This window comes from Stegodyphus dumicola, chromosome X1 (assembly GCF_044657685.1).
Source record: "Stegodyphus dumicola isolate Sdum_Otavi_A_Nest chromosome X1, ASM4465768v1".
In the NCBI taxonomy this organism is placed as follows: Eukaryota; Metazoa; Arthropoda; class Arachnida; order Araneae; family Eresidae; genus Stegodyphus; species Stegodyphus dumicola.
The window spans coordinates 1,280,489-1,424,667 of NC_140780.1; the positions used below are offsets into that span (position 1 = coordinate 1,280,489).

A 144,179-nucleotide genomic window follows, 5' to 3' on the forward strand; every position below is an offset into this window, starting at 1 on the left:
GTTCAGTTGCGGGCTGCCTCTATCCGAGGCTGGGTGCATTATGAATAAAGACAAAAAATTCTTAATAAGCCATTCTTTATTTTCACCACAACATTTTCACTCTTCCGAGATCAGCTTTCGTTCTGTCTACAAGCAAAACATTCGAAAAACTCAGCACGCAGGCTGACGTCACAAACAGCAGCGCCTCGCGCCAGTTATTGCTTCAGTTCATTTCACAACATACTCCCTCCCCCTTTGAGACTCAGGTTGAGTCTCAAGCTCATAACAAACATTATTTAAAAGATCAAGTTTTTTTTTGGAGCTTTCACAAGTCATCCAGAGGAGGAATATTGTTGCATCACCATTTTATCAGGTGCAGTTCCTCTTTTTAACATACATCCAGCACTAGAATTAGATTTCTCTGCACCCAGTTTCTTATCAGGAATCATGCTTCTATCATTGGCCTGGGTCTCCAGAGGAAAGATGCAATGTATTGGTCGTACAACTGTTCCATGCCGGGTCTTAAGTTTAACCGTACAAATCTTTCCATCACATCCAGGGATCAATTATGTAATTCGGGCTAAGGACCAAAATAAACGTTTTCTGTTATCATCCTCCATCAGTACTTTTTCTCCTACTACAGGTTCCCGAGTTCATTTTTCATTATGTTTTGAACCAGTTGACTAAAGTATTCTTTTCTAAATCGTTGTCTCAGATCATTTAACAATTTAGTTCTATACTTTAATCTCTTATTAAGACTCGACGAATTTAATTCATCAAGATCTTCAACATTGGAATTTCTGTTCTCGATAAGAAACATGGCTGGTTTCAGAGGGACTAATTCCTGCAGACCACACCTCTCAAAATTGGGACAGAAAGCCAGGTTGGAAGTATACTTGCGATTATGTACAGGTTCCGGTAATCATATACAGTCAAAAGTCGTTAATCCGGACTCGTCGGGACTTCGGCGATTCCGGATTATCGATTTTTCCGGATTATAGATCATCAGTTTAAATCTCGTAAGATGGCATGCAGAAATTCTAAAATTAAAAATATGAAACCGTAATTTATGAAATAAAGAACAATTATGATCTAAAGGGTATCAAAATTTGCAAAAAGAAAAAGCTTAATATTTATTTGTTTACTTTATTAAACATTTCTTTTAATGTTGTAAGTTATAAGTTTTGCTTCGTTTCATGTGATAATACTTTCTCTTTAATTCTATTAAACAGACATAATTTCTTGTTCAGTTACAAAGTTCCGCTGTTCAAGTCCTATAATTGCTGTGTCTAGAACACCGACTAATTTGTCAATCGAAATTTTTTCGTTTTCAATAACCTCTGTCACTTTCTTCAAGGAATTATAAGCCAAATAAAATAAAAACATCTGCGCTGAAGATAAGGATAGTGCTGACAGATCAACTTCCAATTCATTACCAGCCCCCGCCCCGGCGAATCCCCCCGCAAAGCAACGTGAAATTGATAAATAGATTTCGGATTTCAAAACATACTTTCGCTTTAGATCCTTTACGTATTAACAAATATATATCGGAAATTCTATTTGATATAATTGAAAGTTTAAACTTACTTTTATAAAATTGCTCTTACAGTCTGCGAAAAATAATAAGCCGGATCCAATTTGAAAATTAAGGAACAACGCAAACATCAACATTAACTGAAATAGATAATTAGATAATTTTAGCTTATACGTCTATTATACACAAAACGCGCACGCGAAAACGTATTCTGCACTTGCCCACACTCATATGCGCAGTCGTAAAAGGTCTTACGCGCACGCGTAAACGCCTATGCGCATGTGTCAACGCGGCGCATGCGCAGAAAGTTTTTAGTTTTGAGGTCTGGATTATAGATCATTCCGAATTATGGGTGTCCGAATTAACGACTTTTGACTGTAGTATGTGATCTACTGCTTTTAGTTAGTTATTTATTTCTTAGACTAAAACACTCTTTTTAAATTTGAGCATGCAATAAAATAAAGGTGAGAAGACAGCAAATTTTAGGATCACCCTCTAAAAATAAATAGCTAAGTGATTAGATCACATGTTACATGATTACCCAGGTGCTGGCCTTTCTTCAACCTGGCTCTGTTGATACAAACATATTCATGATGTAAAAACTTCACAAAATATGATTATTTAGTCTGTCTTGTTTAAAAACCAAAGTCAACTAAACAAGATGGTTCCAAATTGAAATAGATACTATTTCTCCACTGGGAACCATTTTCTACATTTAGTTAGTAGGTAACTTGTATATTCATGAGTTTTTGGACATAGAATTGAATACCATTTAATAAAAGGCATAATAATCAGTTTTTTTTTTTTTTTTTTTTTTTTTTTGTGCAGCAATAGAGTTATCACTTTAAAGTAATGTGACATAAGTAAAATAACTGCTTTTTATGATCTTCATACATTTTAATTATTTGGGACACATGCATTATATTTGTTATGATTTCAGTGTTTCTAAGTATGTCTTTATCTTTGCATATGTTAGAATTTACAGAAATCTATATTTTGACATTTACATTTTCGATAGGCTTTATCATGGCAGATGTTGATGATTGGAGTCTTTCTGCTGATATACAAGAGAAAGGAATTTCGAAATTAATTGACAATTTAAATTTGGACGATCCTATTCCACCACCTGTGCCACCTCCAATACCTCCTCCAAAGATTCCTGATGAAGCATCAAAAGACTATGATGAAAAAGATGATGAACCTGAATTAAATCCTGCTGAGACTGTGATGAAAAAATCTTGTAAGATCTCATTTAATTGAAGTTTCTCATGATATAGATATCCAGAGAAATCCTAATTCATCTCTCTATTCTGTGAAATATTTTGAAGAATTGAATCTGCGACCTGAACTTCTTAAAGGTGTGTGTGGTATGGGATTTAATTCACCCTCAAAAATACAAGAGACTGCTCTTCCTACTCTTATTGCAGATCCTCCACAAAATATGATTGCTCAGTCTCAGAGTGGTACGCTTAAAACTGCTGCTTTTCTTTTGGCAAGTTTGAGCAGAGTGGACACAAATTTGAAATATCCTTACGTGCTTATTTTGTCCCCAACATATGAGTTAGCCATGCAGACAGGAAAAGTGACAAAACAAATGGCAAAATTTTGTCCTAACATTGAATTTTGTTTTGCTGTTAGAGGTGAGGTTTTGCAAAGAGGAGAAAACATTACTGCTCATTTTATGATTGGAACTCCTGGTAAAGTTTATGATTGGGCAATGTGCTATAAGTTTTTTGATCTCAGTAAAATAAAAGTATTTGTTTTAGATGAAGCAGATGTTATGATCTCGACTCAAGGATATCAAGACCAGTCTATTCGCATTCATAAGCAGCTACTGAAAGACTGTCAGATGCTGCTGTTCTCAGCTACTTGTTCTGAAGAAGTCATGGAATTTGCAGAACTGATTTTTTCTGATCCTATTATAATTAAACTGAAAAGGGAAGAAGACAGTTTGGATAATATAGATCAGTATTACATAGTATGCAGAGATAAAGAAATTTCAAGCTTTGTGTAACATATATATGGTACTGTGTCAATAGGACAGGCTATTATATTTTGCCATACCAGGAAGATTGCATCTTGGTTAGTTGAATAGCCATTCTCAATAGATTTAGAGAAGGAAAAGAAAAAGTAAGTAACAATTCTTGGTAAGATGCTCTATAATTATAAAAGTAAAATTTATTTATGAAAGCAGTTTTTGCTTTTCAAAGAATAAAAATATTAATTTACCTTTAATCAAACATGGTATTAATATTCACATCATTCAAATGAGTAATTTTCTAAATTTTTGAAATTTCTGAATTTAAAGAAAAAGAGAAATGAATTATTGATATATATGTTGTTTAATTATTCTGTGTATGGTTAGTCATTTCTTGGATTTTTGTCATTATATTTCCCAATAAAAATATTTGCAAGTTATTGCGATAGAAATTTTTTAAAGTTAATTTTAATCACAAAATATAAATGGACAAAAATATATGATAACTTGATTCAATATTGTAATTTATGTAGTTAAGACCACCCAGTAATGTCCAAAGTAAATGCCTCTGGCAGCATGAATGGCAGATGCTGTGGAAGTGACTCAGATATTGAATGTTTGATAAAGTGTCTGGAGTGATGTATTCTCCAGATATCTTTGCCAGTGTGAAAATTGCTCACATTTTGTGCAACATGACATTTGGCAGTTTTTTAGAGAATCCGGTTATTGAACTTGTAGTAATCTCAAACGTTTTCACACTTAGTGTGAGGACTTACCTGGAAGTAGTGTTCTTGCAGTGAGACTATTTGAAAGCAATTCTGATGGTATGACATGCTGTATTCAAGGCCAGAGCCAATGCAGCTATACCAGTAGCATTTTAGGAGACATGGGATGGCAAAAATCATATCTTCGATTGTGGCTGTGTTATCTTATGGAAAGATTACATATATTAATTGTCAACTTGCATGAATGTACTTGATTGTCAAGGATGGACACCAAATTAGTTGAAAGTGCCATTTAGAGCTACTGTTAACGAAGAACACAGAAAATATATAAATCAAATATATTAAAAACAGTTTGTTCAGTTGCGGGCTGCCTCTATCCGAGGCTGGGTGCATTATGAATAAAGACAAAAAATTCTTAATAAGCCATTCTTTATTTTCACCACAACATTTTCACTCTTCCGAGATCAGCTTTCGTTCTGTCTACAAGCAAAACATTCGAAAAACTCAGCACGCAGGCTGACGTCACAAACAGCAGCGCCTCGCGCCAGTTATTGCTTCAGTTCATTTCACAACATACTCCCTCCCCCTTTGAGACTCAGGTTGAGTCTCAAGCTCATAACAAACATTATTTAAAAGATCAAGTTTTTTTTTGGAGCTTTCACAAGTCATCCAGAGGAGGAATATTGTTGCATCACCATTTTATCAGGTGCAGTTCCTCTTTTTAACATACATCCAGCACTAGAATTAGATTTCTCTGCACCCAGTTTCTTATCAGGAATCATGCTTCTATCATTGGCCTGGGTCTCCAGAGGAAAGATGCAATGTATTGGTCGTACAACTGTTCCATGCCGGGTCTTAAGTTTAACCGTACAAATCTTTCCATCACATCCAGGGATCAATTATGTAATTCGGGCTAAGGACCAAAATAAACGTTTTCTGTTATCATCCTCCATCAGTACTTTTTCTCCTACTACAGGTTCCCGAGTTCATTTTTCATTATGTTTTGAACCAGTTGACTAAAGTATTCTTTTCTAAATCGTTGTCTCAGATCATTTAACAATTTAGTTCTATACTTTAATCTCTTATTAAGACTCGACGAATTTAATTCATCAAGATCTTCAACATTGGAATTTCTGTTCTCGATAAGAAACATGGCTGGTTTCAGAGGGACTAATTCCTGCAGACCACACCTCTCAAAATTGGGACAGAAAGCCAGGTTGGAAGTATACTTGCGATTATGTACAGGTTCCGGTAATCATATACAGTCAAAAGTCGTTAATCCGGACTCGTCGGGACTTCGGCGATTCCGGATTATCGATTTTTCCGGATTATAGATCATCAGTTTAAATCTCGTAAGATGGCATGCAGAAATTCTAAAATTAAAAATATGAAACCGTAATTTATGAAATAAAGAACAATTATGATCTAAAGGGTATCAAAATTTGCAAAAAGAAAAAGCTTAATATTTATTTGTTTACTTTATTAAACATTTCTTTTAATGTTGTAAGTTATAAGTTTTGCTTCGTTTCATGTGATAATACTTTCTCTTTAATTCTATTAAACAGACATAATTTCTTGTTCAGTTACAAAGTTCCGCTGTTCAAGTCCTATAATTGCTGTGTCTAGAACACCGACTAATTTGTCAATCGAAATTTTTTCGTTTTCAATAACCTCTGTCACTTTCTTCAAGGAATTATAAGCCAAATAAAATAAAAACATCTGCGCTGAAGATAAGGATAGTGCTGACAGATCAACTTCCAATTCATTACCAGCCCCCGCCCCGGCGAATCCCCCCGCAAAGCAACGTGAAATTGATAAATAGATTTCGGATTTCAAAACATACTTTCGCTTTAGATCCTTTACGTATTAACAAATATATATCGGAAATTCTATTTGATATAATTGAAAGTTTAAACTTACTTTTATAAAATTGCTCTTACAGTCTGCGAAAAATAATAAGCCGGATCCAATTTGAAAATTAAGGAACAACGCAAACATCAACATTAACTGAAATAGATAATTAGATAATTTTAGCTTATACGTCTATTATACACAAAACGCGCACGCGAAAACGTATTCTGCACTTGCCCACACTCATATGCGCAGTCGTAAAAGGTCTTACGCGCACGCGTAAACGCCTATGCGCATGTGTCAACGCGGCGCATGCGCAGAAAGTTTTTAGTTTTGAGGTCTGGATTATAGATCATTCCGAATTATGGGTGTCCGAATTAACGACTTTTGACTGTAGTATGTGATCTACTGCTTTTAGTTAGTTATTTATTTCTTAGACTAAAACACTCTTTTTAAATTTGAGCATGCAATAAAATAAAGGTGAGAAGACAGCAAATTTTAGGATCACCCTCTAAAAATAAATAGCTAAGTGATTAGATCACATGTTACATGATTACCCAGGTGCTGGCCTTTCTTCAACCTGGCTCTGTTGATACAAACATATTCATGATGTAAAAACTTCACAAAATATGATTATTTAGTCTGTCTTGTTTAAAAACCAAAGTCAACTAAACAAGATGGTTCCAAATTGAAATAGATACTATTTCTCCACTGGGAACCATTTTCTACATTTAGTTAGTAGGTAACTTGTATATTCATGAGTTTTTGGACATAGAATTGAATACCATTTAATAAAAGGCATAATAATCAGTTTTTTTTTTTTTTTTTTTTTTTTTTTGTGCAGCAATAGAGTTATCACTTTAAAGTAATGTGACATAAGTAAAATAACTGCTTTTTATGATCTTCATACATTTTAATTATTTGGGACACATGCATTATATTTGTTATGATTTCAGTGTTTCTAAGTATGTCTTTATCTTTGCATATGTTAGAATTTACAGAAATCTATATTTTGACATTTACATTTTCGATAGGCTTTATCATGGCAGATGTTGATGATTGGAGTCTTTCTGCTGATATACAAGAGAAAGGAATTTCGAAATTAATTGACAATTTAAATTTGGACGATCCTATTCCACCACCTGTGCCACCTCCAATACCTCCTCCAAAGATTCCTGATGAAGCATCAAAAGACTATGATGAAAAAGATGATGAACCTGAATTAAATCCTGCTGAGACTGTGATGAAAAAATCTTGTAAGATCTCATTTAATTGAAGTTTCTCATGATATAGATATCCAGAGAAATCCTAATTCATCTCTCTATTCTGTGAAATATTTTGAAGAATTGAATCTGCGACCTGAACTTCTTAAAGGTGTGTGTGGTATGGGATTTAATTCACCCTCAAAAATACAAGAGACTGCTCTTCCTACTCTTATTGCAGATCCTCCACAAAATATGATTGCTCAGTCTCAGAGTGGTACGCTTAAAACTGCTGCTTTTCTTTTGGCAAGTTTGAGCAGAGTGGACACAAATTTGAAATATCCTTACGTGCTTATTTTGTCCCCAACATATGAGTTAGCCATGCAGACAGGAAAAGTGACAAAACAAATGGCAAAATTTTGTCCTAACATTGAATTTTGTTTTGCTGTTAGAGGTGAGGTTTTGCAAAGAGGAGAAAACATTACTGCTCATTTTATGATTGGAACTCCTGGTAAAGTTTATGATTGGGCAATGTGCTATAAGTTTTTTGATCTCAGTAAAATAAAAGTATTTGTTTTAGATGAAGCAGATGTTATGATCTCGACTCAAGGATATCAAGACCAGTCTATTCGCATTCATAAGCAGCTACTGAAAGACTGTCAGATGCTGCTGTTCTCAGCTACTTGTTCTGAAGAAGTCATGGAATTTGCAGAACTGATTTTTTCTGATCCTATTATAATTAAACTGAAAAGGGAAGAAGACAGTTTGGATAATATAGATCAGTATTACATAGTATGCAGAGATAAAGAAATTTCAAGCTTTGTGTAACATATATATGGTACTGTGTCAATAGGACAGGCTATTATATTTTGCCATACCAGGAAGATTGCATCTTGGTTAGTTGAATAGCCATTCTCAATAGATTTAGAGAAGGAAAAGAAAAAGTAAGTAACAATTCTTGGTAAGATGCTCTATAATTATAAAAGTAAAATTTATTTATGAAAGCAGTTTTTGCTTTTCAAAGAATAAAAATATTAATTTACCTTTAATCAAACATGGTATTAATATTCACATCATTCAAATGAGTAATTTTCTAAATTTTTGAAATTTCTGAATTTAAAGAAAAAGAGAAATGAATTATTGATATATATGTTGTTTAATTATTCTGTGTATGGTTAGTCATTTCTTGGATTTTTGTCATTATATTTCCCAATAAAAATATTTGCAAGTTATTGCGATAGAAATTTTTTAAAGTTAATTTTAATCACAAAATATAAATGGACAAAAATATATGATAACTTGATTCAATATTGTAATTTATGTAGTTAAGACCACCCAGTAATGTCCAAAGTAAATGCCTCTGGCAGCATGAATGGCAGATGCTGTGGAAGTGACTCAGATATTGAATGTTTGATAAAGTGTCTGGAGTGATGTATTCTCCAGATATCTTTGCCAGTGTGAAAATTGCTCACATTTTGTGCAACATGACATTTGGCAGTTTTTTAGAGAATCCGGTTATTGAACTTGTAGTAATCTCAAACGTTTTCACACTTAGTGTGAGGACTTACCTGGAAGTAGTGTTCTTGCAGTGAGACTATTTGAAAGCAATTCTGATGGTATGACATGCTGTATTCAAGGCCAGAGCCAATGCAGCTATACCAGTAGCATTTTAGGAGACATGGGATGGCAAAAATCATATCTTCGATTGTGGCTGTGTTATCTTATGGAAAGATTACATATATTAATTGTCAACTTGCATGAATGTACTTGATTGTCAAGGATGGACACCAAATTAGTTGAAAGTGCCATTTAGAGCTACTGTTAACGAAGAACACAGAAAATATATAAATCAAATATATTAAAAACAGTTTGTTCAGTTGCGGGCTGCCTCTATCCGAGGCTGGGTGCATTATGAATAAAGACAAAAAATTCTTAATAAGCCATTCTTTATTTTCACCACAACATTTTCACTCTTCCGAGATCAGCTTTCGTTCTGTCTACAAGCAAAACATTCGAAAAACTCAGCACGCAGGCTGACGTCACAAACAGCAGCGCCTCGCGCCAGTTATTGCTTCAGTTCATTTCACAACATACTCCCTCCCCCTTTGAGACTCAGGTTGAGTCTCAAGCTCATAACAAACATTATTTAAAAGATCAAGTTTTTTTTTGGATCCAGAGGATTAATATTGTTGCATCACCATTTTATCAGGTGCAGTTCCTCTTTTTAACATACATCCAGCACTAGAATTAGATTTCTCTGCACCCAGTTTCTTATCAGGAATCATGCTTCTATCATTGGCCTGGGTCTCCAGAGGAAAGATGCAATGTATTGGTCGTACAACTGTTCCATGCCGGGTCTTAAGTTTAACCGTACAAATCTTTCCATCACATCCAGGGATCAATTATGTAATTCGGGCTAAGGACCAAAATAAACGTTTTCTGTTATCATCCTCCATCAGTACTTTTTCTCCTACTACAGGTTCCCGAGTTCATTTTTCATTATGTTTTGAACCAGTTGACTAAAGTATTCTTTTCTAAATCGTTGTCTCAGATCATTTAACAATTTAGTTCTATACTTTAATCTCTTATTAAGACTCGACGAATTTAATTCATCAAGATCTTCAACATTGGAATTTCTGTTCTCGATAAGAAACATGGCTGGTTTCAGAGGGACTAATTCCTGCAGACCACACCTCTCAAAATTGGGACAGAAAGCCAGGTTGGAAGTATACTTGCGATTATGTACAGGTTCCGGTAATCATATACAGTCAAAAGTCGTTAATCCGGACTCGTCGGGACTTCGGCGATTCCGGATTATCGATTTTTCCGGATTATAGATCATCAGTTTAAATCTCGTAAGATGGCATGCAGAAATTCTAAAATTAAAAATATGAAACCGTAATTTATGAAATAAAGAACAATTATGATCTAAAGGGTATCAAAATTTGCAAAAAGAAAAAGCTTAATATTTATTTGTTTACTTTATTAAACATTTCTTTCAATGTTGTAAGTTATAAGTTTTGCTTCGTTTCATGTGATAATACTTTCTCTTTAATTCTATTAAACAGACATAATTTCTTGTTCAGTTACAAAGTTCCGCTGTTCAAGTCCTATAATTGCTGTGTCTAGAACACCGACTAATTTGTCAATCGAAATTTTTTCGTTTTCAATAACCTCTGTCACTTTCTTCAAGGAATTATAAGCCAAATAAAATAAAAACATCTGCGCTGAAGATAAGGATAGTGCTGACAGATCAACTTCCAATTCATTACCAGCCCCCGCGAATCCCCCCGCAAAGCAACGTGAAATTGATAAATAGATTTCGGATTTCAAAACATACTTTCGCTTTAGATCCTTTACGTATTAACAAATATATATCGGAAATTCTATTTGATATAATTGAAAGTTTAAACTTACTTTTATAAAATTGCTCTTACAGTCTGCGAAAAATAATAAGCCGGATCCAATTTGAAAATTAAGGAACAACGCAAACATCAACATTAACTGAAATAGATAATTAGATAATTTTAACTTATACGTCTATTATACACAAAACGCGCACGCGAAAACGTATTCTGCACTTGCCCACACTCATATGCGCAGTCGTAAAAGGTCTTACGCGCACGCGTAAACGCCTATGCGCATGTGTCAACGCGGCGCATGCGCAGAAAGTTTTTAGTTTTGAGGTCTGGATTATAGATCATTCCGAATTATGGGTGTCCGAATTAACGACTTTTGACTGTAGTATGTGATCTACTGCTTTTAGTTAGTTATTTATTTCTTAGACTAAAACACTCTTTTTAAATTTGAGCATGCAATAAAATAAAGGTGAGAAGACAGCAAATTTTAGGATCACCCTCTAAAAATAAATAGCTAAGTGATTAGATCACATGTTACATGATTACCCAGGTGCTGGCCTTTCTTCAACCTGGCTCTGTTGATACAAACATATTCATGATGTAAAAACTTCACAAAATATGATTATTTAGTCTGTCTTGTTTAAAAACCAAAGTCTAGATCGTAGCTAAACAAGATGGTTCCAAATTGAAATAGATACTATTTCTCCACTGGGAACCATTTTCTACATTTAGTTAGTAGGTAACTTGTATATTCATGAGTTTTTGGACATAGAATTGAATACCATTTAATAAAAGGCATAATAATCAGTTTTTTTTTTTTTTTTTTTTTTTTTTGTGCAGCAATAGAGTTATCACTTTAAAGTAATGTGACATAAGTAAAATAACTGCTTTTTATGATCTTCATACATTTTAATTATTTGGGACACATGCATTATATTTGTTATGATTTCAGTGTTTCTAAGTATGTCTTTATCTTTGCATATGTTAGAATTTACAGAAATCTATATTTTGACATTTACATTTTCGATAGGCTTTATCATGGCAGATGTTGATGATTGGAGTCTTTCTGCTGATATACAAGAGAAAGGAATTTCGAAATTAATTGACAATTTAAATTTGGACGATCCTATTCCACCACCTGTGCCACCTCCAATACCTCCTCCAAAGATTCCTGATGAAGCATCAAAAGACTATGATGAAAAAGATGATGAACCTGAATTAAATCCTGCTGAGACTGTGATAAAAAACTTGTAAGATCTCATTTAATTGAAGTTTCTCATGATATAGATATCCAGAGAAATCCTAATTCACCTCTCTATTCTGTGAAATATTTTGAAGAATTGAATCTGCGACCTGAACTTCTTAAAGGTGTGTGTGGTATGGGATTTAATTCACCCTCAAAAATACAAGAGACTGCTCTTCCTACTCTTATTGCAGATCCTCCACAAAATATGATTGCTCAGTCTCAGAGTGGTACGCTTAAAACTGCTGCTTTTCTTTTGGCAAGTTTGAGCAGAGTGGACACAAATTTGAAATATCCTCACGTGCTTATTTTGTCCCCAACATATGAGTTAGCCATGCAGACAGGAAAAGTGACAAAACAAATGGCAAAATTTTGTCCTAACATTGAATTTTGTTTTGCTGTTAGAGGTGAGGTTTTGCAAAGAGGAGAAAACATTACTGCTCATTTTATGATTCGAACTCCTGGTAAAGTTTATGATTGGGCAATGTGCTATAAGTTTTTTGATCTCAGTAAAATAAAAGTATTTGTTTTAGATGAAGCAGATGTTATGATCTCGACTCAAGGATATCAAGACCAGTCTATTCGCATTCATAAGCAGCTACTGAAAGACTGTCAGATGCTGCTGTTCTCAGCTACTTGTTCTGAAGAAGTCATGGAATTTGCAGAACTGATTTTTTCTGATCCTATTATAATTAAACTGAAAAGGGAAGAAGACAGTTTGGATAATATAGATCAGTATTACATAGTATGCAGAGATAAAGAAATTTCAAGCTTTGTGTAACATATATATGGTACTGTGTCAATAGGACAGGCTATTATATTTTGCCATACCAGGAAGACTGCATCTTGGTTAGTTGAATAGCCATTCTCAATAGATTTAGAGAAGGAAAAGAAAAAGTAAGTAACAATTCTTGGTAAGATGCTCTATAATTATAAAAGTAAAATTTATTTATGAAAGCAGTTTTTGCTTTTCAAAGAATAAAAATATTAATTTACCTTTAATCAAACATGGTATTAATATTCACATCATTCAAATGAGTAATTTTCTAAATTTTTGAAATTTCTGTATTTAAAGAAAAAGAGAAATGAATTATTGATATATATGTTGTTTAATTATTCTGTGTATGGTTAGTCATTTCTTGGATTTTTGTCATTATATTTCCCAATAAAAATATTTGCAAGTTATTGCGATAGAAATTTTTTAAAGTTAATTTTAATCACAAAATATAAATGGACAAAAATATATGATAACTTGATTCAATATTGTAATTTATGTAGTTAAGACCACCCAGTAATGTCCAAAGTAAATGCCTCTGGCAGCATGAATGGCAGATGCTGTGGAAGTGACTCAGATATTGAATGTTTGATAAAGTGTCTGGAGTGATGTATTCTCCAGATATCTTTGCCAGTGTGAAAATTGCTCACATTTTGTGCAACATGACATTTGGCAGTTTTTTAGAGAATCCGGTTATTGAACTTGTAGTAATCTCAAACGTTTTCACACTTAGTGTGAGGACTTACCTGGAAGTAGTGTTCTTGCAGTGAGACTATTTGAAAGCAATTCTGATGGTATGACATGCTGTATTCAAGGCCAGAGCCAATGCAGCTATACCAGTAGCATTTTAGGAGACATGGGATGGCAAAAATCATATCTTCGATTGTGGCTGTGTTATCTTATGGAAAGATTACATATATTAATTGTCAACTTGCATGAATGTACTTGATTGTCAAGGATGGACACCAAATTAGTTGAAAGTGCCATTTAGAGCTACTGTTAACGAAGAACACAGAAAATATATAAATCAAATATATTAAAAACAGTTTGTTCAGTTGCGGGCTGCCTCTATCCGAGGCTGGGTGCATTATGAATAAAGACAAAAAATTCTTAATAAGCCATTCTTTATTTTCACCACAACATTTTCACTCTTCCGAGATCAGCTTTCGTTCTGTCTACAAGCAAAACATTCGAAAAACTCAGCACGCAGGCTGACGTCACAAACAGCAGCGCCTCGCGCCAGTTATTGCTTCAGTTCATTTCACAACATACTCCCTCCCCCTTTGAGACTCAGGTTGAGTCTCAAGCTCATAACAAACATTATTTAAAAGATCAAGTTTTTTTTTGGATCCAGAGGATTAATATTGTTGCATCACCATTTTATCAGGTGCAGTTCCTCTTTTTAACATACATCCAGCACTAGAATTAGATTTCTCTGCACCCAGTTTCTTATCAGGAATCATGCTTCTATCATTGGCCTGGGTCTCCAGAGGAAAGATGCAATGTATTGGTCGTACAACTGTTCCATGCCGGGTCTTAAGTTTAACCGTACAAATCTTTCCATCACATCCAGGGATCAATTATGTAATTCGGGCTAAGGACCAAAATAAACGTTTTCTGTTATCATCCTCCATCAGTACTTTTTCTCCTACTACAGGTTCCCGAGTTCATTTTTCATTATGTTTTGAACCAGTTGACTAAAGTATTCTTTTCTAAATCGTTGTCTCAGATCATTTAACAATTTAGTTCTATACTTTAATCTCTTATTAAGACTCGACGAATTTAATTCATCAAGATCTTCAACATTGGAATTTCTGTTCTCGATAAGAAACATGGCTGGTTTCAGAGGGACTAATTCCTGCAGACCACACCTCTCAAAATTGGGACAGAAAGCCAGGTTGGAAGTATACTTGCGATTATGTACAGGTTCCGGTAATCATATACAGTCAAAAGTCGTTAATCCGGACTCGTCGGGACTTCGGCGATTCCGGATTATCGATTTTTCCGGATTATAGATCATCAGTTTAAATCTCGTAAGATGGCATGCAGAAATTCTAAAATTAAAAATATGAAACCGTAATTTATGAAATAAAGAACAATTATGATCTAAAGGGTATCAAAATTTGCAAAAAGAAAAAGCTTAATATTTATTTGTTTACTTTATTAAACATTTCTTTCAATGTTGTAAGTTATAAGTTTTGCTTCGTTTCATGTGATAATACTTTCTCTTTAATTCTATTAAACAGACATAATTTCTTGTTCAGTTACAAAGTTCCGCTGTTCAAGTCCTATAATTGCTGTGTCTAGAACACCGACTAATTTGTCAATCGAAATTTTTTCGTTTTCAATAACCTCTGTCACTTTCTTCAAGGAATTATAAGCCAAATAAAATAAAAACATCTGCGCTGAAGATAAGGATAGTGCTGACAGATCAACTTCCAATTCATTACCAGCCCCCGCCCCGGCGAATCCCCCCGCAAAGCAACGTGAAATTGATAAATAGATTTCGGATTTCAAAACATACTTTCGCTTTAGATCCTTTACGTATTAACAAATATATATCGGAAATTCTATTTGATATAATTGAAAGTTTAAACTTACTTTTATAAAATTGCTCTTACAGTCTGCGAAAAATAATAAGCCGGATCCAATTTGAAAATTAAGGAACAACGCAAACATCAACATTAACTGAAATAGATAATTAGATAATTTTAACTTATACGTCTATTATACACAAAACGCGCACGCGAAAACGTATTCTGCACTTGCCCACACTCATATGCGCAGTCGTAAAAGGTCTTACGCGCACGCGTAAACGCCTATGCGCATGTGTCAACGCGGCGCATGCGCAGAAAGTTTTTAGTTTTGAGGTCTGGATTATAGATCATTCCGAATTATGGGTGTCCGAATTAACGACTTTTGACTGTAGTATGTGATCTACTGCTTTTAGTTAGTTATTTATTTCTTAGACTAAAACACTCTTTTTAAATTTGAGCATGCAATAAAATAAAGGTGAGAAGACAGCAAATTTTAGGATCACCCTCTAAAAATAAATAGCTAAGTGATTAGATCACATGTTACATGATTACCCAGGTGCTGGCCTTTCTTCAACCTGGCTCTGTTGATACAAACATATTCATGATGTAAAAACTTCACAAAATATGATTATTTAGTCTGTCTTGTTTAAAAACCAAAGTCTAGATCGTAGCTAAACAAGATGGTTCCAAATTGAAATAGATACTATTTCTCCACTGGGAACCATTTTCTACATTTAGTTAGTAGGTAACTTGTATATTCATGAGTTTTTGGACATAGAATTGAATACCATTTAATAAAAGGCATAATAATCAGTTTTTTTTTTTTTTTTTTTTTTTTTGTGCAGCAATAGAGTTATCACTTTAAAGTAATGTGACATAAGTAAAATAACTGCTTTTTATGATCTTCATACATTTTAATTATTTGGGACACATGCATTATATTTGTTATGATTTCAGTGTTTCTAAGTATGTCTTTATCTTTGCATATGTTAGAATTTACAGAAATCTATATTTTGACATTTACATTTTCGATAGGCTTTATCATGGCAGATGTTGATGATTGGAGTCTTTCTGCTGATATACAAGAGAAAGGAATTTCGAAATTAATTGACAATTTAAATTTGGACGATCCTATTCCACCACCTGTGCCACCTCCAATACCTCCTCCAAAGATTCCTGATGAAGCATCAAAAGACTATGATGAAAAAGATGATGAACCTGAATTAAATCCTGCTGAGACTGTGATAAAAAACTTGTAAGATCTCATTTAATTGAAGTTTCTCATGATATAGATATCCAGAGAAATCCTAATTCACCTCTCTATTCTGTGAAATATTTTGAAGAATTGAATCTGCGACCTGAACTTCTTAAAGGTGTGTGTGGTATGGGATTTAATTCACCCTCAAAAATACAAGAGACTGCTCTTCCTACTCTTATTGCAGATCCTCCACAAAATATGATTGCTCAGTCTCAGAGTGGTACGCTTAAAACTGCTGCTTTTCTTTTGGCAAGTTTGAGCAGAGTGGACACAAATTTGAAATATCCTCACGTGCTTATTTTGTCCCCAACATATGAGTTAGCCATGCAGACAGGAAAAGTGACAAAACAAATGGCAAAATTTTGTCCTAACATTGAATTTTGTTTTGCTGTTAGAGGTGAGGTTTTGCAAAGAGGAGAAAACATTACTGCTCATTTTATGATTGGAACTCCTGGTAAAGTTTATGATTGGGCAATGTGCTATAAGTTTTTTGATCTCAGTAAAATAAAAGTATTTGTTTTAGATGAAGCAGATGTTATGATCTCGACTCAAGGATATCAAGACCAGTCTATTCGCATTCATAAGCAGCTACTGAAAGACTGTCAGATGCTGCTGTTCTCAGCTACTTGTTCTGAAGAAGTCATGGAATTTGCAGAACTGATTTTTTCTGATCCTATTATAATTAAACTGAAAAGGGAAGAAGACAGTTTGGATAATATAGATCAGTATTACATAGTATGCAGAGGGTACTGTGTCAATAGGACAGGCTATTATATTTTGCCATACCAGGAAGACTGCATCTTGGTTAGTTGAATAGCCATTCTCAATAGATTTAGAGAAGGAAAAGAAAAAGTAAGTAACAATTCTTGGTAAGATGCTCTATAATTATAAAAGTAAAATTTATTTATGAAAGCAGTTTTTGCTTTTCAAAGAATAAAAATATTAATTTACCTTTAATCAAACATGGTATTAATATTCACATCATTCAAATGAGTAATTTTCTAAATTTTTGAAATTTCTGAATTTAAAGAAAAAGAGAAATGAATTATTGATATATATGTTGTTTAATTATTCTGTGTATGGTTAGTCATTTCTTGGATTTTTGTCATTATATTTCCCAATAAAAATATTTGCAAGTTATTGCGATAGAAATTTTTTAAAGTTAATTTTAATCACAAAATATAAATGGACAAAAATATATGATAACTTGATTCAATATTGTAATTTATGTAGTTAAGACCACCCAGTAATGTCCAAAGTAAATGCCTCTGGCAGCATGAATGGCAGATGCTGTGGAAGTGACTCAGATATTGAATGTTTGATAAAGTGTCTGGAGTGATGTATTCTCCAGATATCTTTGCCAGTGTGAAAATTGCTCACATTTTGTGCAACATGACATTTGGCAGTTTTTTAGAGAATCCGGTTATTGAACTTGTAGTAATCTCAAACGTTTTCACACTTAGTGTGAGGACTTACCTGGAAGTAGTGTTCTTGCAGTGAGACTATTTGAAAGCAATTCTGATGGTATGACATGCTGTATTCAAGGCCAGAGCCAATGCAGCTATACCAGTAGCATTTTAGGAGACATGGGATGGCAAAAATCATATCTTCGATTGTGGCTGTGTTATCTTATGGAAAGATTACATATATTAATTGTCAACTTGCATGAATGTACTTGATTGTCAAGGATGGACACCAAATTAGTTGAAAGTGCCATTTAGAGCTACTGTTAACGAAGAACACAGAAAATATATAAATCAAATATATTAAAAACAGTTTGTTCAGTTGCGGGCTGCCTCTATCCGAGGCTGGGTGCATTATGAATAAAGACAAAAAATTCTTAATAAGCCATTCTTTATTTTCACCACAACATTTTCACTCTTCCGAGATCAGCTTTCGTTCTGTCTACAAGCAAAACATTCGAAAAACTCAGCACGCAGGCTGACGTCACAAACAGCAGCGCCTCGCGCCAGTTATTGCTTCAGTTCATTTCACAACATACTCCCTCCCCCTTTGAGACTCAGGTTGAGTCTCAAGCTCATAACAAACATTATTTAATAGATCAAGTTTTTTTTTGGATACAGAGGATTAATATTGTTGCATCACCATTTTATCAGGTGCAGTTCCTCTTTTTAACATACATCCAGCACTAGAATTAGATTTCTCTGCACCCAGTTTCTTATCAGGAATCATGCTTCTATCATTGGCCTGGGTCTCCAGAGGAAAGATGCAATGTATTGGTCGTACAACTGTTCCATGCCGGGTCTTAAGTTTAACCGTACAAATCTTTCCATCACATCCAGGGATCAATTATGTAATTCGGGCTAAGGACCAAAATAAACGTTTTCTGTTATCATCCTCCATCAGTACTTTTTCTCCTACTACAGGTTCCCGAGTTCATTTTTCATTATGTTTTGAACCAGTTGACTAAAGTATTCTTTTCTAAATCGTTGTCTCAGATCATTTAACAATTTAGTTCTATACTTTAATCTCTTATTAAGACTCGACGAATTTAATTCATCAAGATCTTCAACATTGGAATTTCTGTTCTCGATAAGAAACATGGCTGGTTTCAGAGGGACTAATTCCTGCAGACCACACCTCTCAAAATTGGGACAGAAAGCCAGGTTGGAAGTATACTTGCGATTATGTACAGGTTCCGGTAATCATATACAGTCAAAAGTCGTTAATCCGGACTCGTCGGGACTTCGGCGATTCCGGATTATCGATTTTTCCGGATTATAGATCATCAGTTTAAATCTCGTAAGATGGCATGCAGAAATTCTAAAATTAAAAATATGAAACCGTAATTTATGAAATAAAGAACAATTATGATCTAAAGGGTATCAAAATTTGCAAAAAGAAAAAGCTTAATATTTATTTGTTTACTTTATTAAACATTTCTTTCAATGTTGTAAGTTATAAGTTTTGCTTCGTTTCATGTGATAATACTTTCTCTTTAATTCTATTAAACAGACATAATTTCTTGTTCAGTTACAAAGTTCCGCTGTTCAAGTCCTATAATTGCTGTGTCTAGAACACCGACTAATTTGTCAATCGAAATTTTTTCGTTTTCAATAACCTCTGTCACTTTCTTCAAGGAATTATAAGCCAAATAAAATAAAAACATCTGCGCTGAAGATAAGGATAGTGCTGACAGATCAACTTCCAATTCATTACCAGCCCCCGCCCCGGCGAATCCCCCCGCAAAGCAACGTGAAATTGATAAATAGATTTCGGATTTCAAAACATACTTTCGCTTTAGATCCTTTACGTATTAACAAATATATATCCGAAATTCTATTTGATATAATTGAAAGTTTAAACTTACTTTTATAAAATTGCTCTTACAGTCTGCGAAAAATAATAAGCCGGATCCAATTTGAAAATTAAGGAACAACGCAAACATCAACATTAACTGAAATAGATAATTAGATAATTTTAACTTATACGTCTATTATACACAAAACGCGCACGCGAAAACGTATTCTGCACTTGCCCACACTCATATGCGCAGTCGTAAAAGGTCTTACGCGCACGCGTAAACGCCTATGCGCATGTGTCAACGCGGCGCATGCGCAGAAAGTTTTTAGTTTTGAGGTCTGGATTATAGATCATTCCGAATTATGGGTGTCCGAATTAACGACTTTTGACTGTAGTATGTGATCTACTGCTTTTAGTTAGTTATTTATTTCTTAGACTAAAACACTCTTTTTAAATTTGAGCATGCAATAAAATAAAGGTGAGAAGACAGCAAATTTTAGGATCACCCTCTAAAAATAAATAGCTAAGTGATTAGATCACATGTTACATGATTACCCAGGTGCTGGCCTTTCTTCAACCTGGCTCTGTTGATACAAACATATTCATGATGTAAAAACTTCACAAAATATGATTATTTAGTCTGTCTTGTTTAAAAACCAAAGTCTAGATCGTAGCTAAACAAGATGGTTCCAAATTGAAATAGATACTATTTCTCCACTGGGAACCATTTTCTACATTTAGTTAGTAGGTAACTTGTATATTCATGAGTTTTTGGACATAGAATTGAATACCATTTAATAAAAGGCATAATAATCAGTTTTTTTTTTTTTTTTTTTTTTTTTTTTTTTTTTTTTTTTTTTGTGCAGCAATAGAGTTATCACTTTAAAGTAATGTGACATAAGTAAAATAACTGCTTTTTATGATCTTCATACATTTTAATTATTTGGGACACATGCATTATATTTGTTATGATTTCAGTGTTTCTAAGTATGTCTTTATCTTTGCATATGTTAGAATTTACAGAAATCTATATTTTGACATTTACATTTTCGATAGGCTTTATCATGGCAGATGTTGATGATTGGAGTCTTTCTGCTGATATACAAGAGAAAGGAATTTCGAAATTAATTGACAATTTAAATTTGGACGATCCTATTCCACCACCTGTGCCACCTCCAATACCTCCTCCAAAGATTCCTGATGAAGCATCAAAAGACTATGATGAAAAAGATGATGAACCTGAATTAAATCCTGCTGAGACTGTGATAAAAAACTTGTAAGATCTCATTTAATTGAAGTTTCTCATGATATAGATATCCAGAGAAATCCTAATTCACCTCTCTATTCTGTGAAATATTTTGAAGAATTGAATCTGCGACCTGAACTTCTTAAAGGTGTGTGTGGTATGGGATTTAATTCACCCTCAAAAATACAAGAGACTGCTCTTCCTACTCTTATTGCAGATCCTCCACAAAATATGATTGCTCAGTCTCAGAGTGGTACGCTTAAAACTGCTGCTTTTCTTTTGGCAAGTTTGAGCAGAGTGGACACAAATTTGAAATATCCTCACGTGCTTATTTTGTCCCCAACATATGAGTTAGCCATGCAGACAGGAAAAGTGACAAAACAAATGGCAAAATTTTGTCCTAACATTGAATTTTGTTTTGCTGTTAGAGGTGAGGTTTTGCAAAGAGGAGAAAACATTACTGCTCATTTTATGATTGGAACTCCTGGTAAAGTTTATGATTGGGCAATGTGCTATAAGTTTTTTGATCTCAGTAAAATAAAAGTATTTGTTTTAGATGAAGCAGATGTTATGATCTCGACTCAAGGATATCAAGACCAGTCTATTCGCATTCATAAGCAGCTACTGAAAGACTGTCAGATGCTGCTGTTCTCAGCTACTTGTTCTGAAGAAGTCATGGAATTTGCAGAACTGATTTTTTCTGATCCTATTATAATTAAACTGAAAAGGGAAGAAGACAGTTTGGATAATATAGATCAGTATTACATAGTATGCAGAGATAAAGAAATTTCAAGCTTTGTGTAACATATATATGGTACTGTGTCAATAGGACAGGCTATTATATTTTGCCATACCAGGAAGACTGCATCTTGGTTAGTTGAATAGCCATTCTCAATAGATTTAGAGAAGGAAAAGAAAAAGTAAGTAACAATTCTTGGTAAGGTGCTCTATAATTATAAAAGTAAAATTTATTTATGAAAGCAGTTTTTGCTTTTCAAAGAATAAAAATATTAATTTACCTTTAATCAAACATGGTATTAATATTCACATCATTCAAATGAGTAATTTTCTAAATTTTTGAAATTTCTGAATTTAAAGAAAAAGAGAAATGAATTATTGATATATATGTTGTTTAATTATTCTGTGTATGGTTAGTCATTTCTTGGATTTTTGTCATTATATTTCCCAATAAAAATATTTGCAAGTTATTGCGATAGAAATTTTTTAAAGTTAATTTTAATCACAAAATATAAATGGACAAAAATATATGATAACTTGATTCAATATTGTAATTTATGTAGTTAAGACCACCCAGTAATGTCCAAAGTAAATGCCTCTGGCAGCATGAATGGCAGATGCTGTGGAAGTGACTCAGATATTGAATGTTTGATAAAGTGTCTGGAGTGATGTATTCTCCAGATATCTTTGCCAGTGTGAAAATTGCTCACATTTTGTGCAACATGACATTTGGCAGTTTTTTAGAGAATCCGGTTATTGAACTTGTAGTAATCTCAAACGTTTTCACACTTAGTGTGAGGACTTACCTGGAAGTAGTGTTCTTGCAGTGAGACTATTTGAAAGCAATTCTGATGGTATGACATGCTGTATTCAAGGCCAGAGCCAGTGCAGCTATACCAGTAGCATTTTAGGAGACATGGGATGGCAAAAATCATATCTTCGATTGTGGCTGTGTTATCTTATGGAAAGATTACATATATTAATTGTCAACTTGCATGAATGTACTTGATTGTCAAGGATGGACACCAAATTAGTTGAAAGTGCCATTTAGAGCTACTGTTAACGAAGAACACAGAAAATATATAAATCAAATATATTAAAAACAGTTTGTTCAGTTGCGGGCTGCCTCTATCCGAGGCTGGGGTGCATTATGAATAAAGACAAAAAATTCTTAATAAGCCATTCTTTATTTTCACCACAACATTTTCACTCTTCCGAGATCAGCTTTCGTTCTGTCTACAAGCAAAACATTCGAAAAACTCAGCACGCAGGCTGACGTCACAAACAGCAGCGCCTCGCGCCAGTTATTGCTTCAGTTCATTTCACAACATACTCCCTCCCCCTTTGAGACTCAGGTTGAGTCTCAAGCTCATAACAAACATTATTTAAAAGATCAAGTTTTTTTTTGGAGCTTTCACAAGTCATCCAGAGGAGGAATATTGTTGCATCACCATTTTATCAGGTGCAGTTCCTCTTTTTAACATACATCCAGCACTAGAATTAGATTTCTCTGCACCCAGTTTCTTATCAGGAATCATGCTTCTATCATTGGCCTGGGTCTCCAGAGGAAAGATGCAATGTATTGGTCGTACAACTGTTCCATGCCGGGTCTTAAGTTTAACCGTACAAATCTTTCCATCACATCCAGGGATCAATTATGTAATTCGGGCTAAGGACCAAAATAAACGTTTTCTGTTATCATCCTCCATCAGTACTTTTTCTCCTACTACAGGTTCCCGAGTTCATTTTTCATTATGTTTTGAACCAGTTGACTAAAGTATTCTTTTCTAAATCGTTGTCTCAGATCATTTAACAATTTAGTTCTATACTTTAATCTCTTATTAAGACTCGATGAATTTAATTCATCAAGATCTTCAACATTGGAATTTCTGTTCTCGATAAGAAACATGGCCGGTTTCAGAGGGACTAATTCCTGCAGACCACACCTCTCAAAATTGGGACAGATAGCCAGGTTGGAAGTATACTTGCGAGAATGTACAGGTTCCGGTAATCATATACAGTCAAAAGTCGTTAATCCGGACTCGTCGGGACTTCGGCGATTCCGGATTATCGATTTTTCCGGATTATAGATCATCAGTTTAAATCTCGTAAGATGGCATGCAGAAATTCTAAAATTAAAAATATGAAACCGTAATTTATGAAATAAAGAACAATTATGATCTAAAGGGTATCAAAATTTGCAAAAAGAAAAAGCTTAATATTTATTTGTTTACTTTATTAAACATTTCTTTCAATGTAAGTTGTTTAAGTTTTGCTTCGTTTCATGTGATAATACTTTCTCTTTAATTCTATTAAACAGACATAATTTCTTGTTGAGTTACAAAGTTCCGCTGTTCAAGTCCTATAATTGCTGTGTCTAGAACACCGACTAATTTGTCAATCGAAATTTGTTCGTTTTCAATAACCTCTGTCACTTTCTTCAAGGAATTATAAGCCAAATAAAATAAAAACATCTGCGCTGAAGATAAGGATAGTGCTGACAGATCAACTTCCAATTCATTACCCGCCCCCGCCCCGGCGATCCCCCCCCCGCCAAGCAACGTGAAATTGATAAATAGATTTCGGATTTCAAAACATACTTTCGCTTTAGATCCTTTATGTATTAACAAATATATGGAAATTCTATTTGATATAATTGAAAGTTTAAGCTTACTTTTATAAAATTGCTCTTACAGTCTGTGAAAAATAATAAGCCGGATGCAATTTGAAAATTAAGGAACAACGCAAACATCAACATAAACTGAAATAGATAATTAGATAATTTTAGCTTATACGTCTATTATACACAAAACGCGCACGCGAAAACGTATTCTGCACTTGCGCACACTCATATGCGCAGTCGTAAAAGGTCTTACGCGCACGCGTAAACGCCTATGCGCATGTGTCAACGCGGCGCATGCGCAGAAAGTTTTTAGTTTTGAGGTCCGGATTATAGATCATTCCGAATTATGGGTGTCCGAATTAACGACTTTTGACTGTAGTATGTGATCTACTGCTTTTAGTTAGTTATTTATTTCTTAGACTAAAACACTCTTTTTAAATTTGAGCATGCAATAAAATAAAGGTGAGAAGACAGCAAATTTTAGGATCACCCTCTAAAAATAAATAGCTAAGTGATTAGATCACATGTTACATGATTACCCAGGTGCTGGCCTTTCTTCAACCTGGCTCTGTTGATACAAACATATTCATGATGTAAAAACTTCACAAAATGTGATTATTTAGTCTGTCTTGTTTAAAAACCAAAGTCAACTAAACAAGATGGTTCCAAATTGAAATAGATACTATTTCTCCACTGGGAACCATTTTCTACATTTAGTTAGTAGGTAACTTGTATATTCATGAGTTTTTGGACATAGAATTGAATACCATTTAATGAAAGGCATAATAATCAGATTTATTTTTATTTATTTATTATTTTTTTTTAAGTGCAGCAATAGAGTTATCACTTTAAAGTAATGTGACATAAGCAAAATAACTGCTTTTTATGATCTTTATACATTTTAATTATTTGGGACACATGCATTATATTTGTTATGATTTCAGTTTTTCTAAGTATGTCTTTGTCTTTGCATATGTTAGAATTTACAGAAATCTATATTTTGACATTTACATTTTCGATAGGCTTTATCATGGCAGATGTTGATGATTGGAGTCTTTCTGCTGATATACAAGAGAAAGGAATTTCAAAATTAATTGACAATTTAAATTTGGACGATCCTATTCCACCACCTGTGCCACCTCCAATACCTCCTCCAAAGATTCCTGATGAAGCATCAAAAGACTATGATGAAAAAGATGATGAACCTGAATTAAATCCTGCTGAGATATCTGTGATGAAAAAACTTGTAAGATCTCATTTAATTGAAGTTTCTCATGATATAGATATCCAGAGAAATCCTAATTCATCTTTCTATTCTGTGAAATATTTTCAAGAATTGAATCTGCGACCTGAACTTCTTAAAGGTGTGTGTGGTATGGAATTTAATTCACCCTCAAAAATACAAGAGACTGCTCTTCCTACTCTTATTGCAGATCCTCCACAAAATATGATTGCTCAGTCTCAGAGTGGTACGCTTAAAACTGCTGCTTTTCTTTTGGCAAGTTTGAGCAGAGTGGACACAAATTTGAAGTATCCTCACGTGCTTATTTTGTCCCCAACATATGAGTTAGCCATGCAGACAGGAAAAGTGACAAAACAAATGGCAAAATTTTGTCCTAACATTGAATTTTGTTTTGCTGTTAGAGGTGAGGTTTTGCAAAGAGGAGAAAAAATTACTGCTCATTTTATGATTGGAACTCCTGGTAAAGTTTATGATTGGGCAATGCGCTATAAGTTTTTTGATCTCAGGAAAATAAAAGTATTTGTTTTAGATGAAGCAGATGTTATGATGATCTCGACTCAAGGATATCAAGACCAGTCTATTCGCATTCATAAGCAGCTACTGAAAGACTGTCAGATGCTGCTGTTCTCAGCTACTTGTTCTGAAGAAGTCATGGAATTTGCAGAAGTGATTGTTTCTGATCCTATTATAATTAAACTGAAAAGGGAAGAAGACAGTTTGGATAATATAGATCAGTATTACATAGTATGCAGAGATAAAGAAATTTCAAGCTTTGTGTAACATATATATGGTACTGTGTCAATAGGAAAGGCTATTATATTTTGCCATACGAGGAAGACTGCATCTTGGTTAGTTGAATAGCCATTTTCAATAGATTTAGAGAAGGAAAAGAAAAAGTAAGTAACAATTCTTGCTAAGATGCTCTATAATTATAAAAGTAAAATTTATTTATGAAAGCAGTTTTTGCTTTTCAAAGAATAAAAATATTAATTTACCTTTAATCAAACATGGTATTAATATTCGCATCATTCAAATGAGTAATTTTCTAAATTTTTGAAATTTCTGAATTTAAAGAAAAAGAGAAATGAATTATTGATATATATGATGTTTAATTATTCTGTGTATGGTTAGTCATTTCTTGCATTTTTGTCATTATATTTCCCAATAAAAATACTTGCAAGTTATTGCAATAGAAATTTTTTAAAGTTAATTTTAATCACAAAATATAAATGGACAAAAATATATGATAACTTGATTCAATATTGTAATTTATGTAGTTAAGACCACCCAGTAATGTCCAAAGTAAATGCCTGGCAGCATGAATGGCAGATGCTGTGGAAGTGACTCAGATATTGAATGTTTGATAAAGTGTCTGGAGTGATGTATTCTCCAGATATCTTTGGCAGTGTGAAAATTGCTCACATTTTGTGCAACATGACATTTGGTGTTTTTTTAGAGAATCCGGTTATTGAACTTGTAGTAATCTCAAACGTTTTTCACCCTTAGTGTGAGGACTTACCTGGAAGTAGTGTTCTTGCAGTGAGACTATTTGAAAGCAATTCTGATAATATGACATGCTGTATTCAAAGCCAGAGCCAATGCAGCTATACCAGTAGCATTTTAGGAGACATGGGATGGCAAAAATCATATCTTCGATTGTGGCTGTGTTATCTTATGGAAAGATTACATATATTAATTGTCAACTTGCATGAATGTACTTGATTGTCAAGGATGGACACCAAATTAGTTGAAAGTGCCATTTAGAGCTACTGTTAACGAAGAACACAGAAAATATATAAATCAAATATATTAAAAACAGTTTGTTCAGTTGCGGGCTGCCTCTATCCGAGGCTGGGTGCATTATGAATAAAGACAAAAAATTCTTAATAAGCCATTCTTTATTTTCATCACAACATTCTCACTCTTCCGAGATCAGCTTTCCTTCTGTCTACAAGCAAAACATTCGAAAAACTCAGCACGCAGGCTGACTTCACAAACAGCAGCGCCTCACGCCATTTATTACTTCAGTTTATTTCACAACATCCTTCCCCCCTTTGAGACTCAGGTCGAGTCTCAAGCTCATAACAAACATTATTTAAAAGATCAAGTTTTTTTTGACCTTTCACAAGTTGTCCAGAGGAGGAATATTGTTGCATCACCATTTTATCAGCTGCAATTCCCCTTTTTAACATACATCCAGCACTAGAATTAGATTCCTCTGCATCCAGTTTCTTATCTGGAATTATGTTTCTATCATTGGCCTGTATCTCCAGAGGAAAGATGCATTGTATTTGTCGTACAACTGTTCCATGCCGGGTCTTAAGTTTAACCGTACAAATCTTTCCATCACGTTCAGGGATCAATTCCGTAATTCGGGCTAAGGACCAAAATAAACGTTTTCTGTTATCATCCTCCATCAGTACTATTTCTCCTACTACGGGTTCCCGAGATCATTTTTCATTATGCTTTTGAACCAGTTGACTAAGGTGTTCTTTTCTAAATCGTTGTCTCAGATCATTTAACAATTTAGTTCTGTACTTTAATCTCTTATTAAGACTTGATGAATTTAATTCATGAAGCTCTTCAACATTGGAATTTCTGTTCTCGATAAGAAACATGGCGGGTTTCAGAGGGACTAATTCCTGCAGATCCCTCTCAAAATTGGGACAGAAAGCCAGGTTGGAAGTATACTTGCGAGAATGTACAGGTTCCGGTAATCATATAGTATGTGATCTACTTCTTTTAGTTAGTTAGTTAGTTATTTCTTAGACTAAAGCACTCTTCTTAAATTTGAGCATGCAATAAAATAAAGGTGAGAAGACAGCAAATTTTAGGATCACCCTCTAAAAATAAATAGCTAAGTGATTAGATCACATATTACATGATTACCCAGGTGCTGGCCTATCTTCAACCTGGCTCTGTTGATACAAACATATTCATGATGTAAAAACTTCACAAAATATGATTATTTAGTCTGTCTTGTTTAAAAACCAAAGTCTAGATCGTAGCTAAACAAGATGGTTCCAAATTGAAATAGATACTGTTTCTCCACTGGGAACCTCCACTGGGTTATTTATTTCTTAGACTAAAACAGCTTTAACCTTAGGAATAAAACCACAAATCTTTCTCAGAAAGTGCTTCAAAACTACCTTCAAACATTCCTTATCATTGGCTTCCGCTATCAATTATGCAGCGAATAATTTTCTCACGACCTTGACACTGAACTGGAACGCACAGCGTTTGCAAAAATACAGTTTAACTTTCGCCACAGTTTGAAAGAGAACTCTCTTTTGAAACATGTATCTAATTGTTATTTTTTAGCTTTTGATTACACATTACATCAAAATGATTACAACTTTTGCAAATAGAACAACTTAACTTACCTTTCAAAGGACAAAACTTACTAATGTGACTCGCTCTTTTCAGACAAGAGAAACAAGCACCTTTTTTCAATAACAATTGTTGTTTTTCAGCTAAAGTCTTTTTTTTTTTTTTTTTTTTTTTTTTTTTTTTTGCAGAGTAAAATTTTTCTCTAAAATGTTTCTTTTCACAAAAATTACAGTTCGGAACACTCCTACCTGAATTCTCAAGACTTACTAGAGGTGATGCTGTTACGGGTTCATTTTGCGTTACCTGTTCGTGGTTAAAGTCTTTCTTCTGATGGTTCTGTTGGGAAGCGAAACCAGTTCTTGCAAGTAGAACCTTCTCTTCCCCCTTAACTTCCTGTTTTAAGAAATTCATTAAATGTTGCAAGGATCGAGTCCCTTTAGTTTCATTGTAATCCTGATTTCTGCTTCTTTTCCATGCCATCAGTACTTCTGGTAAGCAACTTTCCACTAAGGGGGTAAAAAAATCCCCATATTTTTCTTGGGTTCTCCCCAAACTTTCCAACGCTCGCAATTTTCCTTCTAGTTCATCATACAGGGATGGTAGATCAGTTTTTGCTTTTCCGGTTACAGCGTTTTTCATCACTAGGCTTAACAAGTCTCTCACATAGATTTGCACAAGTAAATCTTCGCGTCCAAAGCGCTCTCTTAGTTGTTTGATGGATGTTAGGATAATTAGCTGCCGTTGCCAAAAGCTAAGGACTAGACGTTTTGCCTTTGATTTTGGTTCCATGGCTTGCAACAGATACTGCATTTGATCTTCATCAGCGATACTTTTGTCGTCGTGGTTTTTCTGGAACTGACTCCAAAAAGTCAGGTAATCTTTAGCTTCACCACTGAATTCCTTAAGCTCAATTTTAGGCAATTTAAATTTCCTAGATTCAGAGTTACTTGGAAAAGAGGGGCCTTGTATTTCAGCATCTATTTGACGCAGGCAACTCAGCACGCACTCACTCAGCACGCAGGCTGACGTCACGAACAGCAGTGCCTCGCGCCAGTTTTTACTTTAGTTCATTTCACAACACTATGGCTCACACAAATTCAGTTGAAAATCTGGGGAGTTGCATTGAAAGATCTATGCATGGCTAGTCTTCATGTGATTTCATTTAAGACCAAAATGTCTGATAAATCTGCCACGGATTTGAGATATTTTAGCAGATAAATACAAATAGAAATATGTGTGAATGAAAATATGATATTAGATGCTGGTGTGGTTGTTGAGATTGATGGAAACAAGCTTGTAAAACAGAAATTTCTGAATGATTAAAGAGTGAATGGAGCCTGGGTGTTTGGAGGTAATGAAAGATCATGTGATTTTTGTTCTCCATCTGATCTTATGAAGTTATGAAGAACATAAAGCAGGGTCTATAATTGTCTGACAGTGCTGGAGCGCACGTAATTGTCTTCCAGTCATTCACAGCATGACATTTAAGGACCCTGTTTCTATGGCTCACTCAAATTCAGTTGAGAATCTGGGGAGTTCCATTGAAAGATCTGTGCATGGCTAGGCTTCATGTGATTTCATTTAAGACCAAAATGTCTGATAAATCTGTCACAGATTTGAGATATTTTAGCAGATAAATACAAATAGAAACGCGTGTGAATGAAAATATGATATTAGGTGCTGGTGTGGTTGTTGAAATTGATGGAAACAAGCTTGTAAAGAAAAAATTTCTGAATGATTAAAGAGTGAATGGAGTCTGGGTGTTTGGAGGTAATGAAAGATCATGTGATTTTTGTTCTCCATCTGATGAAGTTATGAAGAAGAACATAAAGCAGAATCTATAATTATCTGACATTGCTGGAGCACACGTAATTGTCTTCCAGTCATTCATTGTGTGACATTTAAGGACCCTGTTTCTATGGCTCACACAAATTCAGTTGAAAATCTGGGGAGTTCCATTGAGAGATCTGTGCATGGCTAGGCTTCATGTGATTTCATTTAAGACCAAAATGTCTGATAAATCTGTCACAGATTTGAGATATTTTAGCAGATAAATACAAATAGAAATGCATGTGAATGAAAATATGATATTAAATGCTGGTGTGGTTGTTGAAATTGATGGAAACAAGCTTGTAAAGGAGAAATTTCTGAGTGATAAAAGAGTGAATGGAGCCTGGGTGTTTGGAGGCAATGAAAGATCATGCGATTTTTGTTTTCCGTCTAATGTTATAAAGAAGAACATAAAGCAGGGTCTATAATTTTCTGACACTACTGGAGAGCACATTATTGTCTTCCAGTGAGTCACAGTGTGACATTTAAGGATTCTGTTTCTATGGCTCACACAAATTCAGTTGAGAATCTGGGGAGTTCCATTGAGAGATCTATGCATGGCTAGGCTTTATGTGATTTCATTTCTTTTAAGACCAAGATGTCTGACAAATATGTCACAGATTTGAGAAATTTTTGCAGGGAAATATATGTAGGAATGCAGGTGAGATATGACATTAGGTGTTGGTGTGATTGTTGAAAGCACAAATTTCCGAATGATGAATGGAGCTTGGGTATTTAGAGACACTGAAAGAGAGAATGACTTCCACACCCTTATTGAAGTTATGATGTGAAATTTAAAGATGGGCCCTATAATTGCCTGTGCTAGAAGGCACATTGTTTTCTTATAGTGTGTCATTTAAGGTGACACTTCTTATAGTGTCTTCTAGGACTCTTACTACTCCGTTGAGAATCTGGAATGCTCCACTGAAACTGGCCACTTGTGATTCAGAATCTTTTGAGATACAAGTCTAGGAGAAATATGTCATGGGTAGGAAGAACTTTCGCAGAGAAGTGTATGTAGAAATGTATATGCATAAAAATAATATGATTATAGAGTTTTTCGCGTAACTGTTGAAATTAGTGGAAGCACAATCGGAAAGTGGAAATTTAATCATGGTAAAAGAGTGAATAGAATCTACGTTTAGAGGCACTGAAAGAAGCTGCAACACGTTTTTCTTCTTTAGAATTTATTGGCATAAACTGAGGGGGATGTTGAGCTAAAACACATTTGATTAACTAGTCTGTTATTTGTACATTTTTCATAAGTATAAATGGCATCTTCCTGTGTCCAAAAACTTAAAATGACAGAATTTCCATTATATTTTTTAAGAAATTGTTTTGTACTTAAAACAAGGTTTTTAATGAAAGAAGCAGCAACATATGTGTATAAAAATGAATTCGATTCTTTTAACATTTTGTAAGGCTGCTTTGCAAATAAATTTTGTAAATATGAATATTCAGAAAGAAATGTAAGGCACTAAATGAATTCCCCCTGAATGCAGTTTCATGAATAATTATATATAGCACTTTTATTATAATTTATTGTCATTAATGTATTCCATATAAAATACATGATTTGAGATTTCCCCCCCCACACACACACGTGTAAAGAAGCATCACCTGACCTAATTATTTAAAGAGATCTTTATAGCGCATAAACATATATAGGACAATTACAACAAATTACAGTACAAAGTCTTTAATCTGGACTCGTCGGGATTTCGGATTAGGGTTTTTTCCGGATTATAGATCATCAATTTAAATCTGGTAAGATGGCATACAGAAATTGTAGAATTAAAAATATGAAACTGTAATTTATGAAATAAAGAGCAATTATGATCTAAAGGGTATCAAAATTTACAAAAAAAGTTTAATATATATTTACTTTATTACACATTTCTTTCAATGCGTGCATGCGTAAAGCATACATTACGCATAGTCAAAATTAGAAAATTGCAACCAGAAAACTATTTGATGTCTATTCATGATATTTATAATGACAAGGAATTTGATTTAAATCAATCAAAGACGAAGTACATAGAGATGAAATACTACATTTAGTAAGAACTTATAAGCCGAATAAAATAAAAACATCTGCCCTGAAGATGAGGATAGTGCTGACAGATCAACTTCCAGTTCATTGCGCGCAGCAACGTTTCCTCCCCGCAGAGCAGCCTGAAATTGATAAACAGATTTCGGAATGGTTAGAGAAAACAAAGGATATGCCTTTATCCATGTTTTGCAGCAATTCCAATTTTTGTTTGATGGACATCGAAACATGCTTTCACTTTGTAGATCCTTTGGCAGCTCCAGAATCGGAAACTCTTTTTGAGATAATCGAAAGTTCAAGCTTACTTTTATAAAATTGCTCTAAAAGTCTGCAAAAAAATAATAAGCTGGATCAATTTGAAGATTAAGGAACAACACAATCTGCAACATTACCTGAAATAGATAATTAGATAATTTTAGCCTAGCTTATACCGTCCGTTATACATTAAACGTGCATGCGTAAATGTATTAAGTGCATTCGTAAATGCATTATGCGTTTACGCATAATGCATTTAGGCATGCACAGGAAGTTTGCAGCTTTGAGTATTAAGATCATTCTGGATTATGGAAAATATCATTTACAGTTGCTCTGTAATGAAGATATTCTCAAAATAAATACTCTTCGGCAATTCATTTATCATCTTCGAAACGTATTTAAGCTAATAATTGAACAGAGTACGTTATATCAGTATTTTCATCCAACTGTAATGCGAAATACTTGCTGTGTTTTACTTTCTGAACAAGTGTCTTTGGTATGAATTTGCCATTTCATGAATTCATCAAATTACTAGATCATTTGATAACGTGTTATTATTAATTTCATTAGCTCCTTTTTCGTTTAATAATGTTAAAACGATATCTTTAGCTGCTGGTAATGTAAGGTTTTCTCCAATAGTGTGAACCTGCCCCAGTCTTAGCCATTCTTAGGCTTACTAGACAACTAAGTTCCAAAGCTAAGTATTTTAGGAATTTTCCAAAGAATGATTTTTTTTAAATTCTTTTCCTATTAACGTTTACAAATCCTCAGCCAGATGGAAAAATCAGCAAGATTGCTTATTTAAATCCATTGAAGGTGGTAGGGCTTGAAGAGTGGCAGGGGCTGAGCCCCCTTGTTAGTAGGGATGTCATTAATGTTACGAATACGATTATTGTTAGTTGATTTTGCTATGAAATATTTATAGTTTCTGAAAGTTAAAATTTTGGAAGCAGCATTTCATTCAGTGGGTATCGGTGGTCAGTCTCATATGTGGCACTTTGTTAATAATGATATGGGCAATAATAATGTTAATAATGATATGTACTTAATTTTTGGGAGGAAGAAAATGTAAATGAATGTAATGCGAAGAAATGAATGAAATGTTAGATTTTGTAATTTATAATCTCTTAAATTTAAAAATACCAAAATAAAAGTATTTGGGTCAATTAAACATTTTTGTAACTGGAAGTATGTATATCTGTGATAAACAGACAAACAGTTGTGCAGGTAAAGGCCAGGGAAGGAATTTTGCTGGATTTGTCTTATCAAAAATGCTGACAGAACATATCAGAAATGCTGAGATACATGACCATTATCTAGGGAATCACATCCAAAATGAACACCTCCATCTGATGGGCAAAGTGGTTCTCAAGAAAATAATTGCAGATGCTCACACTATCAAATATGTCTCCATCATGGTAGATTATACTCCTGATGCAAGCCATCAGGAGCAAATGACTATGATAATATGAATTGCCAATGTTTATGTGACAAAAATTGTGATTTGTAGGCTTTTTGGCAGTAGGTAGTAGCACACGTTCGACAGAAGCATGCTTGAAAAAGCTTGATGAACTAAATTTGCTGCAGAAAATTTCCATGCGGTTCTCACGGGTTAATGTTCGGAGATATGGTGAAATCTTTGACTACTACTATCGACCTTTTTTTGGATTTTTTGCTGTTTGCTGCAACAACTCAGTTATGGTATTTGCTCAAGCGATATGTTAAATTGTTTACAGTGAAGCCAACCTCAGAAACATGCTGCCAATGTCGAAGAGATTCCGTTAAATCTGTGAGGTTTCAGATAGAATTGATTTATGGTGCATTATTAATTGAGGTCTGCGAGAGAAAGGACCCAAAGGTAACAATGAAGGCTGCCAGTTTGGCAAACCAAATTCAACGCTACCCTTTCTGGGTATTGTTAATAATAGGGTACTATCTCTTGGAGAAAGTTAATATTGTGAGCAAAATGTTGTAAAGTAAGGCTATGCAATTTGATTTCACTTTGAATTGTATTCAGAACACAATATACTTCCTGAAATCCTACAAAGAAACAGGTTTCGATTTGGCCCAAGATGCAGCTAAAGAGTTATGACAAGTTTGATTTCTTGCTCAATTTCCGATGCATTACAGGAATGAGCGAAACTGATCTGTGATGTTCTGAGCGTTACCTTAACAGATAAAATTACTGGGTCGGATGTTGATGCTCATGATTCATGTGCTGAATTGGGCAACTTAACAGGTTTAGTGCAACAGAGTACTGCTGCTTTTAAAAATCTGCAGTTCATTAAATTCTTTCCCAAACGTCTCTGTTGCATTGCTTATAGCTTTGACATTTCCAGTAACTGTCGCATCTGCTGAACGAAGCTTTTCAAAGCTCAAGCTGATTATGAGTGACCAGCAAACAAGCATGATGGAAGAGCGATTGAGCAAACAAGCATGACGCAAGAGCGTTAATATCAATTGAGGGACAAAATCTCATGATACTGAGGAATACAGTTGTTTGGTAGGAAGTTCGATATTACCCTTAATGTTACTAACAGAGGCTGTTTGAAGTCTTTAACATGACTTTGCAATATTTTTTACAATTATTCCAAATTTGTCATAGTTTAAAGTGTTGGCTTTCTTTTTCTGTTAACACAATATGTGAAGTTGATGAAAATAATTCATTCACGTCATGTTCGTTTTTGTTCTTTTACTGCTTGTAGTTGAAACGTATTAACTTATTTTTAATGATCAGCAAACAAATGCTTTTAGATAAATGTGAAAACAATTATATTGAGAAAATTATTTCTGTACACTGGTAAATGTACAGAAGTAAAACAAAGTTTATAAATTAGTGGATGAATGTTCATTAGTATTTAATATCTGATACAAAATAACTGATACATGATCAGAAAATTGCATGAGGCAAAATGGCTGAAATTTTTAATTTTTATTTTAGATGCCAAGACAAGAACGAAGTTTGTATGCAGGATGATCACAATGATGCGGAAAAGTTTGCATTCCAAGCTGAGAAGGCCACTCATTGAGCATCAGCATCAACACCTTCTATTCCAATAAAGAAATCTTTCTTCGAGAACTGATTTCAAACTCATTGAATGTAAGTAATTCTGTTGTATATTTAACGTGTTGTAACATGTTAAGATTGAAACTAAATGAGGTACTATACAAAGCCAAGAAATAATGGAGGACCCTTGTGACCATCATTTGATTTCGTTGCAAAATTTTTATTGATTATAGACTGTTTCAGTTTTACCGAGGGCCTCAATAATTTTGTTAGAAATTATTGAGTAATATAGTACATACTGCTGCTAGAGTAATATAGTACATCTTAACTACTAAGTTTATGGCTTAAAATTAGTTCATTTGGTTGACATAAGTAAATATAATGTGATGTAAAAATTAGCATCTGAATTAAAGATATCAATTTTTTATTTAGACTTTCAATTTTTTATTTAGACTTCTTTCTTTGACAAAACCAGGTGTGAATGTCTCACAGATCCTAGCCAACTGGACCTGTAAAGAGTTAAAATCATTCCGAACGAGGAGGATAGAACCTAGGCCATCATTGACACCGGTATTGGTGTAAGCATTGCAGATTTGGTAAACTTGGTGATTTGGTAAACAACATATGTCTTAGTTTTTAATTTTTTAGCAAGGAAAATATTTTCCTATTATAAAATTGCAAGTAATTGTATCCTGAAAAGCGCACTGAACTCTGGTTAATTATTGATTTCCATACACCAAATGATGCAAATTTTTTTATGAACAAAAATGCTGATTGTGAAAATCGACAACCATAATGATAATGATAGTTTTCAAAATATAGAATTTACTCATCATTGGTTTTTATTAACATTGAACATTTGTACATATATTTAGCTACTAATCCATTTTTAATCCTTTTAGGTGCATTCTGATCAAAAATCAAAGATTATAAATACCTGAGTAAATTGGTTCATGAAATGCATGAATAAAATAAAATAATAATGCTTAATTAAGCATGAACAAAAGTAAGAAATTATCACCTGATGGCAATAAATTGGTGAGGCTCAGCTCAGTTTTACTGTTGTTACAGTAAGCACCACAGATGTTAACAAGTATTTTACATGGAAGTTTGGAATTCTTTGCCCCACAGAAGACATTTCTCCACTATCCAGCAGGAATGGTCTAGAATCTGCAATCATTAGCATTATTATTGAGGAAAATTTTGGAAGTTCCTATGAAATCCAGACTGAGGAGAAAATTAATACAGACGATAATTCTGCCATCTAAAAATTAATCTTTTGCTATTTTTACCCAATAAAAGATATTGGTATTGAGGATCCCCTTCCAATTCTATTCCAAATGCTTGTTACATTCATTAATTTATCCTGAATTTTAGAGATTTGTCTGTTTGTCCTGTGTATGATTATGTGATGTTTCAAAGATCTCTTTAAATCAGTAGAACAGACAATTGTCGTTCACATGCAGTGAGGGAGGGAACACAAATCATGAATTTTATGGTATGTATTTAATAAGAATAAAATAAATTGTAAGAATATTGTATTTCATTGTTCATGAAACTGCAGCCACAGTGAATTCGTGCAGTGGCTTTCACTTCTTTTTAAGTATTTAGGTTTACTTCTTTTTGCTAAACAGCCCTAGAAAATGTTAAAAGAAATAAATGATTTATTTTTCAACACATATAATATTGCTTATTTCTGTCACATACTGCGAATTTTTATAAATAATAAAAGAATTTTTTAAGTTGTATAATTTATTAAGATATAACTTAAATGTTTGGGCATTGGAGGCTGCATTTTACGTTTAAGAAGAATGGACAATTAAAGGACTAATTAATTGAATATATTTTAGCTAAAATTGCACTTTAATGTATGCTCTGGCATGAGGTTCAATTTTTCTACCCATTGAAAATTACTTTTCAAGAGTTATATTCTTTCCTTATTCTGTTTTGCAACTCATTTTACATGTTGGGTAAGTGTTTACATGTTGGGCAACTCATTAAGTGCACAGAATATGGAGGAATTTTGCCAATATGTGTGCAGTTCTTCTATATATGCAATTCTATAAATGAGCACATAGAACTTTTATTTGGATATTTAACCTAGAAGAATTTTTTTATTTGAGTTATTGTGCAGTTATTTTTAGGTCTTAGGTCATTAGGAAACTTTTGTATTTTCATATTCTTATTCATATTTGTATGTTCATATATGTTGTATATTCATTTAGGAAACTTTTGTATTTTGTATATCCATAGTGTTTGTTACGAAAATTTTAAGTTTTTTAATTTGGAGGCAGTAAAAGATACCCAAAATATTATGCCTTCACCATTCGGTAGCAAAAGTATCTTTGTTGAATCTGAATGTGTTAAATATTGAGGAATTTGTAGATATTGCATACCATTTAGATACCATTTTGAATTTGTTTTGCTGCAGCATCATACAGGTTCTGGTACATTAGAAAGTTCAAGACCTGGATTGGTCATAACTTCAGGCATTCTAGATTTGAGATTTTTCTCGATATTACATCATCAGTTTAAATCTGATAAGATGACATGTAGGAATTATAAAACTGAAAATATGATATAGTGATTTATGAAATAATCAAAAATTTGTGACCTTAAGATGATGAATAATATTGTTACAAAATGTGCAAGCGCGGTAAGATGGCTTGTCCGCAAAGCAGTTTCAGGGTTGCCACATTTGGTGAGAAATCGCCCAATTTGGCGATATACCATGGACGGATGGAGAACTTTCTGGAACGAATTCTTACCAGTTTAGCCCAGAATGTTCCCGAACACAAGCCAAAAACTATAAAACCTGCTGGTCCGCAGTCAGTTAGTGTGTGCTTTATCGAGAGGGCGAGTGTGTGTGCCTCGTCTAGAGTGCGAGTTAGTATCGAATTGGTGTCTCGTCTAGCGAGTCAATCCCTGTGGATTCGATTGAGTTGACAGCCGAGCAGCGAGTGCCAAGTGGGTCATCAAGTGCACTGAAGGAGTCTGTTAGTGTATCAGGGTTAGTGCATCATCGAGAGAGCATGTTAGCTCCGGAAACGACTGAACCGAAGAGTCGGGAGCTGTGCTCGTGTGTTCTCGAGTGCATCGTGAGTTGTAGTGTGGAGAGCCTTGAGAGTACGTGGAGCTGTGCAACACTGTGCCTGATAACCTGAAGGCTGTGTCGCTGGCTGATCGTTTTTATAGTAGTTCATCGACGACTGTAAAACGTGTTTTGGAGCTGTCCTGACATTGGCAAATAAAGTGTGTTTCAATACTTCATCAAGTGTCTCCATTATTCACTCCAAATCCTCACGAACCCCGTACGAACATGAAGGAAGAAAATAATGCAACAACTGGTGTCGGGGAAGAATAAAAAAAAGTAACAATAGGACCTTAAGAGCACAAAAAGACGCATTATTAAATTAAAATTTTTATGTGTGTTTTGCATAAAAATACAAAACATGCATAACAAAATAAAATTAAAAAAAAAAAAAAAAAAAACATAATGAAAGGAAATATATTAAAAAAAATCTGAAAGCTTTCTGATTTTACATTATGCCCCAAAAGTCATTTTTTAAATGTTTTCTGTGTTACCTTTACTTAATTGCCACGTACGGCAATGGATTTCATTCCAAATAAAGCTAATATTTTGTATAGAAGAATGCGATATACTTAGTAGGGGGGAAAAATGAATAATGGTTATTCTGGGAAGTTTCATAATAGCAAAATGAATGGGCATCATGTTAGAATGTCCATGATTAAATATGCCTGGTTTGGAGAGAGTGCAGTTGGTAATACATGGGTACAAAAGCCATCGATTGTTTAATTTGTTTTGATGTAAATTACTTTGAAAATTTTGTCACAGACTGGATGACATTTTCCAAAGAGTTATGTGTAGGAATGTGTGTGTGATGATGAAAAACAGCATGATTGGAGGTTGTAATGGGATTTTTAAGACTGACGAAAGCAAGTTTAAAAAGCTAAAATTTAACCATAACAAGATATAAACCGTAAATGACTGACAATTTAAAAAAAAAATATTTTTTGAGGTTCTGGAAAGAATTGAAGAAAACTGTTTTTCAAGTTATACAGAAAAATATAAGGCAAGGTCCTGTAAATGTCTCAGATTCTTACAAGGAAAGAAGACATTCTTCATTGTCTGTGTCACATGTAAGGTGTGATAATGTGATATGTAAGGTTCTGTTCTTAGGGTTCACACAAAATTCACGGAAGGCTTGTGGATCTTCATTAAAGTTTTTTTTGCATAGAACTGGGCAGGCATGATTTAATTTCATATTGAAGCTTTGCCGATATGTGACACAGATGCAAGAGATTTAGGAGAGAAGTGAAAATAGAAATATATGTGAGTGAAAATAATGTGATTGAGGGTGCTGTTTTGATTGTTGAAATTCATGAAAGGAAGTTTGAAAACGGTGGAAATTTCATAGTGATAAGAGTGAATGGATGTTTGTTGGCACTTAAAAGGGAGGGTGATTTTTTCCTCTCTTCTTTAAAGTTATGAAGAAGAACATAAGGCAGGTTCCTGTAATTGTCTGGCATATCTAGAAGGCATGTAATTGTCTTTCAGTCAGTCAGATCGTGCATGGAACTTACCTCGTGTGATTTTATTTGTTTTGAGGCAAAAGCATCGCAAAATATATCACACAGTGGAGAAGTTTTAGCAGAGAAGTACGAGTCATAATGTGTGTAAATCAAAGTATGATTTTAGGTACAGGTGTGATTGTTGAAATTCATGAAAGCAAGTATGAAAAGTGGAAATTTCAGTGTGATAAATGAGTGAATGGAGCCTGGGTGTTTCTTGGCACTAAAAGGGAGTGTGATGTTCCCCCCTTCTTTGAATTTATGAACAGGAACATAAAGCAGGTTACTATAATTGTCTGATATTGCTGAAAAGCATGTAATTGTCTTTCAGTCAGTCATAGTGTGGCATTTAAAGACCCTATTTCTGGGGCTCACATAAAGTTGGTTGAGAAGTTGTGGAGTTCCATTGAAAGAGCTCAGCAAAGATCTGGACATTTGTGATGTAATTTCTTTTGAGATGTCTTGGTGATGTGTGTCATGGATTGGAAGAGCTTTTGTGGAAAAGTATGTGTATGAGAATATGATTGGAGCTTCTGGTGTGATTGCTGAAACTGATAAAAGCAAAATTGGAATGTGGGAATTTGATCATGATAAAAGAATGAATAATGTTTGGAGGCATTGTGAGAAATTCTGGCTGTGTTTTTCTTTTTTGAGTTTTATTAAATGCAAATGGCATTTTTTAGTGTCCAAAAACTTACGTTGCTTCGTTTCCATTATATTTTGAATAAATTGCTCAACTTTAAAATATTTTTCTTATTAATAACAATAAGCAGAATGTGAAAGAAATAAGGTGTGTTATACAGTTGACTCCCGATTATACACACTTGCTGTACACAGTTTTTTTTTTTTTTTTTTAACAAGCTTAAAGCAAAGAAAATGAAAATGTTCAGAAAACTGAGTGAAAAGTTAAATTTGCTAACATCGTGCTTATTTATGGCAAAAATATCTCCGGCATTCTTGGAAACTTCACCTCTGATGAGTCAATGATTTCTGACTCACCCTTTCAGTGCCTGCTCGACCGCCCTCTCTCGTCTTAATCTTACTGACACGTCTACTTCCTCCCACTCGCCATTGTTAGTTTAAGCCTGATAGTGTTTGAGAACCTGTCGGAGTTAATTTCTTATCTTTTATTGTGTTCAGTGCTTGTGCTTTTTGGTTTTGCGTTTTTTGCTACCGATTTAAAATGTCAGGAAAAGGAAAGAAGGTTGTGTTGAGAATTGCGCCAAAACTATAATTAATTACCAAAGTCGCAAACGGCGCAACAAGGCAAGAGATGGAATTGGATTACGGAATCGTAGAAACAGCAGTACGTGACATTCTAAAGCAAAAAGACAATCTGGTGAACTTTGCATCAATGTTGGACAGTGCTTCCGCAATGAAAACGTGAAAAACTATGAAGAGTTGTGCCTTTGATGAGCTAGACACGGCATTGACATAGTGTTTAGCTCATGTTTGAAAAGAGGGTACTCCTGTAAATGGTCCTATCATTGCAGGAGAGGCAAAAACTTTTTTGAGTGTTTAGGCCTGAAAGGATATTTTGATGCGTCTTCTGGCTGGTTGACTCGTTTTAAGCAGCGACCTGGAATTCGAGAAATTGGACTTCATGGGATGTAAACATGCCCATGGCAACTCTTGCTGATATGATGAAAATAGTTCCAAGTGGTGAGAACTTTGATGCTGAAAACATTAATGAGTGGTTGGAGTGTGAAGTCAACGAACCTGGCTTCGAATGCTTGGCAGATGACGAAATTGTGAAGAAAGCAAGGAGAGAGACCGATAATGAAGGACAGTGAAGTGAAGGCGAAGAAGAGCCCACTGTGCAGATGCGGAAGAATCACGAAGCGGCTTTGCAACAAGTCGATGGACTGCTGAGCTATTTGGAAGAACAAGATGACGCAAAGTTGGCTGAGAAACTTATGCTACGAAAAATGCAATCTCGGATCAAGAGAAAATGCTTCCAAAGCAAGAAGCAAACACAAATGACTGATTTCTTCAAAAAGATTACAGTTATGCTTTTGCATTTACAGTTATGCTTTTGTTATGCTTTACAGTTATGCTTTTGTTATGCTTTACAGTTATGCTTTTGTAATTGCATAATACATTACAGTATTAAAACAGTACATATGTATTAAATTTTCTGTGTATCCTTGACGCCTCTCGTAAGTATACAAAGCACTTTTGTATTTTCATTAACAAAATGCATTTTAGGTTGGTTTAGAGTGATATACTAAAATATTAAGCGTTAGTTAAACATTTCCTGCTGTTTATTTTACGTTTTATTGTACATAAAACGATTTTTCAAAGTTGGAATGACCGTTTGCTCTTTTGCTATACCCGTTTATCTTTTTGCGGATTATCCGCCATTTTTGTTATCCGTGGCGTCCACGCCACCCAATTCCGCAGATAATCGGGAGTGTACTGTATGTGTAAAAAATGAATCATTTATATCTTTTAACATTTTGAAGGGCTTTTTAGCCAAAAAAAAAAAAGTAAATATAAATATGCAACTGCATGAATTCACTGTGACTGCAGTTTCATGACTCATGAAATACAATATTCTTATTAGAAGGCATTTTATTATAATAAATACATGTCATAAAATTCATGATTTGTGTTTTTCCCCCCTTCCCTGCATGTGAACGAGAATTATCTGGTCTAGTTATTTAAAGAGTTCTTTGAAACTTTGTACATAATCATACACAGGACAAACAGGCTGATCTCTAAAATTCAGGATAAATCAATGAATGTATTACCAGCATTTGGAGTAGAATTAAGGGGAGAAAATCCTCAGTATTACATCCTTTATTGGGTAAAAATGGGAAAGCTAAATTTTTAGAGGGCAGAACTATTGTCTGTATTAATTTTCTCCTCAGTCTGGATTTCACATTAACTTTCAAAATTTTTCTCAGAACTAATGACGCAGCTCCCAGTCCATTCCTGTTGAATAGTGGAGAAACTTCTTCTGTGGGCTTCTTTTCATCCAAGGATTCCCAATTTTCATGTAAAACACCTGTTAGCATGTGTGGTGCTTACTGTAACAATAGTAAAATTGAGCTGATCTTCACCAATATACTGCCATCTGTGATAATTTCTTACTTTTGTTCGTGCTTAATGAAGCATTATTATTTTATTCATGCATTTTGTGAACCAGTTTACTCAGGTATTTATAATCTTTGATTTTTGATAAAAATGCACCTAAAAGGATTAATACAAGATTAAAAATGGATAAGTGGCTAAATATATGTACAAGTATTCAAAGTTAATAAAAATATGAATGATGATTAAATTCTATATTTTAAAAATTATTGTTGAGTTATCACTAAGGATACAATTTCTTGCACTTTTATACAGAGGAAGTTGTGAGTAGGGTAGGAAAGCATTAATTTATGAAGGAGTTAGAAAATGAGGAATATAAAATGAATAATGAATGTACACAGCGCAAATGTGGGTAAACTTCTTTGAAGTACATTATATTGGAGCAAAACAAATTAAAGTGTGAATATTAACACATTAAACAGTGCTTGAATCTTCATATAAAAGTCTATAAATAGCTACTGTAGAATGAGACTATTCAGATCAAATGAAATTTAATATGTATAATAAGAAAAAAAAATCAGTTAAGTTGAAATAAAAGGGAAAATCATTCTTAAACCCTCTAAAAGTGGGGAATGAAATTTGTAAAACTCAAATTGAAAAGTAATAAATGGAAAGTAATGCAAGTTAATGGAAAGTAATGCCAATGAAAAGCAATTTCCATTAACATCAGCAGTACAACTGGAACTTGGAACTAGTTGTATGCTGCCATGCAACTATTATAAAATACCTCTTACAAGCTCTTTCGAGGGTCACCGAAGGCCATGACAAAATTGATAGTTCGCTAACAGAATTTCCCAGGAAAGATCACAGAAATAAGGTAGGAAGCGAGGACACGTTATCCATCAACGTCCACAACACAAAAGCCATCCGCTACATAGAAAACAACGGTGAGAACTGGAAGCAGGTCGCACATGTGGCTCCATCTGCTGATCGGAAAGGAGAAGATAATTATGGGGCAGAAGGGGCCAGAACAATGCATTTATGTTCAGCTGATGAATCAGAAGCATTATAGTGGCGAATCAGGAAGGTTGAAGTCACACGAATTTTGTCAGCAGGTCCATGCTATGAGAAAATTAATTTCGCATTGCGAGTTCATCATTAGATGTGGGAATTAAAGCAAATATGTGGAAATATATTAGTAATTAATTTATCTAACTTAACGAGCTGCATAAGGTCTTCAGGTGGAGAGGTAAAGTGTGATATTCTTTGGGAAGGAAATCCCATCAGTCATGAAGTTCGTAATTTCTTGATCCAGAGGGTTGTTAGCTGGAAAAACGGTTGGCTTGAACTGATTTTCGAGAGAGTTGGCAAAAAGCTCTGTAATTAAATCGTGCAACGTAGTTACAAAAGGAACTGTCATCTAAGTTAAGCTGATGGACTTCACATTGCCACGGTTGGAATCTGTGCTCGCTGATAAGAGACTTAATTATTAGATTTTCAGTTTCCGCATAAGGATCCCAGGTGCGATTGAAGCTTTTATGCAGGTGATTCCGTTGATCAAATTTTATGGTGGTGGTAGAGTTATACACAAAAAGTATGAGGATTTTTAGTGAGACGATAAATTAAAAAAATTATGAAAATTTTTAGCGAATTTCGAAGTTGGTATCATACTTTGAACTGAGTTTAGTGATATTAGGAAGTGATGTGCAGGCAAGGAGGCTTAGAATCCCAGATCTTAGAACAGTGTCTGAAAATCTATGTATTGAATGTACCAATTCCGTTTTTCATAGAGTGATGAGAAAGAGGAGCAGTGTAATGATCACAGTAAAACTGTGCTTAGCTACATCATTATTTTGCAAAAATGTGTGCTACCATTATGGACTTTGTTTTTATATTTTATTTATTTCTTTTATGCTTTCTGTGAAATTTTTATGAAATGAGACTTCTCAGATTTAATATTACAATAATTAGAACCTGATATGAGTAACTTTAATGTCCTTTAAGTTATTTTCATCTAAGCTGGGAACTAGAAACATACACTAAAGTAAAATAGCTTATTCACTAAAGCAAACATAACAGTTAATTTTATTTCTTTATTCGTGATGTTATACATAGAAAGTCAGCTATTGATTTAAAGAAGTGAATTATGAGTTTCCCTTAAAAGAATTTTCACTGCTGAAACTGCAGCTGAGAAATAAATTGTTTAATTTCTAACTTAATCTGGACCTCGCCATTGTTACTGAGATTTTACAGGTAGTTTTTTTTTTTTCTCCATTTTGTACTAAAATTGGAGGAAATTATATATGTCTCAAAGAAGAATTTCAAAGTAAAGAAAAACGAAGTTAAAGAATGGGAGGGGCATTCTAAAATACGATTTGGAAAAATAAAAATGATAATATAAAATTAAATTCAGTAGGTAGGCAAGCATAGAATAAAAAAACATGTAAATTTTATTATTATCCTCAGTATTGTAACATGAATGGCATTTCACATCAAGAACAAAATATTTTAACACTAGCATATGTGTTTGTCACAGCTCTGTTATTATATGATATATGCAAACAGTTAGAACTGGATTAACCATTTAGCAAAATAAGCATGTTTTTAGGGCAACAAGGAAATGGTCATTAGGAACAAAAAGGTCGTTAGAAACTCGAGGAAAGGATGTACCACCAAAAACTTTTATGCCAGTTTTACTGTGGAATGAACCAAGACCAAGAAAGAAGAAATGGGGGGGGGAAGGGACAGAAGTAAATGTATATGAGGCTTAGTCTTAATCTGGCTCTACATATTTTATATATACTGTATGTATATATAAAATAATAATAATCTTCATAATATGCACATGGAAATGTATAAATTTTAAAATTTAGTTTAATTAAATATTTTTATTTTATAAGGCAAATGGATAAATGTAAGAGAAAAAAAAATTGAAAATTATTTTGAGTTTTCTTTCTCTGTGTGACAAGTGAAATATCTAAAAGAAGTTACTTCATCCCCATACCAAGCATTTTAGGCCACTTTCTGTGGTACATGTTTGCATGATTTCTGAATTTTGCAGAATTACCTAGTTGTTGTAAAGAAAATAAACAAATCATTAAAAAAACAATGCAATGAATGCAGTAATGTATGAATGGCAACATGTCTTATGACCAGAGCTGGCACTAGTAGGAATTTATTCATTCAGTGCCTAAATATATTATGCAAATCAGATCATATTCACATTACATACCTATGAGGTGAAAAAGCTAATCCCCTTCCAGTCCTACTATTATTTTTTGTAATAAAATATTATGATTGTGTAACCAGTTTTTCATAAAAAAATATTTTATATCAGATTCACATGCTTCACTAAACCACCTAAAAGACTGGGACAAAATTATTGTCATTCAAAAAACAGACCAAATTATGTTTAAACTTCCCCCCCCCCCTATTCATCAGAACTAATACTAAGTTCTGGTTTCTTTGCAACAGAATGCTTTTAATTTTGTGTAGGAAATCTTTGCCTTCTCCAAAATCTTTCTTTTAAAACACTGACAAAATTTATAAAAAAATACCTTTCTGTCAAATTTTTCAAGTCTGGTTTAAGTAATTTATTATGCATGTAAAATTGCATTCTTATATATATTTTTAATATCATAAAAACTAATATAATAATAATATAGTAATAATATGCAAGACTGTCTGAGTTCTACTCCAATAAAGTATTTATCTGAGAATTTATTACAAATTTTATGAGAATTAAATTACAAATTTTATGAAGGTTGATGATATATTTTTATTTCAAACTGTTTATTTCACTTTATTAAACATGAAGTTGAACAAAAATTTCATATTATTCATGACATTATTAAACTACCTTCTCTATGGTCTTGCTGACCTCAGAGTATTGAGCTAATACTTTAATTTGAAAGCCTCTTATACTATTCACTCACTTATAAATGTAATCCTTTTATCCTTAATTAATTTAAATTTTAAATGTTAGCATGTTCTTTGTGTAAAGCTTAAACTGTAATTATATAATTTATACATTTTAGGCATTTTAAATTTGTGTGTGCATTAAAACAGTTGTCAAAGCACACTATTATAATTTTTGATACTATGTTTAAATACAATTCATCATAGAAAACTTTTTTAAAGAAAAGTTTATTGTATTAAGGCTATTGAAAATTTATACAATAATGTTTTAGTAAAAATATTTTCCTTTATGCATATAATTTCTAAGTGAATATTTTTGTTTTAAAAAATCTTCATGTTTAAAAAATTATTAAATAGATGCAAAGTAGTTCATGAAGTCAGTTTTTAGGCTATTAGAGGAAGAAAATTTGCGTAGCACAATATATAGAAATGTGTAAACCTTTTCTGGGGAAATTTTAATCAATTTAATAATATCAATGTTTGTTGAAAAAAAAAAAATGTCATTTTATTATGAGGAGGGAAATAATAAAATTGTATGCTTTAATTTGTGCATTTTCTTATTTTTATGTGCAGCATGTACTAATTCTGTAAAATATAAAAACATGACTGCACTTAGTTGAAACATGACTGTTTAAGGAAATCTGTTGTTTTATAAAAAATTTGTGAATATACGAGATTTTATTGTTTAAAATAATTAGCGAAATTATTGTATTATGAAGATGCATAAATACAATTTTTGATTGAAATTTTAACATGCATTTGTATTATATTTATATAAAAAAATAAATTTACTTTTTATTGAGATAGTTATGTCCATCTTTATTTTTTGTGTGTCTCTTACAACTAAAAATATTTTATCAGAAATGCTAACTTTCCTAAAAGTTCTATTTTATTAGAACTGAGTATTTTTTTAAATTGTTTTTTTTATTTATATATTGGTGAGCCAAACTACATTTGCATGCAAAAATATTTTGTTTTATGTATTTTAATACATCTTCCTCATTTTATTTAACATTTGTAATTAAGAATAAATTATACACAGTTCTTGGCTATGTTGAACCATTCTGGCATAAACTGTTATAACTTTCATCTATGTTAGGTTATATTTCTGTGTATTTGTTTGACACGTTAACTCTGTATATTGTGTTTCATTCTGTAGTTTCATCTTCTGTTATATTTTGAGGATAAAATCTAAGCATTTTGCTTTTAAATGATTCTCTGTGCACTTGAACTGTTATTCATATTTTCACAATAGCGACCTATCACAATAATGAATAAATTTTCTACCATTTGTGTTTACAGTTTATGAACTACTGCTTCTCCAGTAGGTGGGGGGGGGCACTGAATAGGGCACACTGCTCATGGCCTCGCATATATGCATTAGACACTCATCAGCTGAGCTGTAATACACAAGTTTGGACCGCAAGGAGGAAAAAAAAAAACTTTTAAGCTCAGCCAGAAATGAGAGATATTACTGGTGCATTAAAATTAAGTCACTAATTCTTGTCTCTGACTTTTTTTCTGATGTTAGAAATCATCAACCTCACAGGACTGCCAGCTCCAGCAGTTTACTAATTATGACTTCAACATCGTTTTTAAAACTGGATGAGAGTTATTGAGTGCCAACACTGTGTGATATGATTTTAAAGCTTCTCTTTCCAAAAGAGATCTTTTGGACCTTAAAAATGAACTTCTTAACCACGAGCTTTCAACATTTTATGAACTCCTTTTATTGCCTAGAGGAGATGGATTGATTGGATACAGCATCCCACCTCCCGTGGAAAAGAAATGTTGTCTGCTTCCCGTAATGTGCCTGCGACCTCAAGTCATGTGGAAAGAAATCTGTTTTCGTCAAAAATAATATTGATGCCGCCATTCCTCTGCAGTGTTACCTTTATATGTTCCCAAAGAAGGTGAGACTCTACAAAATCGTAAATGTTTAGGAGAATGTTCCTGAATGTTCGATGACTGGCACAGCAGAGAACGGGCTGTCCGTGAAAAAAAAAAAAAATTGATGCAAAAAAGTATGTCACAAGACGTATTTTTAAGATTTTAAAATTGATTCTTTTTGACAATTATTGTGTTCAAAAGAACAACTTCCACTTAAGGTTGTCGTATGTGGCTTAATCAGTGGATGAAAACTCTGACTCCACCAGAAGCAAAATACAGATCGGGGAAGCAAACAACCAGCAGCTGTTTCAGGTGTCAGCACTTTGGGCATATGCAAACTGGATGCCCTAAACATTCTGGATGTCTTTACTGTTTATCATATACTTGCAAGTTCCCAGGAGATGCAGAATACCTGCATAAAACGTAACTCAGACAAAATTGGTGACTTTTACAAAATGTCCTTTCCATCACAGCCATAGGCAGGAAAATTCCAGCTTCAACTGAAAGCCTAGAGTTTTGGACTTTTATCCAAACGACTCCCGAAGATCGAGCCAAACTTTGTCAAACAATTTAAAAACAGGGAATTTGACCAAAATTTTGGTTTAAAGGATCTCCACTATTTAGGACTTTCTGTGCAAAATTTTAGAGACTGTAAAATTGTGTTCACTTGGCAAATTGTTTCGAGAAAAAACTGTAAAGGTGTCGACAATTTCCATAATAATGATTCTCCTGGACAGTTCCTGTAACATGGAAGAATTGCCTATCTGTATTAATTTTTCATACCCCCCCAACACAGGTAGCAAATCAGGTACTTTTCACTCTCAGACTCCATAAGGAACACTTTGAATGTCTGCGAAGTATCACTGTAGCTGTGATTTGCCTAAGTTTGTAAGTTCACTGTGTGTGTTTTCGTAGCAGTACCTTTCTAAGTTTACTACCTGAAAGGCAAGGACACTTATTATGAAAGACAACACTTATTTGTTATTTAACTCAGGACTTGCAGTCTGCATTGTGCAAATGTTTGTTACCTTGCTCCTGCTCACAGAAATACTTAGAATGTATTTTTAACATTGCTTAAGCAGGAAAAACTGTATTTTGAGATCCCATAGTATTTAAGTGGGAGAAACTGTATGTATTTCGAGCTTCTGTAGTATTAATACTTGATACAAGTACATGATGGCAATGAGTATTTGCATTTATTATCTTTTTCTATTGTGTTAAATAACTGATGCTTGTGACAAATTCATCACTCCCCAGTGATCTGTAGTATTTAAACATGTACAGAAAATTTGTGTAAATGAATTAAAAAAAGAAATGTGAATATATGAATATGTTAAACAAGGCAAATAATTTTGTGTATTTAATAAATAAATAATTAATTTTTTAAAATTAATTTATCTTGTATAATTTTCAATTTAAATATTGAAATTAATTTTTATTAACTTTTTCTGCTGTTGATAAACATTTAATGCTCTGAACATTCATATTTAAAATAACTTTCTATTTAACATTTTAAAAATTTATATTATATGAAATTATATATAATTCTTTTATTTTTATAATTATTTTGATTTAGAAAACTAAGAAATCGGGAGATAATGATGAAACTTGTCACAAAGACCCCCCCCCCAAAAAAAATCTCCAAGATATGTGTTGTTTTTGTTATTGATATTTGTTGTTATATCTGATCATGTTTTTCTGCTTGCAAAATTGCAACTTAATTTGGCATTTCTGTGTAAATTAGAAGCACTAAATAACAACATAATGCTTTGTAATTTCAATATTGAGAATTGAATTATTATTCAGAATGAATAATTCCTAAAATTCAATATTTCAGAATTGTGCCATGAAATGTTTAATTTTTTTAATTTGGAAGCATTATTTTACAAATATTTTGAAAAAGGAGAAAAATCTTTTCAATACTTTATATTTCTTACATTTATTTTTTGCCTCCTCCTTGAAACTTTCCAATTAATATCTAATGTTAATTAGTTGTTAAAAGAAGATATTTTTGAATTTGATATCTAAATTTTTTGTTTTCCGTGAAAAAAAAAAAAAAAATTTGATGCAAAAAAGTATGTCACAAGACGTATTTTTAAGATTTTAAAATTGATTCTTTTTGACAATTACAGTCAGTTTTCGAAGAGCTATTATTAGATTTATTCTAAATTTTATTAATTGCTTTATGTTGTTCAATATATTTAATGCAAGATATCTTGCACTAAACAGTAGGTATGACAATGACAGCTATTTAAAAAAAAGAAAGAAAGAAAGAAGAAGCATTTCTTGTGGAAAAAAATTATTTCTAATTATAATTTTCTCTGTTACTGAGAAATGTTAATTCCTAATATTAACTCAGAAGTTATTAATATATTTTTATTTTCTAAATCTGTAAACATTATTTAACAAAATAAAGTGTTTTTCATATTTCCAAGAATTTTATTAAAAAAATGCAGGAAGTGTGGGAACATTTTTCTCAATATATTATTTTTTTTTTCTAATCATAGAATTGCTTCTGTCTTGAAAATTTCTCATTAATAACTAATATTCAGTAACTGTTAATATGAATTAAATTTATTACCTCAACTTTTTATTTTATATATCTGAAAATTATTACAACAAAATATTGCTTCAGAAATAAATTTTATATGTTGTGGAAAAAAAATTAAGGAGGCTGGCAAAATTGTCTGTTGTTATGTAAACCAAACCCTGGTACCTTGTGTTACTATGGAAATGCATGTATTACCTAAGAATTACGTAGAAAAACTTTGCATCTATTTCATATTTCATAAGAAATATATTTGATATTTTTTGTTTTAATTATATATTTGTGAAACTTAAATTTATATAGCATTAAATGCTACATTTCTCTGAAAATTTTAAATGGGAAATGACAGTTTTGCATTTTAAAGCTGGGCTAATTTTTAGCATTCAAGAAATATTTCAGGTCTTGTATTTAAAAAAATTTAAATAAGATCTTAAGCTAAAAACTGAAGTTTAAGAGGATTTTAATATTAGTGTTTCAACCTATAATTAATTGTTTTCTGTTAAAACCCATGAAATTTTATGCAGGATAAATCAAAGCACAGGCACAACAAAGCACAGGATAAAAGAAATCCACTTTTTTGTTTATTTTTTCCTTTAAATATAAGACCATGTGGAATTTTTTAAAACTTTTCTGTTGTCTTTCATTCTGAAATACTTCATTTAGCTGTGAAATCTGTAGAGTTCACAGCTAAGTGTTAAGGAAAAATATAATTTTTTATTCTTACGTGCCTTAACGTTTAGCTGTAAACAAATTATGCTTTGAAACATTCTGCATATACTTTTTAATTGTAAAACAGTATATTATTTTAATATTAATAATATATTAAATAATAAATATATATTATTTTATATATTAAACAATAAAAATATATTATTTTAATTATAAATGAGTATTTTGTAAGGAGGCAAAGCTAATCTTTGAGGAGTAGTATGCATGTGCATCAAACTCTCTTCAGAGGATAATGCACCTGGTGAAAGGGAGACATGAAGTAATTTTCTTCCTTCAATTCCTTTGTTCCTAAACATCTTTCATGTTTTTTTTTTTTTTTTTAAATTAGCACGATTTATACAATAAAATTGATGAAATGCAATTTTCACTACAGGAGAGGGGGGAAAATAATGCTTCAAAATAATTTTATCCAAGTTTTTTAAAATGGTTTAGTTAAGGTAAAAGTATGCAAGTCTGTTGTAAAATAAGTTTTTGTGAAAAACTGGTCATAAAATGATATTTTATTAAAAAAAATAATTGTGAGAAAGGAGGGAATCACTCTTTTCCCTTCATAGATATGTACTGTGAATTTGATCCATTTTGCATTGGAAATTTTTCCATGAAGGCAGTCATTTTAATTACATTTCATCAGTCAGTATCATGTATCATGTCAGTGTCATGTATCAAGAAAAGGACAAGTTAAACAAATTTAGATGAAAAAACAAATTAATTATAGAAGGACTGTATCCTGTCCTTTTTAAATAATTTATTTGCATGTTGTTATCGGATATTTTGTCTAATATTCATGAGGAACTAGATTGAAAGTTTTAAAACTTGAATGTCTGAAACATAAAAATACCCTTTAGTTTAGAGAATTAAGAGAATTAAGTTTATTAATTAAGGGAATCAAGATGTATAGAATTAATTTTTAGTTCATATATATTTTAATTGTGTAAGTATATTACTGAGATACCAGATAAATCATTTCAAGGGAATAATTTATTAGTTTAGTCTTAAACAAATCATTTCTACCTTTCCATGTGCATATTGTTTTTATTTAACATTTTGGGGCACAAATGATAAGCCTTAATAAAGATTTAAAAATGTGCATTTTTGCTTAACTAATGAAAAGGCATTCTTTGAATTGAATTTGCAAAGAGAAGGAATGATTTAATTGAACATTGTGCAAGTGTTATTGAAATAAAACTCAAAGCAACAGTTTTTAATTAATATAGAGAGAATAATTTATAAAATTTCTAAAACATTCATTTTGGTAAGTTGTAAAATTTCTTTACAAATAATTTTATGGAAGGATTGCATCCATTCACTTGCTAGTAGAAAATGTTGATTTTTGTTTTAGAATAAAATTAATTTAAAGCAGTTTTCTAATTTCTCCACCAAATACTCAAAACTAGGCTTGAGTTTTCACACGTGTTATCATTTACCCAGGCTTACACATAGCTTGTGAGGCATGAATAATCATGAGATATTTAAGAATTAAATCTTAAATGATTTTAATTATTAAATAATAGTTGCATCCATTTTAAACCCTTATGTAATTTTTTTAAAAAATTGATAGCTTAATATCTGTTGCAATGAAGTGAATGAAAAGCGCGACTTTTTCACTTTAGATCTATATTTGAAAGAAAAGTACTCTGAGAATTTCTGCTTTTAAATTGTGTTTTATATTTATGCTTATGAGAATTACCCCACTCTAAATTTCTACACTTTTTTTCTGCATTCATCATTTTCATTTTGCTGAGCTACTGTCTGTGTACTATAGCAAGTTACTTTATTATTATTAGCTTTGTCCTTACTGTTCAGTAATCTTAAAAACTATTTACAGTACATGTGAATATGAAAATCATAATAGTTGAAGATAACAGAGCATGCAGTTATATCAGTATTTCTATGATAGGAAGAGGTTCTAAAATCACAGATTCATAAGTGAAAGCTTTTATATTCTGTGTATAAAATCTCAGGAAATTGTATAGATAGCCTTAAACGATTTTTATTTTTAGTCTTCTTATTTTGATTTTTAATGTATTCCCCCCACCCCATATTTAATGTGAGTGATACTGTTTATTTTGCAAAATGAAAATAAGTCTATGGTTTTAGCAGACATTTTTGAACAACTTATTTTTCTATGCATAGACCTGATATGCAGTTCTGTTCTAATATATATGAATAAATGTTCTGATATGAATATTTCATCCTACAACCCCTCAAGGCAATGCAACAGTTATATATTTAATAACTTCAGTTATTATGTGTTTTTGTTTCTGGCTTTCACAGGAATAACACATTTTCTAATAAAAAGCTATGTTTGAAATTTATATTGTTGGAAATATTTAAATGCCTGCTGAAAAATTATATAGTTGAAATATAAATGAGTAAACAAAATGAATAAACTTTTAAAATAACTTTTTGTAAATTATAAATAAAAAATATTTGCTCTATATGGTTGCTGATTTAAGTCAAAGATTACTGCATATTAATTACCATATTTTTCGGCGTGGGACGCCCACCAGTGTATAATGTTCATCTATAATTTTACGCTAGATTTTTAAATTTTTGTGTGTATATCTGTATAACGCGCCTTTCGAACAATAATGTACTGCATTGACAAGTCTTAAAAGGAACAATATGTGTGTGGGTTAAATGCTTGAGGGAGTAAATATTCCTGCAAAGAGGATGGATTCAATGCAAATGTCCAAAAGAAGGGGCTATGGTAGGGTTTTGAGAGAAGGTGGATATAATCTGGAGAAAGAATACACTTCCAACACGAAAGAAGTTGTGGAATTAGATTTCAGATGTTTTCTCTTTCTGTGAAGTGTGATTTTCAAGTGAACATCGAAGGTTTTAGTTGAAATACAGTTAGTTGATCTTGTGTTAATTTTAGTAATAAATATGGTTCCTGCAAAAAACACACTGCTGGTTTCAAATGCAAAGTCATTCAGTGTGTGAAAGAAAATGGAAATTGTGCTGCAGCGAGGGTGTTTGGTGTTGGTGAATGATGGACCCAGTGATGTTTGTTTATGTACCAGATTTGCAGTGACGGTGAAGATAAAACAGAAATCGATGATGTGCCTGAGGATATAATGGAATACCAGCATGTTGAACATTTTATGCTATCCGATAATGAAAAGATTTTAAATTTCAGAGGTATGCCATTTCTTTTAAAACAGTATAAGTAAACACAAAAATGTAACTTATGTATGCCGATTTTTTTCCATATTTTTAATTTATTATTTTTATATCCGTCGTGCACTCGTATAACATGCACTCGTAAATTTCGATCATATTTTTGGCAAAAGTGCATGTTATACACTGAAATATACGTTATGCGTTATGTACTGTGTAGAAATGCATTACTTGCCATTTAATGTCAGAATTAATAATATAGCTGCTAAAAATAGAACATATTTTGGGTTTCATATGTTAATTATACCGAAATGTATCATATTTGCATAAATTTATACATTTTGAGCGGAAGGCTTAAATATGAAGGAGGGATAAATATTAATTCAGTAATAAGAATAGAAAATAGGCAGAGTATAATTGAACATTTAAAAATTGATACTTATTTGAATGAACTATGCTTCAATGCGTATGTTATTTTGTATATGAAATACTAATGACAGTTTTAAATAATCAAAATGAGAATAAAATTTAATACATCAAAGGCAACCTCATGGACAGAGGACTGCATATCTAGTAGAATAAAATATTGTTAGTACTGTCTTGAGACAAGTTTTGGAATTTTATTGTTGAGAGACTTTAATAATGAATAGTCTTTCAAAAAATTTTAATTCTTTTTTCAATTAAAATAATTTTAATTCAAAAACAAACACATAATTTTAGGAAGCTTATAGCCATGTCACAATATGAAAAAATTTATTCTGCAGCAAACAGTTAAAACTGTCAGTTAAGCATAAATAATAAGATTCTGAGACGATGATCATTTTAAACTGCTTAATATGTATTAAAGGAAAAAATTTGTCTATTAAATAGTTGATATTTTGAAATACATAATTATAAATTTAAATTACATAAAAATGTAAAAATTTATTTTGCTGCTGTCATAAAAGAAATACGCAAAAGCATTATAATTTATTCTAGTATGCTGAATACAACCTGCCACTTGTAGGAGGCCATCTTCAAAAAAATTATTCGATGCCACCAACAAAATTATTTTCAAAGGTTTCTTGTAACTTAATAATTGTATTCCATCTTTAAAATGCACTTACTATACCCACAGTGCTAAATAATGCCTTGATGCTTTTCTACATTGCAAAGAGTTATAGGGAAAGGTTCACCCTTGAAATTTAGCATACAGTTTTGTATCTTTTCGATAAGGAAGCTGTGCTATTTAAGAAAGTACGTAAAGTTTCAATTTTTAAACTATGTCATAAAAGTATGGTATTAGTCCTCTTTTCTGTCAATGATCCTCAGTGATTCAGTCAAATTCAAGGGGCCTCTTTTAACCACCACAGTCAGTTCATTTTGAGCTTTTGGAACAAATACCTCAGGAAGCAGGGCCTGCTGGGTATAATTTTGATTGAATGTAATTCTGATGAGACCTCAGTAAAACTCTCAAGATTTCTTTACTTCAGTTAACATGTTTTCCATCTGTGAGAAGATGATGATAACCTTATTAGTACAACTTTAGAATCAGCCCATGCAAAGATTTGAAATTTACAGTAACTCGGAATATTTTGGATGGAACCAACAAACTATGATAGCATTCAGTTCTAATCTAGGAAAAGAAGAATAACTGTAGTCATCACAGCTATTGTAATATTAAGTTCTTGCTGTTATAATTAATCACTTATTGGTATGCAAAATCTGATGCATCACAAGATGTTTGTTAACTGCATTGTCTGTAAGTGAATGCATCTAGGAGGAATTTTAATATACTGAAACTGAATCCATTTTTCATTAATACTATTAGGAACCAGTTCATACCAATCACTATTGAAAATCCAAAGATGTCGATATGCAATCTTCATCGCTTTTACAGCTATTGGAAGGTTGAAAAATCTCCGATGATTAAAATTTTTTCATATTTTAGGTTTTCTTCAACAGCCAAGACTGTCTTAATCCCATTATATAATAATGTTGAATCACATTATAATTTCAACAATTTAGACAATTTATTAGGCATAATTTTCATGTTGAGAGAACCAGTTTCTCTTGGTTCAACAAATTTTGGCTTAAAGAAAGGCTAATTGTTTCACCATTTCCTCAGTTTAAACTTCTTCAGTTCCTTAATTTCTTTAGTCACAAATTTCGTAGCTTCCGATATATAAACTGCCTACAAGTATCAAAAGCCTTTTCAGTGCATTCCAATCTAAAGAAACGACCATTGCATAGAAATAATTTTTTATTATCTCTGATAATGTGGGAAATCTTTTTCACCATCCACTGCAATTGTTTCAAAATGTCATTGGCAGAAATGAAAAGGAGCCATGAAATAAATTACCATAATTAATCAATCCCATACTTCTGTTCTGCAAAGCATTTCTACCTTCTTTAGCTATAAGAATGTGCTCATACAAATCGGCAGTATTAGACATAAACACTACAATATGTGTTCTGAAACTTCCAAGTACCGAAAGTAATCACACTTGATAGTTAGGGCTGCAAATAATATGGAATTCAAAGACTTTCCTTTATAGTAGGCTTAGAAAAATCATAGCACTATTTGGTATAAATGCAGAATGTTGAGGAATGTATTATGCATTTTCAGGTACACATGTGTGTTAAATTAACTAGACTCATAGACTCAGTTTTTCATATTGGGGCATGTATTCTTTATAACCTTTTTGCAAACTAGGATTTCACTTAATATATTCTCTCATATTTTCAGCAGAATCTCAAAACGGAAGCATTACGACGAGTCTAATCAGAATTCACTTTGAAAAGTTTTACACAATATTTCTCTTTGTCTGCTAGCACTGTAACCCTTTGAAGTAACTCACTAGTTTGCCAAAACCACTTCAGGGCTTTGTCAGTGTTTAACTCAGTCCAAAAGTTGTGTAGTGCAATTGCGATTTCATTATCACGAAATGTGTTTCGTGTTTCCAATTCTTCGAGAAAGTACTCATCCAAAATATCTGTGTTGTGCCACTACTGAATTTTTAATTATACCTGGCAACAAAAGGCAAATCCATTATAACTGCCAATAATAATGTCAATTTTTCTTACTATATTCAAGATCAGCTAACAACAGAATCTGCAGATGGCAGAATATTATGATCCGTATGCCTCGGTGGAAGAGGAGAGGTAATTTATTTAGCATAACACTCTCTTCCAGAATGAAATTTTGGAATCATGGGCAGAAAAGCACATCTGGATAAACAGTAGATAGAGCATAACTTCTTTTCAGTGGTAGCTTCAGTGTACAAGACTCCGAAATAAAGCTACATTCATTACCAGTATGCAGAAGAACAGAACAACTGTGCTGGTTTCCCATTCTATCAAGTGCTTGAATGATTGCTGTGGGAAACAATACTTCTTATTTTTTCCACAAAAATAACATGCCATGTAAAGCTTTAAATTATAAGAATTTGAGATCACAACTGGATTTAAGTCAGCTGTAACAAAACTGACTTAGTGTTCTCATGTAACAGTGTATTACTTAAATTTAGAAAAAGTAATGCAGGTATGTTAAGTACCACAGAGGCAATTAAAGCACGGATTATATATTTTTTTTTACGTTATCTTTCCCTATGTTACACCTAATTCCTTAAATTTGAATACTTTAATGGTACCCATTCTTTAAACAAATAAACAAAATTATTTCTTTACATTAATCAGACGCAGATTTTATTTACAGTGGCATTTTCGCTAAGGTCTCTATTCATGTTCAGTATTACAAATTTCTAATGAAGCACATCTGTTACTTAAATTCTGAGACGTTATCAGATAAGGAATGTCAATAGCTACTTTTGAGACCATAAATAATAAGTTTCAGAGTCTATTTTTTGACACAAAATAAATATTAAAACAACTTTTAGAAGCTTCTACATGCAATGAATATGAGTTCCGAATTACCTCATTAGAAATATCACCTAAACGCTGTAAGCTTGAATGATTTGATGCTGGTTTATCTGAAAACGTTTCTAATAGCGATATCAGTATCTCTTTTTGTCATTATATTGCTTGAAATTGTTGTATTGTCAGAAATAACTGTTGCCCACTGATTAATGGGTAACAGATAAATACCCAAAATGTTACCTGCCTTATTAAATAGCAATTAGAAGCATCTCTCATTGGCCTTACTGGGATATTGCACATGTACTGTATCTACATGTATATGTAAAATCTTGAGGCACTTTACATGTAATATACCTGTCTGCTGTATAAAGCCTTAAACTTTCTGTACGAAAGTTCACTTTGCAGCCCATAGCTACCATATCGAGTTGACGATGATCTAAAACAAATGGCCACTCTAAGATACATAAGATACTGTTTCGGTACTGTAATGAAAGTCAGTAGAGTACAGGAAGTCTTTTTTGGAGAAGTCTGCTGTTACGAGAAGTTAATTCTCTCACAACTGGGAAGGAGTTGAAGTTAATCTTGTCTATTAGAAGATATCCAAGACTGTGGCCAGTAACAGACACTTAGTGAGGTATCAGGATGGTAAGTAACATCATAATATTTCATCTGTTTTGCAGAGTATATTTATAGAGCGCAGTAAATGCTTTTATGGATTTCTACTGGTAATATAGCCTTAAGAGTAGAAAGAATTTCTCTCATGTTATCTGCCACGACTTACCTCAACAGGCTTGTTACCTAGTTTAAATTAACTGAATTCATTTAATGTATCTAAGAATTTTCTTTGCACTGATTTTCAGTGTAGCTTTTAATAATTATAAATTAATGAGTTTTCCCTGTAGATTCTCCAGTAGGTTTTGTAGAGTTCTAAGTATTTCCAAAACTCAATTCTTAAGTAATTTATTGTAGTTACATGGAAGATGAAAAAAAATTAATTTCCATGAAAATTAGTCCTTTACCTACCTTTTGCCTCCCCTCTCGTAGGGAAACTTCCAGATTGGCAAATTAAAATGATATGAAACATTCTAAGTATGTTCTTTTAAGGTCTACACAGTTAGTGTTATAGAAGCATGTTATTTATTTTATGTACTTCAACAATGTTTGAACACTGATGCCATATGTGTTGTGAATTTTGTATAAAAATTGTATTTGTGTAATTCAACCTCTTTAGAGCACTTGATGGATCTTTCTAGTGAACTAAAATGCCTTTACATTGAAATAATAACATAATATCTAAAGTATCCTTGACTTTCAATAACTAGCTGGAGCATATAGTTTAACTTACTCAATACCAGTACTCAAGGCTACAAAACCATTTCATTTGGGCAACTTAAATCTTAAATGCATTTACCATCCCAGACTTCCATGTACTGCAATGTGCTTGCTTGAGCAGTGTCTTCTAATAATACAAAGCAAACATCAGCAGCCAAAAATCCAACAGAATGCTGTGGTTTCATAACTGTGGTTATGATTCTTTCTCTGAATTTAAACTGCCATTTGCCAAACTAATCTGCATAAAATCCTAGTGTGAACTTGTGACAAAACAAGGCATAAAAGAACGGAGTAAAATAAATTTTTTAAATGCTAGTTAAACTCAAATTAAATGGCATATCTTCAAAGATGAGTTTTTTAAAATGCCTCAAAATAATATAATTTGCCTTTTATTTAGTAAGGTCTTATATGTTTAGCAGCAGTAATTCACTGAGCCAGGAAACAATAATAAATATGTGCAAAAAAGGCATTGTCCAGATAATGGCAAATTTTGAACATTCATTCTTTTCCTAAGTTCTGGCATATATCTACTTACTTGTTATTGAGATCATCTGAATATAGTGCATATTTAATATAAGACTACATCTTTTAACAAACTGTTCCATACCTCGATTGACTTATAAAATAATGAACTTAAAAAAGGCATGTTTAGATTTTTCTGCATAAAATATAACTCACCTAATAATATCAGCATCATTATGAATAACTATTTATTGCTTGATTTTCATTGTTTTTGTACATAAAAAACAGAAAATAAATTTTGCAGAAGTCTTGTTTTGTCCAGCAATTTAATTGTTAGGAATTAAAAATTCAGTAAATTGATACATATGTTAAGTTTAAAATTTAAGTCTACAGATTTATATTAAAATATTCACCTGATAAATCAAAGCACAGCAAAATACGATTCTTTGTTTCTGCTTCGTTTGTCCCACATGTTCTCAAAATAGGACTTGTCTGCTGCATTCATTGTTTTATTATCTGCTTCTATGCAAACTTTATATAAATTGTCAATTTTTGTCCTTTTCATGATGTACCAGTTTCATTAATCAGTGGCACATAAAAAATGTTTCTCATTAAATTCCACAATTTTGGTTATTAATTTATATAGCATATATAAAACTAAAAAGCGAATTATGTTTTCGAATTCTGTTGATCCCTTTGGGGTACATTCTTAACTCGTTTCAACAGAAATATTACGTAAAGTTCCTTTTCATATTTTCTTATAGCCCATTTATTAAATTGTAAATCCAAAAGAAAATTTCAAAAGCAGAAATCTTCCATTCATAGTTTACAAATTAAAAATTACCTTTAGTTATGAAAAATCATATCAATGAATATAAAAACATTTTCTGAATAATTTTAAAATTAATATAATTGAGTATTAAATTAAATAACTGTTAAGCAAAGGTTTTAGTAAATTTTTTTCTTGATTTTGTTGTAGCAAATTCGTGAAATATTTTCGAGGTATGGATATTATTTAACACTTCTTGTTTTATATATATAATATACGCTTACTGTTTAATCATTCTTCTGACATGGTACTTCTTAAATAGATTTTTACTATTTTTAAAACAGATCCTGATGCATTAGAAACTCTAATGGTCAAAAAATTTTTGAGAATAATACATTGGGAAAGTTGACATTTCTCGGGCAGCGTGATATACTTCTGTGGTAGAACTAAATTCGTCATCTTTCTTTAAAAATAATAAAAATTGTCGTACTTCATCATCAAATTCTATAGCACTTATATCACCTTTATAAATTTTTCATGCAGACTTTTTGCTCTTAACTCGAAAAATTTAAAAGTATATTTTAAAATTTTCTATGTTATCTCTGTGAGCTATTATGTTGTTCCTATAATATATTGTTACAAATAACAATAAAAGAATTAAAAATTGTTGTGAAAGTGATTTGGATTCTTCAATACTCTTGTCAAAAATATTTTCTTTATTTGTGGTCTGCGATTCTGCTTTTGATATGTCAGAGATGTTATAGAAGTTTCTTCTTTTATGTCAGAACATTCATGATGGAATACTGCAGTAAGATTTTCTAAAGATTTTAAGAAATCAGCTCCTTTAAATATGTTGCATTGAGCTGATTGTATGGATTTGCTGGTAGCATTGGTTTTCTGTAAAATGGTGTTCCAAATTATTATAATGAGTATAGTTCTGTATCTGCACATTTTTAAAACTAAAGATGTGTCCTCCACTACAGCTACTTTTTTTTTTCCCTGAGAGTTTCATTGTTTTATTCCAGATTGGATGTTATCCAAAATTAAAATCCAAGTACCAGAAAGAATTTTCTAGTATTATTAAATGAAGCTAAATTAAAAAAACAATTTTAAATATGAGAACATTTGGTTTCATTCAGAATATTACAATTTTAAAATTTTAATTATTCTTCATACTATAGTAATTTTGTAAATTGTAATAAAACTAAAATGCCCTCTAATCATGAACATATTATAAAACTACATAAATGACATATTATTTATTACAGTATAAGTAACATTATAGTATTTGAATATTATTATAAATGATTATACTTATCAGTTTAGCAAATGAGACATAGGAATAATTTTTTCATGTATGAACATTAACAAAGCAAACTGAAAGTACACTGAAGAAGCTGTGTACTGAAGCAATGTTTAAAATGTTAGAGCCGCTTGGGCAATGACCTATTCTCAACCGGGTCAAGATAACTTGTTCTCCTCTATTTGCCATATACAGCCAGCATTCAGTTGTGGATTAAACATTTCTCAGCTCGTTAATCGTTTGGTCACCCAAAGGATCTCTCTGCCATTTATTAAAAAAGATTCATCATCGTACTAATATCTATGAGTGAAATCTGGGAATTGGATATTGTAGTTAGCAGTTTTAGCTGTAATGTCTGCAAGTTCATTCGCTTTTATGCCACCCTGGCCAGAGATCCAGAAATAAAGAATCTGATATCTTCGATATTTTAGTCTGATTAAGCTTCAGAATTCTGGTAATACTGCAATATGAATTTATACTTAAGCTCTTTAAATGATGTTAGGACACTCAAGGAATCTGTATAGATAACGAAAATCCTCCAACATTCTTTTGACATAAATGTTTAGAGCATGATAAACTGCAGTGAGTTCAGAGGAAAAAACGCTGCAAGCCAGGTGTAATCGATATCCCAGAATTTTTTTTTCCTACTACAAAGGCTACACCAACGTGATCTTGACATTTTCATCCATCTGTACAGAGGGATATCATTTCTGTATTTGTGTCTCTGTTTCACAGTGATCTGGCTGTAAATAACATCACTTTATTGAGTCAGTGTGAACTCTGTATAAAAGACGAAGTAATGAATACTCGATATGTCTTTGAAGAATACATACTGCAGAAGAAAGTTCTAAATAACCTTTTTATTTCAACTAAATTAAACAGATGCATGTACTTGGTGGTCACAATTCACCACCACTTATGGCTAAAGAAACTAACAGAAAATAAAAAATATGAAATGCACATTAAATTAAGATGGGTATCGACTAGCTCAGAGACTGAATTTTTCAGTTCTCCTTTAGTGGCATCTGAAAAGGATTCTCCAGCTGTGCATTTAGGTTAGTTATATATTGTAAGTATGCTAACTCTTAAACCAAACGATGGGATACATGTTGTGCATGCCTGATATAAACGGGAGCATGAATCATTGAGTAAATGTAGACAGATGGGATTCTGGTCTGGATATAGTACTAAGTCAGTAATCCGGACGTCTCTTATCCGGAATGATCTATAATTTGGACCTCAAAGCCACAAACGCTTTACGCATGCGCATAAAGAATGCACATACACTACGCACCCTATATTTCCACAGTCATAACACCTTGGTTCTTTACTCTTATTAGGTTATAGCGTGTGCTTTATTTTGTGTGTTAGTCTTCGGAAAGCTTGACTTCAATCTACTGACCAGTTGGACTAGTGACTAGCTGGTTGACACTAGCGGTCACAGCTAAGTGCCTTTCCATTTAGGCAGAAACAGAGGTCATAGGACTGTGTTGGTGATTGTATTTTGCCCATCAACTAGCAGGATCACATTTTCCTGCCGTACGAGTCTCCATGGGTGATGCTGCGAAGCTTCGATGTTAAACGAGCCCAAAGCAAACAGCAGCTTATAGTGGTTTTTCAAAAAGAAGGCATGCCGTTTGCATATAAATGATATGCAAATCATTCTGAACTTTCTCTAAATCAGAAAGAATACAATTTCTCTGATTCAGTTGAAAGAAAAACCTTGGGTGTGTCATGGAAACCAATAAAGTATAACATTTCCTTTAAAGTAGAGCGTAGTGTTATCATATAGATATATAAAGTAGAGCCGTAGTGTTATGTATCATATCACATACATAAGTGATGTGTCTTACCTTCAGTTGCTAGATTATTTGATCCTTTTGGTCTTTTTGGCCCAACTATAGCCAAAGCAAAGATTTTTATGCAGAAACTGTGCCGTCTTAAAATTGATTCGAATGATGGACTTCCTACTGCAGAAAACGGCTTCAGTTTCTTTTGACACGAGAGAGCATAAACAACATCAATAATGTCAGACACATAGTGGTTGATCAAGCTAAAATTGTTGAAATCCATTGTTTTGCCGATGCTTATGAACATTATTTCGGAGGAGCAGTTTATTGCAATTCTGTATATTCTTCTGGGAGAACATTGGTAAGGTTAATCTTGAGCAAATCAAGAGTTGCTCCTCTTAAGAGCCTAATCATTCTCAAGGCTTGAGCTATGTGCCACTGTCTTATTGCCCGAGTTGGTTAAAAACGCCTTTATCGCCTTGAAATTAGCAGTGACTCAAGTCTACTTATGGACAGACTCAATGATAGCCCTCGAATGGATATAAAAGGAACCTGTGGATGATAAGATGTTTGTTCAGCATAGTGCGGCCACAATTCAAGAACTTTTCATCTGTTCAACCATGGCATCGAATCAGAATCCTGATAAGCTAGTGCATCACAAATTGTGTGGTCAGGCACTTCTGTTGGGCAGAAATTATCCAACTCGGACAGTAACTATTTGAGATAAAAGTGAATAGCCTTTTACATAATTTACTTAAATTAAGTAATAATTATATAATTATTTTATATGTTATTAGTTATATTTTCAGGTTTATTTGAAAAAGGGCCCTTAGAAAGATTTTCAGGACCAATTAGTGTTCAGCATGGCCAAATGTTCCTGATACAACAAACAGAAAGTGAATGCTTTGAAAAGGACATTCACCAATTACATACGGCATAGAAATGTCTTACGTAAATGTAAGTTAAAAAATGTGAATCCATTCGTGGATTCTGATTTAATTCTCAGAGGCTGTGTTTTGGGTAAGACAAATCTTACTTATTTTGGTAAACATCTAAAATTCAATAAATCAAAATCTAAAATCAAATCAAAATCTAAAATTCACAAATTTATCTTATTAGTTTATTAAATATTATCAAAAAAATTTTTTGCATGTTGATGCAGGACGTGCATTATAGAGTCACATGCACGAAAAGTTCTGGCCATTAAATGGTCAATCTGTTTGTCATGAAGTTGTACTTCATTATATTATGTGTTTTAAAAACAAACAATTTGTGTGTCAAAAAATAATAGGAAGTCTCCCATCAGACAGAGATGTACCAGATTAAACTTTCAATTTAGTGAAATGGACTGCGCAACATTATATTGTGTCAGTGCCACAAATCTAGTTGGTACCAACAAAGAAATAAAGAGACTTCATAATGTAATTAAAACCCCAGAATGAAACTCTATTATCTCCTGGGAATATTGAATGGAAATTAATTTCAATTGGGGCACCAAATTTCGCAGTCCCCTGGGAAGCTGCAATTAAATCTTTCAAGTATCATTTTTAAAGAGTTGTAGACAGCACAGATTGAGCGTATGAAGAGTTCTGAACAGTAATTATTCAGATTGAGGGACCTCTGTGTCCGTTAATAGCTAACGAAGATGATTGTAGAGTAAAGAGAGCATTTTAGCTTTTTACACAATAAAAAAGGAGAAAATTAACAGTAAGGAACAGTATAATTGGTAAAGACTAGTATAAGGATATTAATTTCGACTTAATAGTCAATTTTTGCAAGCAGGAGAAGTGTCATAAGAAATGTAATATAACAATTACTAACAGTTTATCAGGGTTGCCACGCTACCTGGAGAACCGGGAAAAGTCAGGGAATTCGAAAATTAACCAAAATATTCAGGGAAAAGTCAGGGAATTTAAGTATTTTTGTCAAAATCTGGAAAAGTCAGGAAAGTTCATACAACGATCTCGCCAAAAAAAGCGATTTTTGCGCTGACGTCGGAAGAGAGAACTTTTTTGGCGAATTATGTATCACGTGAGTGTCATTCGGGTAGCTGGCATAGAGCCAATTTTCGCAGCTCCAATTTGATTGTCTTTTAGAAAGGCAAAGCAACTTTCCCGCAACTTTTGGTTTCCAGTATTCTCGAGAATCGCATGTGCAGTGCATGAACTAAAGAAAGTACCTGTTCTCGTATAAAACAAAATGGGTTTAATCCTAGCATACGGTACCATGTAGGTTAGAATCAAAGAATATGTATTGTAAAGAAGGAAAACCTCTCTGCAACAGACGTGGTTCCGTTTCATCATAGAGGGAAACAGCTGTGCATGTCTGATATATCTGTCGCCAAAGCTCGAAACCGGTGTCGAAGTTCGAAGGTCACGTTATCAAGAGTTCATAAAATGAATATGGTTTAAAATTTCTTTAACCACTTGCACTAAAAAGACGTGCCACGCACGTCGAGATGCTTTTGTCTCAAATCGCGAGCGACGTGAACACCACGTCGATAAGCATTTATCGCAAAAATGAAAATAACGTGGTGCACACGTCGCCTAACAACGAGATTGTTTATTTCTCGAGTTACAGCTCTGGATTGCACTCGCAGATGCGGAGCGGCGTAAATGAGACACTTTATCGCTTGTTATATTGTAGCGCACGGCACCGCAACCGAGAAGTTTAGTCTTAGCGCAAGTGGTTAAACTCTAAAGGAAAAGAAAATATTTTTTGGCGCAAGTAAATTAATTCATGGATTAGTTATTTTCAGGGAAAAAAAAAAAACTACGAAAATCCGTTTTTAAAATTTTTCGCAATAATTTAAAAACGGATTTTCGTAGTTTTCTTTTTGTCAAAGAGCGTTTCTTCTTAACACGTGTTTCTGTACACATCGCGGAGAGGGAAATTCTGGCCGCCAGGTTCCGTCGCCAAATCCCTTGGCAGGCATTTACTAGAATGCTAAGTAATGCTAATTTACTACTAACTTACGCTAGAATACTACAATTACTACGCTAATTTACTACTAACTTACGCTAGAATGCATTTTACTTGTATGGAACCTTTTCTTCTTTACATAGACGTTCTTTGGTTAAAATAATAATGGGATTTGGCGACATCATGATGCGCAGTAAACGGGTCATTTTGGTCTTGGCGACAATTTTCAAAATCGTGCCAAAGCCTTACCGTATACTAGAATTTTACCGCAAAATCTTTTTAAACTTTTTTTTTTTTTCTTTTTAATAAATACCTTGTCATTTTGCAGTAAAATAAAAAAATAGTAATCAGTCATCTAGGCTAGCCATGTAATATAACTATATTCGCTAAAATATCGTTGATTATTCTAATTCAATTTTTAAGTAATTATCTTTATTTTTATGTTATTCATATAATTTAATGTTGCTTCTTCCCTCTAAATTTATTTATTATTAGTAAATAATATTTCCAAATTTCAGGAAATTTTCTCTGCCATAATCCTAAAATTAATTATAGCAGTATGATGACATACCATCACGAAATTTAATGCACATATTTTTTCCTTATGTATGCTGCGAAATAAATATAAAATACCTCAATTTATTAAAATAGATTTCTTTCTTTCGTTTAGCTGCAAAAAAAGCCTTATTTTATTCCAGATTGGGAAGATTCTAATCTCAATCTTCAGTGGAGAAAACAACTATTATAATTATATTTGTGTTTTCAAGTGTTAAGGTGCCTTTTAAGAACATACCTCACGCAAATTAAATTTACCTAAAATCTAACCTAACTATTTAGCATTGCGTTGTGATTTATAAGGACCGGATTAGCCTCGTGTTGAAGTGGTGATGATCATGAGTAATAATTAAATAAAACATACATTTGTTATCCAATGTATATATCTTAAATTTTATTAAGTTTCTTAAGTGGAAAACTAAACAAAATTATCAAACAAAGTATACCAAGAATAATTAAGAATAAATGTCCTCTGGGCTTTATTGAATAATTAAGTGAATTTGCTACACAATACAAGTAATACCATAATTAATTTACCTCTTAGCACAGCCAACGTACATTACGCGGATAGACTGGAATTTTCTTGAAACACACCTGGAAAAGTCAGGGAATTTCATTCTCCTGTTTGAGTGGCAAAGTTAATTGACCACATGTTGTGAAAATATCTTACATTATTAAGAGTTAACTGAAAGAAAAGAAATAAAATTTTAAAATTATTGTTTAAAATTAAAAAACGAACCTTTAGACAGTCACTTTTTTATAATACTCGGAGGAAAAAATCATTCATAAGCTGTTTTGGATATCCAACAAATGTTATTATGGCCTTGGCCTGTAAGATACAAAATAAAAACATTTTTGTTTTTGATATGTTATTTCCGTTAGAATAATTTTGAATATATTTAACGGGCTGTATGCAGAAAAAAATACAAAGGTAATATGAAAATGTTGGACAAACCACCATGGAGTTTTGAAAAAATAAATAAGAACATGCTTTATAAGTGTTTAGTTTGAAATTCTCAGTGCCATTATTAAAAATTTTCACTCATAGACCCAACAAAGGTCATTAAAACATTTAAGAATTTTTTAACTTGTTGTGGCAGAAAAACCCAAAAATTTTACTTTAAATTTAAAAATTCTGTAATTTATGGTTAATATATACTGGAGAAACATTCAAAATGGAGTGCATATGCTGTTGTTACACAGGTAGCCTGGAAACCTTTTTTTCTATTCTCGTTGATATGGAATACTACTAATATCCATTAATGATATAATCCCTAAAACATTTTCAGTATAACCAACAATGCAATCCATTTTTCACATGGAAAGGGAACTGCATTTTGACATTATATGAAGTATGACTCTCAGCTATCTGTCCATTGTAAATCATTTTCATAAAGAATGTATAAAACACTCTCAGCTTAGTCTTGAAATCAAATTCCAAAATTAACACTCACTGATGGCTGTAACAGCATTTGCCATTATTTTAACATATAAGCGTTTTGCGGTAACAGCATTTGCCATTATTTTAACATATAAGTGTTTTGCGGTATATTAAAAGATTTTAAAGTTGCACAAGTAGCACAAAGAAATGATGGAGGAGCAAAAATTTCCCCAAAATCGTATACAGATAAATTTGGGCCCCAGTGTTTTTGTCTAAAGTAGCAAATTTGATCTGGCAACACTGGGCTGGAACAGTTTTATTTTTTAACTTGTTTATAAATTGTGTTTTAATTTTTTAACAAGGCCTATATGCTTTCAAAATTTGCATTTAGTTTTTTTATTTCCCTCCCCCTCCAAGTGTTGGATTATTATTTTTGCAAGTTTTGTTTCTGGACTCAATCTGTTAAAATACCTAGCATTGGACCCAAAAGTCTGACACCTCCCTCTTGTCATCATGATGTGACCGGGAAATATAAGAGGGATGGGAGCCCTGGGACCTACTCTTGAATTGAAGTGGATTTCCCTCAAAATTGATGTGAAACTAGGGAAGAACCATACTGTAGCCTATACGGTACCCAAGGCTCTTGCCAACGACAGACGTAATCATGTACTCCTGAGCTTAATGGTTTGTTCTAATGTGAGGCAAGCCAGATTAGTCACAACAACATCAGCAACAAGCCTTAAGTACGTACACAAAATCTTTAAAGCATATTCCATGGTTCGTAGTAGGCAAGAAATAAGCATACCTGCACAAAGATGCCATCTGTTGTCTTTTGAGTTAAAGAATGAATTGCATTTTATTAGGCACTTCGATGCGGGTTCGAGACCACTTGGGAAGTTTTTCTGTGCTTCCATGCCGCTCTGTGGCACGCAGCACAAGGAAGGAAGTCTGTTCAGAAACAAACTATTTCATTTATTTACTTTTCTAGTTTTACCAACCCCCTGATGATAGTGCATCCAAATACGGAAAGGTTAGCGCTTTGCTTCTGTTTTTTGGTGTGGTTTACCTGAATGTAAATGTACTTATTTAAATTTTGTTTTTATCCCACTTGTTGCTGCTATCAGCACACAACTGAATTTGGTTTTTAAATGTTTTTTTTTTTGCTGTGTATTTATTCCTTTTGTGATGTTCTGATGAACAGGAATGATCACTTTAGCTGAACTGCTCGCGCCTTGTGTTTTTGCCTCTCTCCCACATGAGAGGAATGAAGAGAAAAGAGTCTCACGATAATGGATGTTACATTCTATATACCAGCAGAATATTATGATACTGACTTTGTATGAACTATATTTGTTTTTGTTTGTGTTCATCATCCTATTCATACATATGCTATACAAAAATGCCCACATCATGCCACGTTTGTGTTAAATATTTCTAGAGCACCTCACAATGTATACACGACAGTCGTTTCAGAATAATGCGCTTTATATACGTATATATATATAGCATATAAGTAAATGTATTAAAACATTAAATAAAATTCAAAAAGTAATAAAATAATAATTCATATACTAATGGATTATTTAGTATGTTATCTCCTTTGATAAAGGTAGTATAATTTTATTAAAATGAAATAACTTATAAGCATATTTAATAAATGAATCTTGAAATTTTTTTTATTAAACATGAAATATGAGTCTGTAGAGACATTAGGTAATCTTTGAAAGCAGGAGAGATGAAAAATGAGCAACGTCCTCACCGGAAATCGAACCACAGACCTCTGGAATACGCACCAAGCATGCTGACCACTACACTACGAAGGCATGCTAAGAAGGTGGGAGAAATACCTTATATACTCCCCCTTTTATATGCAAACTGGGATTTTAAGGGAGCCAGTTGCCAAATCCTGGTGGTGACGAATCATCATTCACCACTTTTTAGTTTGGGCACCAGTGTAATAACATTAGACTTGAAAAATGAGCAAATTCACCGGGAATCGAACCACAGACCTCTGGAATACGTACCCAGTGTGCTGACCACTACACTACAACAAAGAAGGAGGAAGAAATACCTTATAAATCATGAATAAGTTTCCAAAAAATTAAAATCTACTCAATAAACCAAGTACCGTATTTACGCGAATCTAATGCGCATCGTTTTTGGCCAAATGTAGTATTCAAAATTGGGGTGCGCATTAGATTCGAGTGCAAAGTTCACCGATGACGTCAACCAAATTTCTCGACTGCATTTACCTTTACATTTATCGTTGACACATTATTGCATAGAGGATACAAACTGCAGAGTACGTAGTCACGAAATGGAGGGCAAACAGAGAAGACGCTACTTTCAAACGTAAAGTAATTCTTTATGCTGAAAAAAATGGCAATAGAAAGGCAGGGAGAGAGTTCATGATATGCCTTGTAACTACACCATTACGAGAAGGGGACTAAGGAAGTTATCATCAAAACTTCGGGATGTGAAAAACAACGCGTAACAGTGATTCTGGCAATAACAGCAGACGGGTGCAAACTTCCCCCTTTCTTAACCTTCAAACGGAAAACATGCCGCTAGATAGAAATGTTACGATTTATTTCATGTTCATATTTTACGATAGGTACCGTATATACGGTAGTGCTAATTAACAATGATTGTTTCACATGACACTAGCCCACTAATAGGTTAATTCTGTGTTCTGCTACTTTATCTATAAATCCATTGTTGTATAAAATATGGTATCTAAATTTAAATAAAATTATCATACCATTAATTGATAGTTTATATACAAATCCATTGTTGCATAAAATAAGATTCAATAAATTTCTCATATCATTGATGCGCATTACATTCGCCGACAAACAATTTTTTTATTATTTAAAGTTTTAAAATGGGGATGCGCATTAGATTCGCATAAATACGGTAATTATTGTCATTGACTAGAAACTGGTAGAGTTTTCAAGGGGAACAAAGTAGAAGTTTTTCAATGAGAAACCTTTTTTTACCCATTGGTAACAGATGTATCACTTCTGTGTGTTTTTCTTCTAGTAATAGCATGCAATTTTAGAGATACTAACTTAATGGTACTGATGAGCATATAAGTAGGAAGGGGATTAAGAAGGCAATGTGTATATCTGAATAAACAGTTAATTTATTTATGTAATATTCTTCGCAATGTATAAACATTTTACGAAGAATGCATACAGAGGATTTTGGAAAAGATATTATCGCATACTTTTTTGGTTATTTTATTTAAGAAATTAACATGAGTTTTAATTTAACATTATATTTAAATTCTAAAGTGTAATTTTCTTTCTATGCAAGTTAAATAGATTTACACTAAAAATAAATCAGACTATTTATTGAAAAATTAAAATGTGGCATTTGAAAATTTCAGGTGATCAGTTTTGATTGTACATGATCATGGAAGTTTCTGGTTGCAGAATGAAATCTAGGATATCCTGATACTTTTAATGGAGCATACTAGGAATATGTAACTGGCTGATGTGAGGATGAGATTATTAGCATTTGACACCTTGTAAATGTGGTTATTTTTTTATTACGATTCTTGTTATAACTAGGTTCTCAACTCGGGCATTTGAAGATGATTGATAATGATTTTAATGAGGATGCTGTTGATGATCGGAAGATCCACTGCAAAAAAACACAGTATTATATTATAAAATTTAAATAATATTAGAAAAAGGAAAAATATAAGAACACCTTTTGTTTTAGTTTGTTTGGCCATCCAATCATTCTTTTCTAACATGTAATGAACCATCTCCAACACCTGAAAGAAATGAAATAAAGCTTCATGCGTCTCTTTGTTAAATACAAAAAATATTGCAGTCACATATATGTGTGTTTAAACCAGTTCATAAAAGTGCTTCATAAGACTGTCTTACTTTCAAAAACAAAATTACAAAATGAATATTGATTGCAAATATTTTAATACATGCTATTCCTATTCTAACGTTGTTTTAAGAAGTAGAATAAAAACACCGCTATAAAAACATTGCACCAACTTTTAATTAGATTAAAATATTACTTAAATTGAATATCGAATTAAAAACCATCATACCAACGTTTAAAAGAATTAAAATATTACTTAATTTCAAATACTTTAAAATATGTTTTATAGGATATAATTATTTAACATTAAAACAATATATGTGGGAATAAATATCTCTGCAATTTTTGAAAACAGCTTATTAATTGTTTTAAATAAAAATTGAAATATACAATTATAAAGTTAAAAAAAAATATCTACTTACTCTTTTTTTTTGGGGGGGAGTATTGATTTAACCTGTCGTATATTGATAAGTACCACAAAAAAATGTAATATTAAGGGCAGGAATAAAAAAAATTATGAATAGATAAAGCAATTTAGAGTCAAACTGGGGGATCATGAAGATTAAAAATAACAAAAATATTTGAAAAATAATAAGTATTGTTTTTAAGATTTAGAAGACATTACCTGAAATTTGAATTCCAGTTTAAGTTATTACCTCTAAAACATCTTTTATTTGGTGGAAGGTAGCAATAAGTTTTCTCCATCAAAGCATACTTTTAGATGAAAAGTTTTAATTTAAGATTTTTGATTATATTTTTGACTCAATTTTTTCACTCTTTTTTTTGGGGGGGGGGCGTTTGCTTGACTATTTGAGATGTTTTCAATTGCTGATCATAATTTATCCGAGGTTTGTTGATCGTTATCCTAGTAAATGTAAAATAAAATAATTTTACCTCTAATATTCCAAAGTGTCATGTGTATTTTCAAAATCCGTAAAACAACAAACTACAACAAAGCTCAGACGGTGACAAACTATGAAAGAAAGATAACAACTGAGGCTTGGTTCCAACAATACTTCCTCCCACCTTTTGATTGATGACATACACTTAATCAATCGATCAATCAAAAAAAATACTGTCCATACAAATATTAGGGCTAAATAGTAAACAAAAAGAAAATTAAGTTATTAAATTCCTACACTAAAATGACTTAAGTAATGTTCAGGTAAGAAATTAGTTGAAATTTTAATTTGTTCAAATTTTTAAACTACATTGTCTTTACCCTGCGTCTCAGTTTCATTTGCTTCGTCTAACTCCAAAGATGAAGGTATTTCCAGACGGAATGTTCTCTGGATTGTTCGAAATAATTTTCTAGACATGGTTCTGACACAAACTACTCAAATGTTCCCTCTTTTCCTGGTTATAGCTCAATCACTACAGGCTGCAGAATTTTGCATTTGTCATCACACACAATGAGAACTATATCCCTGAATTTTTATTTGTTGAGAAATCGGCACTGTAGATGATGTTGCATTAACAACCTGAGATATCCATTTCTAAATCTCATTTCTCAAGAGTGCTCGTAAATTCTGTAGATGTTTCAGAAATAAACTTTATCAAGGTGATCCAAGTTAGGACAAAGACTGGAATTTCACCTAAAAATAAGGACGGTGTCAAACGGATGAGACTATCAGAGTCCTCTGACAGATTAGTGAGTGGTCTGGCATTCACAGTCGCACATCACACTCATCAGTTCTTAATAATTCAGACACGACTGGCCTAAGACTTGACACAAGAGTTTTTACAACCATTTAAACAAGTCATTCCCAAAAGCCGCCCCACCATGATGCTGCGGGTGGACTGAACTTCCAGTCGATTTTGTATGTAGCAGCCAATATTAACCTCTTCTTTATTATGGATTGGGATAGAAAGAGGCCATTCTTCTGCCGCCTGTGTCAACCAAGGTGGGCCCTCCCACCATCTTGATTTAATAAGTTTCTTCGCGGAACATCCTCTTGATGGCATATCGGATGGTTTTCTGCACCGGACATGGTGCCAGTTTTCCTGGTCCGATAGTATTCTAATTTCTGAAACTAATATTTACAAAAGTGCTCCGAACTTCTACGTTCTTTATTCAGAAAAGTCCTGATGAAGAATCTGTCCAGTAATATTCCTTTGAAATTTCAACCTTATTTTTCATGATAAATGAGGCTTATCGCACTCCAGTAAGACAAGCAAGCAATTCAAGTTGTGGTATGCTTGTTTTTTTCAAGGGAGCTGCTCATGCTTTGGCTTGCAGTAGAGTCACTTCTTTATATTGTCTTCTCAAATATACTACACTAGCATCGGTAAAAAAACTCTGTACAAGTACATAGTACGTTTCGTCTTGTCACTGACAACTCAGTCAAGCGATATTAGGGATGTCACAAAGGGATGACTCTTCATATTTATGCCACAGAAGATGAAGTACTTTCAGTAGTTCACCCATTGTAGATTTTTCACTGCTGAATTCTGTTTATTCCCACCCTCTTAAGTCGAAGTTAGCATTTGCCATTAACTGAGTTGATTTTGCAATAAATTATTCTTTTTCTTTATTCGAATTCTCTGAAGGGACACAGTTGTGAACATAGAAGGAATTGTTCAGTTTTTTAAACGCTTCTTCAAAGAAAGTTCACATTCGTCTAAATGAGTGTTGATTACTGCTCCTAAAAGAAACGGACTGCATTTTAGTTCGAAGACTTCTCTACAGCTGCGAAATTTTATTATTTCCTTTTGTTCCCAGTTTATGCACCACAGGAATCCTAAGAAATCACGATTATTTCTTTGAACAGATATTTGAAGAACATCTCTATTATCTGAGATAATCTGTATTTTTCCTTGCTAAATTCCAGAAGCAATCTAGGTATCAATTCAATTAAGTTTTGATCTTTTGCCTGACAGTCAGTCATTAAGTGACAAGAAATCTTTTTGCTTGCATGAAGCGTCAAATAATGCTGTACACTTTTCGTTCAAGACCGGTCTGTGGGGAAGGTAATGATTATTAATTCGTTCCTCTTTTTCCAGTATTTCTTGTATTACTCCAGATTCGAGCCATTCTTCACACAACACACTGCATTTTATGTGTCAGATTTATCTTTCAGCAGGAGCTTCTTTGTTACGGAAATCAATCATTTTTTAGCAACTTCTCTGTTACTTGGTAAAGCTTCTTTATCATTGGACCCAAAGTAAACTGACTTGATATCAACCACGAAGAATCTTGTGAAAATGATCCCACATTGCTTCTTCTAACTCTGAATCAGATTTATTTTCTTTTAGCATCTGTTCCTAGTGCTTCCACAAGTTTTCTTGAGTCAACATGGATATTATTGTTGATGTCACAGATAAGTAGTTTCTTTCTGAAACTTGATCATTTATCTTTCCCATGACTGCCCATCCAAGTGGTGATTCCACAGCAGTCAGCCCATTTTCTATTTCTGAATTCTTCCGATTGTAGAGACATTAGATTATTTGGAAGCAGGAGAGATGATTGAAACCACGGACTTTTTGAATATGCGCCGAATATGCTAACCGTTACACGACGAAGGCATGATATAAAAAGGTGGGAGAAATATCTTATATGCTCCCCCCTTTTAAAGGGTGACTGGGGATTAGAGGACCTAGTCGCCGAATCCTTGTGGTGGAAGATTATCCACCACCGCTTAGAGACGTTAGGTATTTTTTGAAAGCAGAAAAGTTTGAAATATGAGGAATGCCCTCGCCAGGATTCGAACAACGGGACCTCGAATACGTGCCGAGTATGCTGAAGGCATGCTAAGAAGGCAGGAGAAATACCTTACGTCTGCGACATCAGCTCGAATAAGAACTTCTATTATTAAATCCCTTCTTCCTACATCAGATATATAGATAGATATTTAAGCCTTCTATCCGTGGTCCAGGCTTTAAACTGACTACTAGTTTACAAATCTTTGACTGATCCAACAAGATTAATCGTCTAGAAAAATTACATTTTAGGCTTCTAACGTTCACTTCATAGCGTTTGTGAATTTCTCACTTTGTTGTTACTCTTCCCAAAAGTGCATGAATTAAATATTCAAATCCAATTGTATGGCACCGTACGTCTACGTCTCCTTTAATAAAAGAAACACTCCATCTGGGAAATTAGTGCTCGCAAGTGATACGTTTTGTGATTCCTCTTCTTTATTCTTTTCAACATCATTGCTCTTTTTTTTGATTGGTGGGCAAATCTGGACACATGACACCCCAATGTCTTTTCGAGCACATCAAACATCGTACATTTTTCTTGCATTGCTTGGCCGTGTCCCATTTTGAGGCAGAAGAAGCAACCCTTCTTTTCCTTAATTTCATCATTCTTTTGACTCAGAGGCATCTTCTGAGCAACAAAGCAATCTCGACTTTCATGAAATTTTTCACAAAATATGCAAGGATTCTTCTCACTATAATTGGTTGCTTTATTTTGGTGCTCGCAAATGATACGTTAAGACAAAGATCCGACAGTTACCACTTTTCAATACAAACTATGAAAGAAAGATAATAAATGCGTCTTGTTTCTGACACCCTATGCTTTGCGAACAGAATAAGCAAAAAATACTTACGAAAATTTTCGAGCAGGGGAAAACAAAAATTGACTTGTCTCTGAGTTCAGCAGTCCATCGTGATGTTCATGAGGCGTAGCTTAGAAATTTGACTTTTCGTATGTGTCGTTTATTCACGTGATTGATCAATTCCAGTTTACAGAAATGTATAATCAGACCGGCAAGGTATCTTGATTTTTTTATTTTGATTTGCGTCACGGCCGCCAAGAGTTACGGTCGTTCGCTGACGAGCTCTGAGCTCAGCAGTTTAGATTGCTAACCTGAAGGCGGCTTCGCCAGCTGGCAGTCATCCTGCTATAAAGGCGATTATGTAGCCTCCTGGACCTCTTCATGTTATTACGAATTGAGATATGGCCACCTCAACTATCTCCAAATGAACTGCTCAAAAATATGATACAGATTTATGCACTGAAGAACCACCACATGGAGAAGATGTTTGAAATCACTTCAGGTCAAGCCAAACAAAGAGCCGATGCTGAAACAGATGATAGCCGACGGTAAGAAAATTTTATTTTACTTAAAAACGCTTTGTGTGAGCCTTGGTGTTTACTTGTTTACACTACCAGCCACAGAACAAAAATTTTTGGCCTATTGCAACAAACTGAATTCTAAAAACAGCAGCAGTACTGCTACTGGTATTCAACCCCTCTCTTAGTTCTGCAAAAACTAATTCTCAAAAGACTGAAGACAAAAAAAAATTTCAACCAGTAGACTCCAAAGGATTTGCTTTACCGTATTGCAAAGAAAGTCCCAGGGACGTTTTTTCTAATAAGTTTTATTAATAATATCAATAATATTAATAAAACTACCAGCACATCTAATCAGTTTGAAAACTTGGAAAATTTCAACTTAGTGCTGATACTAATACCCCGCAGCCGGCCGTAAACCCTGCACCTAAAGTTCAGACTCAGTACCCACTACCCAACCCTGTCTCTATCCTGTCCTTTCGTTGGTCCTACCTTCAATGCAAATAATAGTTCAAATTATGACTGACTGCAACTTTTACCACTTTCTACTAAAGTTCTCCCTGGATTTTCACTCTTAAATGTTTTAACGAGCTCTCTCCCCCAATCATTAACATTCAATACTTTAAGAGGTTTGAATTTTTTAAAATTATGTACCTGGAATGCTAACAGCATTATTTGTGATTACGTAGATGAGAAGGGCTTTGACATTATTTTTGTCCTAGAGACCAAACTCCGGCCAGGAAAGAGCTCCCAAGCTTACAAATTATAATTTTTATCAAAATGACAGACAAGCCTCGGATTCTCGTGCTAGATATCGGGGGAATTTTTCATCCTCCCTTAGTCTTGGATCTCTTCCCTATCTTCCACCTCATAAAAAATTCCTAGCCGAAGATTTCAACAAGCTGCTCACTATTTCAAACAATATCACAATTGCTGGTGATCTAAATTGCCTCCTACAATGGGTTCAGTGTTGCTCCGGATTTCCCTACACAGGAGTCCTGTCGTTTATTGATTTGACTCTTTTTCGAAATATTCCATTTGGGTATCAAGTGACTGTAGAATGCTGATTATCCTCAGAACACAACCCCGTGCTCATCGACCTTAACTGTAACTCTTTATCAAAATTCTTCGGCACTCGTCTCAACAAATTGGGAGCACGTTCATTTTAAACTGAACACTAAAATTTGACGCTCCCTTGAAATTAAATCCAGCATTGATGAGGCAGTTTATGAATTAACTTCAACGTTAACAAATACTTACCATACGCCCCAGTTTATTCTAAACCACCAACAGAAGGTAAATTTAGAATTTGTGAAAAGAATAAAGTACGAAGACCTTGAGAAAGAACTTGGAGTTCTGAACTAAAATTACAACTTCATACTCTCCATATGACCAGTACACCCAATCATGATATTCTGACCACATTCAGACCGAAACTATCTCAGATAAATTAATCTTTGGCATGCATCTGCCAGACTTCGCAAACATAAATCACACATTCCGTCCTTAGCTAAGGATGCAGTGGTGGTGGCCCATACAGACATGAAGAAAACTGAGTTACTAGCCGATAGTCTCCAAACACAGTTCACACCACGTAATGGGAGTTTTTGCCAAGACCGCAACTTCCTTCCGACATGATGTTGCACGATTTCTTAACTCTCCATGCAGGAGAGATTTATGATGCAATATGCAACACTGAGCAAAGTAAGGGAATATGTCGCTAAGCTCAAACCTAAGAAGACTCCAGCATTGACTCTATTACTAATCGCATGATTAAATACCTTCCTACCTGTTATAAATTTTTCTTAGCAATGCTGATCAGTTATACGTTACTGCATTGCTGTTTTCCTCAAAGCTGGAAGCGCACGCTCGTCGTGCCGATTCTGAAACCTGGCTAGTACCGTTCAAATCCTCAAAATGAAAACCCAACCGGCTTCCTATCTTCATTATCTAAGATATGATTTTGTGCTACTTAAAGGCCTAAATAGTTAGTTTTCTCTGGAGCCAAAAAGTCCTTATTGACGAGCAATTTGGTTTACGAGTACACTGCCCAGCTTCTGAGGACAGTGGAGTTCATTTGTGAACAGTTACAGCACTAAAGCATGGTGGAAGGGAAGAGAGAAAAATACCTCATAAGGTAAGAGAATTTAATCCATTTCATTAATTCCATTCATATTCCAATTTTTATTTACTAGGTTGGTAGATCTGAATTACACTCTGCTCAAGTACTTTTCTGTAATTTTGGTCAATCCTATGAAATCCTATCCTATTCATAATCAAATATTAAAATAATTACTAATCTCCTTTTCTTTTTTTGAATCCTTTTCGTATACCCCCAAAACTCAGCCAAATGTTTTCTCTGCTTGCCAATGCTGCAATGAAAAAAGAAAATATATACCTATTTTTCTTGAACAACTACAAGTTCAGACAGGAAAACATCTTCACATTCTTAAATAGGAATAACTGCAATCATTACATTATCTTCATCCTTGCCCATGAGAAATCACTGATGGATAAGCAAACTCTGATGCATCGCAAAATGTATGTAACTGTATGTAATTGTCTGTATATGAATGCATCTAGGAAATTCAGTATGCTGAAACTTAATACATTTACCAATCATTAGTGTAAATCCAAAGATGTCGATACATGATCTTCACTGCCTGGAGGGTTAAAAATCTTCGATGAGAGTGATGGCATTTAATGCCAGTATATAATAAATATTGAATCACAATATAACCCCAACAGTTTGTGGGGTTCTAACTTTCTATCTGACAGATAAATGTGTAGGAACCTCATTAAGGAATAAGAGAATAATCGCTTAAGAAAAACAAACGTAAAATTCAAGAAGGGTTAATTACCCTTTATTTCTCTAAATAAGAACTTAAAAGTAGTAGGCTCCTTTCTCAGAGCTTACAGCAAAGCCTCCAGTTAGGCTTGAACTCAAAAGTAACAAGAAAAAACGGTTCCTTTCTCAGAGCTTACAGCAAAGCCTCCAGTTGGATTGATGTTGCATTGAGCTGATTGTATGGATTTGCTGTTAGCATTGAAATTCTTTAAAATGGTGTTCCAAATTATTATAATGAGTATAGTTCTGTATCTACACATTGTTTAAATTAAAGATGTGTCCTCCACTACAGTTACTTTTTTGCCCTGAAAGTTTCACTGTTTTTTTCCAGATTGGATTTTATCCAATATTAAAATACAAGTACCAGAAAGAATTAAATGAAGCTAAATTAAAAGAATGTTTAAATTTGAGAACATATATTTTTTTCCAAAATATTACAATTTTAAAATTCTAATTAATCTTCATAATATGGTGATTTTTTAAATTGTAATAAAACTAAAATGCCATCTAATTATGAACGTTATTATAAAACTACATAAATGACATTATATTATTACATTATGTTATTCAAATATTATTATGAATCCTTATACTTATCAGTTTACCAAATAGGCATAGGAATAATTTTTTCATGTATAAACATTAACAAAGCAAACTGAAAGTACACTGAAGAATCTCAGTACTGAAGTAATGTTTAAAATGTTAGAGCCGTATGGGCAATGACCTATTCTCAACCGGGTCAAGATAACTTGTTCTCCTCTATTTGCCATATACAGCCAGCATTCAGTTGTGGATTTAACATTTCTCAGCCTATTAATCGTTTGGGTGACCAAACGATATCTCTGCCATTTATTAAAAAAGATTCATCATCGCACTAATATCTATGAGTGAAATCTGGGAATTGGATATTGTAGTTAGCAGTTTTAGCTGTAATGTCTGCAAGTTCATTCGCTTTTATGCCACCCTGGCCAGAGATGCAGAAATAAAGAATCTGATATCTTCGATATTTTAGTCTGATTAAGCTTCAGAATTCTGGTAATACTGCAATATGAATTTATACTTAAGCTCTTTAAATGATGTTAGGACACTCAAGGAATCTGTATAGATAACGAAAATCCTCCAACATTCTTTTGACATAAATGTTTAGAGCATGATAAACTGCAGTGAGTTCAGAGGAAAAAACGCTGCAAGTCGGGTGTAATCGATATCCCAGAATTTTTTTTCCTGCTACAAAGGCTACACCAACGTGATCTTGACATTTTCATTCATCTGTATAGAGGGATATCATTTCTGTATTTGTATCATATCACATACATAAGTGATGTGTCTTATCTTCAGTTGCTAGATTATTTGATCCTTTTGGTCTTTTTGGCCCAACTATAAGCCAAAGCAAAGATTTTTATGCAGAAACTGTGCCGTCTTAAATTTAATTCGAATGATGGACTTCCTACTGCAGAAAATCAGGAACGGCATCAATATCTTTTGACACTAGAGAGCATAAACAACATCAATAATGACAGACATGTAGTGGTTGATTAAGCTAAAATTGTTGAAATTCATTGTTTTGCCGATGCTTATGAACATATTTTCGGAGCAGTTTATTGCAAGTCTGTATATTCTTCTGGGAGAACATTGGTAAGGTTAATCTTGAGCAAATCAAGAGTTGCTCCTCTTAAGAGCCTAATCATTCTCAAGGCTTGAGCTATGTGCCACTGTCTTATTGCCCGAGTTGGTTAAAAACGCCCTTATCGCCTTGAAATTAGCAGTGACTCAAGTCTACTTATGGATAGACTCAATGATAGCCCTCGAATGGATATAAAAGGAACCTGCAGATGATAAGATGTTTGTTCAGCATAGTGCGGCCACAATTCAAGAACTTTTCATCTGTTCAACCATGGCATCAAATCAGAATCCTGATAAGCTAGTGCATCACAAATTGTGTGGTCAGGCACTTCTGTTGGGCAGAAATTATCCAACTCGGACAGTAACTATTTGAGATAAAAGTGAATAGCCTTTTACATAATTTACTTAAATTAAGTAATAATTATATAATTATTTTATATGTTATTAGTTATATTTTCAGGTTTATTTGAAAAAGGGCCCTTAGAAAGATTTTCAGGACCAATTAGTGTTCAGCATGGCCAAATGTTCCTGATACAACAAACAGAAAGTGAATGCTTTGAAAAGGACATTCACCAATTACATACGGCATAGAAATGTCTTACGTAAATGTAAGTTAAAAAATGTGAATCCATTCGTGGATTCTGATTTAGTTCTCAGAGGCTGTTTGGGTAAGACAAATCTTACTTTTCATAATATAAATATATTCTAACATTAACATAGTAAATTTGCCACTCTAAATAGAAGAGCTCAAATTTTAAAAGAACATCGTAATCAGGCTTAAGTATTTTGATGCTTAATCCAAACTTAGAATATCATTCTATTAGTTGAATTGAATAATAAGATGAAACACTTTCATATAAAATGGCACAGTATTCATAAAAACTAATACTCACACATACTGTATTTCTTTTGTTTTTAAATAAACACTGGTTTCACCTTTATCCCAGTGATTACCACCAGATATTTATTTCTTTTATACGTCTGTAATGAATTTTTAGAGAAATCTCTCTAATTTTGAACGAACAAGACTTTATTACTCAAATATACAGAATAACTGGAAGACATGCATTTTCACACACTGATATTCTATGTGTAAGGTTTCTTTACATTTCTTACTGGTATAATGTTGGTAGCGTAGCAACGCAAATATGCTACAGTTCTTATTTGCATTTAACACCTTTAAACCTGAGTTGTACGAGCAAAATCGAATGAAAGCGTAATGGTGCCACATATATCATGATCTTTAGCCTCATCTTTTGAGCATAATTCAAGCAAAACTTTCATTTATTTCTTCAAATGATGATCTTATTGATCCTAGATTCATGATCTCACATCACCAAAAAAGTTCGCCTCATACCAAACACGAAAATTGGCAAGGTGAGCCAACTTTCGTCTTTGGTACCTAAATATCTCCATGGTATTCTAGCAACAAATTTTACTTTTCTGAGACAGTTTTGTTGACAGCTTTTTTCACTTTCATTTGTATTTTATTTGGAACATTTTCACAATGATTAATATGAATACTAATCCTGATGGCTGACAGGGTAATCTTAACATGCTGGTAAATTAACCATGTTAAGTTCTGTCTGATTATTAACATACATACTTACAGATATCCGGTTCATTCCTGGCGATTTATAACTGAAATTTAACTATAAATTTGGTCAAGGCAAGCAAAGGTGAGGCTACTTTGCCTGCACTTAAAACTTCAGTATAAGTGCTAGCATAGTTACTGTTGATGGACCTAGCCCAGATGCCCCCTCCCCCCAATATTAGAGAGAAATATTACGTGCCCCGTTCTTTGTCATTACACGTCTGGTACCAACTGTGGAACCCCCATATCAGGCAAGGGGCTGGATCCCAGAATTTAGTCTCCCAAGAACATACACTAATCATACTACCACCCCGGGTTCCCAATTCTGGGTGGCAGACTAAAAATGGTCTCTATAACCACGGCTACCTCCTGTGCCCGCGGGGCTACCATTCCCGATTCTCAGGTTTCACTGTGGCGGGAAAATGTCACTTTGGAGATCTGACTGGTCATTTAAAGACTACTTACCATTACTATGCGGGCTGCAGTTCACAATATTGTCATTACTTAGCAAACTATGGTGCCGTCCCACACCGAGGCCTACCCACCCAGGCAGGCCAACAGTTAGTCCTGAGGTATATCCTCCTGGGCACGTGGAACCACACAATTCAATAATATTATACCCCCATGGCCGAGACTGTCTAGGTACAATCCTAGCCAGTAGCCTAAGAGAGTTCTCTGCGTCAACTCCCCTCCCCCCCGGGGGATGGACAGGAAAGAAAAATTTTTTAATAACAGGAATAAGGAGGCTGTTGACCGGTTCGCTTTCTTCAAAGATAATATTATTATATTCTCTAAAATGGACTGTAAATAAAACTGGCACTCAATGTATTAAACCTACTGCATCTCGTACTCTTGGCAACTAACTTACCAGTAACAATTTTTTTACACCAGGAGCGCTGCACTCACAGGCATGAACATACCGCCCGGCGTTGACGTGGTTACATTCAACAATTTAAAATTTTCATAAGCATTGCAACACAATCTAATTACAATATAATTACATAAATCTACATCTTGTAATTACTTTAATTTTACTCATTTAAGTAAAGGTAAAATGCAAATTTTAGAAATTGGCCTTATAAAAGTTTTTTTTTTTTTTTTACTTTTACGACTCTTACTTTATTATCTTTACCTGCTCGCGTTTCTATAATTCTACCTAGTGGTGTATTATTAAACAGGTGTATTATCTTCTCATAGAATGACCATAGTACCAACTTCTACAATATTTTTTCCATAATATCATTTATTTCTTTGTTGAAGTGTACTTAAATAATTGTTTGACCAACATTTACAGATGGAATGAATTACTTTCGTTAATTTTTTTCAGTTGTTTAACATGTTATCATTTGCATTTAAAATGCTGGGTTCTACTAATGCAGTTATTGGTCTTCCAATCAAAAAATGACCAGGCTTCAAGACGTCAAAGTCATCTAACTCAGCTGACATAGGATACAGTGGGCGTGAATTAAGTATCCCCTCAATTTGAGTAATTATAGTTAAAAATTCCTCCAATGTTAATTTTAAATTTCCCACCATACGTTTGAGATGATGTTTGACTTACTTGACGGCTGCGTCCCAGAGTCCTCTGTGATTAGCAGCACGTGTAGGAATGAAAGTCCAATCAATGCCTTCGACGCATAAATAATTCCCAACTTCTCGTCTAGTTTGTTGATCAACTTGTTCAGTTTTTTTTCAGTTCTAAATTACTTCCAACAAAATTTCTCGCGTTGTCGGAAAAGGTACGTGCACACTTACCTCTTCTGCTAACAAATCTTTTTAATGCTGTGATAAAGGCCTCACTAGAAGAATACGCCTTTTATTAAGAACTTTACTCCTCACTTTTATTTAGAACTCCTTTCTTCTGATTTTTGTAGTTTATCATAAATAGCCCAGAAAAATCAACTCCTGGGAAGTTTGGTGTAACTCTTTCTTGTGGTAAATGGGCCATGAGCTGGTCACTAGGGTCTGGTTTTGCTTTAAAGCAAATCATACAGCCATGGACTATTTTCCTACAAAGATTACGAGCACCTAAAGGCCAAAATTTCTGTCTAATATTGCACAGTAATCCTTGAGGTCCAATGTGCATGTATTTTTTATAGATCATCTCAAGATTAGAGAGAAATATAAGATCGTTAATCTATGATTTTTCGGCAATATTATAGGAAATTTTCTTTCAAAGTTATACTTACTATTTCGCCTATTCGCAAAATATTTTCTTTATCTAAAAAGGGATACATTTTTTTTTAACTTACTGTTTCGGAACCACTTTACCATCTTTCTGGAGACTAGCTAATTCTTTTTTAAACTCTTCTTGAACGATTTTGATTAGTTTTAATTCCGCATGTTTAATTTCTTCACTGCTAAGAGGACAGCTAATCTTGTTCTTAGCCTTGCAATTATTGTAGAACCTGTAAATATAACTTAAAATATGCAAAAGTTTAACATAATTATTACTCGAATTTAAGAATTCACTTAGGAAATAATTGACTTTTATATTAAGTGAAATTTTAGAGTCATTAAGTTTTTTGAGTTCATTAAGGAAATCTTTCACAAAAGTTCAGTAGGAATAACTTTTACATGGCTACTCATCCTTCATCAAGAAACCAGGATAACATAGTTCACTTTGGACAAACTTGATTGAGTCAAGTCCCCTGGAGATAATATCAGCCGGATTTTCACTGAATGGAACGTGCCGCCACTGTTGCACATCTGTCATTTCTTGAACCACTGCAACTCGATTAGCAACAAACGTTTTCATACAGCAGAGCTCCTTTTGCAGCCAGGAAAAGACTATCATAGAGTCACTCCAGAAAAATACATTATTACAGAGCAGATATTACTCGAGTCAATAACTTCGCAAGCAATACAGCTGCACATAACTGTAATCTTGGTATGGTAACTTGCTTTATAGGAGAAACTCTTGATTTACTTGTTACAAGCCTTATATTACTACTTCACCATATTGGGAGACGGATTTTCAATAAACTACAGCTACATAAGCTAACTCGGAGGCGTCACAAAATCCGTGTAATTCAATAACAATTGCTTCTGTGACAAGAATGCATCTGTTAATTTCTAATTTACAAATATTTGGCAGTTCAGAGAAAAACCGTTGCCATTCTTTGGCTTCTTTTCAGGTAGAAGATCGTCCCAATTGAACTTCAAAAACCATAGTCTCTAAAGAAATATTTTAGCTTTAGCTATCACGGGATCCAATAAACCAAGTAGGTCAAAGATTCTCGCTATTGTCGACAAAACTTGCCTTTTAGTAATTCCACACTCATTTACTACTTTCACTTTAAAATTAAAACAGCCCACCAGCGGCCGAGCGGGAAAGTCGTTGAACACTGGTAGTTTGGCTCGAGGTTCGAATCCCGCGAACGGGCTGGCTGCTTGGATGTTTTCGTGGTTTTTCCCCAAGTGCAACGTGTATACGAGCCAGTTTCCCTTAGAGAGACCTCCACGAAGACCTCAAGGCTTTGCCGTAATTAAATAGCCTAACCTAACCTTAAAATTAAAACAATCTTCATATGCTTTCCAGGAAACACCAAGAGCTGAGACTTCATTTTCGCACTGAAATGTGTATTCATCATCAACATTAACTGCAAGCTCAGGATTGTTGCTACACCATTTGTGCAGAGTCATAGTTGCACTTTTTAAAATCTCAGTTAGTTCATGCTGTAGCTCTTTTGCCGACCTCAATGAATTGGACCCTGTTAGCAGCACATCATCCATGTAAAAATCACTCTGTAGAACTGCAGCTGCTAATAGAAAATTTGTGAGCTCATCCATAGCAAGCTGACGTAATGTTCTCATGGGTAAAAAAGATGCACTTTGTCATAAGTGACCGTGTTCAACTCAAAAGTTTTAACTGGACCATTAATTGACTCTTTCCGAAAAATTATCTGTAGCTGCTGTTGAGTAGGATGAATTGATACCATTTGGTACATCTTTCTGATATACGCTGTAAAAGCATAAATATGTTTTCGGAAACGTACCATAATTGAAAACAAGTCCTCTTGAATTACACCACCATTACACTGAATTGAAATCAGCGAATTACCTTTTGATGTTGCAGTCGAAGCATTGAATCCCAAAGTGTGGAATATTCATGTAGAAATCAGATCAGTTAGATCCAGCCAGCATATGTATTGCTGTGTAGCAAAAGCCCAACAAATAATTGCATTAGAAAACTGTTGCCTTGCTACTGAAAAGTGGATACATAATTTTGTATCTGTGGCTACCTTCAAATTCAAAATCTTCATAAGACACACTATGGATTAATCAGTATGAAAATATGAAAAGTTTCTGAACGAAGACCTTGGTAAGATGCTTATATTTATATATACGTCTTTAATGCATATAAATGTCTATTTGTGTGTTGCCCAATAAAAACTGGCAACACCTTTGCCAACTTTCCAGGTGCAGTGAGATTTTATAGTAATCAAAATATGTGTCTTTTTTGACTGAATGTTATTTAAAAAACTTATGTGCTTTTGTATGGTGATACTTTTCAAGTTGGTAAACAAATTTGTTGATTGTTTTTATAATTTTAAAGTTGACATTTTTGCCATTCAATTGGCTTTTTTAATAAGAATTCTGTTTTTTACATACCACTAGCGGAATTTTCCTGTACCTGGAATTCGGGATTTTCCGAGCTTTTCTTTTATGTGGAATTTCATTCCTTATAAATTTTGAATGCATTGATTTATTTATGATGGAGTCCCAAATTTATAACATGCACCTCAGTATTCTTGAGTTAATAATTCCATCCTCCAGTAAATCCTCCAAAGTTCACCCTGGCGTTCTCAAAAAGCTTTTTTCAGGCCAATATTCTCACAGCTAGCGTTTTACAGTTTTTGGATTTTAAGACCAGTAGGCCATTATGTAGTCATCTTAGATTTGGTCTGCCGTTGAAGACTTTTTTTATTTACATGGTCTGCCCATTTTATTCTTTGTTTTTTAAATGATGTCATGTTCGTTATATTTGCGATATAGCTTCAAATTTGATCTTCTAAGCCACACACTATATTTTTGTATTCCTCCAAAAGTACTTCTCAAAAACCTTCCTTTCAAAGATGCCCAACATATTGTTATGTTTTTCTTCTGACAACAGTTGTTACGTTATTTTTTTCCTTCACGTTCGTATGGGGTTTGTGAGGATTTGGAGAGAATAATGACAATATTACTTGATGAAGTATCGAAACATACGTTATTGGCCAGTATTGTGAGGACAGCTCCAAAACACATTTTACAGCCGTCGATGAACTACTATAAACACGCTGACACGATCAGCGACACAGCCTCCATGTTAGCTCAGGCTATCACAGTGGAGACAGCTTCACGGCAAAGCACTAGAGTACTTCCTGCAAAGCACCCGACTCAACTCCACGTACTTGCTACAACTCGCGATGCACTCGACGACACACAGAGCACAGCTCCCGACTCTTCGGTTCAGTCGTTCCCGGAGCTCAACACGTCCTCTCGATGATGCATTAACAGCGATAACAGCTTTCAGTGCACTCGACGACCCACTTGGCACTCACTGCCCGGCTGTCAACTCGATCGACTCTGCAGGGATTGACTCGCTAAAAGAGACACCAACTTGATACTAGCGTACCAGCAGGGTTTATATAAGTTTTGACTGGTGTTCGGGAACATTCTGGGCTAAACCAGGAAGAATTCGTTCCAGCAGGTTTTCCATCCGTCCATTGCATATCGCCAGTTTTGTTGCCAAATGGGCGATTTCTCGCCAAATGTGGCAACTCTGCCTTATCTTGCCATTTTATGGCAACACTAAAACTGTTTTGCGGGGAAGGTATCTCACCGCGGCTGGACATTTCGTAACAATATCCTCATTTATGCGCATTACGGTCGTTTCATATGCATATGTCAAAATTGGTCTTATACAGTAAAACCTTTGTTTTTCTTTGACCAACATTTGAGTACATATATTTTTGCATTCCACTGAAGCAGCTATTGACTGCAGTGATTCTCTTTTGTATTTTTGTAGTAATATTGTTTCTGTTGAAGTTTCAGTCCCTAAATATGTGAAGCTGGCAACACTTTGAAATTTATATTCTCCCATGTCTAAGTGTCCTATCTAGATGCCTCATTTAGTGCATGGCATATATTTTATTTTCATTAATTCTCAGGCCCCTCCTGTGAGCCTCCTCTAGAGATATAAAAGCCCATTTTAGTACAGCTTGTATTGTAGTAGTAATAATGATAATGTCATCAGGAAAAGCCAATATCTGTACCAGTTTATGAAAGATGGTATTGATATTTGAATCTCTTATTACTTTTCTAGGACCAAATTGAAGAGAAGGCATCCTAGCGCATCACCTGTCAAATGCCATTTTGAATTGTATAGATAAGTTTTGCTTTTGGAAGTGGATTAGCTGATAGAAATAAATGAAACCTTTTCCAATTAATCGATTTCCTTTGACTCCTTCGGTTTAACTATTTAAACAAACATGATCTGCTTTGTATGACATATAAAAGTTTCTATCCCACCCATGTAATTGTCTCAGAATATGCATCAGTTTTCTCTATAAAATTAATTTTACATTTTTTCTCTCCTTTTTTTTTTTTTTCCAAAATATTTCTGTCATTTTGCTTTTACAGATTTGTTTGAGATAATTTTTCTTTAGTATTTTTGACATTGCAGCTTGGAAAATTTAGAACGATTTGAAGGCAAGATTTATAGACCCACGATTCTAGAAGATTCGAGAAATATGTGACAAAATGAAAAATGTCTCCATGGTATCAGCGCGTAATGGATGTACTTTACAGAAAGTTTGAGATGAATTTCTTACTTTTTGTAGAACGTCTGGAAGAACAATGAAGACATAATATTTGAATGTTTTACTCCTGATACTAGAATTTTTTTTTTAACATGTTTATCTTCCCTTTATATTCTCTGCTTTTCACTATATACAAGCATGGAAAATATCAAAAATGCTTCTAATCTTATCACTTGGGAAGAAAGGAAAGATTTATAGAAAGGGGTTTTTTTTATTAATAAAGAAATTGAAAACTTACAATGTAAAATATCCATCTAATATGTCTTAATGCATCATACACAGAGGTGGCACGAGGCATTCTGACATCTGATGAAATCTCTGTGGATCCTAAATTCGATTGCATAGTGCCTATCTAAATTCTGCTTGCAGTGCCTGTCTAAATTCTAAAAGTTTTGGCATTTCTAGATTTTGTTGTCACTAAATTCTAAAAATTCTGCCACACCAGCTCTGATATATATTTCATATTTCTTTTGAATTCCATATTACTAAAGAAATTAAATTAGTCACTTTTCTATACATTCTAAATGCATTTAGTGTTTTTTAGAAAAACGGAAATCCTTAATTAAATCCAAAAATTCTAAAATGAAAAGGAAACGTGCTGAAGAAAGAAACTGAATACATAAAGAAAATTATTCTTCAAAGATATGTGCAGTTCTTATTATGTGAATTACCCAACTGTTTATGATTTCAGCCTTTTCTATAATTTTCCATTTCTGTTTCTTATATGATAAGAGTTATTGAGCCAGATTAAATTTATTTATTAAAATAATTTCAAGTTTAATATAATTTCAAAAAATTTTAAAATAATTTCAAGTTAATGGCTGACATTTTATACCCAGTAAGTTTTTTCCCAACTGGATGTTAATTAAAAATCTTTTTATGTTAAAATGTTAATTAAAAATCAGTTAATTAAAACAGTTAATTAAAAATCTTTTTATGTCAAAGATATGTGCAGTTATTATTATGTAAATTACCCAATTGTTTATGATTTCAGCCTTTACTATAATTTTCCATTTCTGTTTCCTCATATGATAGAGTTACTGAGTCAGATTAAATTAAAATTAAATTGTATAATCTTTGACCACTCGTCCACATTTTTAGTTTGAATTTGACTGTTCTTGTTTAATTATGCCACCATGAGATGTAATTGACTTTGTTAGCATCAGAACATGCCTTTATGTTTGTTCGAAGTTCTTTTTAAATAAAAGGCTTATTTAAACCTTTGTCTGATATTGTAGTTACTTTCAGACATAGTGATAATTTGCTTCACGTCTGTTGGGGGTTTTGGACTATTTAACTTTTATCAGATAAAGTAAACCCTCATAGGTACATTATGGAGAAGTTTACAAGTTAGGAGATAAAAGTACGCAGAAGCTAGCGAGAGCACTGGTTTGTATATTGAGACAAATCTCTAATTATTGTTAGGAAAGATGCTTAAAGAGAAGGAAATCAATATAAACTAGCCAAAATGTTTGGTAAAGCTTCAAATTAAAATAAAATTAATAAATAATATTTTGTTGATAAATATTGTTTGATGTTTTGGATAAATATTTTGTCGAGTGTTGTTGTTACAAAACATAAATGTTTTGTAGTTTTAAATGTGTAATTATTCTAATGTCCTTTAAGAATCAGTGTCATAAATTACATGTATTTTAAACTGTGAAATTTTATTAGATTTAGATTTTAATAGGATCCATAATGACTAAGGTTACCTATTCACGTAATTTGATAATTTCTAACTAACTGCTTACCCTTAAAAATTATCTCTACATATTAAAGCGAGTTATTGCCTTTCGTTAATACTAACTGTAGTCGCAAGATAAAACACAAAAATGTAGAAATTCAAGTAAAACATATTCTTTGCATCTAGTGAGATTTAAAATAATACAAAACAACTTATCACCTCTGGTGCTTTAAATGGCTTATTGGAACCTAAAAGTATATTAACTGGGTTACAACCCCTGGAACTCTACACAAAGCTATGACACTAACTGCATCAAACAGAGCCTGATTAACTTTCAACACTTGCCTACACCAGGCCTTTCAGGTTTGTTCTAATCAGCAGGTCTCTCTCTAAACAAGCAGCGGCGGTGATAACATCAGTCCTTTGTTATGAATCATGCTGATTATGATCTGACTTCTCATTTTAACCTATGCCGTTTGACATAAAATCTACTTGCTATTTACTAAACCTCTGGACCAGCGATTCTCAACCTTTTGACTAACGTGTACCATCTAAACAAAAATTGAAAACCTTTAGTACCACCACCACAAAGTACTACTACTACTACCACCACTCTCGAACAAAGCTCAGATCGCATAAATTTACGAGTGTTAGAGAAAAAAACTCAATCAGGATGTTGGGGTTTTAATTTTTGAAATAAATAGTTAAAAATACTTTGCTTCTTTGTGTACCACCTATTTTCTTCTTACGTACCACTAGTGGTACGCATACCACCGGTTGAGAACCTCTGCTCTAGACTGACCAAGTATGTGACAAAATGAGACAAAAAAAATTAACATAAAGCTAACTATTAGTAAAACGTAAATGTCACTTATCTTCTTTCAAATGTGTCCTACCTATTATAAGTGTAAAATATTTAATGCTACTTAATATACTGTATGTAGTTTATTTTATTCTCAAACTTATTAATAATTATGTTAATTAATTCATGTTTAGTAATAATTTATATTACTTAAAAATCTATTTTATTTTTAGGATGATATTAGAAGAGTGAATTATAGATCCTTAATTTTTTTCATTAATGGTTCTTAAAAGTACTTAATTTCCATGTGTGCGAACTCTGTATACCATTCAATTTCAGTAATATGTTTTTGTATTGTGTTCATTACTTTTGCTTATAATAAGTCTAAGAATGAATCAGTTTCATGCCAACGAGGTAAGTAAGAGTCATGTAGGAATAGTAAAACTCTTACTGAATAATTCTAATATTCAGGCAAATACAATAAACAATTGTGGTTGGACCCCACTTTATTGGGCAAAACAGAATGGTCATTGCTAATAAATAAATCATAATTAAAGTTTTATACTGTATCAAATACTAGATAATCAAACAAATAAAGACATTCAGATTTTGGGCCTCCAGGTGTCCATATTCAGATAGAGGACTACGTTACTCAAAAGTGGATGGTTCTAGGTACCGTTGTTTTTTCACAATGCGAGAAACGTACAGATTCTTCATTAATTTCTTTAAATGTATTACAGGGTGATAATATTTGGTGGCAATAACTCAGACTTATGATGAAAATATTAACACTGCCATTTAAGTGTGAATTAAGTGTAGCGTACCGAACAGAATGTATAAAGTAATTCAAATTAATGATATGGCGTCGTTTACGGCTCTATTTACTATTTAAAACTATGATTATTATTAACTTACTTATCAAAAAATTCTCACTCATTAAGTGTAATTCGATTAGTTTTGATAATGAGAAATTAAGGCCAACAGCCTGTTTCACAACTGATACTCTAACTCATACTGAATTTTTTACCACTAATATTTATGTTATAAAAAGAGACACATCACTTGATGGTGTAATTAATGTAGACTCGGGTGAATACTCGTAGTTCAATTTAGACTGGATTCTATTGCAGGCAAACGGGCTAGCTGGGATTCGGCAAACTGACTAGTTGGGAAACCCATTTGAACAGCAAAATGGCTAAACAGTTAAAAGTAGCACATGTTTAGAATTCCCTGTATACAGTCTCCATGGCTGGGAATAAATATATTTTATTTCATACTTTAAAAATACAGATACTTAAACCACGCATCTTTGTTATGTCTTCATTTTTAGTTCCCTGCAAATGAATCTTGACAGTTTTATTGTTGTCCTTGGTACTCCTTAGGCCTCAATTCAATCATAAATAATTGGAGAAGGTGAATGTGCAGCTCACTCGGCGAAGTTGTAGACGGAATGTCAGTTTGTGTTCGCTTCCCAGAAAAATAAAAATCCCACACTGTTTAAACTATACAATATAGATGTCTTATAAAATGTACAATAAAAGTTATAATGTAAGAGAATTCTGCTTTTATATATTCAGCGTATAATACCATCATTTTTTTCTTACGTCTTGCATGCAAACAATTAGCGTATTTCTCGCGTAAATCCCTTTTCTCCCTTGCGTATGTTTCCTCTTTGATCTAAAGCGCCAGGTTCTGAAATTTTTAAAATTATTCGCGTGATTTTTCTCCTTTCTCAGTGCGTTCAGAAAACGAACTCCCTTAAATTCTAAAATGAATTTGCTCATATAGTGATTGTTTTCATCTTACTAACAGACAAACTCTCGCAAAATACTTGCGAAGATACCGCCGAAACGTTCCTATCTAACTGTTGAATTTTTTGTTAGTCTACGACAAGTCAGAGCGAAGCAAACACCAAATGACATTCAATTTACCATTTCGCTGAAGCAGCTGCATAGATATTTTGAGGAATAACAACGGCGAGATCTATGTTATAGGGATGTAGACATGAAGATATCATATTAGTTAAACTAATGTTAATATTACTACTCATTCTTGTTGGAATAAAGATTACTTAAAAAAAGTAATATTGTGATAGTTACATGTAGGTCATTCAAAGAATACTTTTCTTTTCTGATGTTCTTGCTGTAACCACGTCCTTTGGAAATTGAGGTATTCGCATAATTTTTCCCTCTCGATTTACTTACGAAACATTTACTACAAAAAGGGGGAGAAGTGCGTAAGGAAATACGGTGTTCCATTTAACGGCCGACATCTCTCAGTTTCATATCTTCTAGCCCACCAGCGGCCGAGCGGTAAAATCGCTGAACACTGGTAGTTCGATCCGAGGTACGAATCCCGCGAACGGGCTGGCTGCATGAGCGTTTTCGAGGTTATTCCCATGTGTAACCTGTATAAGAGCCAGTTTCCCTTAGAAAGTCCTCCACGAAAGCATCAGTCCTCTTAGGCAGATAGCCCTGGAGGCTTTACCATAATCACACACACACACACACACACAAACATCATCTTCTTCTAAACAAGGGTTTAATTTGCTACCAGAAAACGTTTTGACTGAATGAACGCTGAAGTTAAACTCTGAAACTTTAAGCTTGGCTTAGAGCATTTGTCATTCCATTTCAATACCTCATCATTTTATTCAGACTCTTAGGAACAGATTGACCAAGTTCTACTGTATACAAATTTTTACTTTAGCTTTCTTCTAAGTGCATGAAACATTACTCATATTGATTGCATAAATAATATTAGTTTTATCTATGAGATATAATTTTGGGCCAAAGCATATTTTGTTTGCTTATCACATTTCAATCATTATTGTGGTTTACTGCCCTCTAGAACATCGGTACAGTTTTAGTTCAGACTTTAAAGCCTGGGTTAGCAGAGAATGATATATTTCTTTGCAACAAAAATGGTCAACATCCATATATATATATATATAATTCTACAGAGAAACAACCTACCTATCTATAAAACTGTTGCCACAATTATATGCCTCTTATAATACAGTATTAATAAAATGTAGAATAATTTGGTTTGTTTGGTTACTGGAAAATATACAAGGGCTGTCTGCATGAGGGAGGCCTTTGTGGAGGTCTTTCTAAGGAAAATTGCTCGTATACAAATTACACACGTGGGAAACTACAAAAACGAACATGCAGCCACCGAACTACCAGCGTTCGGCGATTTCGCAATTTCCTCTAGAACCGGCAAAGGGTAAACTGGGAATTTAGTAATACTATTAAGTTTTCTGTAATCGATAGCAAACCTCCAAGCCCTTTTATCCGAAGGAGGAAACTCGTTCTTTTTCTTACATAGTACGACTGGACTCGCGTACTCACTATTTATGGGCGTTATTATTTTGTTCTTTAACATTTCCTGAATATGATCTTCTATGACTTGGTCTTTTTGTTTATCATAGCGGTAAGGTTTAGTCCTACAGGGTTTGTCGGCAGTTAACTGTATCTCATGCGTAACTATTTGACAGCTACAAGGCCGTTCTGAAAACAAGTTTGAAAAAGTACTCATCACTTGCTGGATGGCTTGACTTTCATGGTCATTCAAATGGCTAAGGTCAACTTGCGGTTGTTCTACTGGTTCCACCACCCTCCGATCCATTTCGAGCACGATAGAACTTTCCTGAAAATTCAGTTTGGCCTTTGCGGCTTTTAAAAACTCCATACCTAAAATAAGTGGATTAATTATTAATTTTTTACTACAAAAATTAATACTTTAAGGCTTTCGTTTTGAACTTGAATTTTTAAAGATAGTTTTCCAATACAATGACAAGTTTGTCCTTGCGCTGCTATGATTTCTGTGTTTTTATTTTTAAATAATCGAAACCTATTAAAGTTCTTAAAAAAATATCACTCATAAAATTACCTTCTGCTCCTGTATCGATGAGGGCTTCTACTGGTACATCGCCAACCAGGACTTGTATAATTGGTAACTGTGAGTTCTATACGATGACCGTATTTAAGTGTCTTCCTGAGGGTTTTTTCAAAACTTCCGGGGTCTGGACCCTCGCTTTCACAGGCCCCTCTACTCGTTAAAACTTTTCTTTCAACTTCTGCCTTCTGGGTACGCGGACGGTTGTTTTCAAATTTCCTTTTTGGGCCTTGACCTTCGAGCTTCGATGACCTTGCTTGATAGCTCTTTCCCCCATAAGAGCGGTTTGCATTTCTGGTCTGCTCATTTGAATATTGCCTTCGGATACTTTGAGAATACGATGCCCCTCTAGATTTTTCCGCTATTCTGCGATTTTGGAACTTCACCGCTAATTCGAAGAGCTCCTACAATGTGCTTGGGTTTCTAATTTCGAAGTAGTCTTGAACAGCAGGTAACAATCTTGGTAAGATTATTTCAATAATCTCCTCGTCGGGTTTCTTCCCATACAGCATATCCGTCAGCTTAATTTTTCACAGAATAAAGTCCTTCAACTCTTCTATATTCCGTTGATAAAAACTATACAGTTTGGCTAGCCTTGCTCGATCTTTCACTATGGGGAAGGCCTTTAATAACGATTTTTTGAAATTTTCAAATGCCAAATTTCAAATGTCAAAAATTGCCAAAGGATGGCCATTTTGCATAAGAACCGCACCCACAGCATAGTCCGACGCATCTGCTGCAATTTCCAGGTTTTCGTCCCCCTCCGGGAATTTCAAAACGGGCATTGATAAGCGCTTCTTTTAACCTTTCGAATGCGGCATTTGCTTCTGCTGTCCACATGAATTTACTTTTCTTTCTTTTAATTACTAACAAGGATTCAACAATATTAGCAAAATCTTTTATGAATGGCCGATAATAAGAACATAACCCAAGGAAAGAAGAAATTTTCTTGGCGGTGTTGGGAGGTGGGAAATTCTTGATTGCTTTTATTTTTGAATCTGGCCTCCGAATTCCCCTAATAAGAATTTGCCTATATTCTTCCACCATAGCGCGGCCTGTCCTCTTAGTGCAGATGTGGAGATGGCAACTTTTTGTCTTTCAGGCACAGGGTAGAGCTGGAAGTGATTGTCGAGGCATTCTAGAAATATCGCCACCGAATTTTTTCCTTCGAAATTGACGTTTGGCTTGATTGACGCTGTCATCGTCTGGACCAGGTATCCAAATCCTTCCAATTGGCTTGCCATTTCTTGTTGTTCTCCAGCAACTTCCATCCAATTTTCGTCCATTTCAGTTCGACAAGTGTTAAGGCCCTAATGTTATGTTGCGCGCTTCCAACCTGCACGCAACAATAGTGGTGACTGCTAAGAACTGGAAAGTAGACAAAGTCTTGAAAAGGGTTTAAATCCCTTTTTATTCAACTTTAGAAATTACAAATGCGTGCTCTTGACGCTCACAAACTACGCCGACCCGGCGGTAAAATAAAAATAAGAAACTAAAATAAGAATAATAACAAGTGACTAACTACGAGGCTCTCTAAACGTAACTAACCTCACCGCGTTCTAAGATACCGCTGATAATTCAGCAAACTTTTGAATACTACGTTGAAAAATTAACAATCTGGCGAGGCAAGCACACAGGCCGAAACGCGTCGTTCTTCAATTTCTAACTAGCCACCTCCACGCTCGTGAAGCAAGAAAGCACACCTTCGAACTCGTTTCCCTTCTATTTAACTCAGATTACTTCCGCTGACAATTTGAATCCTTTGCGCGTTCTACTAAAATTTACATACTCTGGCATTGGCAATTCCAGGGGAAAGTAAGGCTTGACAGGAAAGGTAGTTTAAACTTAAAAAAAACATAAACCCTACACCCTTAATGCAAATAATTATTATCATAATAAAAAATTAACCAACTTTCCGTTGAAGAAAAAAAAAATATGCAAAACTTTTCAGTATTTTACAAACAGTGAAATAAGCAAAAATTAACATGAAAACAACTCAAAAAACATAAAATTCCGCGCAGAATTTTGCTCTACAGAACAACTTTATCAAAAAAATCAATAAAAATGTATTATATATATATACATGACAATGAAATATGCCGATTTCTTAAAAACAGTGACATAAGAAATACGATGAAAAATTGTTGCCAAACCCTTATTTCTAAAAGAATGAAACTATTCAAAATGATGCGATTTCATCAAAAATATATCAACAACAATAAGACAGGAAAATTGTTGCCAAAATCACATTTTTAAAGATGTGAGATGTGCGAAGTGTACTCGGAAGCTTCATTTAAACATATTTTTAAAAGTACAAAACATTATCAGTTTTCCAAAATTTTTTTTTAAAAGCAGTAGGAAGGATGAATGTTTAACGTGTCCAAAAATCAAAGAAAAATAAACTGTACATTTTTAAAAATAAACTTTTTTAGAAAATATCCCGTTGAAAATGTGTTAAGCTCCATTTGTTAAATAAATTCGTATTTAATCGATTTATTGAAACAAGAAATTTATTTTAAGTTCGTAAAATATCTAAGTGCTTACGTTTCATGACGATTTGAAAATGGAGTGTGTAGAGTAAAATCTCGGTTTCCTATAGCCCATTATGTCTCAAAATGACGCGGTTTCGTCACAAAACATAAAATAAAAAAAATTCGAATTCGAATTTCGAAAAAATCGCTTGGAGGTGCACTGGCCCTTGTCTAGATACACCTCATGTAGCAAATTTTGTAGCCCTGTGTCTATTAGCTTACGCGCAGCGCGAACGAAAGAAACACACACAACACACAGACAGACACTTTCTTTTATTATATGTAGAGATATCATATGGCAAATTTGGAATAATTCTTAAAATAGAAGAAAAATATATGTAGAATAATACATCAAGTATACAATAACACATAATGTGCCATTATAACAAAATTTTGAATTTTCCAAATTTGGAATAAAATGCTAAAACAGAATATATCATGACAAATACTGAATAATACTTAAAATATGGGAAATAAAATATAGCTTAATACATAAAGTATAGAATTGTACATAATGTATCATATAATAAAATTATAATTTTGAATAAAGTGCTAAAGTATAGGATAATATATGATATATCATATAATAAAATTAATAAAATAGAAGTATAACATGTAGAAGAGAATAAAATTGTATTTTAGAGTTCATGATCACAAATAGTTTTCAGTATTCATTAGGCAGAGTTCATAAGTGACTAAAGTGTTCATGATTACAGAGATCATAAAAAGTTTCTCGTTTAAGTTCATATATTTTACATGACTCATACAATATTCATAGCTCATTTTTGTCATGACACAGCAAATCAGTATCATGACTCACCTTTTCAGTTCTAGTTTACTCTGACGACTCAAATTTTATATTTCATTCTGTTTATTATGGATTTTGCAAGGCGTTTTTTATTACGATCAGTACAAATAAGTATTTGTGACAAAGATCGATAATTATCTTAAAATTCTGCAAAGGTGAAAATTAAATATTTTGTTATATTTCGTCTGTTGTAGATGGGGTTACTCTGCATAGATTTAATCCAATTGTGTTACGTTTTGGTGAATTTGTTTCATATTAGAATGAAGATGTTGAAGTTTGCTGATCGTTCTTTTGAATTATATATCAATATTTCTGGGTGCGCGAATATGAAACGTTTTCTTGAGAGGAGATGAGAAAAGATAGTGATCACTGTCTCCTTTCTAGCAGCATATACAGAAGTCAGTGTCTATTAAGTTTCTTTGATGAAAATAAACACGATATGGCCCACGGCCAGTACTATTACATGTTAAAAAGGATTATGTACTCTTGGCGTCAGTATTCCAATAGGGGTAGAACTAGTAATTTCATCGACCTGTAGATGCGTACTTCCATTGTTCTTGGCATATTTGGGTAATTTGTTCTTTTATGGGCAGTCGAAGATAAGATTTGGGAAATTTCGTATATAGAAAATTGCTTTCTTGATTAGGAACAGCTTCTTTGCAAGTTTGTCAAATGTTAAGTTACCGGCATTTCTACTATGGCCTCTTATCCATGATATATGAATTTTTAAATTATCTGTTGTTTTAGAGAGGTTATTGATGTCATAAACAATAGAAGTCTGATTTTCTGGGTTAGAGATAGCATAGATGGCAGATTAACGGTCAGTATTAATATTTGATTCTATAATTAAATACTTCAATTGAATTGTTTTTAGTTTTAGTGTTTATTGCTGTTTTTATTTTTGTGTGTGATACAGCAGGAGATGTCTATTGTAAGGAGCAGGGCACATTTCGTAATCCTCTGTGATGTATATGGTTTTGTTATAAGTAATATTATGGCGAAGTTCATATATTGTAGAATCAATTGCTTCCTGAATGGATTCGACATGGAGTGGAATAGTTCCAGCTAAGATATTAAGAGTAGTTGTGGAGGTATTTCGAAAGCCTCTGGAAATATTAAGATTAAATTGTCGTTGTGTTGAGGTAAGAATTTTTTTTTCTTGTGGTTATAGGGAATGCCCAGATGGCAGAGCCGTAGGTAATCATTTTGGTTATTACTGTACGACATAGTAATTTGGTGATATGGCGATTTAAACCTCAGTTTGTGCCATGCACATGTCGAAGATTTTGACTTATAGAATGTGTGCGAATTTTAAGTTCTTTGAGATATTCGATAAGATGTTGTTTTCATGTATTATAATTTCCTAGGTATTTGATTGATTTAGTATGCTTGATTTTTTTCGCCATTTGTTTTAACAGAAAGTTGCTTAGTAAGATTTTATCCAGGTTTATTATTTGTCATGATTCTAGATTTGAAGGATTAAATTTCAAGTTTAATTTTCTTGCATTTTTGCTGGAATATGGCTATTATTTCTTGACAATTTCTTCGAAGGATTAAGTAGGACCTTCCACTGATAACCAATGCGACATCATCGGCGAAAGCAGTAATTTTAGGAAAAGGAAGCCAGGCACTTTTTATAATTTTATTAAATGTAATATTCCATAATTCTGCGCTCATACATGCGCCTTGTGAACATCCACGAACCTGTTTTCTTCTGATTAAAGTATTATTATTAAAATGAGATTATGGCGATTATCAAGGAAATTATTTATTATTTGATAGATATTATAATTACATTCAATATTTCCAAGTGCTTCTTTAATTGAAGGCCGCCATAATGAATCAAAGGCTGATTCAAGATCTAAGCTGATTATTGCGGAGTGTAGGTTATTGATTTTATTAACATCGATTTGATTTAGGACTGCACTGGTTGCATGAATGGTAGATTTTTGCTGCCTAAATCCATACTGATTTTCCTTGATGAAATTTTGATGTTGAAATTGGTATTCAAGTCTTCCTATAATACAACGTTCAAGAATTTCTCCAAATTTCAAGAATTTTCTTTTATGTATAATTTGAATGCAGATTCTATCTGGTCCAGGAGCATTTTTGTTATTGAGTTTTTCAATAATTCGATTGAGTTTCATGGATGTAAATGGGATATCATTTTCGTGGAAGTAGATTAAAACGAATTAATCTTTGTTCAGTTGAATCATCATATATGCTTTCGTTTGGTAGAATAACATCTAGGATGTTTTCTAAAGTGATCTTCGTAACATTTTTATCATTATTTCCCGTATTAGTGACTGTAAGTTGCGTTGGGTGGAAGATTTTGTTGGTTTCAATTTTGTACAATGAGCCATACGTATCCTGGTTGTTTGAATAATAGTTGCACCATGCTTAAAGTTTTCAGATATTATTTGCTTTTTATATGAGGCTTTTCGTTTTTTGTATCTTTGAAGTAGGTTGAGTCGTTCTTCATCAGTTTGCGATGATTTGAGTTTTCTTCGTAATGCGCGTGTTTTGTGTGTTTCTTTGCGGAGTTCTTTCGTCACCAGTTGATTTTTATAATGGGAATTGATGATCTTTTGAAGAAGGTACGTTCTTAGGTATCTTGAAACTTTCTGATAAGTTCCTTGGTAATATTATTAAGTTCTGTTTTTGTTGTACACAGAATAATAGAATTTAGAAAGTCATTTGAAATTGAATTGAACTTTTGTTGAAATTTCTTTTCTTTGTTATTATTGATTTTATATCTTGTAAGTGCAGTAAAGGACGTATATTCAGTTATATCAAAAGAGATATATTTGTTATCAGATTCAGTGTTCATCTAGTATTGATCTGTTGTTAATTTTATTATCAAGATGTGTTGTAGAAATAAGAAGATCAGTCCAATCTTTATTGTAGGTATTATCAAAGGTAGATCGCTCAGTAAAATGATTATGTAGAATGAGATTGTTTGCATTTAAAAATTCTTCAAGTATTTCTCCTCTGTGATCGGTTTGTAAGTATCCCCATTAAGTACTATGGGAGTTAAAGTCTCCACTAATAACATGCGGACTATTATTATTGTTGTAAGATTTCATTTAGTGTGAATAAGGTTTGATTTGGATTTTTGACGGAGATATATAGATACTAGTAATAAGAAGCTGAGATGCATTAGTATTGATTGAAATTGTGATTATATCTCGAGTATTAATCCTTATTGTAGAATTCCATTTATTGTTTGGAATGAATATGGCTGTACGAGTAGATAAAACAAAGGTTGAAGCATGACGTTGAATAATTGTCCAGTTATTTGGAATTCTTCCTACTTTGCCAGGGATGCAATAAGATTCTTGTGTTATAATAAAATCTGCCAGATAATCTACTTGATACTGACTTAGTTGGTCGGTGGCGGTCTTCTCTCTTTGAAGATTTATTTTGAGAAAGCGGATGACATTATTATTCTTTTTATTGATGGAAATGGTCTATATATAGTCTGAAGGATCTTGTATTATTGTTGATAATATGTATTGGATTTTACTCGTCTAACTTCTGTTTGATATGTGGACCAGGAAATAGCTAAAGCTGGATGTTTACACTCAAAGTTTCCTTCATACATTTCATTGTTAATCCAGCAGTTTATGCAGTACGGAGTTTGGGAAGAACGCAAGAAACATGAGAATTTCCGATGAAGAATGAGCATTTTGGTTTGTTTGTCTTATGGGAGAAATCCTGGCAGATTTGACATCTGCGTACACCGATAAACTCGGTTATTTTATTGGTGCGCCATCCAATATATATTTGTTTTTTACTCATAAAATTTTGGAAAGTTTTACCGTGACATTTTATGATCCATTTATTATTTTGATCATTCAGTTTAAATAAAGGTCTTAGCTCGGAAATATTATGTTTCTTGGGCGATAATTTGAATCAGTTCATCAGAGTTGAAATTTTTTGGAATATTATAAATTCTGCATTTTGGTATTCTGGCTTCAGGAAATTTTATGTTAACTATATCTTTTGCAACTGTTTTGGCAATGAGGTTATAACTGATTTTTTTCTATATCTTCTGGAATATGACAGTGTATTGCAAGGCCCCCTTGAAGAAGGGTGTTTACTTTTTTGACGTTGATATTTAATGTTTGCAGTGCTATTATTTGCAGTGGTATATGATTTATTTGTTCTATTTTTCTTTTCCGGTTCTTGCTTCGTTTGGTCATTAAATCAATCGTTCTACAGTCGTTATCCAGTTCTGGCTCTTTTCGCAGTTCATCCGGTTTCCTTTTCGGGTTTGACAGTTCTTTTCCGGTTCCAGCTTGTTTTTCAGATTTGTATTCTTTTCCGTTTTTTGCTTCTTTTCCAAGTATTGCGTCTTTTCTGACTCGTCTATATTTTCCAGTTCTGGCATCTTTTCCGGCTCTTGCTTCGTTTCCTGTATTTGCATTTTTTCCAGTTTCTTCTTCTTTTTCAGTTCTTCTTTGTCTTTTATTTTTTGCATTTTTTCCAGTTTCTTCTTCTTTTTCAGTTCTTCTTTGTTTTTTAGTTTTTGCATTTTTTCCAGTTTCTTCTGCCTTTTCAGTTCTTCTTTGTTTACTTGTTTCTGTATCTCTTCCAGTTGTTTCTGAATTTTTAGTTCTTCTTTCTTTTCTAGTTTTTGAATCCATTCCAGAGTTTGCTTCTTTTTCAGTTCCTGCTTCTTTTCTAATTTCTGTTGCTTTTCCAGTTTTTGTTTGTTTTTCAGTTCTTCCTTCTTTTCCAGTTTTTGCTTCTTTTTCTGCTCTTGTTTCATTTTCAGTTCTTGCTTCTTTTCAAGTTTTTGCTTCTTTTCCTGCTCTTGCTTCTTATTCAGTTCTTGCTTATTTTCCAATTCTTGTATGTTTTCCAATTCTTGTATCTTTTCCGGTTCTTGCTTCTTTTCTCGTTTTTGTATCTTTTCCAGCTTTTGCTTCTTTTTCAGTTTCTTCTTCTTTTCTCGTTTTTGTGTCAATTCCAGTTTTTTCTTGTTTTTCAGTTCTTGCTTCTTTTCCAGTTTCTCCTTCTTTTCCTGTTCTTCCTTTTTATTCAGCTCATGATTCTTTTTCAGCTCTTGCATCTTTTCCTGTTCTCGCTTCTTTTCTAGTTCTTTCTCGTTTTCCAGTTTTTGCTCCTTTTCATGATCACAAGGAGGATTATTCAATCTACAAAATAATCAGTATCTCTTTATTTCAGTAGTAAAAGAGTGAAAGTAATGCAACGAAGATCACGTTTAACATGTACAACACTTCCATATTTAGATACTATATAACACTTTTGGCTCAGTTTCATAGGGAAAAATCTAACCGTAGATTCATTGCCTGACAGAATGTTTTTCTACAAAGGGCGAATTTTCAGTTTTCACTGTTAGGACCTAAAGCCAAGCAGAGAAATTGACTCTCTCGCATCGAAGTCGCCCGAAACGCCCGTCCATTCAGGCAACAGCAAACCGCCGCAACGCCTCATTTATTTTCTACCTAGTTCTTTCCCCTCCACGTTAGTATGTATGGCTCATTGGTTTCGCGAGTTGTTAAAAGACATGTCAATCATTCTTTTGAAGCAAATAAAGGAGAAAAACGTAAAGCTATTGACGTTCGCAGGTGCAAACCGGCCGTAAGGTGAAACTGCACACAATGGATGAAACCGGAGGGGGAAAGGAAAACTATTCCAAAACAAATTCGTAAACACGGGCGTTTTCGATGTTTATTGAAAACAGATTTGGTCGTCCCTCGATGCGAAAGAGTTAAAGCATTTGGCATGATTTGTATGCAATAAGCGACCACCATGAATCTCACGTAGAGCGTAATAAGTTGCAAAGTTTTAGTGCCTTACTTTTCCTTACTTAATTTTTACATAAGTTGTAATATAAATAATAGTACTAATAAACAGGTGGCTTAAAAGCAGAGGGAAAGAATGGCGAAAATTGCAAAATAGGAGGAAGAAATGAAACTGAAATGAAAAATGAAACAACTACAAACAAAGGATGGAAAAAGCATTTTAGAAGATATACAAGTAACGTACTTTCTGAATCAGCAAAATCTGTATTTAAACGAGTATAAGTTTGAAAGCTTTGGATTCATTTACATTTTTGAATCAATTACTATTTCTTACGCATGCCAGATATATTAAATTTCTTCAATTTTTGTACAATTTACTTACGTATTTTGTATTTTAACCTTTTCTTATTATTATCCCAGTAGAGGTAACCTGACACCTCATTAAATTATCACTGAGTTTCCTCATTTAAGTCATCTTCCTGTCAGATCAATCTCTTTGCATCGCTGGCTGCAAAGGTTTCAAATTTTTTCTCGTTATTCCAAATTCGGAATATATTGCTGGTCTATTTCGTGGTACAGCAGAGGAGCACTAGGATTTTTGCCACCATTCGTTTTCAATTGAAAATTTTATTCTCATTCTTCAGTTGCATTCTTAAAGTTTTAATTATTTATACAGGAAGAATGAAAGAAATCAAACAAAGCAAAATAAATTACGAAAAGATATATCTGTTTTCTCCTATATTTATTGTTCCCTGTAATTTCTTTTGTCTGTTCCATTAAATTTATTGAAGGAAAATTTGCGAAGTCTTACAAAATGTATTTCCTAAATCCTAAGCGAATTAAGCCTTTCTGAGCGTTTCGGCTAGACTTTAATGGCTTTTAAAATGTAATGTTAGAATATTGACAGCTGCCTATACTGAAATATTTTCTCCATAGTCCTCGAAAAAAGAAGAATTAAAGTTCCAGGAGGTTATACAATGAAGGACACACATTTCTTATTTGAAGGGCAAGAGAAAAAAAAAGATATTTTCGGATGGGGATATGTAGCATTTTAAACACTATGTTTGTAAATTTCATGATATAGTAAGTAACACTTGAGTCATAGGTAATTATGCACATATATGAGAGAGACGACGACGACGACGAAAAATGAAATGGCAAAACATGACCGAAAACACTTTCCTGGTCGGTACAAACAACACGGAACACAAGAAAGAACGGACACCAGTTATGCTTAGCACAAGAGAAATTAAAAAATAGGAACAAAATTAGACACTTATGGACCTCAATGAAATTCTTCGAAATTACGACCTGAACCCTGATGCAGGTATCACATCTCTCGCACATCGAATATAAGATGTTCTGGAAAATACCGTGCACCCCCATGACTTTCCCAGCAGCTGACACGATATGTGCCACAAGTTCCTGTTGGAGTTCTAACGGGGGTTTCGTGCACTAATGTTTTGACGTACCCTAGAGGAAGTGATAATGCAAGTGAGGGCTCGTGATCTTGCTGAACAATGCACTGGACTACCCCTACTAAACCCATGTCTAGGATGCTTCCCGAAGGAACTTTCGAATACTTTTTTTGATGACGATCCAATGTTTTTGTTCTTATTTCTTAGTTTCCGCCGCGCTAAGAATAACAAACAAATATCTTTACACTGTTCGTACCCTATTTTTCTTGTGTTGTCTCTCGTCACTATGGCGCCAGGAAAGCGTTTCCGACAATGCATTGCAATAAACGATTATATGTATATATATATATATATATATACCATTAGTAGATGGTGAATGTCGACATTTACCGGTGTAAGTCAGAAATAAGAGTATTTGAAAATATTTCGGACATACAACAAGCGACTATGTGAATGTTGACATTCACCGGTGAAAGTCGACATTCTCCAGATTTCGGTATTTCACCGTAACATATATACGATAAACGTATATATATATATATAGATATATATGTATATGTGTGTGTGTGTGAATTAATGTTAGGAATTCTGATCGCACATGTTGATCTATAATACAGAGCAAATTTGGCAGATGAATAAGATAAAATATTCAGATTTATTTCAATTCACATTTGCGGCCCCAGTTCATTTGAAATTCCAAACTTACCTATTTCTAGAATATTTATATTTCTCATATTGTTGGAATAGGAATAAAGTAGTACGACGCCATGTCAGCGGTGACAGAGATAGAAAAAATGTGCATAGTTCGACAATATTGCGGTTTAGTAAGAGAAATATTTGATTCAGGAAATTTTATATTCCCACTTAGCTGAGTCATCATCTTTATGTAAAAATCATGTGATGGGGATATATATATCTACATAAACATATATTTTAATTAATTAATTTTTATTTTTTAATTTGCTATTAATTCAAAATCATTTAATATTATATTAAAAACAATAATTGCAATGAAAAGTTAGAATCTCGAAATTTTTATTATGTTTGATGAGTACATTGTCAAAACTCGAGATAAATAATATTATAAATCTCTGTAAATCTAGAAATATATAGTCTAACAGAAAGAGGTGAGGAGAACAATTTATATTAGATTTGTTCCGAATAGAGTATGGGATGGATTTCAGTGTTTACTTAATTTGTTTTACATATATATATATATATATATATATATATATATGCATATTATTTATAAAGTCTTTTTTGTCTTTGTTACTCTAATTATATCAACTATTTGACATTTACTTCTCATTCACAAATTTTACAAACTGGCCGTATAAACACGTGTATTTTGTATATTAGCTTTCTGTTTAGATATTTCATTAGTTAATGCAATAAAGTTTCCTTATAATCAAAAGGTATTACAATAAATATGAATTCTTCACAATGTAATTTTCCATTTTAAACATTTATAATCTATTTATGTAATAAAGGAATGAAAAAAACTTTTAAGCATTATAAATCTGAAAACGTATTATTTTCCAGACCAGCGTTTTTGTCAAAAAATTATTAAATGTATAATTAAACTGGACCTGAAACATTATGTTTTGTTTTATTATTTTTTCCGAAAAGACTTACGTCTCCGACACGTATTGCAATCTTAAACACTGGGGATCCAATTCTTCTAGTAATTGTTCGCTGTAGTATATTTCTGCTTCTCCTTCTTCTTCTTCAAATACACGTCGATAATTATTTGCGCTGAAATATTTTTATTTCATTAAATATATATGTTCATATGTTTGAATTAATTAATTTAATAAATGATTACTTATACGTTTTTTGTCAAAAGTAGTAAGTTACAGTTTGCGAACATTTTTACAGATTGTCAAAGATTTCTAAACGCTCTATGTTGTAAAATATCTTTACTTATTCAAAATCTTTAAAAAACAATAAATATGGAAATGAATATTCGTCTTATTAGCCTAAATTCCATTATGAGGATATACAGGTATAATAGGAAATAAAGTTGCTGGCACCAGCAGCTCAAGATGCTATATTATAAGGTCTGATTGACATCTATCATCTCAAATCAAACCTTGCAATGAGGGAAATAATACGTTTACTACGAGGGAAATAATACGTTGCAATGAGGGAAATAATATGTTATAAAACAATTTAATACGTTTAAATGCAATTACATTTCATTGAAGTGATCTATTAATTGTTTAACAGTTTTCTGCTGTTGACTTCAATAAATTTATGATATTTGGTATTTCATTTGTTTCCAGCAACACCTAGTCTCCTTTGCAAAGAAAATTAATATTAACTTTTGTAATTAAGAAATGATTAAATGAAAAATTAAATTGGACTGGAGGTAATGTCTCGGTTGTTTTCGTTAAAAGAAGTTGGTGCTTTCTTAATTCAAAAAATATCTCCATATATATACATAACATACATGTAATTAATTTACACACTTAAAAAAAGTATTCTTCACATGGTATCTTCAAATGGGTAGATACGATAGCTGAAAAACAAGTGTCGGACAAAAGCGGAGCTGCAAAGAGCGATTTCTTGTACTGATACTTCCTTTTATATAATTCTTGTTATTCGATGCATGTAGTTTTGTTGAAATTGCTTTATTCTCTGATGTAAAAGGAATTATCCCAAATTTTATTCAGAAGATTTAAATAACGGCGTTGATCACAATACGCGGCAGTTACTAGAAAAATATCTGGATCAGTGACTATTTGACGTCATTTAAAACGCTTAATTACAGGGCCGTAGTACAATTCACAACCGGCCCCAACCCCACGGGTATAGCGATATACAATAGTGACGTGATCGAAGATTCTTTGGAAATAATCGCTGTCATCGAATGACATGCATATTCTATTTAAGTAATCATAGTCATCAGCTTTTAATATTCGTTGTAAATAATCATTGTCATCGAATAATCATTGTAAAGAATCATACTCATCGGATAATCATCGAAAATAATATTTGTCGTTACATAAAGGGGCATAGTAGCTGATGTATAAAGAATTGTACTCAAATTCTCATCAAAAGAATCGAATATGTATTGCAATTTATCATATGATCATTATTTACAGCAATGATTCTTAAATGTCTTCGACCTAAGGCTCCTAATGATGCCGAGGAAAACTTGCGCAACTGTGACAAAAAGAATATTTAAAAATACAATAAAAGCTTGAAAGGTAATAAAAATGCCTGAATTTAATTTCCTTTTATTTAAATGAAGCTTAATGTTTTTAAAGGAAATTGAATATTGTACACAGGAATCAACAATATAAATATCTGTGGATTTTTGCCTCTTTGTTTTTTTCTTCGTAACATCATATCTCCGGAACGGGGAGTTTGAGTTTGGAAGGAGGTATCCCCGGATTTCAAAACTTCTTGGTAAAACTTTCCGACTATTGTTATCTTCCTACGACTATCACTCAAGATATTATATAAAATTTCGGAAAACGGTAATTTTTCGTATTTATTTTTCCAAGTGGCCGAAGTCTAGCGCACTGGACATCAAAATGCTTTACTTGGAAAAATGTTGGCCCTTCTCACTTTCAAATCGTAGAGTTTGTTTAAGAGATATTTTTAAGTTAAAAAAAATATGAAATAAATAGTATTGCCAAACGTGAAACTTATTGTTATTATTATTTACGGTTATATTCTGAAGTTGAAGAAAGCACGTGATTCCATATAACGTCATTGTATGTCGAAAATCTTTCGTAAATATCAGTATTTTAAATGAATAGCTGCTTTTGGCAACTTTTATGTTTCACCTTTGGATACGTGACACGATATGCTATCGCTACGTTAATTCCTTTATTGAGATTTTGAAAATTTGTTATATTGAAATAAATATAAATCATAACATCCAATGTATTACCTGAAGTGTCAAAGGTCTTTGTTTCCTGAGTTGGCAAGAAAAATGTATTTACGAATCGCTGGTTGCTTGGAAAGAATGAATACATTTTCTTCATTAATGAAATGTTTCTATGCATTTTATGCTATTCTAAATTTATTTATAAAAATTTAATTTCTTTTATTGTATACTTACTTTCTGAGTAGAAGTTTAAACATCTGTAGATATTTAACGTATTTTAGATGCAATGTTACTTTACTACAGTTAAATAATTTTTTTTTCCAATTTACTAAAATGTCTGAACGCAAGACGAGAGCACAAATGGTACAGCGAGCTACAGAAAAATGAAGTAAAAAACACTAGGAGACTCAACAGGCAAGTACAATAAAATTTGCGAGCTTCAAAAATGAATGAAGACACAACTAGAAACTCAGCAGGCAAGCATAGTGACAAGACAGCTTACGCATTCAAGAAACTGAAGAAGAAACGAATAGGAGTTCCAGGAGACAAGCAGCAACTCAAGAAACTTCGCGTGGTCAAACTGTATCAGAAACTAGTAGAAAACACAAAAGACATTCAGAAAACCAAGAAACACTGCGTGCTCCGGAAAGGGAAGCAGAAGGGAAACGGAGGCCCATTAGGCAAGTGGAACGTCAACAGACCATGCGCGATGAATAGAAGAAGTAGCAAGTAAACGAAGGATACAAGACTCTCCGCGTCAGCGTCAGATTCGACAGGAAATAACAGAACAGCTCAAGAACCTATATAAACAACTCAAGACGCTGCAGTTTACGGACAATTTTTGTTCGAAGAGGCAGAGCGTATACGAGGGAACAAGCTTCTCATGAACGCATCAAGACATACACGTAGTACTCTTCACAATGCAGGAAGTTTACTTTGAGCAACACACTGTATACATAGAGCTCGTAGACATATATAGTAAAGATTTTGCTTTGGCAACAGCCCTCTAGTAAAATGTATGAAGTTTATATTAGCATCTCACAATACCTGAACGAAATTTTTCTATTTACTTCTTCATTTACTATTTTCTGAAATTTTTTATTAGTAATCCTGTCTATATAATATAGATATCAAAATCAGAAAAATTTAATTAATTATCTTTAAATGTATCTAAGTAATGAATACTTCGCCCCTGTTCATACCGAAACAACATGATGTAATTGTAGATAGCTAGAAAGTAAAATGTATTCAGCAGGCTGTGCAGCAAGCGACATCTATAAATGGTGATAACACAATAATGTTATATAATGTTATATACTGGCAGAGTTTTAAATTAAGAACATATACATCAGTGTTTTAATAATAAGAATTTTGCATCAAATTGCAAAACAAATATCTTAACTTCTGTCTTTTCATGCATAAGAGTTCAGCATTCGGAAAATTATATTTTCGTAAATGGTTTAGCAAAAATAACGAAAATTATTGCCCTGAGAAATGGATAAGCTTGGTATGAATCCGAATTACGCCAAGACTACCCGTCAATGGTTGTTTTGAACACGCCCTTAATGAATATATATAACCCTTAACAAACGTTAAGTCAGTGAATCTACTATCCGAGTGTGTCTTTATATCTTGAGTATTTAAGAAATGCATTTATCTATCTGGATAAAGCTAACGCTATTGCCTGAATAACAACGTTTATTTAACATTTGATATAACCAACTTCATATACATCTTGAAATAAAACATAAATTTCTTAATAAGATACTAAAAATTGCAGAAAAAATACAAAAATAATGGAATTTCTAATAACACTACAAGTAACATACCGAGGAATAAATTGCGCAGCAAAACTGATGCAATCTACAATATGTATACCAAAAAATTTATGTACCGCAATAGAAATGCAATAGAATGAAAAATGAAACTATCATGAGATTTATAATGAAATATTCACCATAAACTATTGATATATGTTAATAAATATATACTTTTAATACTATTCATTTAAATATGCTGAAACTTTCATAATATTCATTACTTACGAACGCTTTTTCATCCATCGAAGCATAGCACAAGCCATTCTCAATTCAGTGCTGGTGCACGTCAATAAAATAAGGATAAATCCAAATTTTTACAAAAAATCAATCCCCTTGACTCGTTTCTCAGAAAACGTATGTCTACAAATGCAGTATTAATATATCACATCAATATAATTCGGGATCATAAAATCTCCAAACAACGCATTAAACGCAAAAAATCGCATTAAGGCAGAATTAAGAATTTTCACTCTTACAATGGCTTTTACAACAATATACAATAGAATCTAATTTCTAAACTAAGTGTTCATTGTTACACCATATTTCATTTTTGGGGAATCTTTCATGGTTGTTCAGTAATTCTAACTGTTAACTTGTTTAAATAGAATTATGACTTCATATATATGTACAGACTTATATATGTATATATTAATACGTATCTGTAGTAACATACATCATATTATTGTATGTAGGCGTATAATTCTAAATTAATTATACTAGTCAACATATTTTATATATTGATAGCATCAGACTTTTAAAATTATTTATTACTATCTGCTTGCTAACGATTATATAATTACGCACAGTGGTACCTCGTCATACGTGTTTAATTCGTTTCGTAACTTTACTCGTATGTCAAATTGCTCGTATCTCAAAGCAATTTTCCACATTGAAATTAATCGAAATCCCATTAATCCGTTCCAGATCCCAAAACACGACCTCAGTTGTTTGTTAAGTGTTTTTAAGTAAGAATGAAAAACAAGAAGAAACATTTATTTATAAATAACAAATACATATTCTATAAAAACATAATTAAAAGAAAAAGTGAAGTGCCTACGGAAGAGCTTAATTTTTGTCACTGGTCTTCGCTTTTTTCGTCATGATCTGCTTATTTCCACCCGCAGATCATTTAAAAAAACTTTCCAAGGAGGTTTGTTTCTTCATCCGTGTCAAGGATGCACGACTAGTTGCAACGTTGTCGCGGTGATTTTTATCCACGAACTCTACAACTTTCTCCCACATTCCCAAGACCTGTTTTATATCTCTTGTAGCGATAATATCCTCCATCGCTGGCTCCTCTTCAAAACTAATTTTTCGTTAACCCAACGTATGCTGCTGCAAATACAGATCGTGTAACTCCTCGGTTGTCAGCTCCTGAGACTGTTGTTCGACGAGTTCGTTCATATCTCTCCCATCCACCTCCAGACTCATGGATTTTCCCTGAGAAACAAGCTTCTCTACCTATGCGACTTTGGGTTCCAATCCTTCGAAGGCCCTTTCAGCAACAGCCTCAGGCCACAGCTTCTTCCGTGCAGAGGTTAAGGTCCTCGTTGTAACACCCAGCATGTCCTGATCAATAATTCCTAGGTATATGACGATCTTAAAGTGGCATTTCCTGAACTCTCGAAGGGTAAGGTTTGTGTTCTCCGTCACCTCAAAGCAGCCCCCAAAAATGTGCTTGGTGTACAATTTCTTAAAATTAGAAATCACCTGCTGATCCATCGTCTGCAGGATAGGAGTGGTGTTGGGTGGTAGGTAGGGAACTTTTATATACTTGAACTATTAGAGTAAATCATCTTCGAGATTTGGTGGGTGAGTAGGGGCATTGTCGAGGAAGAGAAGGGCTTGCATGGGTAGGTTGTTTTTCTGTGGGTATTTTTTAACAGAAGGGCCAAACACCAGGTTTATCCACTTCACAAAGAATTTCCTGGTGACCCAAGCCTTCGGATTTGTCCTCCACATACCTGGCAGATTTTCTTTTGAAATATTATATGTCTTAAAGACTCTGGGATTTTCCGAAAGGTATACTAGCAGAGGCTTGATTTTACAGTCGCCAATCTCATTGGCGCAAATTACTAGAGTTAATCTATCCTTCATGGGTTTGTGACCTGGCATCGTCTTCTGCTCTGCCGTTATGTAAGTTCTATTTGCCATCCTTTTCTAGAAAAGTACTGTCTCGTCACAGTTAAAGACTTGCTGGGGGGATGTATGCTTTGGCTAGTATCAGTTCGGAAAACATTTTGATGTAAACCTCAGCTGCCTTCACATCGGAACTTGCTGCCTCACCATGTCTGACGACGGAGTGAATGCCGGTCCTTTTCCTAAAGATGTCAAGCCAGCCCTACTGGATTTAAAAAAGTCCGATTCCTCATTTTTAGAACTGTGTGGGATCTTCTTTAGCAAATAACCGTAAATTGCTCGTGCCTTCTCACATATGATGCTTTATGTTAAGGTTCCTCCTTGAAGCTGCTTCTCTCTCACCCACCCCATCAGTAGTTTCTCCATCTATTCACGGAGAGAGGTCCAGAGTTTAGACATTATTTTATCGGCCTTAGATGGCGTTATACCCTTTATCAACTCCTTTTGTTTAAGCACAGTACATATCATTGATGTGCTACGACCGTACATCATCGCCAAGTCAATTACTTGCACTCCTTGCTCATGGTTTTCTATGATTTCACGCTGTAATTCAATAGACATCATCTTCTTCTTTGTACCCATGGTTGTAAAAATAAATATGATAATGTTTTCTAAATGTACAAAAAGCAAAAAGCGCCAACCCAGCTTATCAAAGATGCTTCCAAAACGAGGGAAACAAGCACACAGACTGAGATCTTGTCTGAGGTGGGAGAAACTGTTAGACGCTGCATCTAAATATAAATAACCATCGTCTTCACTGCCGAAACCCTCTAAACTATTATATAAATCACTATCAAAAAAGTTATTACGTATAACAAAATTACCATGAAATAAGCAATATCCCTTAATTCAAATATTAATAATCCTAATAAATAAATTAACCAACTTCCCTTTGCAAAATCTTAAGAACTCAAATGGTATAAAGGAGGTTAAGAACTTTGTTTCCAAAAAAATCACTCAAAACTTTTCAGTATCATAAAATCAGTGAAATGAGCAACAAAGAACACAAAAGAATACAAAAAAAAAAATTGTGGAAAGCAAAGTATAATTAATGATAATGCAAAGTATAATTAATGATATCCCTTGTAATGTTGCGCGCTTCCAACCTGCACGCAACAATAGTGGTGACTGCAAAGAACTGGAAAGTAGACAAATTCTTGAGAAGGGTATTAATCCCTTTTCATTCAAATTACAAATGCGTGCTCTTGACGCTCGCAAACTACGCCGACCCGGAGGTAAAATAAAAATAAGAAACTAAAAAAAGAATAATAACAAGTGACTAGCTACGAGGCTATCTAAACGTAACTAACCTCACCGCGTTCTAAGATACCGCTGATAATTCAGCAAACTTCTGAATATTACGTTGAAAAATTAACAATCTGCCGAGGCAAGCACACAGGCCTAAACGCGTGGTTCTTCAATTTCTAACTAGCCACCTCCACGCTCGTGCAGCAAGAAAGCACACTTTCGAACTCGGTTCCCTTCTATTTAACTCAGATTACTTCCGCTGACAATTCGAATCCTTTGCGCGTTCTACTAGAATTTACATACTCTGGCATTGGCAATTCCAGGGGAAAGTAAGGTTTAACAGAAAAGATAGTTTAAACTTAAAATAAATGTTAGTTAAAATAAATATAAACCCTACATTTCCCGCTGCCAGAATTTGGAAAACTTGGAAGCAGGTCCTAGAAACGACCTGTTGGAAAGTTTCCACAATTTTGATCTAAATTTTAAGAGCCTCATTGACATAAAAAAAAAAATCTGTTATCTCATAAAAGGTAGAACAAATTTCTGTAGATACTTATTTAATTCTCTCTTCTTACAGCAACCTTTCCTGGACTTCAGCAATCAATCTGTTCTCTTCCTTCCAGTATCTGGAAGGAATAAGTATCAGTATCTTTCTAAATACATTATAATTTATACTTTCTTGACACTGAATTTTGTTTTTGAACGATTTATTTTCCTTAGTTACTGCTTAATGCACATACATTCAAGTATTGAAACATGAATTTAACTTTACCCTGGCTCTCCACCATGTGTGGTGTCAAACGAGAATATTCGTGTTTTAGTATTGCAACACTTCTCCTAACCACAATGATTTGTTAGAATTCAACGACCAAATAGCCACACCTTACTCGACATTCTACAACTCGATGAGCTACTTTAACATTCTTAAAATTCAAGTCTAGGTGGAGAACCCTGCAAAGCACATTCATTCTAACTTCCCTCTCATTTATCCTTAGACATGCAGGCTTTCGCTCTAAAGCATGATTTTATCTACAGTTTAATACTTAAATTTGAATTCATTGCTATTGAGCCTTTACTTTTAGCATTTAAAGTTTTATGCTTCTAGACTAAATTCTACTTTTACATAACTTTCAAGCATTTACGTATCTTTACAAAATTCTAATACATATGATTTTTACAATTTACCATAAAATGAATAAGAGAAAAATAAATTTTTACTTTACTCATTCTTCGCCAAGCTGGAGGCACTGAAACTAAAGTTGTTATTAATACAAGAATACGAAGTTATTTTTATCTTCGGCCAAATTTTGGCTTTAACATAAAAGAATTAGTCTTTCGACCAACAGAAACTGCTTGTTCCTAGATTTTATACTTAAAGAAAATAATACTTTTGCCTTAGCTAAATAAAGTAAAATAAAACTAAATCTCAACCGAGACACATTGACTTTCGTCAAAACATAGAACTTTGTATTTACGCATAACATTTCGGAACAAAAGAAAAAAAATGTTATAGAAGATTTTAACTTATCTTTGAGTTTTCGATGATTGTAACTCCGACATTCTCTTCTGGCAGAACTGCTCCCATGTTATAGATTTCATTGACGTCAGTCGTCTCCTTAGGGTCCTTCGAGTGTCGTCCACGTTGCTTCTTCTTTTTCGCCCTCTGCATGCTGGCCTCTTGGAGTGGTAGTCGTCGGGTTGCTGTCTTTTCCGTTTTGCCCCTGGACGGCTGGTCTTGGCGTCCTCCGGTGTTGAATCGTGCTTGGATTTCTTCTGTTGGTGGTGGTCTTTTCGTTCCTTCTGCTGTCTTTTCGTCCTCGGGAACGGCGGCCTTGTTTGCACCTGACTCTCTGGCCCTGGAAGCGTTCTCCTCGATGTAGAATTTCTACTGCGATAAGTTGTAAGTGGTGTTTTCCTCTTTACCAAAGTGTCTTTACGCGGCGGCTTTGCTTTCTTGTATTTCTTAAATGCTGGAGTCTGACGTTTTCATTTCTTCTTTTCGGTACCGTCGCATGACTTATAGAACGGCTAGGTTTCTCTTCTTGTTCTCTGCTTCTTGGGTTGTGGAACGGGTGACGTTATTTCTGGACCTTCTATTTCTTTTACGCTTGAGTCCTGCAAGAAACTTTCAAGGATTTCAAAATCATTTTGATTATAATATTTCTCACCTGGTCGGGACTTGCTTTACAGATTTCCCCTCTCTCGTTGTTAAGGTACAATACGACTCCCTTGATTTCCTGAATTACATAGGGCCTTCAAATTTTGGAGCTAACTTTGCAGTAAAATTGTCTGGGGCACTTGATAAAGAAAATTTCCGCTTCAACACTTTATCTCGAACTTTAAAATCTGCTTCACGGCGTTTTCTATCATAGTATAACTTTTGCCTATTTCTTGCCGTATCCGATCTTTTAACCGCCTGGTCAATAAGTGTTTGCACATCTTTCTGTTTAAATTCTTGGTCTCTTTGTTGCACAAAGAATAATTTATCTAATGGCGTAATTAACTTTCGTCCTAAAAATAATTCTGCTTGGGTTTTCCCGTAGTATCGTGATTTGCCGTTCTTAAAGCATAAGCTAACATATTTATGTAGCCATCCCAGCGCTTGTGATGTGTGCTAACATAACTTGGAATTATTTTTACAATGTTTTTATTAACTCCTTCTGCTATGTTTGCCTGTGGTCTATACGGAACCATTTTGATATGGCGTATGCCAAGTCCAGTGCATATGTTTTCAAATATTTGGCTAACGAATTGTTTACCGTTATCGCTATGTACTTTTTTCGGTGCACCGTATTTATGTATCCGTGTAATGTATCTGTGTAAGAATGCATCTGCGACTGTTTTGGCTGACGCGCGTTTAAGTGGAAGAATTTCTGGCCATTTTGAAAAATGATCTACAATTACTAAAAGAAAACGATTTTTATTTAACTCACTCTGGGGGAAAGGACCAAGAAGATCTTTGCCTAAAATTTCATTCGGAAATGTAGCGCGAATGTATCGGCCGGGCTGTAATTAATATCATTTATTAACTGACATTTATTGCAGGACCTGACATACGCAGTTACTATTTTGTATATTTGCGGGAAATATACCGCTTCGCGTACCCTTTTTAAAGCCTTTCTGACCCCTAAATGACCCGCTGTTTTCGCGTCGTGTAATTCCATCAAAATGCTTATACGAAGCGAGGCTGGGATGACTGGTTTGTATTCCAGATTTTCGTTTGTTGTTTTCGTATAAAATAATAAATTATCTATTATTTCATACTTTTCTGCTCTATTTCTTATCTCATCGATATCTGTGTGTTCAAAGCTTTCGGGGTCTTTCAAATACGCATAGATACTTCCAAATTCAGGATCAGCTTTCAATTCAGCAATAATTGTATCTCTAGAGTCTAAAATTTTTGAAGTCAACACAGCGCATTTAAGTTCATTGCCTTCATCGTCCAGTTTTATACGAGAAAGTGCGTCAGCTACATTGTTTTTTTTACCCGGTTTATATTCGATTATGAGATTATATTCTTGGAGTTTTAAAGCCCATCTTACTAACCTGGGCGTTAGGTTTTTCCCCGAGTAAAGTCTACCAACAGCCGCATGATTCGAAAAGACTGTTACTGGCGCTTTGCCGAAATAAACTCGAAATTTGTGTACAGCCATTAATACGGCTAATGTTTCTCTCTCTGTAGCTGTATAATTCCTTTGTGTATGATTCAACGTTTTACTAAAAATTGCCAAAGGATGGCCATTTTGCATAAGAACCGCACCCACAGCATAGTCCGACGCATCTCCTGCAATTTCCAGGTTTTCGTCCCCCTCCGGGAATTTCAAAACAGGGGCATTGATAAGCGCTTCTTTTAACCTTTCGAATGCGGTATTTGCTTCTGCTGTCCACATGAATTTACTTTTCTTTCTTTTAATTACTAACAAGGGTTCAACAATACTAGCAAAATCTTTTATGAATGGCCGATAATAAGAACATAACCAGAGGAAAGGAGAAATTTTCTTGGCGGTGTTGGGAGGTGGGAAATTCTTGATTGCTTTTATTTTTGAATCTTGAGTTTCTATACTCTTTTGCGAAATTTTATAACCCAGATATTTAAGTCTTTAGTTGCGAACTTGCATTTTAAGGCGTTAATTGTAATACCGGCCTCTTTTAATAATTTAAAAACTTCTTCTAGATCTTTAATATGTTGTTCCAAGATACTACTCTTTATAATTATATCATCTAGATAGATTAAAGTCGATTTTCCTAGGACAAGCTTTAGAACAATATCCATAGCTCTCTGGAATGTTGATGGGGCCCTACACAACCCAAAGGACATGCGTAAAAATGCATAAGTGCCCGATTTTGTTATAAACGCGGTTTTATGTATGTCTTCGGGTCTCATAGCTATTTGATAGTAGCCAGACGTTAAGTCCAAAGTAGTCATGTATCTTGTAGATTTAATCTTTCTAATAATTTCCTCTAGAACCGGCAAAGGGTAAACTGGGAATTTAGTAATACTATTAAGTTTTCTGTAATCGATAGCAAACCTCCAAGCCCTTTTATCCGAAGGAGGAAACTCGTTCTTTTTCTTACATAGTACGACTGGACTCGCGTACTCACTATTTATGGGCGTTATTATTTTGTTCTTTAACATTTCCTGAATATGTTCTTCTATGATTTGGTCTTTTTCTTTATCATAGCGGTAAGGTTTAGTTCTACAGGGTTTGTCGGCAGTTAACTGTATCTCATGCGTAACTATTTGACAGCTACCAGGCCGTTCTGAAAACAAGTTTGAAAAAGTACTCACCACTTGCTAGATGGCTTGACTTTCATGGTCATTCAAATGGCTAAGGTCAACTTGCGGTTGTTCCACTGATTCCACCACCCTCCGATCCATCTCCAGCACGATAGAACTTTCCTGAAAATTCAGTTTGGCCTTCGCGGCTTTTAAAAACTCCATACCTAAAATAAGTGGATTAATTATTAATTTTTTACTACAATAATTAATACTTTAAGGCTTTTGTTTTGAACTTGAATTTTTAAAGATAGTTTTCCAATACAATGACAAGTTTGTCCTTGCGCTGCTATGATTTCTGTGTTTTTATTTTTAAATAATCGAAACCTATTAAAGTTCTTAAAAAAAATATCACTCATAAAATTACCTTCTGCTCCTGTATCGATGAGGGCTTCTACTGGTACATCGCCAACCAGGACTTGTATAATTGGTAACTGTGAGTTCTTTACGATGACCGTATTTAAGTGTCTTCCTGAGGGTTTTTTCAAAACTTCCGGGGTCTGGACCCTCGCTTTCACAGGCCCCTCTACTCGTTTAAAGCTTTTCTTTCAACTTCTGCCTTCTGGGTACGCGGACGGTTGTTTTCAAATTTCCTTTTTGGGCCTTGACCTTCGAGTTTCGATGACCTTGCTTGATAGCACTTTCCCCCATAAGAGCGGTTTGCATTTCTGGTCTGCTCATTTGAAGATTGTCTTCGGATACTTTGAGAATACGATGCCCCTCTAGCTTTTTCCGCTATTCTGCGATTTTGGAACTTGACCGCTAATTCGAAGAGCTCCTGCAATGTGCTTGGGTTTCTAATTTCGAAGTAGTCTTGAACAGCAGGTAACAATCTTGGTAAGATTATTTCAATAATCTCCGCGTCGGGTTTCTTCCCATACAGCATATCCGTCAGCTTAATTTTTCGCAGAATAAAGTCCGTCAACTCTTCTATATTCCGTTGATAAAAACTATACAGTTCGGCTTCTAACCTTGCTCGATCTTTCACTATGGGGAAGGCCTTTAATAACGATTTTTTGAAATTTTCAAATGTATATGTCTGGCCTCCGAATTCCCCTAATAAAAATTTGCCTATATTCTTCCACCATAGCGCGGCCTGTCCTCTTAGTGCAGATGTGGAGATGGCAACTTTTTGTCTTTCAGGCACAGGGTAGAGCTGGAAGTGATTGTCGAGGCATTCTAGAAATATCGCCACCGAATTTTTTCCTTCGAAATTGACGTTTGGCTTGATTGACGCTGTCATCGTCTGGACCAGGTATCCGAACCCTTCCAATTGGCTTGCCATTTCTTGTTGTTCTCCAGCAACTTCCATCCAATTTTCGGCCATTTCAGTTCGACAAGTGTTAAGGCGCTAATGTTATGTTTGCACGCAACAATAGTGGTGACTGCTAAGAACTGGAAAGTAGACAAAGTCTTGAGAAGGGTTTAAATCCCTTTTTATTCAACTTTAGAAATTACAAATGCGTGCTCTTGACGCTCACAAACTACGCCGACCCGGCGGTAAAATAAAAATAAGAAACTTAAAAAAGAATAATAACAAGTGACTAACTACGAGGCTCTCTAAACGTAACTAACCTCACCGCGTTCTAAGATACCGCTGATAATTCAGCAAACTTCTGAATATTACGTTGAAAAATTAACAATCTGGCGAGGCAAGCACACAGGCCGAAACGCGTGGTTCTTCAATTTCTAACTAGCCACCTCCACGCTCGTGAAGCAAGAAAGCACACCTTCGAACTCGTTTCCCTTCTATTTAACTCAGATTACTTTCGCTGACAATTTGAATCCTTTGCGCGTTCTACTAAAATTTACATACTCTGGCATTGGCAATTCCAGGGGAAAGTAAGGCTTGACAGGAAAGATAGTTTAAACTTAAAATAAATATAAACCCTACACCCTTAATGCAAATAATTATTATCATAATAAAAAATTAACCAACTTTCCGTTGAAGAAAAAAAAATATGCAAAACTTTTCAGTATTTTACAAACAGTGAAATAAGGAAAAATTAACATGAAAACAACTCAAAAAACATAAAATTCCGCGCAGAATTTTACTCTACAGAACAACTTTATCAAAAAAATCAATAAAAATGTATTATATATATATATATATACATGACAATGAAATATGCCGATTTCTTAAAAACAGTGACATAAGAAATACGATGAAAAATTGTTGCCAAACCCTTATTTCTAAAAGAATGAAACTATTCAAAATGATGCGATTTCATCAAAAATATATCAACAACAATAAGACAGGAAAATTGTTGCCAAAATCACATTTTTAAAGATGTGAGATGTGCGAAGTGTACTCGGAAGCTTCATTTAAACATATTTTTAAAAGTACAAAATATTATCAGTTTTCCAAAAGTTTTTTGTAAAAGCAGTCGCAAGGATGAATGTTTAACGTGTCCAAAAATCAAAGAAAAATAAACTGTACATTTTTAAAAATAAACATTTTTAGAAAATATCCCGTTGAAAATGTGTTAAGCTCCATTTGTTAAATAAATTCGTATTTAATCGATTTATTGAAACAAGAAATTTATTTTAAGTTCGTAAAATATCTAAGTGCTTACGTTTCATGACGATTTGAAAATGGAGTGTGTAGAGTAAAATGTCGGTTTCCTATAGCCCATTATGTCTCAAAATGACGCGGTTTCGTCACAAAACATAAAATAAAAAAAATTCGAATTCGAATTTCGAAAAAATCGCTTGGAGGTGCACTGGCCCTTGTCTAGATACACCTCATGTAGCAAATTTTGTAGCCCTGTGTCTATTAGCTTACGCGCAGCGCGAACGAAAGAAACACACACAACACACAGACAGACACTTTCTTTTATTATATGTAGAGATATCATATGGCAAATTTGGAATAATTCTTAAAATAGAAGAAAAATATATGTAGAATAATACATCAAGTATACAATAACACATAATGTGCATTATAACAAAATTTTGAATTTTCCAAATTTGGAATAAAATGCTAAAACAGAATATATCATGACAAATACTGAATAATACTTAAAATATGGGAAATAAAATATAGCTTAATACATAAAGTATAGAATTGTACATAATGTATCATATAATAAAATTATAATTTTGAATAAAGTGCTAAAGTATAGGATAATATATGATATATCATATAATAAAATTAATAAAATAGAAGTATAACATGTAGAAGAGAATAAAATTGTATTTTAGAGTTCATGATCACAAATAGTTTTCAGTATTCATTAGGCAGAGTTCATAAGTGACTAAAGTGTTCATGATTACAGAGATCATAAAAAGTTTCTCGTTTAAGTTCATATATTTTACATGACTCATACAATATTCATAGCTCATTTTTGTCATGACACAGCAAATCAGTATCATGACTCACCTTTTCAGTTCTAGTTTACTCTGACGACTCAAATTTTATATTTCATTCTGTTTATTATGGATTTTGCAAGGCGTTTTTTATTACGATCAGTACAAATAAGTATTTGTGACAAAGATCGATAATTATCTTAAAATTCTGCAAAGGTGAAAATTAAATATTTTGTTATATTTCGTCTGTTGTAGATGGGGTTACTCTGCATAGATTTAATCCAATTGTGTTACGTTTTGGTGAATTTGTTTCATATTAGAATGAAGATGTTGAAGTTTGCTGTTTGTTCTTTTGAATTATATATCAATATTTCTGGGTGCGCGAATATGAAACGTTTTCTTGAGAGGAGATGAGAAAAGATAGTGATCACTGTCTCCTTTCTAGCAGCATATACAGAAGTCAGTGTCTATTAAGTTTCTTTGATGAAAATAAACACGATATGGCCCACGGCCAGTACTATTACATGTTAAAAAGGATTATGTACTCTTGGCGTCAGTATTCCAATAGGGGTAGAACTAGTAATTTCATCGACCTGTAGATGCGTTATTCCATTGTTCTTGGCATATTTGGGTAATTTGTTCTTTTATGGGCAGTCGAAGATAAGATTTGGGAAATTTCGTATATAGAAAATTGCTTTCTTGATTAGGAACAGCTTCTTTGCAAGTTTGTCAAATGTTAAGTTACCGGCATTTCTACTATGGCCTCTTATCCATGATATATGAATTTTTAAATTATCTGTTGTTTTAGAGAGGTTATTGATGTCATAAACAATAGAAGTCTGATTTTCTGGGTTAGAGATAGCATAGATGGCAGATTAACGGTCAGTATTAATATTTGATTCTATAATTAAATACTTCAATTGAATTGTTTTTAGTTTTAGTGTTTATTGCTGTTTTTATTTTTGTGTGTGATACAGCAGGAGATGTCTATTGTAAGGAGCAGGGCACATTTCGTAATCCTCTGTGATGTATATGGTTTTGTTATAAGTAATATTATGGCGAAGTTCATATATTGTAGAATCAATTGCTTCCTGAATGGATTCGACATGGAGTGGAATAGTTCCAGCTAAGATATTAAGAGTAGTTGTGGAGGTATTTCGAAAGCCTCTGGAAATATTAAGATTAAATTGTCGTTGTGTTGAGGTAAGAATTTTTTTTTCTTGTGGTTATAGGGAATGCCCAGATGGCAGAGCCGTAGGTAATCATTTTGGTTATTACTGTACGACATAGTAATTTGGTGATATGGCGATTTAAACCTCAGTTTGTGCCATGCACATGTCGAAGATTTTGACTTATAGAATGTGTGCGAATTTTAAGTTCTTTGAGATATTCGATAAGATGTTGTTTTCATGTATTATAATTTCCTAGGTATTTGATTGATTTAGTATGCTTGATTTTTTTCGCCATTTGTTTTAACAGAAAGTTGCTTAGTAAGATTTTATCCAGGTTTATTATTTGTCATGATTCTAGATTTGAAGGATTAAATTTCAAGTTTAATTTTCTTGCATTTTTGCTGGAATATGGCTATTATTTCTTGACAATTTCTTCGAAGGATTAAGTAGGACCTTCCACTGATAACCAATGCGACATCATCGGCGAAAGCAGTAATTTTAGGAAAAGGAAGCCAGGCACTTTTTATAATTTTATTAAATGTAATATTCCATAATTCTGCACTCATACATGCGCCTTGTGAACATCCACGAACCTGTTTTCTTCTGATTAAAGTATTATTATTAAAATGAGATTATGGCGATTATCAAGGAAATTATTTATTATTTGATAGATATTATAATTACATTCAATATTTCCAAGTGCTTCTTTAATTGAAGGCCGCCATAATGAATCAAAGGCTGATTCAAGATCTAAGCTGATTATTGCGGAGTGTAGGTTATTGATTTTATTAACATCGATTTGATTTAGGACTGCACTGGTTGCATGAATGGTAGATTTTTGCTGCCTAAATCCATACTGATTTTCCTTGATGAAATTTTGATGTTGAAATTGGTATTCAAGTCTTCCTATAATACAACGTTCAAGAATTTCTCCAAGAGCTTTTATGTATAATTTGAATGCAGATTCTATCTGGTCCAGGAGCATTTTTGTTATTGAGTTTTTCAATAATTCGATTGAGTTTCATGGATGTAAATGGGATATCATTTTCGTGGAAGTAGATTAAAACGAATTAATCTTTGTTCAGTTGAATCATCATATATGCTTTCGTTTGGTAGAATAACATCTAGGATGTTTTCTAAAGTGATCTTCGTAACATTTTTATCATTATTTCCCGTATTAGTGACTGTAAGTTGCGTTGGGTGGAAGATTTTGTTGGTTTCAATTTTGTACAATGAGCCATACGTATCCTGGTTGTTTGAACAATAGTTGCACCATGCTTAACGTTTTCAGATATTATTTGCTTTTTATATGAGGCTTTTCGTTTTTTGTATTTTTGAAGTCGGTTTAGTCGTTCTTCATCATTTTGCGATGATTTGAGATTTCTTCGTAATGCTCGTGTTTTGTGTGTTTCTTTGCGGAGTTCTTTCGTCACCAGTTGATTTTTATAATGGGAATTGATGATCTTTTGAAGAAGGTACGTTCTTAGGTATCTTGAAACTTTTTGATAAGTTCCTTGGTAATATTATTAAGTTCTGTTTTTTTTTGTACACAGAATAATAGAATTTAGAAAGTCATTTGAAATTGAATTGAACTTTTGTTGAAATTTCTTTTCTTTGTTATTATTGATTTTATATCTTGTAAGTGCAGTAAAGGACGTATATTCAGTTATATCAAAAGAGATATATTTGTTATCAGATTCAGTGTTCATCTAGTATTGATCTGTTGTTAATTTTATTATCAAGATGTGTTGTAGAAATAAGAAGATCAGTCCAATCTTTATTGTAGGTATTATCAAAGGTAGGTCGGTCAGTAAAATGATTATGTAGAATGAGATTGTTTGCATTTAAAAATTCTTCAAGTATTTCTCCTCTGTGGTCTCCTCTGATCGGTTTGTAAGTATCCCCATTAAGTACTATGGGAGTTAAAGTCTCCACTAATAACATGCGACTATTATTATTGTTGTAAGATTTCATTTAGTATGGATAAGGTTTGATTTGGATTTTTGACGGAGATATATAGATACTAGTAATAAGAAGCTGAGATGCATTAGTATTGATTAAAATTGTGATTATATCTCGAGTATTAATCATTATTGTAGAATTCCATTTATTGTTTGGAATGAATATGACTGTACGAGGAGATAAAACACCGGTTGAAGCATGACGTTGAATAATTGTCCAGTTATTTGGAATTTTTCCTACTCTGCCAGTGATGCAATAAGATTCTTGTGTTATAATAAAATCTGCCAGATAATCTACTTGATACTGACTTAGTTGGTCGGTGACGGTCTTCTCTCTTTGAAGATTTATTTTGAGAAAGCGGATGACATTATTATTCTTTTTATTGATGGAAATGGTCTATATATAGTCTGAAGGATGTTGTAGTATTGTTGATAATATGTATTGGATTTTACTCGTCTAACTTCTGTTTGATATGTGGACCAGGAAATAGCTAAAGCTGGATGTTTACACTCAAAGTTTGCTTCATACTTTTCATTGTTAATCCAGCAGTTTATGCAGTACGGATTTTGGGAAGAACGCAAGAAACATGATAATTTCCGATGAAGAATGAGCATTTTGGTTTGTTTGTCTTATGGGAGAAATCCTGGCAGATTTGACATCTGCGTACACCGATAAACTCGGTTATTTTATTGGTGCGCCATCCAATATATATTTGTTTTTTACTCATAAAATTTTGGAAAGTTTTACCGTGACATTTTATGATCCATTTATTATTTTGATCATTCAGTTTAAATAAAGGTCTTAGCTCGGAAATATTATGTTTCTCGGGCGATAATTTGAATCAGTTCATCAGAGTTGAAATTTTTTGGAATATTATGAATTGTGCATTTTGGTATTCTGGCTTCAGGAAATTTTATGTTAACTATATCTTTTGCAACTGTTTTGGCAATGAGGTTATAAATGATTTTTTTCTATATCTTCTGGATTATGACAGTGTATTGGAAAGCCCCCTTGAAGAAGGGTGTTTACTTTTTTGACGTTGATATTTAATGTTTGCAGTGCTATTACTTGCAGTGGTATATGATTGATTTGTTCTATTTTTCTTTTCCGGTTCTTGCTTCGTTTGGTCATTAAATCAATCGTTCTACAATCGTTATCCAGTTCTGGCTCTTTTCGCAGTTCATCCGGTTTCCTTTTCGGGTTTGACAGTTCTTTTCCGGTTCCAGTTTGTTTTTCAGATTTGTATTCTTTTCCGTTTTTGCTTCTTTTCCAGGTATTGCGTCTTTTCTGACTCGTCTATATTTTCCAGTTCTGGCATCTTTTCCGGCTCTTGCTTCGTTTCCTGTATTTGCATTTTTTCCAGTTTCTTCTTCTTTTTCAGTTCTTCTTTGTCTTTTATTTTTTGCATTTTTTCCAGTTTCTTCTTCTTTTTCAGTTCTTCTTTGTTTTTTAGTTTTTGCATTTTTTCCAGTTTCTTCTGCCTTTTCAGTTCTTCTTTGTTTACTTGTTTTTGTATCTCTTCCAGTTGTTTCTGAATTTTTAGTTCTTCTTTCTTTTCTAGTTTTTGAATCCATTCCAGAGTTTGCTTCTTTTTCAGTTCTTGCTTCTTTTCTAGTTTCTGTTGCTTTTCCAGTTTTTGTTTGTTTTTCAGTTCTTCCTTCTTTTCCAGTTTTTGCTTCTTTTTCTGCTCTTGTTTCATTTTCAGTTCTTGCTTCTTTTCAAGTTTTTGCTTCTTTTCCTGCTCTTGATTCTTTTTCAGTTCTTGCTTATTTTCCAATTCTTGTATGTTTTCCAATTCTTGTATCTTTTCCGGTTCTTGCTTCTTTTCTCGTTTTTGTATCTTTTCCAGCTTTTGCTTCTTTTTCAGTTCTTGCTTCTTTTCTCGTTTTTGTGTCAATTCCAGTTTTTTCTTGTTTTTCAGTTCTTGCTTCTTTTCCAGTTTCTCCTATTTTTCCTGTTCTTCCTTTTTATTCAGCTCTTGATTCTTTTTCAGCTCTTGCATCTTTTCCTGTTCTCGCTTCTTTTCTAGTTCTTTCTCGTTTTCCAGTTTTTGCTCCTTTTCATGATCACAAGGAGGGTTTTCCAATCTACAAAATAATCAGTATCTCTTTATTTCAGTAGTAAAAGAGTGAAAGTAATGCAACGAAAATCACGTTTAACATGTACAACACTTCCATATTTAGATACTATATAACACTTTTGGCTCAGTTTCATAGGGAAAAATCTAACCGTAGATTCATTGCCTGATAGAATGTTTTTCTACAAAGGGCGAATTTTTAGTTTTCGTTGTTAGGACCTAAAGCCAAGCAGAGAAATTAACTCTTTCGCATAATGTCGCCCGAAAGTCGCCCGAAACGCCCGTGCATTCAGGCAATAGCAAACCGCCGCAACGCCTCGTTTATTTTCTACCTAGTTCTTTCCCCTCCACGTTAGTGTGTATGGCTCATTGGTTTCGCGAGTTGTTAAAAGACATGTCAATCATTCTTTTGAAGCAATAAAATAATAATAATATATAACTAAAAGAGAAATAAAAAATAAAGGAGAAGAAATAATAAAGGAAAGGAGAAAAATGAAAAATAAAAATAATAAAAACAATAATATAAATTAAAAAAAGGAGAAAAACGGAAAGTAAAAAGGAGAAAAACGGAAAGCTATTGACGCTCGCAGGTGCAAACCGGCCCTAAGGTGAAACTGCACACAATGGATGAAACCGGAGGGGGAAAGGAAAACTATTCCAAGACAAATTCGTAAACACGGGCGTTTTCGATGTTTATTGAAAACAGATTCGGTCGTCCCTCGATGCGAAAGAGTTAAAGCATTTGGCATGATTTGTATGCAATAAGCGACCACCATGAATCTCACGTAGAGCGTAATAAGTTGCAAAGTTTTAGTGCCTTACTTTTCCTTACTTAATTTTTACATAAGTTGTAATATAAATAATAGTACTAATAAACAGGTGGCTTAAAAGCAGAGGGAAAGAATGGCGAAAATTGCAAAATAGGAGGAAAAAATGAAACTGAAATGAAAAATGAAACAACTACAAACAAAGGATGGAAAAAGCATTTTAGAAGATATACAAGTAACGTACTTTCTGAATCAGCAAAATCTGTATTTAAACGAGTATAAGTTTGAAAGCTTTGGATTCATTTACATTTTTGAATCAATTACTATTTCTTACGCATGCCAGATATATTAAATTTCTTCAATTTTTGTATAATTTACTTACGTATTTTGTATTTTAACCTTTTCTTATTATTATCCCAGTAGAGGTAACCTGACACCTCATTAAATTATCTCCGAGTTTCCTCATTTAAGTCATCTTCCTGTCAGATCAATCTCTTTGCATCGCTGGTTGCAAAGGTTTCAAATTTTTTCTCGTTATTCCAAATTCGGAATATATTGCTGGTCTATTTCGTGGTACAGCAGAGGAGCACTAGGAGTTTTGCCACCATTCGTTTTCAATTGAAAATTTTATTCTCATTCTTCAGTTGCATTCTTAAAGTTTTAATTATTTATACAGGAAGAATGAAAGAAATCAAACAAAGCAAAATAAATTACGAAAAGATATATCTGTTTTCTCCTATATTTATTGTTCCCTGTAATTTCTTTTGTCTGTTCCATTAAATTTATTGAAGGAAAATTTGCGAAGTCTTACAAAATGTATTTCCTAAATCCTAAGCGAATTAAGCCTTTCTGAGCGTTTCGGCTACACTTTAATGGCTTTTAAAATGTAATGTTAGAATATTGACAGCTGCCTATACTGAAATATTTTCTATAGTCCTCGAAAAAAGAAGAATTAAAGTTCCAGGAGGTTATACAATGAAGGACACACATTTCTTATTTGAAGGGCAAGAGAAAAAAAAAGATATTTTCGGATGGGGATATGTAGCATTTTAAACACTATGTTTGTAAATTTCATGATATAGTAGTAACACTTGAGTCATAGGTAATTATGCACATATATGAGAGAGACGACGACGACGAAAAATGAAATGGCAAAACATGACCGAAAACACTTTCCTGGTCGGTACAAACAACACGAAACACAAGAAAGAACGGACACCAGTTATGCTTAGCACAAGAGAAATTAAAAAATAGGAACAAAATTAGACACTTATGGACCTCAATGAAATTCTTCGAAATTACGACCTGAACCCTGATGCAGGTATCACATCTCTCGCACATCGAACATAAGATGTTCTGGAAAATACCGTGCACCCCCAGGACTTTCCCAGCAGCTGACACGATATGTGCCACAAGTTCCTGTTGGAGTTCTAACGGGGGTTTCGTGCACTAATGTTTTGACGTACCCTAGAGAAAGTGATAATGCAAGTGAGGGCTCGTGATCTTGCTGAACAATGCACTGGACTACCCCTACCAAACCCATGTCTAGGATACTTCCCGAAGGGACTTTCGAATACTTTTTTTGATGACGATCCAATGTTTTTGTTCTTATTTCTTAGATTCCGCCGCGTTAAGAATAACAAACAAATATCTTTACACTGTTCGTACCCTATTTTTCTTGTGTTGTCTCTCGTCACTATGGCGCCTGAAAGCGTTTCCGACAATGCATTGCAATAAACGATTATATGTATATATATATATATATATATATATACCATTAGTAGATGTTGAATGTCGACATTTACCGGTGTAAGTCAGAAATAAGAGTATTTGAAAATATTTCGGACATACAACAAGCGACTATGTGAATGTTGACATTCACCGGTGAAAGTCGACATTCTCCAGATTTCGGTGTTTCACCGTAACATATATACGATAAACGTATATATATATATATATATATATATATATATATATATATATATGTGTGTGTGAATTAATGTTAGGAATTCTGATCGCACATGTTGATCTATAATACAGAGCAAATTTGAAAGATGAATAAGATAAAATATTCAGATTTATTTCAATTCACATTTGCGGCCCCAGTTCATTTGAAATTCCAAACTTACCTATTTCTAGAATATTTATATTTCTCATATTGTTGGAATAGGAATAAAGTAGTACGACGCCGTGTCAGCGGTGACAGAGATAGAAAAAATGTGCATAGTTCGACAATATTGTGGTTTAGTAAGAGAAATATTTGATTCAGGAAATTTTATATTCCCACTTAGCTAAGTCATCATCTTTATGTAAAAATCATGTGATGGGGATATATATATCTACATAAACATATATTTTAATTAATTAATTTTTATTTTTTAATTTGCTTTTAATTCAAAATCATTTAATATTGCATATTAAAAACAATAATTGCAATGAAAAGTTAGAATCTCGAAATTTTTATTATGTTTGATGAGTACATTGTCAAAACTCGAGCTAAATAATATCATAAATCTCTGTAAATCTAGAAATATATAGTCTAACAGAAAGAAGTGAGGAGAACAATTTATATTAGATTTGTTCCGAATAGAGTATGGGATGGATTTCAGTGTTTATTTAATTTGTTTTACATATATATATATATATATATATATATATATATATGCATATTATTTATAAACATAAAGTCTTTTTTGTCTTTGTTACTCTAATTATATCAACTATTTGACATTTACTTCTCATTCACAAATTTTACAAACTGGCCGTATAAACACGTGTATTTTGTATATTAGCTTTCTGTTTAGATATTTCATTAGTTAATGCAATAAAGTTTCCTTATAATCAAAAGGTATTACAATAAATATGAATTCTTCACAATGTAATTTTCCATTTTAAACATTTATAATCTATTTTTGTAATGAAGGAATGAAAAAAACTTTAAGCATTATAAATCTGAAAACGTATTATTTTCCAGACCAGCGTTTTTGTCAAAATTATTAAATGTATAATTAAACTGGACCTGAAACATTATGTTTTGTTTTATTATTTTTTCCGAAAAGACTTACGTCTCCGACACATATTGCAATCTTAAACACTGGGGATCCAATTCTTCTAGTAATTGTTCGCTGTAGTATATTTCTGCTTCTCCTTCTTCTTCTTCAAATACACGTCGATAATTATTTGCGCTGAAATATTTTTATTTCATTAAATATATATATTCATATGTTTGAATTAATTAATTTAATAAATGATTACTTATACGTTTTTACTCAAAAGTAGTAAGTTACAGTTTGCGAACATTTTTACAGATTGTCAAAGATTTCTAAACGTTCTATGTTGTAAAATATCTTTACTTATTCAAAATCTTTAAAAAACAATAAATATGGAAATGAATATTCGTCTTATTAGCCTAAATTCCATTATGAGGATATACAGGTATAAAAGGAAATAAAGTTCCTGGCACCAGCAGCTCAAGATGCCATATTAAAAGGTCTGATTGACATCTATCATCTCAAATCAAACATTGCAATGAGGGAAATAATTTCCAAACACGTTTTAATAAAATAACAAACAGGATGGGACGAGGCAGATACAAGAAGATTGCTCGACGGTTACCTCCCGCAAGTATCCCTATAAAGAATAAATTTTTTCTCCAATTAGATTGGCAACAAGTCATGGAAAGTTCCCATTTTATTTCCAGAGATTCTTAAGAAGCACGTAAAATGCGAGCGCGAAAAACCTGCAAATCTAGCAAAATTTAAGCTTTATAAATGGCACACTTTCTTACTTTCCCTTCTTAGAAAAGATAACCAGGATTTGCATCAAAAATTCCAGAGAAACGTTTTTCTACAATATGAAGTATGTGTCTGCACTTCAACAATTTATGAAATATATTATTGAAAGTGAAGGAACCGTGATTATAAGTATCTAGTAATATTACAAAAGTGAATAAGCATATATTTAAGAACAAGAAAGTTTTTTAAACGGTGGCTTCCGTTGACCATGCTGATCAAATTTCCAGTCGAGCGCAATTAATCAATGTTTGGGATCTCAACCTGATGGCTGCGTATGCTGAGTCGATGACTGATCAATCATTTGGACAATTTCCGCACAGGATTAAAATTGCCTTCCTACAGACTTCTTCACTTAACGGGCCATGCGTTCAAAACATAGATTTACACGTTAACTGAAATGTATAAAAAAATAGCGAAAACAAAAGAAGTATTTAAACGCAAAATATCTCTTCGGATCTTCCTATGTTCCTGATTATTACATCTGCTGAAAACAATTTAATACGTTTAAATGCAATTACATTTCATTGAAGTGATCTATTAATTGTTTAACAGTTTTCTGCTGTTGACTTCAATAAATTTATGATGTTTGGTATTTCATTTGTTTCCAGCAACACCTAGTCTCCTTTGCAAAGAAAATTAATATTAACTTTTGTAATTAAGAAATGATTTAGATGAAAAATTAAATTGGACTGGAGGTAATGTCTCGGTTGTTTTCGTTAAAAGAAGTTGGTGCTTTCTTAATTCAAAAAATATCTCCATATATATACATAACATACATGTAATTAATTTACACACTTAAAAAAAGTATTCTTCACATGGTATCTTCAAATGGGTAGATACGATAGCTGAAAAACAAGTGTCGGACAAAAGCGGAGCTGCAAGGAGCGATTTGTTGTACTGATACTTCCGTTTATATAATTCTTGTTATTCGATGCATGTAGTTTTGTTGAAATTCGTGTTACAAATTGCTTTATTCTCTGATGTAAAAGGAATTATCCCAAATTTTATTTAGAAGATTTAAATAACGGTTTTGATCACAATACGCGGCAGTTACTAGAAAAATATCTGGATCAGTGACTATTTGACGTCATTTAAAACGCTTAATTACAGGGCCGTAGTACAATTCACAACCGGCCCCAACCCCACGGGTATAGCGATATACAATAGTGACGTGATCGAAGATTCTTTGGAAATAATCGCTGTCATCGAATGACATGCATATTCTATTTAAGTAATCATAGTCATCAGCTTTTAATATTCGTTGTAAATAATCATTGTCATCGAATAATCATTGTAAAGAATCATTCTCATCGGATAATCATCGAAAATAATCTTTGTCGTTACATAAAGGGGCATAGTAGCTGATGTATAAAGATTTGTACTCAAATTCTCATCAAAACAATCGAATATGTATTGCAATTTATCATATGATCATTATTTACAGCAATGATTCTTAAATGTCTTCGACCTACGGCTCCTAATGACGCCGAGGAAAACTTGCGCAAATGTGACAAAAAGAATATTTAAAAATACAATAAAAGCTTGAAAGGTAATAAAAATGCCTGAATTTAATTTCCTTTTATTTAAATGAAGCTTAATGTTTTGAAGGAATTTGAATATTGTACACAGGAATCAACAGTATAAATATCTGTGGATTTTTGCCTCCTTGTTTTTTTCTTCGTAACATCATATCTCCGGAACGGGGAGTTTGAGTTTGGAAGGAGGTACCCCCGGATTTCAAAACATCTTGGTAAAACTTTCCGACTATTGTTATCTTCCTACGACTATCACTCGAGATATTATATAAAATTTCGGAAAACGGTAATTTTTCGTATTTATTTTTCCAAGTAGCCGAAGTCTAGCGCACTGGACATCAAAATGCTTTACTTGGAAAAATGTTGGCCGTTCTCACTTTCAAATCGTAGAGTTTGTTTAAGAGATATTTTTAAGTTAAAAAAAATATGAAATAAATAGTATTGCCAAACGTGAAACTTATTGTTATTATTATTTACGGTCATATTCTGAAGTTGAAGAAAGCACGTGATTCCATATAACGTCATTGTATGTCGAAAATCTTTCGTTAATATCAGTATTTTAAATGAATAGCTACTTTTGGCAACTTTTATGTTTCACCTTTGGATACGTGACACGATATGCTATCGCTACGTTAATTCCTTTATTGAGATTTTGAAAATTTGTTATATTGAAATAAATTTAAATCATAACTTCCAATGTATTACCTGAAGGGTCAAAGGTCTTTGTTTCCTGAGTTGGCAAGAAAAATGTATTTACGAATCGCTGGTTGCTTGGAAAGAATGAATACATTTTCTTCATAATGAAATGTTTCTATGCATTTTATGCTATTCTAAATTTATTTATAAAAAATTAATTTCTTTTATTGTATACTTACTTTCTGAGTAGAAGTTTAAACATCTGTAGATGTTTAACGTATTTTAGATGCAATGTTACTTTACTACAGTTAAATAATTTTTTTTTTCCAATTTACTAAAATGTCTGAACGCAAGAAGAGAGCACAAATGGTACAGCGAGCTACAGAAAAATGAAGTAAAAAACTCTAGGAGACTCAACAGGCAAGTACAATAAAATTTGCGAGCTTCAAAAATGAATGAAGACACAACTAGAAACTCAGCAGGCAAGCATAGTGACAAGACAGCTTACGCATTCAAGAAACTGAAGAAGAAACGAATAGGAGTTCCAGCAGACAAGCAGCAACTCAAGAAACTTCGCGTGCTCAAACTGTATCAGAAACTAGTAGAAAACACAAAAGACATTCAGAAAACCAAGAAACACTGCGTGCTCCGGAAAGGGAAGCAGAAGGGAAACGGAGGCCCATTAGGCAAGTGGAACGTCAACAGACCATGCGCGATGAATAGAAGAAGTAGCAAGTAAACGAAGGATACAAGACTCTCCGCGTCAGCGTCAGATTCGACAGGAAATAACAGAACAGCTCAAGAACCTATATAAACAACTCAAGACGCTGCAGTTTACGGACAATTTTTGTTCGAAGTGGCAGAGCGTATACGAGGGAACAAGCTTCTCATGAACGCATCAAGACATACACGTAGTACTCTTCACAATGCAGGAAGTTTACTTTGAGCAACACACTGTATACATAGAGCTCGTAGACATATATAGTAAAGATTTTGCTTTGGCAACAGCCCTCTAGTAAAATGTATGAAGTTTATATTAGCATCTCACAATACCTGAACGAAATTTTTCTATTTACTTCTTCATTTACAATTTTCTGAAATTTTTTATCAGTAATCCTGTCTATATAATATAGATATCAAAATCAGAAAAATTTAATTAATTATCTGTAAATCTATCTAAGTAATGAATACTTCGCCCCTGTTCATACCGAAACAACATGATGTAATTGTAGATAGCTAGAAAGTAAAATGTATTCAGCAGGCTGTGCAGCAAGCGACATCTATAAATGGTGATAAAACAATAATGTTATATAATGTTATATACTGGCAGAGTTTTAAATTAAGAACATATACATCAGTGTTTTAATAATAAGAATTTTGCATCAAATTGCAAAACAAATATCTTAACTTCTGTCTTTTCATGCATAAGAGTTCAGCATTCGGAAAATTATATTTTCGTAAATGGTTTAGCAAAAATAACGAAAATTATTGCCCTGAGAAATGGATATGCTTGGTATGAATCCGAATTACGCCAAGACTACCCGTCAATGGTTGTTTTGAACACGCCCTTAATGAATATATATAACCCTTAAAAAACGTAAAGTCAGTGAATCTACTATCCGAGTGTGTCTTTATATCTTGAGTATTTAAGAAATGCATTTATCTATCTGGATAAAGCTAACGCTATTGCCTGAATAACAACGTTTATTTAACACTTGATATTACCAACTTCATATATATCTTGAAATAAAACATAAATTTCCTAATCAGATACTACCAATTGCAGAAAAAATACAAAAATAATGGAATTTCTAATAACACTACAAGTAAAGGAATAAATTGCGCAGCAAAACTGATGCAATCTACAATATGTATACCAAAAAATTTATGTACCGCAATAGAAATGCAAAAGAATGAGAAATGAAACTATCATGAGATTTATAATGAAAAATTTACCATAAACTATTGATATATGTTAATAAATATATGCTTTTAATACTATTCATTTAAATATGCTGAAACTTTCATAATATTCATTACTTACGAACGCTTTTTCATCCATCGAAACATAGCACAAGCCATTCTCAATTCAGTGCTGGTGCACGTCAATAAAATAAGGATAAATCCAAATTTTTACAAAAAATCAATCGCCTTGACTCGTTTCTAAGAAAACGTATGTCTACAAATGCAGTATTAATATATCACATCAATATAATTCGGGATCATAAAATCTCCAAACAACGCATTAAACGCAAAAAATCGCATTAAGGCAGAATGAAGAATTTTCACTCTTACAATGGCTTTTACAACAATATACAATAGAATCTAATTTCTAAACTAAGTGTTCATTGTTACACCATATTTAATTTTTGGGGAATCTTTCATGGTTGTTCAGTAATTCTAACTGTTAACTTGTTTAAATAGAATTATGATTTCATATATATGCACAGACTTATATATGTATATATTAATACGTATCTGTAGTAACATACATCATATTATTATATGTAGGCGTATAATTCTAAATTAATTATACTAGTCAACATATTTTATATATTGATAGCATCAGACTTTTAAAATTATTTATTACTATCTGCTTGCTAACGATTATATAATTACGCACAGTGGTACCTCGACATGCGTGTTTAATTCGTTTCGTAACTTTGCTCGTATGTCAAATTGCTCGTATCTCAAAGCAATTTTCCACATTGAAATTAATCGAAATCCCATTAATCCGTTCCAGATCCCAAAACACGACCTCAGTTGTTTGTTAAGTGTTTTTAAGTAAGAATCAAAAACAAGAAGAAACATTTATTTATAAATAACAAATACATATTCTATAAAAACATAATTAAAAGAAAAAGTGAAGTGCCTACGGAAGAGCTTAATTTTTGTCACTGGTCTTCGCTTTTTTCGTCATGATCTGCTTATTTCCACCCGCAGATCATTTAAAAAAACTTTCCAAGGAGGTTTGTTTCTTCTTCCGTGTCAAGGATGCACGGCTAGTTGCAACGTTTTCGCGGTGATTTTTATCCACGAACTCTACAACTTTCTCCCACATTCCCAAGACCTGTTTTATATCTCTTGTAGCGATAACCTCCTCCACCTCTGGCTCCTCTTCAAAACTAATTTTTCGTTAACCCAACGTATGCTGCTGCAAATACAGATCGTGTAACGCCTCGGTTGTCAGCTCCTGAGACTGTTGTTCGACGAGTTCGTTCACATCTCTCCCATCCACCTCCAGACTCATGGATTTTCCCAGAGAAACAAGCTCCTCTACCTATGCGACTTTGGGTTCCAATCCTTCGAAGGCCCTTTCAGCAACAGCCTCAGGCCACAGCTTCTTCCGTGCAGAGGTTAAGGTCCTCGTTGTAACACCCAGCCAGGCCTGATCAATAATTCCTAGGCATATGACGATCTTAAAGTGGCCTTTCCAGAACTCTCGAAGGGTAAGGTTTGTGTTCTCCGTCACCTCAAAGCAGCCCCAAAAAATGTGCTTGGTGTACAATTTCTTAAAATTAGAAATCACCTGCTGATCCATCGTCTGCAGGATAGGAGTGGTGTTGGGTGGTAGGTAGGGAACTTTTATATACTTGAACTATTAGAGTAAATCAACTTCGTGATTTGGTGGGTGAGTAGGGGCATTGTCGAGGAAGAGAAGGGCTTGCATGGGTAGGTTGTTTTTCTGTGGGTATTTTTTAACAGAAGGGCCAAACACCAGGTTTATCCACTTCACAAAGAATTTCCTGGTGACCCAAGCCTTCGGATTTGTCATCCACATACCTGGCAGATTTTCTTTTGAAATATTATATGACTTAAAGACTCTGGGATTTTCCGAATGGTATACTAGCAGAGGCTTGATTTTACAGTCGCCAATCTCATTGGCGCAAATTACTAGAGTTAATCTATCCTTCATGGGTTTGTGACCTGGCATCGTCTTCTGCTCTGCCGTTATGTAAGTTCTATTCGCCATCCTTTTCTAGAAAAATACTGTATCGTCACAGTTAAAGACTTGCTGGGGGGATGTATGCTTTGGCTAGTATCAGTTCGGAAAACATTTTGATGTGAACCTCAGCTGCCTTCACATCGGAACTTGCTGCCTCACCATGTCTGAGGACGGAGTGAATGCCGGTCCTTTTCCTAAAGATGTCAAGCCAGCCCTACTGGATTTAAACAAGTCTTCCGATTCCTCATTTTTAGAAGTGTGTGGGATCTTCTTTAGCAAATAACCGTAAATTGCTCGTGCCTTCTCACATATGATGCTTTATGTTAAGGTTCCTCCTTGAAGCTGCTCCTCTCTCACCCACCCCATCAGTAGTTTCTCCATCTATTCACGGAGAGAGGTCCAGAGTTTAGACATTATTTTATCGGCCTTAGATGGCGTTATACCCTTTATCAACTACTTTTTTTTAAGCACAGTACATATCATTGATGTGCTACGACCGTACATCATCGCCAAGTCAATTACTCGCACACCTTGCTCATGGTTTTCTATGATTTCACGCTGTAATTCAATAGACATCATCTTATTCTTTGTACCCATGGTTATAAAAATAAATATGATAATGTTTTCTAAATGTACAAAAAGCAAAAAGTGCCAACCCAGCTTATCAAATATGCTTCCAAAACGAGGGAAACAAGCACACAGACTGAGATCTTGTCTGAGGTGGGAGAAACTGTTAGACGCTGCATCTAAATATAAATAACCATCGTCTTCACTGCCGAAACCCTCTAAACTATTCTATAAATCACTATCATATCAGCTATAAAATCGTCATTAGCCAAATCTATATCATCATCAAAATCATCTAAATATTCCTCACCACACAAAACACATCATGATTTTAAACCATCGTATCTCTATCACCATCGTCAGAATAAAATAAACCACCATCACACAAATCACATCATCATTCCATACTAATCAATCGAAACTATATATCATATACACCATCATCATTGAAGTCGTCAAATAATAAAATCACCTGAATACAAAGTACTATCACCTAAAGTTTTATTACCATCATACTCATTTAATCACATTCTTCATCACTATAACATATAATCACGATAACTTAAATAAAAAATCATCAGCAGTTAGTATAAATCCTCATCCTTAAATTACCAGCTAAATTATTTAAATCATCATCATTTAAATCAAGATTTTTTTGGTGTTTCGCTAGTATAACATCAAAACGAACCAGTTTCATTTAGGTACAGACATGTACAGGTAAAAGTGTTGGAGCTTCATTAAAGATTGCACAGGTATACATCCCAATAACTAACCGAATACAGCACGAAGGGAAGGCCAGAAGAGGAAGAATCCTACTGGTAGTTCTTTAAAGAGAGATTTAGAAGTTAGTTTTTAAGTGAGGAGGACAAAAAGGGAGAACGGGTTATAGAAGAAATGAAGAAATCTAGAAAAAGGTTCATTAGAAAGTAGTAATAATATTGTAGTGGCTAAATCAATTATTAGCCCACCGGATGAGTCCAGATCTCGAAACTTTGTGCTGCTGGGAAAGGAGGGAAATCTAATAAAACAAGTTTTATATCAAGCTTGTACAGAATACCAGCAGCTTAGCTGCCAGCCTTCGTCTGGCTTTTAAATGTACCGGGAAAATGGCTGAAAGAAACACCAATTTTTAAACTTGAAAACAGCGTAGAATTTTACTCTGCAGAACGACTTCATAAAAAAAAAGTTATTACGTATAACAAAATTACCATGAAATAAGCAATATCCCTTAATACAAATATTAATGATCTTAATAAATAAATTAACCAACTTCCCTTTGCAAAATCTTAAGAACTCAAATGGTATAAAGGAGGTTAAGAACTTTGTTTCCTAAAAAAATCACTCAAAACTTTTCAGTATCTTAAAATCAGTGAAATGAGCAACAAAGAACACAAAAGAATACAAAAAATAAAAAAATTCTGGTAAGCAAAGTATAATTAATGATAATGCAAAGTATAATTAATGATATCCCTTGTAATGTTGCGCGCTTCCAACCTGCACGCAACAATAGTGGTGACTGCTAACAAATGGAAAGTAGACAAATTCTTGAGAAGGGTTTAAATCCCTTTTTATTCAACTTTAGAAATTACAAATGCGTGCTCTTGACGCTCGCAAACTACGCCGACCCGGCGGTAAAATAAAAATAAAAAACTAAAAAAAGAATAATAACATGTGACTAACTACGAGGCTCTCTATACGT

The 144,179-nt window shown here is 33.4% G+C and overlaps 4 pseudogenes across 2 annotated transcripts; all 4 read left to right on the top strand.

Annotated features, from left to right (window-relative positions):
* The first annotated feature begins 12,007 nt into the window (after positions 1–12,007).
* On the top strand, positions 12,008–12,652 carry LOC146993049 (DEAD-box helicase Dbp80 pseudogene; annotated as a pseudogene).
* Positions 12,653–16,017: 3,365 nt separating this feature from the next.
* LOC146993050 (ATP-dependent RNA helicase DDX19A pseudogene) lies at positions 16,018–17,254 on the top strand (annotated as a pseudogene).
* Positions 17,255–20,560: 3,306 nt separating this feature from the next.
* On the top strand, positions 20,561–21,836 carry LOC146993051 (ATP-dependent RNA helicase DDX19A pseudogene; annotated as a pseudogene).
* A 3,504-nt stretch (positions 21,837–25,340) lies between these two features.
* Positions 25,341–77,072, top strand: LOC146993052 (ATP-dependent RNA helicase DDX19A pseudogene; annotated as a pseudogene). Of its 2 annotated transcripts, none has more exons than XR_015038751.1 (3): positions 25,341–26,451; positions 35,962–36,120; positions 73,628–77,072. The product of XR_015038751.1 is annotated as an ATP-dependent RNA helicase DDX19A pseudogene, transcript variant X2 (transcript). The 2 variants fall into 2 exon arrangements; XR_015038750.1 differs by lacking the exon at positions 73,628–77,072 and adding an exon at positions 36,503–39,529.
* Positions 77,073–144,179: the final 67,107 nt, after the last annotated feature.